The sequence below is a fragment of the Erinaceus europaeus genome, chromosome 17, assembly GCF_950295315.1.
Source record: "Erinaceus europaeus chromosome 17, mEriEur2.1, whole genome shotgun sequence".
Classification (NCBI taxonomy): Eukaryota; Metazoa; Chordata; class Mammalia; order Eulipotyphla; family Erinaceidae; genus Erinaceus; species Erinaceus europaeus.
The window spans coordinates 7647203-7791381 of record NC_080178.1 but is presented as its reverse complement, the minus strand read 5'-3'; the positions used below and the strand labels follow the sequence as shown (position 1 = coordinate 7791381).

Sequence of the window (144179 nt, the reverse complement as noted above, 5' to 3'; positions counted from 1 at the left end):
GCTGACAAGGATTCTCCCTGTCCTTCTCCATCTTAGAAGGTCTTAGCTACACCTGGACGCATCAGCTAGGCAACCCGGTGTGCAGGTAGGTTCTCTGTTTGTAATGCAGAGAACAGAACGAGAACATAACGCTCACTTCAAGTGGCCACAAAACAACGCCCCCGCCACAGCAGGTAAACTAGAGACTTGGCCCTCAGCCTTTCTCTACGCCACACCCCCTTGTCAGGAAGAAAGTTATAAATCTTCAGAATGCCAATGGGCCTCGCTCCACCCAACATGAAGATGTTTTCCTAGGAGTCAGGCCCTCCACCCAGTCCTTACACACCCTGCTCCTTCCTCCAGAGCTCAGTTTGCTCAAGGCTTTTCAGACAGGGACAGATCTCCCTGGGCATGTGTGCCACACCAGCCTTTTGCCCAGTTGTTTAGTCAACAGAAGTGGGTGAGGCTCGCTCAAACTGAGTACCTCTAATTGAAAATGCCCAACTCGCCCTTCCAGGACCTTGGCTTTACCATAAAGCAATGATGGTAGGGATAGCCCCAGTCTCCGGAAGGGAGGCTGGGGGTATCCTGCCCTGCCACTCAAAAAAACTGGTCCTGAAATGAGTGCAGCCTGCATTGTTCCTCAGATGTGACCATGAGCTATAAGCTCAGACCACTAGGGACTCAGAGGTTACACAGGCTCTGACTCTAAATATAAATATGCATTTGCCTATGTGATCTGGAGCAGGTGGATGGAGGTAAGCAGTTCATTTTAGCCACAGAAATTTTTTATAAAGAATTTTTTTACTTATTTATTATTTATTTATTTTTATTTATTTTATTTATTTATTATTTATTATTATTTATAAATTTATGTATTATTATTAATAATTTGTTGTTTTACTTATTTATTAATGAGAAAGGAGAGAGAGAGAGAGAACCAGACATCACTCTGGTACATATGCTGCTGGGGATTGAACTCAGGACCCCATGCTTGAGAGTCTAGTGCTTAGCTACTGCGCTACCTCCCGGACTACAGAATTTTATACATATATATATGAATGGGAACTACTCTCTGCTCTGATCCAACTTTCTAGCCCTTTTCTTTATTCTGACACCATTCTCTCAGACAATATTCCCATCCAACCTCAGGCTAGCTACCAAACCAAACTCAAGCAAAAGTACTATAGTAATATGCCCCCAGGAACATGCCTAAAATGGTTCTCTTAGCTTTCTTCTACCCTAAAATCCCTAATCTCATCTGCTCTGATCCTACTTTCTGGTTCCTAATTTTTTTAAACTTTTCTTTTTTTTTAAATATTTATTTATTTATTCCCTTTTGTTGCCCTTGTTGTTTTATTGTTGTAGTTGTTGTTGATGTTGTTGTTGTTGGATAGGACAGAGAGAAATGGAGAGAGGAGGGGAAGACAAAGAAGAGGAGAGAAAGATAGACACCTGCAGTCCTGTTTCACCACTTGTGAAGCGATTCCCCTGCAGGTGGGGAGCCGGGGGCTCAAACCAGGATCCTTACACTGGTCCTTGTGCTTAGCACCACCTGCGCTTAACCCGCTGTGCTACCGCCCAACTCCCATCTGGTTCCTATTTATTAACCATCTTGTCTCAACTTAGCTCATGCCACCTTCCAGACACCATGATTCCGCCCCGACCTTTCTGGGCAGATGATCTCACCAATGTGTCCTGGACCCTCGCATCTCCAAAGCTCTGGTCCACTAGGGAAAGACAGAAAAAGGCTGTGGGTATGGATGGACCTGTCAACGCCCAGGCTCAGCGGAGAAGCAGCTACAGAAGCAGCTACAGAAGCCAGACCTCCTACCTCCTGCTCCCCATAAACAGCCTTGATCCAGACTCCCAGCGGGGGAGAAGTGAGAGGATGAGGATAGGATGATCAGCACCCAGAGAGAGAGAAGGAAAAGGAGAGGGACATATGGAGGTAGCTGTGATGTCATGACTGGCTTAGAGAGAAAGAGAGGAGTGAACCAGGAAAAGAAGGGGCAACTATGTATAAATGTGGACAGACAGTTGTAGAGAAGATGGTTGGCCCATGTCTACAACTTTAGGGCAACTGTGGTGGGTTGCAGTGGGGAGAGTGAAGATTCAGAACTCTGGTGGTGGGAATGGTGTGGATTCAAATCCCTGTCAACATGTAAATCTGTAATATAAAAATATAAAAAATTCAGCGGGTTAAGCGCATGTGGCACAAAGCACAAGGATCAACGTTAAGGATCCTGATTCCAGCCCCCGGCTCCCCTCCTGCAGGGGAGTCACTTCACAGGTGGTAAAGCAGGTCTGCAGGTGTCTGTCTTTCTCTCCCCCTCTCTGTCTTCCCCTCCTCTCTCCACTTCTCTCTGTCCTATCCAACAACGATGACATTAATAACTACAACAATAAAACAAGTGCAACAAAAGGGAATAAATAAATATTTAATATATACATCATTAAAAGATTAGGTGTTAACAGAGATAATCATGTTCAGATGAGGTTATTGGAGGTAGGGATAGCTCAACAATAGGTTATCAGACTTGCATTCCCAAGGGGCCTGTTTCCATCACCAGCTCCACACATATCAGAGTTGAACAGTGCACTGATCCCTTTCTCCTCCTCCCTTCTCTCATAAAAATAAATATATACAATAAAAAGTACATCTGGGGCTGGGTGGTGGCACACCTGGTTAAGCGCATGTGACAATGCTCAAGGACCCATGTTGGATCCACTACCACCACCACCCCCAACAACATCGCCCTGGTCCCCACCTGCAGGGGGAATGCTTTGCGAGTGGTGAAGCAGGGCTGCAGGTGTCTCTCTGTTTCTCTCCCTATCACCCTTTTCCTTCTTGTTTTCTGGTTGTCTCTATTAAATAAATATAATTAAAATAAAAACAATTTAAAATAAATAAATGAATCTTACAATGAGGTTGTCAGAGTTCCTCAATCCAATATGACTGGTTTTTTTTTTTTTTTTTCTGCCTCCAGGGTCATCACTGTGGCTTGGTGTCTGCACTACAAATCTACTACTCCTGGAGGCATTCTGTTGTTGTTGTTGTTGTTGTTGTTACCACTGTTGTTGTATAGGACAAAGAGAAATCAAGTGAGACAGGGAAGACAGAGAGGAGGAGAAAAAGACCTACTTCACTGCTTGCAAAGTGACCCCCTGCAGGTGGGGAGCTGGTGTCTCCAACCAGGATCCTTGTGCCAGTCTTTGGCTTCACACTATGGGCACTTAACCTGGTGCACCAATGCCCAGCCCCCCTCTTATTAAATATATGAATTAAAAGGGACCGGGTGGTAGCACACCCAGTTAAGCACAGATATTACTAAGCACAAGGATCCAGCTTCAAGCCCTGGCTCCCATCTCAAGGTGGGAGGGGGGGGGTGCTTCACAAGGGATGAAGCATGTTTGTAGGTGTCTTTCTCTCCCTATATCTTCCTGTCCTCTTTCAACTTCTCTCTGTCTTAGATAATAAATACTGTAATTAAAAAATAAATAAATAATTTAAAACACTAAATTAAAAAAAAAAAGGAGAACCTTCCAGAGCTGCTCACCTGTAGAGGGCATGCCATGCAAGAGTGCCCTGAGTTCCAGCACCACCTGGGAGCCCTAGAGACAGCACAGGGGGGGGGGACCCCCATGGATAGTGGAGTGGCACTGTCATCTCTTTTTCTAAAGTTTAAAATATATATAATGGGGGCTGGGCAGTGACACACCCAGTTAAGTGCACATAGTACTAAGCGCAAGCACCTGTGAAAGGATATAGGTTCGAGCCCTTGCTCCTCACCTGCAGGGGGGGACACTTTACAAGAGGTGAAGCAGGTCTGCCGATGTCTCTCTCTCTCCCTTTCTGTCTCCCTCTCCTCTCTCAGTTTCTCTCTGTCTTATCTAATAAAATGGGAAAAAATGGCCACCAGGAGCCATGGACTTGTAGTGACAGCACCAACCCCAGTAATAACCCTGAGACAAAGAAATAAATTATACATACATATGTGGAAAAAATACAGCTCAGGGAGGCCACTCAGTAGTGTGTCTCATACAGTAGAGGTCTCAGAGGGTGGGTATATCTGGACACAGCAACAGACACAGAGCAAACCTTGTGTGGAGGTGAAGGCAGAGAGAGATAGGGTGCACTCTCCAAGAAGGCCAACAAACCACCAGCCGCTAAGCAAGAGGCACTGAATAGAGTCTCCACCCTGGACCCAGCAGGGAACAATCCTATAACACCTTGACCTCAGACTCTCAGCCTCCAGAAACGAGAGGCAATCCGTGTTTCTAGTGTAAGTCACCCGGCGTGTTCCCACAGCTCTGGAGAATGTGTGATGACCCGGTGTCAGAAGGCAGACGTCACTGCCTTCTCCGTGTTCTGTCTGTGAGTCACTGGGTCTCATCCCAGGCACTGGGGATGGAAAGAAACTCTACCCCGTGAAAGGATGCCTGTCAGAGAAGGTGTGGACATATGAATAGGAGTTTATGATATTGCAAGTAGACAGCCTTGCAATATCAAAAACCCCTATTATTAGTAACAATAAATGAATTTTTAAAAGTATAAGGAAGGGGGCTGGGTGGTAACACAGCAGATTAAGCACACATGGCACCAGGGCAAGCAAGGACCAGCATAAGGATCCCCCGGATCCCCACCTGCAGAGGAGTTGCTTCACAAGCGGTGAAGCAGGTCTGCAGGTATTTATCTTTCTCTCCCCCTCTCTGTCTTCCCCTCCTCTCTCCATTTCTCTCTGGCCTATCCAACAACAAAAGCAATAACAACTACAACAATAACAAGAAGGGCAACAAAATGGAAAAAATGGCCTCCAGGAGCAGTGGATTCGTAGTGCAGGCACCAAGCCCCAGTGATGACCCTGGAGGCAAAAAAAATAAAGTATAAGATAAAGAAAAGTAACTATTATTCTTTCTCTGTCTTTCTCTCTCAAGTGTGTATGTGTGCATCTGTGTGTGTGATTTAACTTCTTTTTTACAGAATTATTAGGTTTCAGGAGTATTTTTTATGCCCATACTTGGAGCATGCAATCACCACACCCCCAATCAGAGTTATGCACCCACAACCTACGCCCCCACACACACCATTTTAGTTCTGAAATTATATGAGAGGCAGTCTGGTTATTGTCTTTCTTTTCCTTTTCTTCACTTCTTTCTCTTTCCTTCCTTTTTTTTTTTCCCACTATCCTTTGGAACATCCCTTTTCTCAAGGAAAACTGACTACATAAATAAATTCTTTTAAAAAATTAAAAAGTAAACTTTTAAAGACATAAAGTCCAGGGAGTCAGGCTGTAGCGCTGCAGGTTAAGTGCTGGTGGCACAAAGCGCAAGGACCGGTATAAGGATCCCGGTTAGAGCCCCCGGCTCCCCACCTGTCGGGGAGTAACTTCACAGGTGGTGAAGCAGGTCTGCAGGTGTCTATCTTTCTCTCCCCCTCTCTGTCTTCCCCTGCTCTCGCCACTTCTCTGTCCTATCCAACAACAATAATAACTACAACAATAAAACAACAAGGGCAACAAAAGAGAATAAATAAATAAATAAATATTTGAAAAAAAAGAAGGTAAGAAAAAGTCCAGGCGGATGAAATAACTTACTTGGATAGTGATGTTGCAGTGTCTCCTTTTCTCTCTATCTCTCTGTCTCTCCCTATTTATATAAAAAAGTGGGTAGACTCTGGGAATGGTGGAGTCATATAGGCCCCAAACCCCAGAGAAACCAGATTATGTGCTCGAATGCCTCTGGGACTTCCTGTCTCTCCCTTGGCCTCTCCAATCCGGGCTCTACTTGCTGAACATTCTCCTTTTCTGGGTGTAGGATGGAGTGTCAGGGCTTTTGAGAAGTGACTGTTGGGGGTTTGGATGGTGACGCACCTGATTGAGTGCACATGTTACAATGTGCAAGGACCCAGGTTCAAGCCCCCAACCCCCACCTGCCGGGAAAACTTTTTGAGTGGTGAAACAGTGCTGCAGGTGTCTCTTTCTCTCTTCCTCTCTATCTCCCCTTTCTCTCTCAGTTTCTGACTGTATCTCGCCAATAAATAAATAAAGATAATAAAAAAATTGTTTTAAAGAGAAGTGTCTCTTCTAACAGGGACCAGATGGTCAGAGAAACACTCTGATCCCAAGCATAATTTTAATGTTCTGTGAATACTTTTCTTCTCATGTGCTTTGGGGAATCTGGGCCAAAGACAGTGAGTGGGTGAAAAAAAAGGAGTAGAGAAATGAGAAAACTGAGCATGGCCAACAAGGGAACAAGGATAGCTTCTCACTTGAGAAATAGCCAAGAAGAAATTGCGGGGGGGGGGGGGGGCTGGTGTGGGTGTATGCAAATGACATGCAAATATGATGCCCATGACTGTTCAGATTAGCATAGTCTCAACATTATTTACATACTGAAGTGCTGGTCCCATCCCTGGGAATATTCTCCTGGGGTCTACTGTGAAAAAGTACTGACTGATAACCTCCCTCACCCTCTCTACTGCCTCAGGGATGAAACCCTTTTTGCTCTGACCCTTATATCTTCTTCTAAATGACTAAGTTGCTTAGATAGTCTTTAAAGTTCCTTCCAGCTTTTTGGTGCATATGTATCTTTCTTTACCAGGGCACCATTCAGCTGTGGCTTAGAATGGTGCCAGGAGTTGAACCCGAGAAATCCAGTGCCCCAAGCATGAAAGTCTGTTGCCTACACGTACCCTGTTGCATTTCCCTGACTTTTTCCACCTTTCCCCCTGCCCCATTTTTTAATTTGTGATTAACAGTAGGTTACAGTATTTTACTATTATACTGTATAGTTCTACACTACAGCCACCACCAGAAGGATCCCAGTTTGAGCCCCAGGCTTCCCACCTGTAGGGAGTCACTTCACGAACAGTGAAGCAGGTCTGCAGGTGTCTCTCTTTCTCCCCTTCTCTGTCTTTCCCTCCTCTCTCCATTTCTCTCTGTCTGCCGGGCTAGCATTGTGGGTGTTTCTTCCCAGGCACGTGCTCTCTGGGTTGGAGAGAACTCGACCAGAGCCAACCTAGGCTGCTGCTTACTCAGCGACGCGGGAGAGAGGAACCAGGAACTCCTGGTGGAGCAGGAACACAATACAGTGTCTTTATTGATCAGAGACAACGCCTTTATATATATATATCTTTAACTGGAAGTGGCAAGTGGGAAAAGGAAATGGCTAGGAGAGGGGGTGGAGAAAAGAGCGCAAGGGTAGAAAGCTTCCATAGCAGGTGTTGTGAAGGTTCTAAGCAGTGGGATTAACCAATACCCTGCAGGCAGGGTGGGTCTCAGGCAAAACAATGATTATGTAAATAGACCACAGCATCAGAGCAGGAGGGCTGCCCAACACCACCTCCCAAAGATAACCACCAGAGTTCTCACAAGTCTTAAAAATAGTTTGCTTGCTTACTTCAGGGGGCTGGATGGTGTTGCACCTGGTTAAGCACACATAGTACTATGCAGAAGAGCACATACATGGACCCGGGTTTGAGCCCCTGCTCCCTACTCTCAGAGGGAGTCCTCCCTTCTCAATTTCTTTCAGTCCTGTCAAATAAAATAGGTAGGCACTGAGCCCCAGCAATAACCTTAGTGGCAAGAAGGATAGGATAGGATAGGATAGGATAGGATAGGATAGGGTAGGGTAGGGTAGGGTAGGGTAGGGTAGGGTAGGGAAGGGTAGGGTAGGATAGGATTACCACAAATGTAGGGAATAGAGATGAATCTGGCAAAGGGTTATAGGGAATTCTCTACAACTCTATAGGAATCACAAAAATGAGGGATACTGGGTTGTCTGTTCCTCCCCAGAAGGTGTGTGTGTGTGTGTGTGTGTGTGTGTGTATGTGTGTGTGTGTGTACCTTTTTCTGAAATTTTTTTGTTGTTGTTTAACTGAGCCGATCTGAAGTCCACTTCTTCAAATCTATAGCAAAGTCTTCAACACTAGACGCAAATCACACATCAGCCAGTGTCACTTTGAGATTCTACATTTCTACAACCAGTGTCAATTTGAGATTCTACATTTCTGTGGCAGGTGTATCAGGCTAAATTAAATTAAACTTCTTTACATGCTCAAGTTTGATGCTAAAATAGATCTGATGCTGTATTTTTAATTCCTGCTATAGCTTCTTCCTTTTGTTGTAACAAAATTTCTCTGTTGTCCAATTTCTAATCATCCCTTTGGACTTCACTGGAGAAAAAAATAAGAACTCATTTAATGTTCTGATGCTGTATCCTTCCTGAGACACTAATAGTCAATTTTCAATTCAAGTTTTATTTCTTTTAGTTCCTCTGAAGTCATTTTCTTCTATTATTTAACCATTAAACATTCATTGAGTGTCACAGTACATGTATTTGGAACTGTGTGGAATAAAAAGCATATGAACACCATGGTCTCGGTGCCTACAGTTTGACTGAAGAAGCAAAATTGTCACTGCTTTAATAACTTTTAGTTCTTCTTTTTTTTTTTTTTTAGAGAGGAGAGGAGAAGACAAATCAGAGAGATACACCTGTAGCACTGTTTCACCATTTGTGAAGCTTCCCCCCCCCCATATTTGGGGCCAGGTGTTGAAACTTGGGTCCTAATGTATTGTAATGTGTATGTTTTACCAGTTGTGCCACCACCCAATCTGTTAGTTGTTTTTGTGTTTTTTTTTTAACCACAATACTGCTCAGATCTGGTTTATGGTGGTGCCAGGTATTGAATCTGGGGAACTTGAGCCTCATACTTGAAAGTCTATTCCATAATCATTACATTATCTTTCTGGCCCTTAAAACTTCTTATGTGGCATGGGGGGGGGGTGAGCCCTTGGTATTATGCATACGTGATACTGCTGAATGCTCTCCCTGACCCAGGGTTGCATTCTTTATCTTTTTGAGAGAGGGAAAGGGAGAACAAATCCCTAGCACTACAAAAACGGTATCATCTGTTTTCCATCTACACCATGCCTCGGCCTCGCGTGAGCTTCATGTGCAGCTTGGCTATACGAGAATCCGGCATGAAGCCCAGCCAGTCTATCTTGGCATTACTCTCGATCGCACCCTGTCATTTCACGAACATCTCATAAAAACTGCAGCAAAGGTGGGCGCGAGGAATCACATCATTGCAAGACTGGCCAGCTCCTCATGGGGCGCGAGCGCTTCCACACTACGATCATCCTCTCTGGCATTATGCTATTCCACTGCAGAATACTGTGCCCCAGGATGGTTCCGTAGCCCCCATGTCCACTTGGTCGATTCCAAATTATATTCCTCCATGAGGATCATTTCTGGAACCATCCGTTCCACCCCGGTTCCATGGCTGCCAGTACTTAGCAACATCGCCCCGCCAGATATTCGTTGGGATGCGGCATCATCTAAATTCATTTCCCACGTCTACACTTGACCGGACCTGCCAGTATACGCGGATATCTTCGCCCACCCTGTCCAACGCTTGATGTCTCGTCACCCAATCTGGTCCCCTATGCCTACACTGAACTTCTCTGTTCCAGACTCTTGGAAACAGAGTTGGCAGTCAGCTGAGGTAAAGAACAAACACCTCATCACAGACCCCTGCAAGCGTCAACCCGGCTTTGACCTAGCACGTTATGATTGGGCCCTCCTCAATCGCTATCGAACAGGCCATGGCTGGGGAGCCAGAGACGACCCGAACTGCCCCTGCGGCTCCAGACAGACTATGACCACATAGTCAACGTCTGCCACCTCTCCAGATTCAAAGGAGGTCTCGAAACTTTACATCAGGCTCAACCTGACGCTGTTGACTGGCTACGGAAGAAGGGCAAACGCTAGAAGAAGAAGGAAAACAAAGAAGAAAGAGAGATATCACTGCACCATTCCACCCTCTATGGAGCCCTGCTACCACACTGTCCCTGGTGCTTCTCTGTAATACGGGGGGTCATGTACAGAAAGCCATGTGCTCTACTGGCTGAGCTAGCTCCCAACCCAATTTGTTTCATGATTCCAAAACTAGTTTAAGGCAGTTATACCCAATGACAAAGCAGCATGTTTGAGAAGAAAACAGTGTAGGCTCTCAGAATAAAGAAATCTGACAGTTCGTTCAGAATGTCTTGAAGAGGGGAAGTTTAATTTAGATGCTTAAACATGAGGAACATAGAAGACCGTGGTAAACGTAAAGAACAAGAAGATAGGAATTAGAGTAGAGGATTGTGTGTGAAAACCTGAATGGATTAAACACAGGGACAGTTCATACAAGTGAAGGGTTGAGATGAGATAAGAGGGAGTTATAGCCATGCTTCTGAAAGTCATCGTCCTCAGCATCTTTAGTTCTTCGGGCTGTGATCCAGCCACATAACACCAGAGGCTATTTATGATTACGGAGGAAGTGTTCTGCAGTCATCAGCCCTCAGAAGCTCACTGCAGCTACTTCCTACACTCAGCACCACCCTGGAAATGAAGTAGGTGCTGGTAGCAGGGAGCTTCATTTGCAAGATCAACAACTGGCCGGTTGAAAGAAAAGATGGGATGGGATGTGCAGGCTTGAGTGGGAATGGTAGATAGGTGCAACTGAAAGGTTGAAGCTACAGACTGGGAGAAACATGGGAAGAGGAGGTGTACCTGAGATGTGGTGATCAGGAAGCAGAAACGTGTTAAAATTACTTGCAGGGAGTCGGGCAGTGGCGCAGTGGGTTAAGCACAGGTGGCCCAAAGCAGAAAGACTGGAGTAAGGATCTGGTGCGAGCCCCCAGCTCCCCACCTGCAGGGGAGTCGCTTCACAGGCGGTGAAGCAGGTCTGCAGGTGTCTTTCTCTCCCCCTCTCTGTCTTCCCCTCCTCTCTCCATTTCTCTATGTCCTATCCAACAACAATGACAACAAATACCAACAATAATAGTAACTACAACAATAAAACAATAAAGGCAACAAAAGGAAATAAATATTTTTTTAAATATTTATTTTATTTATTCCCTTTTGTTGCCCTTGTTGTTTTATTGTTGTAGTTATTATTGTTGTTGTCGTTGTTGGATAGGACAGAGAGAAATGGAGAGAGGAGGGGAAGACAGAGAGGAGGAGAGAAAGCTAGACACCTGCAGACCTGCTTCACCGCTTGTGAAGCAACTCTCCTGGAGGTGGGGAGCCGGGGTTCGAACCGGGATCCTTATGCCGGTCCTTGTGCTTTGCGCCACCTGCGCTTAACCCGCTGCGTTACAGCCCGACTCCCCAAATATTTTTTTAAAATATATTTTCAATTCTCAGTCTGTAGCAGAGTCATTTTCAGCACCGTGATGACTGGACAGCGCTTCTTCCAGGTTGCTCTTCCTCATTGGTCACTCATAGTGGGCAAGTGATAAGGTTCAAGTCTAACCTCAGATTCGCCTTTTTCTTCTTCATTCCGCTCAGTATTTTCCCGTCCTCAGTGGGCTACCTTGTCGTTTTTTGCCGGGCTGACTTCGCAGGCGGGAGACAGAGATGACCAGAGACTCATGGCTGAGCTGAGAACACAGTTCAATGTTTATTCACGAGTGGGGATGCGGTTCAACAAAATCATCTAATCTAATCACAACCCAATTCTGTCCTCCATCTCTCCTCCAGCGGAAGAGTCAGGAACAAAGGGAATACGTAAGATAGGGGGCGGGGAGAAGACAGAAGCGCAAACCAGCCATGACTAAACCAAATGTGCAGGGGGGGAGACCAAGCCAACATCCTGGAGGCAGGGAGGTGCCCAGCCAACAGTGGACGTGCAAACTGAACACATAGCAAGCAACACAAGCAAACCCAATGTGATGATAAAATCAGAAGGCTTCACAAGCAGAATCCAGAAGCATACCAACACTACCTAATGGCATTTCTGTCATCTTCTTAGAGATATCTGTAGCTTGTTTCTCCCCCCCCAAAAAAATAATAAATAAATCTATTCTGCAAGTATAAAAATCAAGTTGGTTGTGCATCCAGTAGAATGTACCTACAGGGTGGAAACTTGAAGAGCAGTGGAACAGTGCTGTGCGTTGCTGCAGATGACTCTTTGCTCCTTTCTCTCCCCACCCCACCCCCTTCTCTGTTTCTCAGTGTCTCTTGTCAGGGACAGAAAGAAAGCAAAATGTTGCCAGGTTCAGTGAAGCTGCTATGCAGGCCCCAGGCCCCAGTAGCAGAGTGGGAGAAGGCAGAGGATGAGGGGGGAGGAGAAAGAGGAGGAGAAGCATGAGAGAAAAAAAAAAATCAGATCATTTGCTTTTTACCTTTGTTGGCAGGAAGACAAAGCAATATTCAGCAACTGATGAACCTAACTTGCAATTAACAGTTGATATAAACTATAATTAGCCACCTACTATGGCTCATACTCTGAAAATATCTCTCTCTCTTTCTTTATGAGAGTACTACTCACTCTGAGCTATGGTGGTGGGGAGGGGATTGAAATTGGGACTTTAGGGAGTCGGGGTAGTGCAGCAGGTTAAGTGCAGGTGGTGCAAAGCACAAGGACCGGCATAAGGATCCTAGTTCGAGCCCCCGGCTCCCCACCTGCAGGGGAGTCGCTTCACAAGCGGTGAAGTAGGTCTGCAGGTGTCTGTCTTTCTCTCCTTCTCTCTGTCTTCCCCTCCCCTCTCAATTTCTCTCTGTCCTATCCAACAACAACGACATCAACAATAACTACAACAATAAAACAACAAGGGCAACAAAAAGAAATAAACATATATTTAAAAAAAAAAGAAATTGGGACTTTGGAGCCTCAGGCATGAGAGTCTCTTTGAATAACCATTATGCTTCCTACCCACCTGGAATGCTGGGAATGTCCACTGACCTATACGGGCTCTACCCCATTCGGTTCTCGCAACATTCCTTGACTGGAAGAGATTGTCAACCCCACTTTCCATCTGAAGGAGCTGGTGAGCATAGAAGCCATGTAATTTATCTAAGACAACCCCGCTAATCAGTATCAAAACCCAGACCATCATCTGTTTGTCTTTTGTTAATCAGGACTTCACTGCTCTGGGCTATTTCAGATAGAAAGAGAAAAACAGAGTCACATACAGAGAGAGGGAAAGGTACTACAACAACAAGGCTTCCTCCAGCGCAGTGAGCACCAGTTCAAACCTGACAAAGCAGGTACACTATCCAGGTGAGCTATCTTGCCAGTCCGGGCACTAATGTGAGTGCCAAGACCATCTTAGTGAAGACAGTGAAATTCTAGGTTAATTACAAGTCAACAATTTATCTTAATAGATATATTTATTTGAGGATGCATTAGTAATAAAAGCCCATGGATCTTAAGGATATGTTTTCTAAAGTAAGGCTAGACTGAGTTCAACCTTAAGTGATTTGTTTTTATCGTTTACACTTTATTGATTTATTTTACAAATGAAATAAAGGTCAGAGCACCACTCCACTCTAAGATAAATGGCAGTGGGGAAATCCTACACTCTCCCTACAAGAACCACCTCCTTGGCCACAGATAGACTTTTTTTTTTAATATTTATTTATTCCCTTTTTGTTGTCCTTGTTGTTTTATTGTTGTAGCTATTATTGTTGTTGTTGATGATACCGACGTTGTTAGATAGGACAGAGAGAAATGGAGAAAGTAGAGGAAGACAGAGAGGGGGAGGGAAAGATAGACACCTGCAGACCTGCTTCACCCCTGTGAAGTGACTCCCCTGCAGGTGGGGAGCAAGGGGCTCGAACCGGGATCCTTATGCCGGTCCTTGCACTTTGTGCCACATATGCTTAAACCCGCTGCACTACCGCCTGACTCCCACAGATAGACTTTTTAAAATAGTAAGTGAAAATATAGAAGTAGCACATAAACAAATCAAAAATCACAACTGGCTGTTTGTGTGTGTGTGTGTGTGTGTGTGTGTGTGTTGCCAGCAAGGTTATTCCGGGGACACAATGTTTACACAACAACTCCACCACCATTTTCCAATGGTCTCCATTTCCCCCTTTTTTTTGCTTTTACAGAGAATGAGATAGAAGCAAAGGAGAAAGAGGAGGAGGACCAGGAGGAGCAGGAGGAGAAACTGCAGCAATGCTTCACCACTCATGAGATCTCTTCCCTGCTGGTAGGAACCACAGGCTTGATCGCATGCTCAAGCACAGCAATATATGTGAGCTCTACAAGGTGTACCCAGCACCCAGTCCCCACGACTGACTTAGAAAACATGGCACCGGGCTGAATCTGTTACATGGCTGGGTCTATATTAATTTCTGGAAAATTATCCAACCTTTAACCTGGGAAGTGTCTCTACAGCACAAAACTTCCCTATAAATGCATATTCAGGCAAACTGAGTGCAAATACTGGGACTCAGCTATATCCGTTTATCAGGAAAATGATTCACTCCTCACGGGCCAGTACAGATGGTTTGAATTCACATCTCAGCAAAATTGCAAGTGTTACCTCTGATGAATCTTTTTTTTTAACTCTAATTTTTATTATTGACTTAATATTGGTTTATAAAATAACAGGATAACAGGGGTACAATTCCATATTGTTCCCACCACCAGAGTTCTGTGTCCCCATTCCCTCCAGTGTAGGGCTACGGAAATAGCATAGTGGTTATGCAAAAAGCCTCTCGTGCATGAAGCTTTCAAGACCTGGGTTCAATCCCCTGAACCACCATAAGCCAAAGCTGAGCAGTGCTTTGATAAAATAAATAAATAAATAATAATAATAAAAGAAAATGAAACTGTAGTGTTTCTTCCAAGGTCACAGGTATGGATTGACTATTATTTCTATAGCTATCTATCTACCTATCTATATTTTTGTCCATTTTTTTCTTTTTTTGTTATTTTTAATATTTATTTATTTATGAGAAGGATAGGAGGAGAGAGAGAAAGAACCAGATTATCACTCTGGTACATGCGCTGCCAGGGATAGAACTCAGGACCTCATGCTTGAGAGTCCAACACTTTATCCACTGTACCACCTGCCAGACCACCCCATTTTTCCTATGGTCTTGCATACTCTTCCTTTTTTAAAAAATAATTTATTTATTCATTGTAAAGATAGAAGAGAAAGAACCAGACATCACTCTGGTACATGTGCTCTCAGGGATTGAACTCAGGACTTCATACTTGTGAGTCCAGTGTTCTATTCACTGTGCCATCTCCTGGACCACACTGTCTCTTTTTTTTCTATCTGAATGAAAAAGTCATACTGGAGCATCAAAGCCCAGTAACAACAAAAAGAAAGAGATATGCAAATTGGCTTATTCATTTTTCTTAAAAATTACCAATGTCGGGAGTTGGGCGGTAGCGCAGCGGGTTAAACACACATGGCGCAAAGCGCAAGGACTAGAATAATGATCCCGGTTCGAGCCCCGGCTCCCCATCTGCAGGGGAGTCGTTTCACAGGCGGTGAAGCAGGTCTGCAGGTGTCTATCTTTCTCTCCCCCTCTCTGTCTTCCCCTCCTCTCTCCATTTCTCTCTGTCCTATCCAACAACAACAACAACAATAATAACTACAACAGTAAAACAACAAGGGCAACAAAAGGGAATAAATAAAATAAATATTTAAAAAAAAATTTTTTTTTAAATGCCAATGTCAGGGAAAACAAAGACAGTCTGAGAAGCTGACACCAATCAGAGGAGAGTAAAGAAACTTAAAAAGTAATTACATCTAATGAGGCAGACTGGACTGGGCACTGAAACCGAAATAGGCTTTATGAGAAAAACAAGTACATTCAAGTCACGTAACTGTGGATTCTCAGTTCTGACAATTGTATCAAGACAGTAATTGTAAATGAATCTCAGTGAGGTGAACTCTGTATTATCTTTTTTTTTCTTTGCCTCCAGGGTTATTGATGGGATGAGGAGCCTGCACTACAAAGCCACTGCTCCTAGAGGCCATTTTTTCCCATTTTGTTGTCCTTGATGTTGATCATCGTTCTTGTTATTATTGTTGTTGTTATTGTTGTCGTTGTTGTTTGGATAGGACAGAGAGGAATGGAGAAAGGAGGGGAAGGCAGAGAGGGGGACAGAAAGAGAGACACCTACAGACCTGCCTCACCACCTGCAGGGAGCCGTGAGCTGGAACCCGGATCCTTACGCTGGTCCTTGCGCTTATCATTTTTTTTAATATTTATTTATTTATTTTCCCTTTTTTTTTGCCCTTTTGTTGTTGTTGTTGTTGATGATGATGTCGTTATTCCGTCGTTGTTAGGTAAGACAAAGAGAAATGGAGAAAAGAGGGAAAAACAGAGGGGGAGAGAAAGATAGACACCTGCAGACCTGCTTCACCGCCTGTGAAGCGACTCCCCTGCTGGTGGGGAGCCGGGGGCTCCAACAGGGATTCTTCAGTCGGTCCTTGTGCTTTGCGCCACATGTGCTTAACCCACTGCACTACCGCCAGACTCCCTTATCATTTTTTTTAATTATCTTTATTTATTTGTTGGGTAGACACAAAAATTTAGAGGGGAGGGGGGATAAGGAGAAAGAGACAGACAGACACCTGTAGCACTGCTTCACCATTTACAAAGCTTCCCCCCTGTAGGTGGGGACTGGGGGCTCAAACCTGGGTCCTTGTGTATTGTAACATGTGCGCTCAACCAGGTGTGCCACCACCCAAGCCCTCTGTGTTGTCTTTTGAAAATACTCTGTAAATATAAAACTATCTGGCAATTTTAAAGTTTATTTAAGAAATTTCTGGGGAGTCAGGCGGTAGCACAGCTGGTTAAGCGCACACGGCATAAAGCACGAGAAGTAGCATAAGGACCCCAGTTCGATCCCCCGGCTCCCCACCTGCAGGGGAGTTGCTTCACAAGTTGTGAAGCAGGTCTGCAGGTATCTATCTTTCTCTCTCCCTCTCTGTCTTCCCCTCCTCTCTCCATTTCTCTCTGTCCTATCCAACAACAACGACATCAATAATAACAATAACTACAACAATTTTTTAAAAGGACAACAAAAGGGAATAAAGTAATTTTTAAAATTAAAAAAAAAGAAAATTGTGGGAGGGGTTATCTTTATTAATTTATTAGACAGAGACAACCAGAAATCGAGAGGGAAGGGGGTGATAGGGAGAAAGACAAAGAGACACCTGCAGCACTGCTTCACCACTCACAAAGCCTTCCCCCTGCAGGTGGGGATGAGGGGCTTGAACCCAGGTCTTTGCACAATATAATATGTGTGCTCAACCAGGTGAGCCATCACCCAGCCCTGAAATTTCTGGGTTTAGCTACCTCATGAGGGTAGTATCATCTGTGGAAAATATTCTGATTTCAAAGTTTATGTGATGTGTTTGTGTTCATTTCACTGGCTCTGTGTGTTAGCTTCTTCTTCTTCTTCTTCTTCTAGCGTTTGCCCTTCTTCCGTAGCCAGTCAACAGCGTGTGTGTTAGCTAATCTGGGAGACCAATAATAGATTTCAATCATGAGAGCCGACAATCTAAGAACTCCGCTCAGCTCTGAGTGTTTTTAAAAGCACAAATCCTGAGAGTCAGGCGGTAGCACAGTGGGTTAAGCGCACATGGCACAAAGCGCATGGACCAGCAGAAGGATCCCAGTTTGAGCCCCAGGCTCCCCACCTGTAGGGAATCACTTCACGAACAGTGAAGCAGGTCTGCAGGTGTCTCTCTTTCTCCCCTTCTCTGTCTTCCCCTCCTCTCTCCATTTCTCTCTGTCTGCCGGGCTAGCATTGTGGGTGTTTCTTCCCAGGCACGTGCTCTCTGGGTTGGAGAGAACTCGACCAGAGCCAACCTAGGCTGCTGCTTACTCAGCGACGCGGGAGAGAGGAACCAGGAACTCCTGGTGGAGCAGGAACGCAATACAGTGTCTTTATTGATCAGAGACAATGCCTTTATATATCTCTTTAACCGGAAGTGGCAAGTGGGAAAAGGAAATGGCTAGGAGAGGGGGTGGAGAAAAGAGCACAAAGGTAGAAAGCTTCCATAGCAGGTGTTGCAAAGGTTCTAAGCAGTGGGATTAACCAATACCCTGCAGGCAGGGTGGGCATCAGGCAAAACAATGATTATGCAAATAGACCACACTATCAGCATTGCAGGGGAGCTGGCTTAATGCCCAACATCTGTCCTATACAACAACAATGACAACAATAATAACTACAACAATAAAACAACAAGGGCAACAAAAGAGAATAAAATAAATAAATATAAAAATATATTTTTTAAAAAATAAGAGAGACACTTGTAACACTGCTTCACCACTCTTGCCACCTATGGAGGTGGGACCAAGAGCTTGAGCCTGGTTCCTTTCACCTGGTAACGTGCACTCAGCCCCGTGCGCCAACACCCTGTCTTAGATTTTTATTTTAAAACCCCTACTCAGAACAAACCCTTACTCTCTCCTGACCTTCCACTAAATTTGCCACCCCTTCAAATGCCCTTACTCTTTATACTTGGAAAATGATTTTTAAAAAATTTTTTTGTGTGTGGTTCAGGATGTGGCTTAGTGGATAAAGCATTGAACTCTCAAGTATGAGGTCCCAAAGTTCAGTCCCCGAAAGCACATATAGCAGAGTGATACCTGGTTCTTTCTCTCTCCTCCTATCTTTATCATTAATAAATAAAATTTAAAAGGGAGTTGGGTGGTAGTGCAGCGGATTAAGCACACCTGGCGCAAAAGCGCAAGGACCGTAAGATCCCTGTTGGAGCCCCTGGTTCCCCACCTGCAGGGGAGTCACTTCAGAGGCAGTGAAGCAGGTCTGCAGGCATCTCTCTGTCTCTCTTCCTCTCTATCTCCCCCTTCTCTCTCAATTTCTCTCTGTCTTTATCCAATAACAAATAAAAAAAATTTCTTAATTAATAAAGAAAGAAAGAGAAAGAAAGAAAGAAAGAAAGAAAGAGAGAGAAAGAGAAAGAAAGAAAGAAAGAAAGAAAGAAAGAAAGAAAGAAAGAAAGAAAGAAAGAAAGAAAGAAAGAAAGAGCTGGTCTTTGGGAGTCAGGCGGTAGCGCAGCAGGTTAAGCTCAGATGACGCAAAGCTCAAGGACTGGCATAAGGTTCCAGGTTTGTCCCCGGCTCTCCACCTGCAGGGGAGTCGCCTCACAGGTGGTGAAGCAGGTCTGCAGGTGTCTGTCTTTCTCTCCCCCCCTCTGTCTTCCCCTCCTCTCTCCATTTCTCTCTGGCCTATCCAACAATGGCAACAACAATAGTAACTACAATAAAACAAGGGCAACAAAAGAGAATAAATAAATAATTTTTTTTAAAAAAAGAAAATGCTGGTCTTTCTTCTAGTTTACATTTTTAGGTCTGTAAGAAAACACCTATTTAGCTCATTCTCTTCCAAAATAGAAAAGGCACATAATTAGAGTTCATCCAAGCTTTGCAAACATTGTCTCCTGTGAATCACCACCATCACACTAGAGTAAGCTTTTGGCCCCAGTTTTGCAAAGGAAACAAAAACAAAAACAAACAAACAAACAAAAACTCAGGGTAACTGACAACAATGGTCACGCAAATTATAATAGGGATGAAGCTAGATTGTCTTGACCTGGTAGTTGTAAAAGACAGTCCTCCATTGTCTCCTGACTCTTCTCTCATGCAAATTACTTCCTCTGGATTCATGCTATTTGAACAAGCTATACAGCCCACATACACACTCTTGTCTCTGTATCTCTAATACTCGCAGTCTGCACGTGTTCTCGGCACTTGTGAGGAGACAAGCAATTGTACACCCCAAACAGAAGCCCACAGGATGCTTCGCTATGTAGCAGACTTCCCTCAGATTCCATTGTTTGTGTTTTTTTTTTTTTCAGGTCAACTCTATGATGAATTTGAACTTTCTAAACCCTCGTCCAGTCGTGCCAGAATAAAAAAAGGGTCCAGGCTGAGAACAGCAACACATAGTAGGGTTAGAAATGACAGCAGAAGGGGCCAGGTGGTGGCGCACCTGGTTGAGCGCACAGGTTACAATGTGCAAGGAACAGGGTTCGAGTCCCCCAGTCCCCACATGCAAGGAGGAAAACTTCGCAAATGGTGAAGCAGGGCTGCAGGTGTCTCACTGTCCCTCTCTCTCCCTCTCTCTCACCATTCTCTCTCAATTTCTGGATGTCTCTAATCTAATAAATAAGGATAATATATTAAAAAGGAATGACAGTAGAGTGAGAAACAATACCCACGTGGACAGTGAAAATCTGGCCACACAGTCACATCCCCAGGCACAACATTAGTTAACAAAGGTTGCCATATTGAAATACCACAGTTTGGTTATTTTATTAAGCTGGCAAAACAGCTCACTTGGATAGTGCCCAGCTTTGCCATGTGCAAGGCCCAAAGTTCAAGCCTGGGCCCCATCACATTGAAGGGAGCTTCAGTCCTATGGTGTCTCCCTCTCCAAATATATGTGTGTGTGTGTGTGTGTGTGTGTGTGTGTGTGTGTGTGTGTGTGTGTGTGTGTGTGTGTGTGTGTGTGTGTTTGCACATGTACAATTCATCTCCCTCTCTCTCTACCAGCTCAGCCCCAGTTTGTGGGGAGTATGCTGCCTTTCTATCCATCAATTTTTTCTTAAGGTAACTACCCTACAGAGAATCTCACATACATGTACAAAGAGACAGATCAAAGGATAATTCATGGTGCATTCTAAAAGTAAAACTCTGGAAACAACATATGTTAACCACTGTGAGAACAGGAAATTAACTGTTGTATGCTAAGATAGTACTGTGCAATGGAATACAACACTCTAAAATTGTGTATTTGTTATCTGTGTTCTATAGATGATCTATGATTTTCTGTATCTCTCCAGATATAAGATTAGATAGATATGATATGATATGATATGATATGATATATGATAGATTGAGTGTGTGTTGCCTATATATAGTATAAGGACCAGAGAGAAAGCTCCCCTGGTAAAATAAACACGTTTTCATGGATGAGGGCCTGGGTTCAAGCACCCAGCCAACCACACAGCAGCACCATGGAAAGAGGAAACTTTACCAGTAGTACTGTGGCCTTTTTCCTTCTCTGCCTTTCCCTTTCAGTCTCTCACTATCTGGGGGGGGGGGGGGGGGGGAGAGAGAGAATACTGGTGGCAAAAATTAAAATAACTAGAAATAAATAGACAAATACCTAAAGTATAAATAGCAAAAGCAGCGACATTTGCTGAGGTGATAGCTCAATGTTTTAGAGCAAAAGGTTTGTAGGCCTGAGGGCCCCCAAGGCTCCAGGTTCAGTCCCTGCCACCACCATAGCCCAGAGCTGAACAGTGCTCTGGTCTCTGTCTTTTCTTTCTCCCCACCCCCACTAAACCTCCCTCTCTCTCTCTCTCTCTCTCTCTCTCCCTCCCTCCCTCCCTAATTACCCTACTTCACCTAATTGTTCTTCTTTTAAGAGATTTTTAGGCCCCACACCTATGGACATCTAATCTTTGACAAAGGGGCCCAGACTATTACATGGGGAAAGCAGAGTCTCTTCAACAAATGGTGTTGGAAACAATGGGTTGAAACATGCAGAAGAATGAAACTGAATCACTGTATTCCACCAAATACAAAAGTAAATTCCAAGTGGATCAAGGACTTGGATGTTAGACCACAAACTATCAGATACTTAGAGGAAAATATTGGCAGAACTCTTTTCCGCATAAGTTTTAAAGACATTTTCAATGAAACGAATCCAATTACAAAGAAGACTAAGGTAAGTATAAACCTATGGGACTACATCAAATTAAAAAGCTTCTTCACAGCAAAAGAAAACACTACCCAAACCAAGAGATCCCTCACAGAATGGGAGAAGATCTTTACATGCCATACATCAGATAAGAGTTTAATAACCAACATATATAAAGAGCTTGCCAGACTCAACAACAAGACAACAAATAACCCCATCCAAAAATGGGGGGAGGACATGGACAGAATATTCACCACAGAAGAGATCCAAAAGGCTGAGAAACACATGAAAAAATGCTCCAAGTCTCTGACTGTCAAAGAAATGCAAATAAAGACAACAACGAGATATCACTTCACTCCTGTGAGAATGTCATACATCAGAAAAGGTAACAGCAGAAAATGCTGGAAAGGGTGTGGGGTCAAAGGAACCCTCCTGCACTGCTGGTGAGAATGTCAATTGGTCCAGCCTCTGTGGAGAACAGTCTGGAGAACTCTCAGAAGGCTAGAAATGGACCTACCCTATGACCCTGCAATTCCTCTCCTGGGGATATATCTTAAGGAACTCAACACATCTATCCAAAAAGATCTGTGTACACATATGTTCTTGGCAGCACAATTTGTAATAGCCAAAACCTGGCAGCAACCCAGGTGTCCAACAACAGATGAGTGGCTGAGCAAGTTGTGGTCTATATACACAGTGGAATACTACTCAGCTGTAAAAACTGGTGACTTCACCGTTTTCAGCCAATCTTGGATGGACCTTGAAAAAATCATGTTGAGTGAAATAAGTCAGAAACTGAAGGATGAATATGGGATGATCTCACTCTCAGGCAGAAGTTGAAAAACAAGATCAGAAAAGAAAACACAAGTAGAACCTGAAATGGAATTGGCATATTGCCCCCAAGTAAAAGACTCTGGGGTGGGTGGGTGGGGAGAATACAGGTCCATGAAGGATGATAAATGACATAGTGGGGGTTGTATTGTTAAATGGGAAACTGGGGGATGTTATGCATGTACAAACTATTGTATTTACTGTTGAATGTAAAACATTAATTCCCCAATAAAGAAATAAATTTTTTTAAAAAAAGAGATTTTTAAGTAAAGAAAAATACTTAGGGGGGCTGAGTGGTGATGCGCCCAGTTAAGCACACATAATACTAAGCACAGGGGCCTGTGCAAAGACCTGCGTTCAAGTCCCCAGCTCCCCACCTGCAGGGGGGACACTTCGCAAGCAGCAAAACAGGTCTGCAAGTGTCTCTCTTTCTCTCTATCTCCCCTTCCTTTCTCAGTTTCTCTCTATCCTACCCAATAAATGGGGAATGGCTGCCAGGAACACTGGATTGAGAGCCCCAGTGATAACCGTACAGGTAAAGAAGGAGGAGGAGGAGGAGAAGGAGGAGAAGGAGGAGAAGGAGGAGGAGGAAGAGGAGGAGGAGGAGGAGAAAGAAGAGAAGGAGGAGGAAGAGAAGGAGGAGGAAGAGAAGGAGGAGAAAGAGGAAGAGAAGGAGGAGGAGAAGGAGGAGAAGGAGGAAGAGGAGGAGGAGCAAGAGAAGGAGGAGGAAGAGGAAGAGAAGGAGGAGGAAGAGGAAGAGAAGGAGGAGGAGAAGGAGGAGAAGAAGGAAGAGGAGGAGGAGGAGGAGAAAGAAGAGAAGGAGGAGGAAGAGGAGGAGGAGGAAGAGGAAGAGAAGGAGGAGGAGAAGGAGGAGAAGAAGGAAGAGGAGGAGGAGCAAGAGAAGGAGGAGGAAGAGGAAGAGAAGGAGGAGGAAGAGGAAGAGAAGGAGGAGGAGAAGGAGGAGAAGAAGGAAGAGGAGGAGGAGCAAGAGAAGGAGGAGGAAGAGGAAGAGAAGGAGGAGGAGAAGGAGGAGAAGAAGGAAGAGGAGGAGGAGCAAGAGAAGGAGGAGGAAGAGGAAGAGAAGGAGGAGAAGGAGGAGAAGAAGGAAGAGGAGGAGGAGCAAGAGAAGGAGGAGGAAGAGGAAGAGAAGGAGGAGAAGGAGGAGAAGGAGGAGAAGAAGGAAGAGGAGGAGGAGGAGGAGGAGCAAGAGAAGGAGGAGGAAGAGGAAGAGAAGGAGGAGGAGAAGGAGGAGAAGGAGGAAGAGGAGGAAGAGAAGGAGGAGGAGGAGAAGGAGAAGAACAAGAACAAGAAAAACAAGAAGAAGAAAGAAAAAGAAAGAGAAAAACACTTGGATTTTTTTTTAAGTCAAAGAAAAGTGGGGATGTGAATATCTAGTATACCAGTCTCTGTCGTCTTAATTTTTTAAAGTTTTTCCTTGAAAAAAATGAAGCAGTAAAGTACAGAAGCTTTTGCAAAGGCAAGTAGAAAGTTCAGTGCACTCATGAACCCCAGATCATTGACCAGGCAGCCTTAAGAGTGGATAGACATTGCATAAAGACGTGCAGACCCACGAGTCAGGGTTCAGTATCCAGAGCTAATTATCCGCCTGACCTTAGGCAAGTGACTTCCTTCTTTGTTTCCACTAAGATAAACACTGAAGAAGTCTGGTGCATACCAGTCTACTTGGGAATTTTTAACTATAAACTAAATGTAAGGAATTGCAAGAAAGTTTTCACTTTTCTATAAGGCATCAATGCTTTGTAAAAGTATTACTAATAGGGGGCCCGGAGGTAGCACAGAGGGTTAGGCGCGCATGGCATGAGGCACAAGGACCGGTAGAAGGATCCCAGTTTGAACCCCCGGCTCCCACCTACGGGGGAGTTGCTTCACGGGCGGTGAAGCAGGTCTGCAGGTGTCTTTCTCTCCCCCCTCTTTCTTCCCGTCCTCTCTCCACTTCTCTCTGTCCTATCCACAAAAACGACAGCAATAACAATAATAATAATAGCAACAGCAATGATAAACAACAAGGGCAACAAAAGGGGGAAAATAGACTCCAGGAGCAGTGGGTTCATAGTATAGACACCGAGCCACTGCGATAAGCCTGGAGGCAAAAAAAAAAAAATTTTTTTAAGTATTACTGGAAGTTGGGCGGTAGCGCAGCGGGTTAAAGACAGGTGGCGCAGGGCTCCAGGACCTGCGTAAGGAGCCCGGTTCGCCCCCGGCTCCCCACCTGTAGGGGAGTCGCTTCACAGGCGGTGAAGCAGGTCTGCAGGTGTCTATCTTTCTCTCCCCTTCTCTGTCTTCCCCTCCTCTCTCCATTTCTCTCTGTCCTATCCAACAACAACGACAGCAATAACAACAACAATAAAATAACACGGGCAGCAAAAGGAAATAAATATTATGGAAAAAAGTATTACTAATAGGCCCATTTGTGTTTATTGGACCATTATCTGCAATAACAAAAAATAGGAAAACACCTAAGGTATCCATCAATGGATGAGTGGATAAAGACAGGCTTGTATTCCAATGGAATACTCTTCAGCCACAAAAACGAAGAGAGTCATGTCACTTGCAACAGTCTGCATGGAACTTGAGAACAGATTTCTAAATGACATAAGTCAGGCAGATAAAGAATGGTGGCTATAATAGCCATCACAGTATAATAGAAATGTGTATCAAACTAACAAGTACACCTTAAATTTACCGGATAGTATATGACACATATATTTCAATTTAAAATAGTTTTGGATGGAGAGAGGGAGACAGCATAATTACTGTGCAAACACACTCATTCCTGAGGCTCTGAGATTCCAGGTTCAATGCCCAGCACCACCAAAAGCCAGAGCTGATCATAGGACAGAAAAAAATTGAGAAAGGAAGGGGGGATAGAAAGGGAGAGAGAGAGAGAGGGAGAGAGAGAGAGATCTACAGTACTTTTTTCCTGGCTCCTGGATCTTTGAGCATGGTAGTGTGTGAACTTATTTATTGTTATTTATTTATTTATTTATTTATTTATAAGATTAAAAACATTGACAAGACCATAGGATAAGAAGGGTACAATTCCACACAGTTTTCACCACCAGAGTTCTGTATCCCATCCCCTCCCTTGAAAGTTTTCCTATTCTTTGTCCTGCTAAGAGTATGGACCCAGGGTCATTATGGGGTGCAGAAGGTGGAAGGTCTGGCTTCTGTAATTGCTTCCCCATTGAACATGGGCATTGACAGGTTGACCCATACTCCCAGCCTATCTCTCTCTTTCCCTAATGGGGCAGGGCTCTGGGGAGGTAGGCATCCATGGTACATTGGTGAGGTTCTCTGCCCAGGGAAGTCAGGTTGGCATCGTGGTAGCATCTGCAACTTGCCAACTGAAAAAGCATTAAGATATAAAGCAGAACAAACTGTTTAATAGTCAGGAAACTAAAGTCAAGAATATAGCAGATGGGTTTTGGGATGTCCATTTTTTAAAAAGCTAGTAGTTCTATTTTAGGTATATTTCCAAGGAGACCATGAGTTTACTAATTTTTGCCTGATCCTGACAGCTAACATACCTGTGGACCAGAGCACCAAGCATTTCCATGAGTAATTCCTAAGAATAGGGAGAGAACAGGTCAATTTCTTCCTTAGCCAGTACAATCATCCATACTGGGGGCATTTTACAGAGACATAATACCATCATCCTCTGAAATTATCATCCCTCAACAAGGGCAACAAAATGGGGAAAAATGGCCTCCAGGAGCCCCAGCGATAACCCTGGAGGCAAAAAAAAAAAAGGAAAGAAAATTATCATCCCTGAAATGAGTACAACCTAGAATGTTCCCAGCTGCAACCATGAACTATGAGCTCAGATTGACAGGGACTTGAGCTCAGACTTGACAGGGACTTCAGGCTCCTGTGCTAAATATTAATAGACATAGGCCCCAGGTCAAATCCATAGGGTTAACAGTTAATGGTATTTATATACTTTGCTTATATTTGGAAAAATACCACTCTGCCCTAATCCAGCTTTCTAGTCCTATTCTCAACTCTGACACCACCTTCCCAGACAATAATTTTAGTCCACCTGCATATCAGCTGTGAGGCTCAGGCAAAAATTACTAAAGTCATGAGCCCCTTGGAACATATCTAAAATAGACTTCCTAGCTTCTTCCCACATGTAGACCCCTAGTTTCCTCTGTTCTACTCCTACCTTTGGGTTCCCATTTCTTTTTTTTATATATTTTATTTTATTTATTTATTCCCTTTTGTTGCCCTTGTTGTTTTATTGTTGTAGTTATTATTGTTGTTGTCATCGTTGTTGGATAGGACAGAGAGAAATGGAGAGAGGAGGGGAAGACAGAGAGGAAGAGAGAAAGATAGACACCTGCAGACCTGCTTCACCGCCTGTGAAGCGACTCCCCTGCAGGTGGGGTCCGGGGTTCGAACCGGGATCCTTATGCCGGTCCTTGTGCTTTGCGCCACCTGCGCTTAACCCGCTGCGCTACAGCCCAACTCCCTGGGTTCCCATTTCTTATACCATTCATCTTGCTTTACATCTTACCACCTTTCTGTCACCAATTTGCAGATGCTATCATGATGCCATCCTGACTTCCCTGGGCAAATGACCTCATCAATGTGTCCTAGAACCCCACTTCAACAGAGTCCTGTCCCACTAGGGAAGGAAACAGGTGGGGAGTATGAATCCACCTGCCAACGTCCAGGTCCAGCAGAGAGAAACAATTACAGAAGCCAGACCTTCTACCTTCTGCACCTCAAAAAGAATTTTGGTCCATACTCCCAGAGAGATAAAAGAAAACCGGAAGCAGGGCCAGATGGTGGTACACTTGGTTAAGCACACACATTACAGAGTACAAGGACCCAAATTCAAGCCCCTGGCCCCACCTCCAGGGGAAAGCTTCATGCATGATGAAGCAGGGCTACAGGCATCTCGCTGCCTCTTTACCTATTTCCCCCTTCCCTCTCAGTTTCTGTCTCTATCCAATAATAAATATATATATATATATATATATATATATATATATATATATATATATATAATTTAAGAACAGAAAGGGAAACTCAAAGCAAAATCTGACTGAGTTTAGAGTATGCCACCAAAGTAAAAATCTCTGGGTGGACAGTGAGGGTGAGGGGGGACAGGCAGGGGGAACACAGAATTATGGTGGTGAGAACTGTGTTAATGTATACTCCTACTAACTTGTAGTCTCATAAATCACTAATTAATATGAGAGGGAGAAAACTGATTGAATGTCTCAAACTTTTTTATGCATATGCTGAGTATATGTTCCTTCAATCTAAGCACTTAAGACTTCAAATTGGTAATCAGATTGAATTTTAACAGTGGGCTCCAATTGTTAATACATTTCTAATAATGACTTGTTCTTTGAAATATTGACTTTCCTAAAAGCTTAGACCAGGGAGAAGAGAAACAATCAGTGGTGTTACTTTATAAGATGCAGCTATATATAAATAACATCAGAGTATATAAATTATGGTGAGGTCATGCATGATACAGCATATCCTAACAATGGAATTTTCAAAATTAACCCAATTTCCAAATAATCTGATTATAGCAATAACTATCTATTGTCTTCTTAAACCCTAAGACAGCAAGGACCTCCCACTTCCTCTATATAGCCCATTATTTCTCCCAGTCCTGGAACCTCTAGGATGGGGCTCACTTTCCTGCATGCTTCTCTCAATTCAATGATGATACTGCAAATGATGTTGCATCTGCTAATCCCAACCTAATCAATGCAATGAGAACCACCTCAGCATGCTTCACTTCGGACTGTGTCCAGAGACGTCAGGCATGGAATATAAACCTTTCAGCTTCATTACTCGGATGAGACCTTTCTTTTCTCATAGGACTCCTTAATTCCATTTTAGGTGGTTCACTTCCTCACAAAGTCCCAAAACCTAGATATAGACCAGGTCCCATGAGATAGGGTAGATGTACACATGTATCTATAAATTAGAACAAAATCTATACCTGAAAACAAAAGTACACAATAGTCTGCAGTGAGTCACTACATGAAGCAAGCAAGTAGAAAGACCTAAAAAGACACCATAAAGTTCCTAATGAAATAGTTTCTACTTAGACCTAGATAGGGTCCTCACCTACTTCCTATTATACTTCCCTCAATCACTCCAAGCTAACCTTGTCAGACAAAGTAAGAACCACAAAAGCTGAATAAGGGCAAGAGACTGGCACAGTTTAATGATGACTCTTTAGTCACTACCAGGCCACCCCATCACCTAGGGCCCTGGTTGGGAAGTCCTGAGATTCCCACAGAGACATGATGGGTCTAGACCTCTAAGAGATCCCTCTCACCACTGTCACCGGTCGTCTCCATCAGGAACAACATAATGGACCCCTTTGGGGGACCCCATAGGACCTTGCTCTCAATGTGGATCAATAAGAGTAGAGACTGTCCCATTATCTAAAGGGAGGTTAGATAACATACTCTACCTCCCACCTGAGGAAAATAGGTCCTGAAATTGGGGCAGGCTGAAACATTCCTACTCATGACCACAGAATGTGAGTTTGGACCTACAGTGATGCAAAGGTTACATAGGCTCCTGTGTGGAATATGGGCCTCAGATCAAATCGATGGGGTTTACAGTTAACAATATTATATACTTTCCCCATATTTGGGAACTACTCTCTTCCCTCATCCAGCTTTCTAGCCCTTTTTCCAGCCATGACATTATCTCCCAGTCAATCACCTGGGCCCACCTACATATTAGCTGCCAGGCTCAGGCAAAAACTAGTAAAGTCATGGGCCCCTTGGAATATACCTAAAATAGACCTACTAGCTTTTTCCAAAATGGAGACCCCCAAATCTTCATCTGCAATATAATATTCCAGCCTTTAGGTTCATGATTAGTCAACAATTTGTTTGGCTTTATATGTTAACTCTTTTTCAGCCATCAGGTTCCAGATGCTACCATGATGCCAACCGGACTTCCCTAGGCAGATGATCCCACCAATGTGTCCTGGAGCTCCTCTTCCCTAGAGCCCTGCCACACTAATGAAAGAGAGAGACAGGCTGTATGGATCCACCTGTCAATGCCCATGTTTATCAGGGAAGCAATTACAGAACCCAGACCTTCCACCTTCTACACCCCATAATGTTCCTGGGTCCATGCTCCCAGAGGGATAGAGAATGGGAAAGCAGGAATCCGGCGGTAGCGCAGCGGGTTAAGTGCACGTGGCACAAAGTGCAAGGGCCGGTGTAAAGATCCCGGTTCCAGCCCCCGGCTCCCCACCTGCAGAGGAGTTGCTTCACAGGTGGTGAAGCAGGTCTGCAGGTGTCTATCTTTCTCTTCCTTCTCTGTCTTCTCCTCCTCTCTCCATTTCTCTCTGTCCTATCTAACAACAACAACAATAATAACTACAACAATAAAAACAATAAGGGCAACAAAAAGGAGTAAATAAATAAATACTTTTAAAAAAAAGAAAAAGGAATGCAAATAATCCCTAGGGAAAATGGGTCATATCCTCTCACCAGTTAACAATTCCCTGGACCTTACTATATGCCCATGGGCATTTCTTGTGCTTAGACATTAGCTCCTCTCCTGAAATACAAATTCCTTTAAATTCCTCTAAACATAAATAAACTACTCAATCCACTAACAAGGCCCCCAGTGCCTTCTTGGATGATTCTCTGGTGACTGAAGCCAAGAGAGCTTTCTTGGACAGGGTCAGGACCCAGAATCCCCTAGGTCTCCCCTGGCGGCTGGTACAGAAGCAAGAAAGAAACAGTAGTCCTAGGCCTGCACTCTGGGGAACTCAGTGTCACCAAGTTGTCTGACCTGTACGAGCGCCCAGGACAGGTCCTAAGCATCTACCAGAGAAGGCACCCCCCCGAAAAACTGTCCCCCAAACCCCTGCAGATTTCCAAAGGGCAAGATGGCATGTCTTCATCCAGACTTCAGACTCCTGTCTGAAAGAAAAAAGGAAAAAAGAAAACGGGGTGGTGATGCACCTGGTTGAGCACACATGTCATAATGTGCAAGGACCTGGGTTTGAGCCCCCGGTCCCCACCTACAAGAAGAAAGCTTCATGAGTGATGAAGCAGGGCTACAGGTGTCTCTCTGTCTCTCTCCCTCTCTATTACCCCTTTCCACCTCAATTTCTAGCTGTCTCCATTCAATAAATTGATATTTTTTTAAAAAATTTTCTTCATTGCTCTGCCACCAGGTTCCAGGTGCTACCATGATGCCAACTGAACTTCTCAAGGCAGATGACCCACCTGTCCTGGAGCCCCACTTCCCAGATCTCTGTCCCACTTGGCAAAGAGACAGGCTGGCAGTATGTATCAACCTGTCAATGCCCACGTCCAGAGGAGAAGCAATTACAGAAGCCAGACCTTTGGTGGGGGGTAGATAGCATAATGGTTATGCAAACAGATTCTCATGACTAAGGCTCCAAAGTCCCAGGTTCAATCCCTTACACCACCATAAGCCAGAGCTGAGCAGTGCCCTGGTAGGGGAGAGAAAAAAAAAAAAGCAGAAGCCAGACCTTCCACCTTCTGCACCCCATAATGACACTCCCAGAGGGATAAAGAATAGGAAAGCTATCAGGGGAGGGGATGAGATATGGAGTTCTGGTGGTGGGAATTGTGTGGAATTATACCCCTCTTATCCTGTGGACTTGTCAGTGTTTCCGTTTTATAAATAAAAATTTTAAAGAGAGGGAGAAGAGAGAGACAAGAAAGTGAGGCATACAATGTATATATTATCAGGAGGAGGTGGAGATAGGAAGGCTCCTACCTGCTCCTGCTAAGTTCCTCTGCTACCAAGAATGAGAGTTTCAGCTCCAACTTTTCTGCCTCTCTATCGAAGGAAGTGACCCAACTCTCTTCTTCCCAAAGGCCTGAAACTTCCTGGATCCCGGGAGAACATCATCAGGGTATTGACGTTGCAAGCACCTCCCCAGAGCTCACAGCCTCCAAAGCTGCCTGGGATCCCCGAGGAGATGGGACCAACTTCATAAATTCTGGCAGGTCTGGGATGTGACCTCAGTTTCAGTCCTCTGAACGACATTCTGTTTGCCTGAGCTGTGTGCCTCGTCGTTGGGTCTGGATGTGTGGCCTTCCCAGAGAGAGCTCTTGGCAAAAGAACTTGAAAGACACAGGCTGGAGTGAAAGTGGGCCCCTGGATCACACACTGTCCACCTCCAACGTGTCTGGGCTGACAGGGGATCATCACCAGGGGATCATCATTGGCTAAGGTTGGTATTTGTCTCATGGAAACTCTACTGTGGTGGTCTGGGAGGTGGTGTAGCGGATGAAGCATTGGACTCTCAAGCATGAGGTTCTAAGTTCAATCCTCAGCAGCACATGTACCAGAGTGATGTCTGGTTCCTTGTCTCTCCTCCTATCCTTTTAACAAATGAATAAATAAATTATTTTTAAAAGGGAGGGGGTGGGGGAGGCCATCATAGTGGCTCTACAAAAGCCTTTCAAGCCTGAGGCTCTGAGATACCAGTTTCAATCAATCCCCAGCACCACCATAAACCAGAACAAGCAGTGTTCTGGTGAAAGAAAGAAAGAAAGAAAGAAAGAAAGAAAGAAAGAAAGAAAGAAAGAAAGAAAGAAAGAGAGGCAGAGAGGAAGGAGGGAGGAAGGAAGGAAGGAAGGGAGGGAGGGAGGGAGGGAGGAAGGAGGAAGGAAGGAAGGAAGGAAGGAAGGAAGGAAGGAAGGAAGGAAGGAAAGGAAAGAAAGTCTACTGAGGAGAGTCAGGTGGTGGCACACTCAGTTAAGTGCGCATAGTACTAAGCGCAGGGACCCAAGCATGGATCTGGGTTTGAGCCCCCGGCTCCTCACCTGCAGGGGGGGATGTTTCACAAGAGGTGAAACAGGTCTGCAGGTGTCTATCTTTCTCTCGCCCTCTCTTTCTCCCCTTCCTCTCTCAACTCTGTCCTATCCAATAAAATGGAGGGGGGAAATGGCCACCAAGAGCAGTAGATTCTTGGTGCTGGCACCCAGCCCCAGTGATAACCCTGGAGGCAAATAATAATAATAATAATTAATAATAAAAACAAGAACCAACTCTACTGTATTCCACAAGAGCTGCTTCAGAAAGCTGAGGTTGTCTGTTCTTTTCTCCCTCCCTCCCAAAATCTATAAGCACCATATGCCCCTGACCTCTCAGCCTTTTAACATTTCCAGAAAGCCCACTGCCGTCAAGGGTGTCAGCTCCCTGGGCATTTAGTGCCCATAATCTAACTTATGCTGTAATGGAAGTGAGCACTTGATCACACAGCCACCCTACTTCCCAAAGTATACTAAATCCATTGACATCCATTGCTCTTCAATGTTGGCCAAACCTGAGGTTCAAGGAGGTTGAATAACTCTACCAGGTTTCCTAATCCTTTGCAGTATACCTTTCACCTACTATATGTTTACTAAGGAGATTAATTCCCATTTCCAGACTGGAAGGTCTCCCTGCCTCCGCAACTGAGCCACAACTTCCTCATTCTTCTTGGCCCAGCCTAGTGCCAGTGACTTCTCTTCTGTGATGCCATTCCATTTGACTCAAGAGGGTTCATCCTGCAGAGAGAGTGCCACCACCTCCCCCCCCCTTTAATTTCATTCTTATTTTCCTGGGAGCAAGTTTGCCTCTTAACAAAATCCTGAACAGTCAGGATCATGTCTTACATTATTCTGAATAGCAGTTGTCTAAATACTTCAAACAAATATAACTGCTTCAATACTTTTTGAGCAATCACAATTGTTCAAATACTTTTTGGAGAACAGTTGTTCAAATATTTGTTATTCTTTTGATACAAAACTTAGAACAGTCTCTGCTTTCAAAAGGTACCAGGTGACAGGGAAGCAAAAACAATTCAGTGAGGGAAAGACTTAGAAAGAGAACACCACTTGGACTATGGGGAAATGATGAGAAGAGAGAAGGAAAAAGACAAGAAATCCCACTTACTGGAGAGCGACATTCAAGAGTTCAGCCTCAAATCAATGAGCGTGATCGTGTGTGTGTGTGTGTGTGTGTGTGTGTGTGTGTGTGTGTGTATACGTGAGTCTTGGGGATTGGGTTATCAGCCTTCCAGAAATGAAGAAAGACATTAAGGGAGCAGGTGGTGACGCCCCTGGTTAAGCACATACAGGACCTGGGTTCAAGCTCCTGGTCTCCACCTGCAGGGGGAAAGCTTCATGAAAGGTGAAGCAGAACTGCTGGTGTCTCTCTGTCTCTCTCTTCCTCTGCCTCTCTTTCTCCCCTCCCCTCTCAATTTTTCTCTATCTCTATCCAGAAATAAATAATTAATTAATTAAATTTTTTAAATAAAAGATATCAATGTTAATTGTGGGTAAGAGCTTTGTGGATATTTGGATTTAGTCAGAACTAAACCCTGAAGAAAACTAGAAAAGCAAGACATAAGCAGACACCTGGCTGAATGGAGACACTGGAGTACAAAGCAAAAATTGCAAAATTAGACTTTAAGACTTGAGTTATGTTGACATGGTTCTGCCCTACCACCAGGACCCTGACTTTTGGAGTTCTGTCTTCTGATCCTTACAGTCAACACAATGTTGGGCTGTGAGGGAGATCTGATGTACCAGTGAATTCTCTTCTAGTCAAAAAGGACAGGGGCCAGGGAGGAGGCTAGGACTCCCATCACAGACATTTTCTCAAGGATACTGGTGTTATGAAAGAGTAGATGTGGTTGTTGGGGTTCTAGAAATTGACTCCCTGAGAATTGTTCTACCTATGCACTCTTTTGAAGAGTCTTCAGGACAATAATCCCTGTCCTTTCACAATGGCCTTTCTCATAGTTTTAGGGGAAAAAAAATGTTTCTCACCCACCCAGAATCATAGCACAAGGCATTTTACTCCCACACAGAAACTTCTAGGATGTCATACAAAGAGATAATAAATAGGTACTGGGAAAGTAAATGACTTTAATAACTGCCTTTAAAATGCTGTTTAAGTCAGATGGAAATCTCTCAACAAAATGGAGGGTCTTTTCAAACTGACAGCTGAAAGAGAACAAAAAATAATATTGGATGATATATCCCTACATGATTCTTATCATGAACGAGGTAGGAGTTCAATAAAGCGAATGAATGGCATTACCCCCAACAAAATTCCTCATAGTCTCTTAGCTTATTCATTTAGATTAGCAAGGCTTCTTAGGACTTCCTACATCATATACAAAATATTTACCAGGACTTCGAAGAGATTCAATGTCAGAGAACAGGACTTAAATGTCTGAAACTGTAACACAGAGCTGAGTAGTGCTTTGTTCTCCCCCTTCTCTCTTTCATAAAAAAAATACATCAATCGGGAGTCGGGCATGAGCAGGGTGGGTTAAGCACAGGTGGTGCAAAGCGCAAGGACCAGCTTAAGGATCCCGGTTCAAGCCCTACTCCCCACCTGCAGGGGAGTCGCTTCACAAGCGGTGAAGCAGATCGGCAGGTGTCTAGCTTTCTCTTCCCCTCTCTGTCTTCCCCTCTTCGCTCCATTTCTCTCTGTCCTATCCAAGAACAATGACTTAAATAAGAACAACAATAAAAACTATAACAATAAAAAAAACAAGGGCAACAAAAGGGAATAAATATTTTTTTAATTCTAAAAAAATACATCAATAATTTAAAAAAATCAAAAATAATAGCAAGTTATTTTTAAATACACATTTTCCAGAGATAAATAAATCCCTGTGAACTGAACTGACCCTCACAAAGTTATATAACAGTCAAGTGTGAACATTCTTTTTTGTTTGGGGGGGATTCTTTGGGGAGATTTTTGTTTGTTTTGTTGTTGTTGTTGTTTTCAGTAGAGCTCTGCTCAGTTGTGGCTTAAGGTGGAGTGAGAAAGTCTCAAGCCTGAGAGTCTTTCTTATAATCATTATGCTATCTTTTTGCATTCTTTTTTTAATGCATTTTTTTTCTAGGCCATTCACCTGATTCTTTTTGTGTTGACCTGGGCTGCATTGGTAGAAACATCCATACTCGGGCAGGAAATTCTGGAGATATACAGTCACTGTGAGAATGACAGGACCAGGAATGACCCCAGAGGTCTTCCTTGTCGGCCCTGACTTTGTCTTTGAGGAGTCAGCAGCCCCACAGAGGAGAACTGCCCAAGGCAGCAGAACTAAAAGGCAACAAAGCAGAAACTAGAAAGCAGGTCTTCCTCCCTTCAGCCTAGGGTTCTTTCTACCTTCCTCTGTGCCTGTCACAACTGGTGGAAACAGCGGTGAGTCTGTTCTCTGTTCCTCTACAGTGACACTGCATTTTCTCCTCATCTTCCAAATAAAACATTTGACATTAAATGAAGAGGTTGCTGAGGTTTGCCTAGAACTCGGATTTCAGGATGTAACCCAGACCTTCACTGATTGGGGGTGGGGGGCACAGAGGGATGAAAGAGAGAGATGACAGAGGATGTAGTGGGGGTTGTATTGTTATATGGAAAACTAAGAAATGTTATGCATGTACAAACTATTGTATTTACTGTCGAATGTAAAACATTAATTCCCCAATAAAGAAAAAAAAAGTGTTAAAAGAGAGAGAGATAAGTGTAGAGAGGAAGGAAAGGACTCCATCATCTGATGGATAAGCATCTCGGAAGACAGGCAAGCACTTGCTGAAACACCATTTCTGAGCTAATGGTCTCCCAAGTGACCTTCAACTCAGTAGATTCTCAGAGGACAGGCTGGTTATTTATAGAGAGAAAAGGAAGTGCCTTGAAGGATATTTAAATACCAGACAGAATGAATATTGGTACATGGTACAAGATGGTTAAACCTTGAAAATATTACATGAAAGAAGTCAGACACAAAAGACCATTTATTATAAAAATCCACTTATATGAAATATGCCTAGTAGGCAAATCCACAAAAACAGTAAATGGTTTTTTAAAGCAGGAAGAAGTGGAAAATGGAGAGAGACTATTAACAGACGGTAGGTTTGAGACGAAAATGTGTGATTAAGCAGTGAGATGCAACTTGTGGATACACTAACAACCACTGAATTGTACACTTCAAGTGCAGCTAATTTTATGGCAATGGTATCTTGATTTTCCCAAGAAGACAGAATGAAAGAATTGTCAAATGAGGGAGGGCCAGGCGGTGACACACCTGGTTAAGTACACACATCACAGTGCACAAGGGCCCAGGTTCAAGTCCCTGGTCCCCACCTGCAGGGGGAAAGCTTCACAAGTGGTGAAGCAGGGCTGCAGGTGTCTATCTCTCTCCCTCTCTATATCTCCTCCCCTCAATTTCTCTCTATATTTATCCAATAGTAAATAAAAATATTTTAATTGTCACATGATTTCATAGAGGGCCAATGATAGAGTTCACCTAGAAGGGTATCTGCTTTGCCATGTCCATGGCCTAAATTCGAGTCCTTGGAACACTAAATGAAAGCACTACAGCATTTGGGAGAAATTTTAGTGTTCTCTCTCTCTCTCTCTCTCTCTCTCTCCCCCTTTCTCTCTCTCTCTCTCTCTCTCTCTCAAGCTAATCTGGAGCAGTGAAATCCTAGAGATAACAAGAAGAAACAGAGTCAATAAACCTATTTATAAATGCAGGTACAAGAGGTGAGGGGGCAGAGGAAATCACACATTCCTTGGTCACTGGGTTCCACACCTTTCAGATATTCCACACTCACTGTTTCACCCTGAGAAACAGGCACACTTTCTTCATGTTACAGATGAGGAAACCCAAGTTCATACTTGAAATCAGAATTCAAGTATGGGCACAAAGCTTTCCATCGACAACTTCTTCCTCTCCCTCTCTCTCTTTCTCTTCTTCTTATTTTAATTTTTAATTATCTTTATTTATTTGATAGAGACAACCAGAAATCAAGTGGGAAAGGGGGTGATAGAGGGAGAGAGACAGAGAGACACCTGCAGCCCTGCTTCACCACTCATGAAGCTTTTCCCCTGCAGGTGGGGACCAGGGGGCTCAAACCAGGGTCCTTGAGCATTGTAACAAGTGTGCTCAACCAGGTGCACCACCACCTGGTCCTCCTCCTCCTCTTCTTCCTCCTCCTCTTCTTCTTTCTCCTCTTCTTTATCTTCTTCTTCTTCCTCCTCTTCTTCTCCTTCCTCCTCTTTTTCTTCTTCCTCCTCTTCTTCTCCTTCCTCCTCTCCTTCTTCTTCTCCTCCTTCTTCTTCTTCTCCTTCTCCTCCTTCTTCTCCTTCCTCTTATTCTCCTTCTCCTTCCTCCTATTCTCCTTCCTCTTCCCCTTCGTCTTCTCCTTCCCCTTCTTCTTTATTTATTTATTGAAGATGGAAGGGGGAGATAGTGCTAACTAAGGACAAGGACCCAAGCAAGGATTTGAGTTCAAGCTCCTGCTCCCATCTGTACAGGGGACATTTCACAAGCGGATCTGCAGGTGCCCATCTTTTTCTTTTCCTCTCTTATCTACCCCTCCTGTCTTAATCTTCTCTATCCTATCCAATAAAATGGGTAGGAAATAGCTGCCAGGAGCAGTGGATTCATTGTGCCAGCACTGAACCCCATAGCTAACCCTAGGAGCACAGAGAGAAAGAGAGAGAGAGAGAGAGAGAGAAATTGAGAGAGAGAGTCCTACAGCACTGTTTCTCCATTTGTGAAGCTTCCCCCTGCAGATAGGAATGGGGGCTTGAACCGGGTCCTTGTGCAGGGTGACATGTTCACTCAACCAAGGGCTCCATCACCGGCGCCATCCTATCAGCTTCTTGTAGAAGAAGCCTCCAGTTGGTCTCATTGTATATTGCACGGTGGGGGGGATGCTCAAGTATCTGAGGGATGTCCCATTGTCATTTCACTAGATGACACCTGGACAGCTAGCCCTTGCCAGCGGCAACCACACTGCAGTGACTCAATTCATCCTGCTGGGCTTCTCCAATTATCCAGACCTCCAGGAGCTCCTCTTTGGAGCCTTTCTGCTTGTGTACTCCATGACCGTGCTGGGCAACCTGGGCATGATGGCGCTCATCTTCACGGACGCCCGTCTCCACAGCCCCATGTACTTCTTTCTCAGTGTCCTCTCTTTTCTTGATATTTGCTATTCTTCCGTGGTCACACCCAAGCTCTTGGTCAGCTTGCTGGCCTCTGACAAATCCATCTCTTTTGCGGGCTGTGTAGTGCAGCTGACCTTCTTTGTGGTGCACGTGACAGCCGAGAGCTTCCTGCTGGCCTCCATGGCCTTGGACCGGTTCATGGCCATCTGCCGGCCCCTGCATTACGGCTCGGTCATGACCAAGAGAACCTGTCTCCAGCTGGTGGCTGCTTCCTATGCATTTGGTGGTGCCAACTCCGCTATTCAGACTGGGAATGTCTTTACCCTGCCTTTCTGTGGTCCCAACCAGGTAACACACTATTTCTGTGACATCCCACCCCTTCTCCGCCTGGCTTGTGCCAACACAGCCACGGCAGAAATGGTCCTCTATATCTTCTCAGCTCTGGTTACCCTCCTGCCTGCCGCCATCATCCTCACCTCCTACTCCTTTGTCTTGGTGGCCATTGGCAGGATGAGTTCAGCAGCTAGAAGAGAGAAGGCCCTCTCCACATGTGCTTCTCACTTCCTGGCCATTGCCATTTTTTATGGCACTGTGGTTTTCACCTATGTGCAACCCCACGGCTCCACAAGCGATACCAACGGCCAAGTGGTGTCCGTCTTCTACACCATTGTAATCCCCATGCTCAACCCATTCATCTACAGCCTCCGCAACAAGGAGGTGAAGGACGCCCTGCAGAGGAAGCTCCAGGCCCACATCCTCCCCTGCTGAGCCCTGTAAAACTGTTGGCATGATGAAGACATAGCATCTTCCCATTCACATCACAAACGGACCTGATGGAAAGCAGCCCTGATTTTAAAGGAGGTAGGGGGAAAAAAAAAAAAGTAGAGAAGGAACAGCAAAAGGGGTCGGGTGGTGGTAGCACGCTGGGTTAATTGCACATAATATGAAGCACAAGGACCGGCACAAGGATCAGGGTTCCAGCCCCCCGCACCCCACCTATGGGGGAGGGGGGTCACTTCACAAGTGATGCAGCAGGTCTTGTAGACCTGCAGGTGTCTGTCTTTCCCTCCCTCTCTCTACCTCCCCCTCCTCTCTCAATTTCTCTCTGTCCTATCCAATAAAACAGAGGGGAAAATGGCCACCAGGAGCCCAGGAGCAATGGATTCGTAGTGCAGACACCAAGCCCCCCCAGCCATAACCCTGGAGGCATGAGAGAGAGAGAGAGAGAGAAGGAACACCAAAATCTTACTTTGTGCAGAGCACTAAAGCTCTAAAGCATCTTCTTACCCATTGTCATATTATAAATTTTTGTCTGTGGGGGCACTCTTGTTAGGATGATCTCATTTAGCTAGTGAAGACACAAGACTCTCTGAAAATAAATTAATGAGGGGGCTGGGCAGTGGTGCAACAGATTAAATGCACATAGTACTAAGCACAAGGGCCCGTGCAAGGATCCAGGTTCGAGCCCCCAGCTCCCCCACCTGCACGGGGGGGAACGTTTCACAGGTGGTGAAGCAGGTCTGAAGGAATCTGTCTTTCTATCTCTCTACCTATCTCCACTTCCCCTCTCAATTTCTCTGTCCTATCCAATTTAAAAAAATGAGAGCCAGGAGCAGTGGATTCATAGTGCTAACACTGAACCCCAGCAATAATCCCAGAGGCAAAAAAGAAAATTAGTTAATGGCCTAGAGTCATACCATAAATGACAAAGCAGTCAACATCAGGATTTCCACACCCAATCCAGAGATATTTCAATGATGCCACAGCCACAACTATTTTATGGGCAGCCCATCATGACTTCCCAGAAACAGCAGACAAAGAGAAGCACAGTCATTTCTGATTTACTGATGATTTAATACCTACAGGGGAAAAGCTTAGTAAGTGATGACGCAGGTCTGCAGGTGTCTGTCTCTCTCCCTTACTATCTTCCCCTTCCCTCTTGATTTTCTCTGTCTCTATCCAACAAATAAATAAATGAAATATTTTTAAAAGGATTACCTGGGGAGTTGGGCGGTAGCACAGCAGGTTAAGCGCAGGTGGCACAAAGCGCAAGGAACGGCGTAAGGATCCCGGTTCAAGCCCCGGCTCCCCACCTGCAGGGGAGTCCCCTCACAGGCGATGAAGCAGGTCTGCAGGTGTCTAGCTTTCTCTCCCCCTCTCTGTCTTCCCCTCCTCTCTCCATTTCTCTCTGTCCTATCCAACAACGACGACATCAATAACAACAACAGTAATAACTACAACAATAAAACAACCAGGGCAACAAAAGGGAATAAATAAATAAATTTTTTTAAAAAAAAAAAAGGATTACCTGGCTTATCCTTAAGATAATTATGATATAATCATTAAAAATTATGCTTCTGATTGAGTGGACATATTATAATGCCAAGGACCTGGGTTCAAGCCCCTTGTCCCTACCTGCACAGGAAAAGTTTCACAAGTGGTGAAGCAGGGCTGCAGGTGTCTCTTTCTCCCCCTCTCTTTGCCTTCCTTTTTCCTCTTAATTTCGCCCTATCTCTATCCAGTTAATAATAAAACTAGACAAAATATTTTTTATTTCGTTTTTATTTTTCTTTTTTTTAACCAGAGCACTGTTCAGCTCTGGCTTATGGTAGTGCAGAGAATTGAACCTGGGACTTTGGAGCCTCAGGCATGACAGTCTTTTGCATAACCATTATGCTATCTACCCCTACCCAACAAAATACCCCTACCTAACAACTGCCTTCAGTGCAGCAAGGGCTGCCTTTGAACCTGGGTCACACGCATAGCAAAGCAGGCCCACTAGCCAGGTAACCCTTATTCTTTTAACTTTTATTTCTTTATTAATAAGATAGGAGGAGAGAGAGAGAGAACACACCAGATATCACTCTGGTACATGAGCTGCTGGGGATTGAACTCAGGACCTCAGGCATGAGAGTCCAATGCTTTATCCACCGCACCACCTCCCGGACCACTCTAACTTTTTTTCTAATTGTCACAAGGGTAGCCGCTTGGATTCAGTGCCTGCACAACAAATCCACCATTCCCAGTGGCCACTTTTTTTTTTTAATTTATTGATAGAAGGCAGGGTGGTGGCACACCCGGTCAAGCACACATAGTACTATGCAAAAGGGTACACACAAGGACCCAGGTTCGAGCCCTTGCACCCACCTGCAGGGAAAATGCTTCATGAGAAGTGAAGCGGGTCTGCAGGTGTCTATCTTTCTCTCCCTCTCTCTATCTCCCCATCCTTTCTCAATTTCTCTGTCCTATCTAATTAAAAAAAAAAAAAAAAAAGGGAAAAATGATCACCAGGAGCAGTGGATTCATAGTGACTGCACCAAGCCCCAGCAACTGGAGGTAAAAAAAAAAAGTAAAGGAGGAAAAGAAAGAAACAAATACAAAATAATAATAATAATAATACCTAATAAAATAATAATAATAATAACGCCACGGTGTCAGGAATGTAACATCACAGAGACTTCCACCCACGTTAAGTTTGAAATAGATGAGGGAACTCTCCAGGGTGTCTCTTTATCCACCCTATCAGTAGCTGACCCCATTTCAGCCTGCGCCCTTCAAAATTCTAGTGGGTGGGGAGGAAACAAACACTCTGTTGTAGTTATACTTTTTTAAAATATTTATTTATTCCCTTTCATTGCCCTTGTTGTTTGCTTATTGTTGTTGTTGTTGTTATTGTTGTTGTTATTGATGTCCTCGTTGTGTTGGAAAGGACAGAGAGAAATGGAGAGAGGAGGGGAAGACAGAGAGGGGGAGAGAAAGACAGACACCTGCAGACCTGCTTCACCGCCTGTGAAGCGACTGCCCTGCAGGTGGGGAGCCAGGGGCTCGAACCGGGATCCTTATGTCTGTCCTTGTGCTTCACACCACCTACGCTTAACCCGCTGCACTACCACCCGACTCCCCGTTTGTTTGTTTGTTTGTTTTAAGATTCATTTCTTTGATGAGAAGGTGGCCAAAACACTGCTCCAGCATTTACAGTTCTCACACATGCAAACCTGTGAACCATTTTTACGCTTTCTAATGTACATTTTTGGTCATGCTCTTCGAGGAGGGAATGATTTGCAAGACAGTCCAAATGCTAGTAACTGGCTGTGTGTGAGTTGGGTAGGCCACTTTTGACAGTCTGCCACGAAATTTAAAAGTCATATACGTGGGGACCTGACAGTGGTGGAGCACCTAGTTGAGCACACATAGCACCATGCACAAGGACCCAGGTTCGAGCCCCCACTCCCCACCTGTAGGGGAGATGCTTCATGAGTGGTGAAAAAAGGACTTCAGTGTACACCTTTCTCCCCCTTTATCTCCCTCTCCCCTCTCAATTCCTCCTGGTGCTATCAAATAAAATTTTTTTTAAAAAAAAAGGAAGAAAAATAGCTGCCAGGAGCAGTGGATTTGCAGTGTCAGCACTGAGTTCCAGAGATAATTCTGGTAACAATTTTTTTAAAAGTTGTAGGGAGCCGAGTGGTGGCACATCTGGCTGGACACACATGCTACAACGCACAAGGACCAAGGTTCAAGGCCCCGGTCCTCACATGCAGGGAAAATCTTCACAAGTGGTGAAGCAGTGCTATAGGTGTCTCTCATTCTCCGTCTCTCTCTGTCTCCCACTTCCTCTCAATTTCTGGCTGTCTCTATCCAATAAATAAAGATAATAAAAAGTTTTGGAGGAAAAAAAAGTTATAGATGTCTATAAGCTCTGATCCACTAGTTCTATTAAGAGGGAGGTAACCAAGAGAAATTCTTGCCCATTTGCACGATGAAGCATGAAGCAGATGTGTTTAGAGCAGTTTTGTCAACACAACAGATATGAAAATGATACAATTTCCGTCAAATGGAGCATGAATCCAGGCGCAGTCACACAACAGAAGCTGAACGTCGGCAAAACCAACGAACTAGAGATTCATGAACGTGTCTCTAAAACAGACAAGGAGGGCGCAAAGCACAAGGACCGGCATAAGGATCCTGGTTCGAACCCCGGCTCCCCACCTGCAGGGGATTCGCTTCACAGGCAGTGAAGCAGGTCTGCAGGTGTCTGTCTTTCTCTCTCCCTCTCTGTCTTCCCCTCCTCTCTCCATTTCTCTCTGTCCTATCCAACAATGACGACAACAATAAAACAAGGGCAACAAAAGGGAATAAAAAAAAAAAGAACACAGGACTCAAGTGTTGGGGGGGGGGTCCCCAGCATCTTCAGCATGTGTGATAAATGCAGTCTCAGGCTGGTAGGCTGGCTCCCCAGCAGAACTGTGATCCTTTTATTATGCCTGAGGCTCAGAGGTCCAGCTTCAATCCCCGTCACCATCATGAGTCAGAGCTGAGCAGTATTCCGGTAAAATAAGTAATAAATAAATTAATAAATAAAGGACCTGTCAGTGGCACACCCAGTTAAGTGCACATAGTACTATACACAAGGATCTGGGTTTGAGCCCCCGGCTCCCCACCCGCAGTGGGGAAGCTTCACAAGCGGTGAAGCAGGTCTGTAGGTGTCTATCTTTCTCTCTCACTCTCATCTCCCAGTCATCTCCCAATTTCTCTCTGTCCTACCAAATCAAATAGGAAAGGGGAGGAGGGAATATAGCTGCCAGGAGCGGTGGGTGCATAGTGCCAGCACTGAGCCCCATGATAACCCCAGAGGCAAAAAATAAAATAAGATAAATAGAAGATACAGTAAATAAAATAAAAATCAATCTCAGGCTGGCAAGATAGCTCACCTTGCTAGTGCTCCGGCTTTGCCATGGGACCCCAGTTCCAGCCCTACCCCCACCACACCTGAAGAGACTTGGGTGCTGTGGTGTCCTTCCCTCTTTCCTTCCATCTCTGGCTTTCTGTTTCTTTGCTTTCTTTGCTTTGTTTTGTTTTGTTTTGTTTTGTTTTGTTTTGTTTTTACCAGCTCTGGCTTCTGATGGTGTTGGGGAATTGAACATGGGACTTTGGAGCATGAGGCATGAAAGAATTTTGTATAATCATTAGACTGTCTACTGCTCTCCCTTTCAATCTGAAAAAAATGCAGACCAGAGAGGCAACTCAGCAGGACAGAGTCCACTGGGCCCTCAAATGTGAGGTCTTGAGTTCAATCCCCAGCATTGCATGTACCAGGGTGGAGTTCTGGTGTTCTCTCTCTCTCTCTCTCTCCTTTTCTCTCTAATACTCAAATATCTTAATTTATTTTTTTAACATAATCCCCATTATTAGTTCTGATGCATCAAAGATACTTGAGAACATATAGTTTGTTACTTCTCTTTCTGTATGTTTGTGTTTCGATTATTGCTGGGGCTGTGTGACTGCAAAATGACTCCACTGCTCCCAACTGAATTTTAATCCCCCCCTTTCTCTCTCTCTCTCTCTCTCTCTCTCTCTCTCTCTCGATAGGGCAGAAAGAAACTGAGAGGGAAGGGGAGGTATGAAGAGAAAGAGAGAGACACCTGCAACACTGCTCCACCATTCTTGAAGTTTCTTTCCCTGCAGGTGGGGACCAGGAACTTGAACCCACATCCTTGCACTTCCTACACCTGACAGCTTTTTTTCATTTTGTTTTTACTAGAGCTTATGGTGATGTTGGGGGTTGAACTTGGGACCTCCAATGGTCAGGCATTGAAGTCTACTGTGTTTACTGCTATATCTCCGTGGCCCTCTGAAGTGTTAATTTAGCCAATATTCTTTAATATAGTAGGTCTTGTATATATTTTTTCCTGTATATTTCACCATTTATTTTTTAAATATATTGTTTTAGTAAAGCTTAGAGAGTTTAGTAATGTACGGGGGGGGTGGGCAGTAGGGCAGTGGGTTAAGTGCACATGGCACAAAACGCTCCCCATCTGTAGGGGAGTCACTTTACCAGCCGTGAAGCAGGTCTGCAGGTGTCTGTCTTTCTCTCCCCCTCTCTGTATTACCTTCCTCTCTCCATTTCTCTCTGTCCTATCCAACAGCAGCAGCAATGGCAACAATAGCAAGAACGACAAGGACAACAAAATGGGCCTCCAGGAGAGCGGATTCATAGTTCAGGCACCGAGCCCCAGTAATAGCCCTGGAGGCAAAAAAAAAAAAAAAAAAGTGATGTACATAAACACAAAGGCAAATAATACAAAAATGAAAGAGCAGTGGTAAATAGCATAATGGTTATGCAAAGAGACTTTCATGTCTTAGGCTTTCAAGTCCCAGGTTCAATCCCCTACAGCACTATAAACCAGAGCTGAGCAGTGCTCTGGTAAAGAATAAAAAGAGAGAAAGAAAGAAGGAAAGAAAGAGAGAAAAAGAAAGAAAGGAAGGAAGGAAGAAAAAGAAAGGAAGGAAGGAAGGAAGGAAGGAAGGAAGGAAGGAAGGAAGGAAGGGAGGTGGCACGCTTGATTAAGCGCTCACATTACAGTATGCAAGGACCCAGGTTCAAGCGCCTGGTGCCCCACCTGCAGGGGGAAAGCTTCACAAGTGGTGAATCAGGGCTGCAGGTGTGTCTCTTTTTCTCTCCCTCTCTACCTCCTCAATTTCTATCTATCTATCCAATAGTAAATAAATAATTTTTTAAATCTTTTTTATTGTTGTTGTCATTGATGTCGTCGTTAGGTAAGACAGAAATGGAGAGAGGAGGGGAAGACAGAGGGGGAGAGAGAGACACCTGCAGACCTGCTTCACCTCCTGTGAAGTGACTCCCCTGCAGGTGGGGAGCCAGGGGCTCAAACCGGGACCCTTACGCCAGTCCTTGCGCTTTGCACCATGTGCACGTAACCCGCTGTGCTACTGCCTGACTCCCATAAATAAATGTTTTTTAAAGTAAGAAAGAAAAAAGTCATACCTATGTGCCAATAATTGTACTATGTATTATAAACCTCCCAATAAAAAATTAAAGAGAAAAAAAAAAGAAAGAAAATAGATCACAGTCACAATTCCAAGTCCCGAAAGAAAAGTCCCCATAGGTTTTCAGCTACTCCTCCAGTCTCGTCCAGAGCACTGGACACAGCCAGCCCCTCTCCAACACTGTGTTGGGGAGGCCAGTGGGAAGTTCATCTCAGGCTGCTTCTTCCTTGCTTGCTCTGACGCCTCAAAGAGAGGAGCAAGTTCTAGAGATGAGGCCACACAAGTCCTTCCTGAGGGCACACCAGCCTCCAAACTCATTTCTGCTCAGACTCTTGGCCTTACAAACCTAGCAGTTATCTCTCTGGTCTTTGAGACAAAGAAAGACCCTAGAAAACTGACTCTGATAGATCACACACATTCGTATGCCCGTGGTTCAGACAGGAGTTTATGCCCTGGGCTATTGATGATTCTGGCTTTTGAAATTGAAACGCTTTTTATCTCTCTCTCTCACACACACACACACTGTTTTATCTTTGACTTGAGTTTCCAAAAACACATTTTTAGCCTCAAAGGCCAGGGACTGACTTTTTTTGGCATCTGTGTTATGCAGTAAAATACTAACCTGTTGGGGGTCGGGCGGTGGCACAGTGGGCTAAGCGCATGTGGCACAAAGTGCAGGGACCGGCGTAAGGATCCCGGTTCGAGCCCCCAGCTCCCCACCTGCAGGGGAGTCACTTCACAGGCGGTGAAGCAGGTCTGCAGGTGTCTGTCTTTCTCTCCCCCTCTCTGTCTTCTCCTCCTCTCTCCACTTCTCTCTGTCCTATCCAATAACAAACAACATCAACAATGGGAATAATAATAACCACAATGAGGCTACAACAACAAGGGCAACAAAAAGGGGGGGGGAAATGGCCTCCAGGAGCGGTGGATTCATGGTGCAGGCACTGAGCCCAGCAATAACCCTGGAGGAAAAAAAAAATACTAACCTGTTGCCTGGCTACAAAGAGGTCTACTAGGTAAAAAGAAAAATATATAATAATAATAACAATAATTTATTGGTGAAAAAAATATATATTCAGTGTCAAGATAATATTCTAAGAGGCTGTGGGGGTATGGATTGACCTGCCAACACCTGTGTCCAGTGGAGAAGCAATTAGAGAAGCTGGGGGTCACACCTTCTGCTTCCTCAAAATAATTTTGATTCATATTCCCGGGGGGGGGGGATGATAGGAAGAAGATGACCAGAGGGCTCTGAACTCCAATTCCATCAGAACCCAATTCCATCAGAGAGAAAAGAGGGAAAAGGGAGGGACATTTTGGATGTAATAATAAGTGTATGTGTGACTTGGAATGGAAGAGGAGATGGGACTTTAAAAAAAAAAAAATGGCAAATTGGGCTGCGGTAGATAGCATAATGGTTATGCAAAGAAGCTCTTGTGACTGAGGCCCCAAAGTCCCAGGTTCAAGTCAATAAGCCGGAGCTTAGCAGTGCTCTAGTTCTAAAAAAAAAAAAAAAAGAAAGAAAAGAAAAAAGGGGGGGACATATACATAGACAGATAACTGTAGAAGTAATAATCAATATCTACAACCTTAGGAGAACTGCTGTAGCTTACACTGAAGGAACTGGTGATTTCAGAACTCTGGTGGTGGGAACAGTATGAAATTGTGTTCCTGGTAGCTTGTAATTTTGTAAATGAATATTAAATCACTAATGAAAAAGTCAAGATAATATTCTGCTACAATTCATCGTAAAGGTGCACAGAGAATGTCCCTGCGCGTCCCCTCACCACTCAGTCGCAGGCCTTGGCAATGTAGATGCAGCGGTTCACACACGTGTTTCAAATTTGCTTGTTTTCCTTTCTGACTGAACACAGTTGTCAGGCTTGCTCAGATTCAATAAGCATCAAATTTACCACTTCGAGCAGCCCAAACGAGACCTTCCTTCCATTTAGTTGTAAAATCATTAACATCAGCATCTCTTGTTTTTCCATGTTCTGCTTTACTTTTTATAAATAAGGGCAAGTATGTACTAAAATGCTCAAGTCATCACACAAACATGACCATATTTAGATGGCAGCCCGACTCAAAGGAAACCATTGGCTGGCAAACAGCAGCACCGCAAGATGACTTAAAATACTTAGTTGTCGGGAGTCAGGCGGTAGCGCAGTGGGTTAAGAGCACTTGGAGCAAAGCGCCAAAGACCGGCTTAAGGATCCTGGTTCGAGCCCCCGGCTTCCTACCTGCAGAGAAGTCACTTCACAAGCGGTGAAGCAGGTCTGCAGGTGTCTGTCTTTCTCTCCCCCTCTGTCTTCCTGTCCTCTCTCCATTTCTCTCTGTCCTATCTAACAACAATGACATCAGTAGCAACAACAGTAATTACAACAATAATGAAAAACAATAAGGGCAAAAAAAGGGAAAATAAATAAATAAATATTTTAAAAAAAAAACACTTAGTTGTCTGCCCAAATTGAAAAGTCAAAGTTGGTGCGTACGGGGAAGATGTTTAGAGGTGTGGCCCTAAGTATGTAAAGAGGACAGTTGGACCACTGCTCTTAATTCCCTGCATTTGGCTTCATTAACTTTCAGTTCTGCCTCACCTACCTGCACATCTAAATAGAAACAAGCATAATAATTTTATTTGTAACCACAGTAGGGAGATGAATTCACATACTTCTGTAATTCACCAGAGTGCAAGGAGGAAAAAAATAAAAATAAAAGAACCAGGGGCCGAGCGGTAGCAGAGGGAGTTAAGTCCCAGGTTCAATCCCCTGCACCACCATAAGTCAGAGAGCTAGGCAGAGTTCTTGAGATGGGATATAAGTACATATATCCAGAAGTTGGGGGAAAACATCAACCTTAAAGCAAAGCGTACAGTAGTTTGCAGTGAGTCAATAAATGCAACAAGCAAGCACAGAGACCTAAAGAGACACCACAAAGTACCTAATGAAATAGTTTCTACGTAGAGCTAGATACCCTTCTCACCTACCTGTTATGCCCAAAAGTTTGAGTCCCGATCTCATGCAAAGACCAGAATCACATGCAATAGCAAGAGCCTTTATTAGGAAGCTTAAGCTTAGGCCACCAACACCCTTCCAAGCAAGGGGCGAGTCCAAGACCCTGATCACTTCTCGTCCCACCTTTTTGTAGTTATCACAGGGTGGACACAGGTGGAAATCTCCACATGGAACAAGGAACAATTGGCAACAGCCGCTCTCAATATTCGGGGCCCCTCTCCAACCCCACATACCTACTATTGCACATCCCTCAATCACTCCAAAGCTAACCCTGTCAGACAAAGTCAGGACTACAAAAGCTGAATAAAGGCAAGAGACTGGCACACTTTAATAATGACTCTTAAATCACTACCAGGCCACCGCATTACCTAGGGCCCTAGTCAGGGAGTCAGGAATCCCACACAGACATGATGGGCCTAGACCTCTAACAGATCCTTCTCACCACGGTCATTGGTCATCTCCATCAGGAACAATATAATGGACCCCTCTATGGGTGCCTATTAGAGCTGGCCCTCAATATGGATCAATGATAGGGAATGTTCCATTCTCCGATATGTAAGCTCAGACCTACAGGGATGCAGAGGTTACAAGGTTCCTTTGCGGAATATGGGCCCCAGATCAGATCGATGGGGTTTACAGTTAATAATATTTATATACTTTCCCCATATTTGGGAGCTACTCTCTTCCCTAATCTAGCTTTCTAGTCCTTTTTCCAACTATGACACCATTCCCCCATGCCAGGCTAGCTTCGCAGGCGGGAGAGAGAGAGGACCAGAGACTCATGGCTGAGTGGTACGCAGTTCAGTCTTTATTTATGTGGGATGCAGCACAATCTAAGCTATATCTAATCACAATCCTGTCCTTATATATACTCGCCAAGTAGGGTGGAAACAGGATGTGACATAGAGAGGGTGGAGCGAAAAAAGACTGGTGGAAATCAGGGTTAGGTACTAGGAGAGGGGTCGGAGCAAAAAGACATCATGAACCAGTGGGGATTAAATCAATGCCCTGCAGGCAGGGCGGTGCTTAGTTAACAGTGGTTATGTAAATAGAATACAGTGTTAAGCAGGGGGGGATTAAACCAATGAAACAGAAGGGGTTTTAGAAGCAGAATTAGAAGCATACCAACACCTCCAGACAACAGCTTAGGTCACCTGCATATCAGATGTCAGGCGCAGGCAAAAACTAGTTGGGTCACAGGCCCCTTGGAATAGACCTGGAATAGACCTACTAGCTTTCTCCAAAATGGAGATCCCAATCTCCATCCACAGTATTCTTGCCTTTAGGTTCTTGATTAGTCAACAATTTGTTCTGCTTTCTACTCTAACTCTTTTTTAGCCAACAGGTTCCAGATGTTACCATGATGTCAACTGGACTTCCCAGGGCAGATGACCCCACCAGTGTGTCCTGGAGCTCCACTTCCCCAAATCCCTGCCCCACTAGGGAAAGAGAGAAAACAGGCTGAGTGTATGGATTGACCTGCCAACACCTATGTTCAGCGGGGAAGCAATTACAGAAGCCAGACCTTCCATCTTCTGCACCCCAGCATCAGGATCCTGGTTCGAGACCCCAGCTCCCCCACTACAGGGGAAGTCCCTTCACAGGCGGTGAAGCAGGTCTGCAGGTGTCTGTCTTTCTCTCCCCCTCTGTCTTCCCCTCCTCTCTCCACTTCTCTCTGTCCTATCCAACAATGACAGTAAGAATAACTACAATAATAAAACAACAAGGGCAACAAAAGGGAATAAATAAACTTTTTTTAAAAGTATTTTTCCCTTCCATCAGGACTCAAAGAGAGAAAAAGAAAAGAAGGAAAGGGGCCGGGTAGTGGTGCACTGGGCTAAGCACACATATTACAAAGCACAAGGACCTGGATTTGAACCCCTGGCCCCCACCTACAGGAGGAAAGCTTTCCAAGTGGTGAAGCAGTGTTGCAGGTGTGTCTCTGTCTCCCTATCACCCCATCACCCACCCCCATTACCCTTGATTTCTGAGAATCTCTGTCCAATAAATAGATAATAAAAAACATTTTTAAGAAAGACAGGAAGAGAGATAGATACCTGCAGCACTACTTCACCACTGGCAAAGCTTTACCCCTGCAGATGGGGACCAGGGGCTCAAACCTGGATCTTTGTGTAACGTGCGCTCAGCCAGGTGCGCCACCACCCGGCCCCTCGAGTGTCCATTTTGAATTGAGTTGTGTGTGTTGTTCTTTCTGTATTATGTCACCTTTAGCCAACAAAATGGATTTCTTGAAGTTCTGGGGGTGGATAGTTGCAGATGAAGGTGTCGGTGTTGCTGGTCCCTCTCTTCTTGTGTTTGGTTGCTGGGCTAGTGTTGCCAGTGGGAGAAAATATCCAGGGACTCCTGGCGGCATGGTAATACAATTCTTTATTGATGCGGGGCCCCAGAGTCTGGCGTGAGCATAGCAAGTTAGGCCACGTGGTGTCAAACCGCAATGGCCACCTCCCACTCTGCACACCAGCCCTTCTCCAGGTCGGGACTTGGGAGAGAAAGAGAGCGAAACCAGGAACAGAAGTGGGTTTTATGGGATAAAAACCGGAAGTGGCAATTCGGGAACAGAAATGGCTAGGAAAGGGGGTGGATAGAGGCAAAAGGCATGCTGGAAACGTGGAAGCGTCCTTAGCAACTGTTGTGATGGTTTTAACTGGCGGGAATTAGCAATACACTGAGGGGATAACATGGTGGGGATCTTTCAGGCAAAGCAATGATTATGTAAATAGACCATAGTGTCAGCAATGGAGCATGGAGCACAGCAGGGGAGGGCTGGCTTTAAGACCCAACATTTAGTGGCTTGCTGACACTCCTTGCCTGTAAGCCTCCACCTTCCTCTTCACTCAAAACATGCCTGTGTCTCCATGTTCAGTTGTAGCTTTTGTGTAAGAACACCAGCCATTCCAGACTAGAGGCCTATGCTGCTCCCACCAGACCTTGTGTTAACCTGTTTAAGTAACTACATACGCACTGACCTTACTTCCAAATCTGGTGACTCTCTGAGGTACTGGGGATTGGGACTTGGACATAATAATTGAGGGTGGGGAGGGAGGGAGATAGAAGACACAGTTCAACTCATGTAACGCATCAATTTGCTCACTTAGTTCTAACCAGAACCATGTCAAATGCCTGCTTGACAAGATCATTTCTGGCCATATTTACCGAGCCCTTCATGTAAGGTGAAGAAAGACGTGAGAGGTTAGGATGTCCATTGATAACTTTGAGGTCCAGAACAATCACTCTAATCAGGGGGCCAAGTGGCGTACCTGGTTGAGCGCACACATTACAACATGCAAGGACCCAGGTTCAAGCCCCCAGTCTCCACCTGCAGAGGAAAGCTTCACAAGTGGTGAAGCAGAGATGCAGGTGTCTCTCTGTCTCTCCCCCTCTCTATCTATCTCCCCATTCCCTCTTGATTTCTGGCTGTCTCTATCCAACAAATAAATAAAGATAAAAAATTTTTAAATTATAAAAAATCTAATCAGGGGAGTCGGGTAGTAGAGCAGCAGGTTAAGCACACGTGGCGCAAAACGCAAGGACTGGCATTAAGGATCCCGGTTCAAGCCCCCGGCTCCTCACCTGCAGGGAAGTCGATTCACAGGTGGTGAAGCAGGCCTGCAGGTGTCTGTCTTTCTCTCCCCCTCTCTGTCTTCCCCTCCTCTCTCCATTTCTCTTTGTCCTATCTAATAACGATGACAACAATAATAACTACAACAATAAAACAAGGGCAACAAAAAGCAATAAATATTTAAAAAATTAAAAACTCTAATCAGAAATAAATCAATAAAATATTTCAAAAGTTAAAAATAAAACTAAAACACTCACGAAGCTAAACCATCGAAGCAGAGTTGCTGTGACAAGCACTGAGATGAAGGCCTGGGACCATGTGCATAAGTGCTTTCAGCTGTTAAATCCAGACTATTAATAGCTTATTGGCCACCAGCCACTTGGTGCAAGGAGGCCAGTGTCCATGTGATTTAAAGGCATGTGGGTCAGGGAGGCATCAGGGGAGGCCAGTCTATTTTCCAGAGCGAACAGACTCCCACGATTGTGGAGGAAGAGGTGGAGGTGAGGTGAGGTGGGGGGCACGGTAACTGCTGGGGTTTGAAATGTGGATCTTAAGCTGCTAAGGAGGAGGAGAAGCCAGAGAAGGGTAGGTGGTGGCACACCTGGTGGAGTGCATGTTACACTGTACAAGGACTTGGGTTCAAGCCCACCCGCCTCCATCCCCACCTGTACAGGGGAAGCTTTGTGAGCAGAAAAGCAGGGCTATAGGCTCTCTCTCTCTCTCTCTCTCTCTCTCCCCACCCCATTCTATTTCCCCCTTCCCTCTTGATTTCTGTCTCTATCAAATAAATAAGCTACTTAAGGAAGAACAACAACAACAAAAACAAGAACAAAAAGAAAAAGGTGGAGGAAGTGGAGGAGAAAGAGAAGGAAAAGAAAGAGAAGAAAAAGGAGGAGGAGGAGAAGGTGGTGGAGGAGAAAGAGAAGAAGGAGGAGGAAGAGGAGGAGGAGGAAGAGGAGGTGGAGGAAGAGGAGGAGATGGAGGGGATAGAGAAGGAGAAGGAAGAGGATGAGGAGTAAGAAGAGGAAGAGGAGAAGGAGGAGGAGGTGGTGGAGGAAGAGGAGAAGGAGGAGGTGGAGGAGGTAGAGAGGGAGATAGAGAAAGAGGAGGAGGAAGAAGAGGAGGAAGAGGAGGTGAAGGAAGAGAAGGAGGAGGTGGAGGAGGAGGAGGGAAAGGAGGAGGAAGATAGGGAGAAGGAAGAGGTAGAAGAGGAGGAAAAGGAAGAGGAGGAAAAGGAAGAGGAGGTAAAGGAAGAGGAGGAGGAGGATGAGGAGGAGGTGGAGGAGGTAGAGGAGGAGGAAGAGGACGAGAGGAAGCAGAAGCAGCAGCAGCCGCCCTGCCAGTCATGGCTGGGGGACCAGAGCAGAGATGCTGAGGCAGCAGCTCCAAGAACTCAGCTCTCCCACTTTCACCTCGCCTGAGGGAGAGATGCAAGTGACTAGGCTCGCTGCCAGCCCCCGCTTGAATTGTTAGAGGAAGGAGCACGACCCCACGTCTCCCTGCTGTCCTTCCTGGCCTCAGTAGCCCCGCAAAAAAGCCCATTATGAATATTATCATAAAAAGATTCATCTCCTGGCCCAGTGGGGCTCGTGGCTTGCCATGGGGAGGGCACAGGTTCAAGTCCCAGCACCACATGGGAAGAATTCCATAGCTATGGAATCTATCTGTGTGTAAAGGGGCTCAGAGCAAAGACATCACCAATCCACAAGGCTGTTTCTGCAGAAAGAAAGAGAGGAAAAAGAAAAATGAGAGAGAAAGAGAAACACGTTTACCTTCTGAACCAAATCTTCATTAGCCAAATGTCTTTCAGAACAAACCTCCCATTCATTTGTGAAGTTAGAAGAGTCTCCGCTGGGGGTCGGGCGGTGGCCAGCGGGTTGAAGGCAAGTGGCACAAAGCGCAAGGACCGGCGTAAGGATCCCGGTTCAAGCCCCCAGCTCCCCACCTGCAGGGGAGTCGCTTCACAGGCGGTGAAGCAGGTCTGCAGGTGTCTATCTTTCTCTCCTCCTCTCTGTCTTCCCCTCCTCTCTCCATTTCTCTCTGTCCTATCCAACAACGAACAACATCAATAATGGTAATAATAATAACCACAACGAGGCTACAACAACAAGGCAACAAAAGGGGAAAAAATGGCCTCCAGGAGCGGTGGATTCATGGTGCAAGCACTGAGCCCAGCAATAACCCTGGAGGAAAAAAAAAAAGAAGAGTCTCCGCTGATCTTCCTACCTCCAATTTTCTGCACTACAGCTCAACTGATACTCTTTAAAATATTCAACTGCTCCGCACCCCCCCAATGTTACAAAAAATTCTAAAAGTCTGGGAGCTGGGCTGTAGTGCAGCGGGTTAAGTGCACGTGGCTGGAAGCACAAGGACCAGCATAATGATCCCGGTTCAAACCCCAGGATCCCCACCTGCAGGGGAGTCCCTTCACAGGTGGTGACGCAGATCTGCAGGTGTTTATCTTTCTCTCCTCCTCTCTGTCTTCCCCTCCTCTCTCCATTTCTCTGTCCTATCCAACAACGACATCAATAACAACAACAGTAACTACAACAATAAAACAAGGGCAACAAAAGGGAATAAATTTTTTTTTTTAATTCTAAGTCTCAGAATGCTGGTTTTTTTTCAATGAAATGTTACCAAAACACACACACACACATACACGTAGAACCTGAAATGAAATTGGTGTATCGCACCAAAGTAAAAGACTCTAGGGTGAGTGAGGAGAATACAGATCCAAGAAGGATGACAGAGGACCTAGTGGGGGTTGTATTGTTAAATGGGAAACTAGGGAATGTTATCCATGTACAAACTATTGTATTTACTGTGGAATGTAAAACATTATTCCCCAATAAAGAAATTTGAAAAATGTTACCCAGATGCCCGATTTACAAAAACAGTGACACGCCGAGCTGTCCTTGTTAAATGCGTGGGGAGCCTGGTGTGACCTCTCTTCGGCCCTTCTCCCCTTTCTTGCCAAAGCTCTGAGGGCACCACCACAGAAGCCGAGGTCTCCGGAGTGGTTTGAAATTCTTCTGCCTGAGGACGGCAATGACCCAAGTCCTACTGCTGCCACCATCTACCATCGCCACCTCCACTCCCCCCCTTCCCAGTCCCACTTGCTGCCGCTGTCACCGTGCTTCTGTGTCTCAGATACCTGAACTGAGTAGCTTCTTTATTTTTAATTTATTTTCCTTTTTGTTGCCCTTGTTTTTTATTGTTGTTGTAGTTATTGTTGTTGTTGTCACTGTTGGTAGGACAGAGAGAAATGGAGAGAGGAGGGGAAGACAGAGAGGGGGAGAGAAAGACAGACACCTGCAGACCTGCTTCACCGCCTGTGAAGTGACTCCCCTGCAGGTGGGGAGCCTGTCCTTGCACTTTACACCACGTGCACTTAACCCGCTGCTACCGCCCAACTCCCGAACTGAGTAAACTCATCATGGTGTGTGTGTGTGTGTGTGTGTGTGTGTGTGTTTTAATGGGAAATTCCTAATACACATAAAAAGGAAATACATTATTGAACAAACCATGTAGCCACACCACACCATGACTCCAATATGCCAGCTCAAATTCTGTCTTGTTTTTTTCTTTCCTCCATCCACCCTTCTTCTGCTGCTTCTTTTGCCTCCAGGATTATTGCTGGGGCTCAGTGCAGGCATCACTAATCCACTGCTTCTGGAGGCCATTTTTTCCAATTTTTTTTTTTTTTTGGAGCGGGGTGGATAGGAAGAGAAATTGAGAGGAGACAGCGAGAGGCAGAAAAAGACAGACACCTGTGGACCTGCTTCACTGCTTGTGAAGAGACATACCCTCCCTCCCCCGCAGGTGGGGAGCCAAGGCTCAAACCAGGATCCTTCCGCGGGTCCTTGGGATCCTTCCTCCGGTCCTTGCGCTTCACATTATTTATGTGTGCTTAACCCACTACACTACTGGCTGACCCTCATCCGTCCATTCTTACCCGGAGCTACTGATAAGCAGATTTCTTCACTATATTTCATCCATTAAATTGCATCCCACTGGGCAGGGGAGATAGCCTAATGGTTATGCAAGCAGACTCTCCTGCCTGAGGCTCCCAGGTTCAAGGCTCCATACCACCATGAGCCCAAGCTAAGCAGTGCTCTGGAAAAAGCAAACAAACAAAAAGATTCATCCCAGTGCTCAAACTGACAAGGAGTTGTAACCCATAATATCATTGCACCATTGGAAAATCAAGAATCCTGCGTCAGAGCACTTGTCTGCTATGCGTGAGGCCCTGGGTCGATCCGTGGCACCATGTAAGAACAGAAACAAAACGTGTCCGAACTCCACAGACAGTAGGGCAATACCCTGTTTTCTGTCTCTGAAAAATACATAATCCTGGGGGTAGGGCAGCAGCACAGCGGGCTAAGCGCAAGGACTGGCGGAAGGATCCCGGTTGGAGTCCTGGCTCCCCACCTGCAGGGGAGTCTCTTCACAGGCGATGAAGCAGGTCTGCAGGTGTCTGTCTTTCTCTTCCCCCTCTCTGTTGGCCCTTCCTTTCTCCATTTCTCTCTGTCCTATTCCAACAACAACATCAATAACAACAATAATCATAACTACAACAATAAAACAAGGGCAACAAAAGGGGGATAAACAATAGCCTCCACAAACAGTGGACTCCTAGTAGTGCAGGCACCGAGCCCCAGCAATAACCCTGAAGGCAAAAAAAAAAAACACACCATAATCCTTAGTAACATCAAATATCTAGTGTTCAAATTTGCGATAAGGCCCCATGTTGCATAGAGATTGGCTTTCTTTCTACAGGTCCCCCTTTAATTTTTTTTTTTTTTAAGGAAACCGAGTCATTTGTTTTGTAACCTATATTCCCAACACACGCACACACATGCTAATTATATCCCAGCGGTGTGGTTCTATTTGCCCCCACCTGCTCCTCTGTATTTTCTATAAAATAGTGGTTAGACCAAGGAAGGGGGTTGATCAGTAGCAGGCTTAATGTGTGTTGGTTTCATTACAATAACACTGTTCTTGTTAACTCAGACATATAATTCCTCCATGCCAGGAACTGGAGCTCCTCAAAGCCAAAGATGACCTTTAGTCCGAGCTAAAGTCTTTATTGAACAAATATTTGCAGGAGGAAATTCCACACTAGTGGAATCAAGATTTCACTTTTGGAAAAGCCAGTGCTATTTAACGGAGGCTACATACAATGCAAATGACAAAGCAAGTAGGAATGAATAACTATGAATAGCCATCACTAGAATGACTAAGCATTACCAGAATCTAAACACTGTACAAGAAGAAAAGACACTCAGTGTTGAATTACCAAGTATGTCTGGTCAGGTGTCAGTCAGACCAAGAGACAAGGGCTTGGTGCTTGACTTCTTAAAAGGTACAGAGACAACAGGGTCAGAATCATGGTGAGTCAGAGCCCTTCCTAAGAATTTATTTATTATTTATTTGATAGGGCAGAGAGAAATTGACAGGTGAGGGAAAACAGAGAAGGTGAAAGACACCTGCAGCACGGCTTCACCACTTGCAAAGCTTCCCCCTCTGCAGGTGGGGACTGGGGGGCTTGAACCTGGGACCTTGCACATGGTCATGTGTGCGTTCAGTCAGGTGTGCTACCTACCAGCTGGCCCCTCTTCCTAAGAATTCTTTTTTTTTTTAATATTTATTTATTCTCTTTTGTTGCCCTTGTTTTATTGTTGTAGTTATTGTTGATATTGCTGTCATTGTTGGACAGGACAGAGAGAAATGGAGAGAGGAGGGGAAGACAGAGAGAGGGGGAGAGAAAGATAGACACCTGCAGACCTGCCTCACCACTTGTGAAGTGACTCCCCTACAAGTAGGGAGCCGGGGGCTCGAACCAGGATCCTTACATTGGTCCTTGGGCTTTGTGCCACGTACGCTTAACCTGCTACGCTACTGCCTGACTTCCCCTCTCCTAGGAATTCTATCAGCAACATTAGAAGCAGGTGGCAGGCTTCTCATGGCTGGTTAGGACTCAGTATCAACTGCATCCCACTTCCTGTCAGAGAAAAGCCTGTCTTACAAAGAAATCTGAGTGAAAACATCAAAATCCTACGTGTGTGTATGTGTATGTGTGTGACAGCAAGGGCTCCAAATTGATATTTTCAGATAGAGACATAAAAGAAGGGGAAAAAATATATACCACAGCACTGAAGCTTCCATCACCCCCTACTGCTAAAAGCTCAAACCTGGGTTACAGCACAGGGTAGACAGCATAATGGTTATGCAAAGAGACTCTCATGCCTGAGGCTCCAAAGTCCCAGCACCACCCTAAACCAGAGCAGTGCTCTGATTTTAAAAAAACAATACCAGGTTCGAGTCCCTGGTCCCTACCTGCAGGGGGAAAGTTTCACAAGTAAGTGGTGAAACAGGGCTGCAGGTGTCTCTCTGTCTCTCTCCCTCTCTATCACCCCCTTCCCTCTCAATTTCTGGCTGTCTCTATCCAACAAATATTTTTTTAAAAAAAAAAGTTTAAAACAAACAAAAAACAATGGGAATCGGGCTGTAGTGCGGTGAGTTAAGCACACGCGAAGCGCAAGGACCAGTGTAAGAATCCCAATTCGAAACCGCCCCCACCTGCAGGGGGGTCACTTCACAGGAGCTGAAGCAGGTCTGCAGGTGTCTATCTTTCTCTCCCCCTCTGTCTTCCCCTCCTCTCTCCATTTCTCTCTTTCCTATTTAACAAAAACAACAAGGGCAACAAAAGGGAAAATAAATATTTTTTAAAATTTAACAACAACAACAACAACAAAACCTGGGTCAGATACATGCAAAGCAGGACCTCTCCCAGACGTGCATGGCTCTGCAGCTTTTTGTTTTGTTCCCTATAAAATATGCCACAGACATCTTTCCACCACATCTAATCTACCTTATTGTCTTCACAGTTTGCCTTGTTACTTTAAACTTGACTACTTTTATTTAGGCCTTGGCCTGTTCCTTTATCTGGGATCCTTTTTTGTTTGTTTGGTGACCAGTGTGAAACCCAATAACCCACTTCTTGGGGAAGCTGGGAAGTGGGGAAGCAACCTCTAGTTAGTGCCCACGATCCTGTAATTAGGATGAACGCTCTCTGCCCATCTGAAAACCATTATTACTATTATTATTATTAATTATTATTATTATTAGAGATAGACCAGAGCTCTGGCTTCTGGAGGTGCTGGCGATTAAACCTGGGACATTTGGTGCCTCAGGCATGAAAGTCTTTTTCCATAACCATTATGCTGTCTTCCCAACCGGATGTATTTTACTTTTAATGACAGAGAGGAAGAGAGAGTGTCCGAGCATCGCTGGCACATATGATGCCAGGGCTGGCACTTGGAATTCACGCTTGCTACTCAAGAGTCCGCCCTGCCATTCTACGTCTTGAACCAGTGCCAAGACAACTGGGAAGTGAGTATACCCTATGGCCCTGACAGAGATGCAAAATATCACCCTTTTTATTTTTTTCCCAGAAAAAGGATACATATATATATATTTTTTTTAATTCAAGTAACTGCAAATTAGGGAGTGGGGGGTGAGGGTGGGGGGCAGGTTGGGACAAACAATGGTGGTGTCCTTCCCAGCAGAATAAGGGGAGGTAATCCCTGCACCCTTTATGATTAACCTCCTTCTCACTCTGCTGCAGCATCCTAGGGGCAAAGCCCCACCTTCCCTGGAACTGGGGTGGTGGAGGAGCACAACTCATTTTGCCTCTGCCCCTCCCCCCAAGAGAATCTTGGAGGAGAGGTGGGGTATGGGCAGAGCAGGAGGCAATGAGAATGAATATTTGGAACATTGACCTTTATTTCCAAAAGGCCAATAAACATGAAAAAATGCTCCAAGTCATTGTCAGCGAAATGCAAATAAAGACAATAATGAGATACCACTTCACACCTGTGAGAATGTCATACATCAGAAACAATAGCAACAACAAATGTTGGAGAGGTTGTGGTGACAAAGGAACCCTCCTGCACTGCTGGTGGGCATATAAGTTGGTCCAACCCAAGTGGAGAGCAGTCTGGAGAACTCTCAGAAGGCTAGAAGTAGACTTTACAATTCCTCTACCCTATGACCCTGCAATTCCTCTCCTGGGGATATATCCTAAGGAACACAACACACCCACCCAAAAAGATCTGTGTACACCTATGTTCATAGCAGCACAATTTGTAATAGTCAAAACCTGGAAGCAACCCAGGTGTCCAACAACAGATGAGTGGCTGAGCAAGCTGTGGTCTGTATACATGATGGAATACTACTCAGCTACTAAAAACGGTGAATTCACCTTCTTTACCCCAGCTTGGATGGATCTTGAAGAAATCATGGTAAGTGAGATAAGTCAGAGCCAGAATGATGAATATGGGATGATCTCACTCACAGAAGTTGAAAAACAAGATTGGAAGGGAAAACACTAAGCAGAACTAGGACTGGAGCTGGTGTACTGCACCAAAGTAAAAGACTCTGGGGTGGGGAGGTGGGTTCAGGTCTTGGAACAGGATGGCAGAGGACCTATTGTTATGTGGAAAACTGGAAAATGTTACACATGTACAAACTATTGTCCCATCGACTATAAACCAATAATACCCCAATAAAGAAATAAAAGAAAAAAAGCAATTCACCCATCCTGGACTGGTGAGATAACTCATTTTGGGGAGCTACCCCTCCAGCCCCTCATTTAAAAGGTTATTTTTAGTCTGTGTGAAAATGCCAACATCTGGATTTATAGATCAGATTTTTTTTTCTTTTTTTGCCACTGGAGTTATCAAAGGGCTTTTCATCTGCATGTCTCCACCACTCCCAGTGACCTTTTTCTTTTTTTCTTTTAGTATTTATTTATTCCCTTTTGTTGCCCTGGTTGTTTTATTGTTGTAGTTATTACTGTTGTTGTTGGATAGGACAGAGAGAAATGGAGAGAGGAGGGGAAGACAGAGATGGGGAGAGAAAGACAGACACCTGCAGACCTGCTTTACCGCTTATGAAGCGACCTCCCTGCAGGTGGGGAGCTGGGGGCTTGAACCAGGATCCTTACGCTGGGGCTTGAACCAGGATCCTTACGCTGGTCCTTGCGCTTTGCACCACGTGTACTTAACCTGCTGTGCGCCAATTCCCCTTTTTCTATTTTTCTGTGGCAAGGAGAAAGGGAGACGGAGAGGACAGACGGAGAGGAGAGACACCTGCAGCACTGCTCCACCCCTCATGAAACTTCTCATCCACAGGGACTTGAACCTGGGTCCTTGCACATGGTAGTGGGCACTCCTCCAGGTGAGTCACCACCTGGGCCCTCCAGACCCAGTTTGCCCTCCTCCCCATCCCCACCCCCATCCCTATTCACTTGTGCCTGCTTTGCGTATCTCACTTTTTTATTTTTTTAGCAGAGCTGCACCATTCTGGACTTTATCTCCAGGAACTATTTGTGAAGCCTGAGAGGAACTGCATGTACTTCTGGCAAATACCTGGAGGGGAGCCAGGTGGTGGCACACCTGGTTGAGCACATATTACAGTGCACAAGGACCCAGGTTTGAGTCCCTGGTCCCCACCTGTGGGGGGGGGGGTTCATAGGTGGTGAAGCAGGGCTGCAGGTGTGCCTCTTTCTCACTCCCTGTCATCCCTTCTTTATCACTTTCTGGCTGTCTCTATCCAATAAATAAAAGTGATAATAATGAAAAGAAAGTACCTGGAGGCATAGCTAACTCTAAATTCTCCAGTTATGCTTTTTTTTTTTCCAGCCACACAGATAATAAACATGGACTGAAACCCTCAAAGGGGTGCCTTAGGGTTATAAATTCTCTGGGAAGATAGTGTATGTGTTTCCTTCCTTCCAGTCCCCAGGCTGAAGACAAACCCCTTGCTCTCTATACTTCATGTCCTGGTCACATTTACATGGAGGGCACCCCAGTTCCACCTGTTATCACCTAGCACCCCCTTTCCCATTTGCTGTGTAGTCACTCAAGTAGACCCTTAAAATCGACTGGATTTGGTAAGAACTCAGTAACAAAAGCTAGCTCAGAGTAAAAGTTAGCTCTTGTGGTTCTCTCCTTATAATTCCAGTTTCTACTTCATTTTTTTAAAATTATCCTTATTTATTGGATAGAGACAGTCAGAAATCGAGAGGGTAGGGGGAGATAGAGAGGGAGAGAAAAAGAGACACCTGCAGTCCTGCTTCACCACTTGCAAAGCTTTCCTCCTACAGGTGGAGACCAGGGGCTCGAACCTGGGTCCTTAGCATTGTAACATGAGCACTCAACCAGGTGTGCCACTACCTGGCCCCTCTGCTTCAGTTTTGAAGACCTGTGGATTCTTTGTGCCTAATCTCAACTTTTTTTAAATTTTTTTTTTTGCCATGCAGGTGTTTTTTTTTTTTTTTTTCAATCTATTTGTTTATTGGGTAGAGACAGCCAGAAATTGAGAGGGAAGGGGGAGGTAGAGAGGGAAAGAGACAGAGAGACACCTGCAGCCCTGCTTCACCACTTGTGAAGCTGTCCCTTTCCCCCTGCAGGTGGGGACCAGGGGCTCGAACCTGGGTCCTTGTGCACTGTAATATGTGCACTCAACCAGGAGCACCACCACCTGGCCCCCAATCTCAGCTTTTCTTAACTTGATGATGGCATGCTGTATCTGCTGCTTCCAGCAGTCATTTCTCTTCTCATTTGATAGGACAGAGAGAAATTGAGAGGGAAAGGGGAAATGAAGAGATACCTGTAGCGCTGATTGGCTGCTGCAGGTGGAGGCCAGGGGCTTGAAGCTGGGGCGTGTGCCACTGTCCGGCTCCTATTCTCAACATTCTCCCCAGCATCTTGTCCCCCTGCTGTAAGATCTTTTCAGAGTACCTAATCCATTGCAGTATCACAAAAGGAGTCTGGGTTTGTTCCACCGTATACACTCCACTCCACCCTGTTCTTACAGGAGTGGTTTATAAAAAGATCCAAATTCAAAGTCTGCAAATAATCTACGCTAACCTTGCCTTTCAGGTGGAAAACGAAAAAAAAAGGGGGGGTGAAGACGACAAGAAAGGAGTAAATGTCTGGTCACTAAAGATATGGCCAAGTCCCTCCTCCCCTGGCAGGCAGAGTGTCTAATGGTTTTCAGGCCACATGTTCATCAGCACTAGAGATCGCTCAGGACAGACTGAGAGCCATCCTTTCTGTGCCTGCAACAAAAGTGAAAGAATCTTGGGAGCCGGGCAGTGGCACAGTGGGGTAAGTGCACATGGCGCCAAGCACAAGGACTGGAGTAAGGATCCCAGTTCGAGCCCCCGGCTCCCCACATGCAGAGGGATCGCTTCACAGGTGGTGAAGCAGGTCTGCAGGTGTCTATCTTTCTCTCCCCCTCTCTGTCCTCCCCTTCTCTATTTCTTTCTGTCCTATCCAACAATGATGACGGCAATCGCAATAATAATAACAGCAACAATGACGATAAACAATGGCAACAAAAGGGAAAAATGAATAAATTAAAAAATTTTTTTTTAAAAGTGAAAGAACCTGATGTTTTTCCAACAGTAAAGACATATGGGGACGGGGGAAGACAGCATCAATGGTTCTGCAGAAGACTTTCATGTCCGAGGCTCTAAAGTCCCAGGTTCAAGAGTTGGGCAGGGCTCTGGTCTTGTCTTTCTGCATCTCTTTGCAAATAAAAAGAGGGAGTCGGGCGGTAGCTCAGCGGGTTAAGCGCACGTGGCGTAAAGCGCAAGGACCGGCGTCAGGATCCCGGTTCAAGGCCAGGCTCCCCACCTGCAGGGGAGTCGCTTCCCAGGTGGTGAAGCAGGTCTGCAGGTGTCTATCTTTCTCTCCCCCTGTCTTCCCCTCCTCTGTCAATTTCTCTCTGTCCTATCCAACAGTGACATCAGTAACCACAACAATAACTACAACAACAATAAAAAGACAACAAGGTCAACAAAAGGAAAAATAAATTTAAAAAAAGGAAAAGAAAATTAAAAGATATATAGGGGAGGGGAGGGGAGGTGGGGCAGGTGGTGGTGCAGCAGGTTAAGCATACACGTTTGCCTGTGTAAGGACCTTCACTTGAGCCCCTGGTCCCCACCTATGGGGGGGAATCTTCATTAGTGATGAAGCACGTCTGCAGATGTCTCTTTCCCTATCGCCCCCCTCAATTTCTCTGTCCTATCAAAAAGAAAAGATAGATAGACAGATATAGATAGCAAGCAACCAGGGAAGTTAGTAGGTAGAGGGCAGGGCTTGTATACCTGAGGACCACAGTGTTATAGGAGCCAGAGTGATACTCTGGTTCTCTCATAAAATAACCCCCCACCCAGGCAGGGATAGAGAGCATAATGGTGATGCAAGGAGACTCTCATGCCTGAGGTTCCAAAGTCCCAGGTTCAATCCCCCACACCACCATAAGCCAGAGATGAGCTGTGCTCTGGTTGAAAGAAAGGAAGAGAGAGAGAAAGAAGGAAAGAATCCCCCACCCAGTAAAGTGGGAGAAAAATATTAAGTCAGAATATAGTAATGCAGACAAGGCTACAATAATCATTTTCATTGCTTTCTACTATTTCTGTATTTCCTCCAGTTCTCTTCATCCCTGTCCACCTCTACATTTTCAACATGTCAGTTGAGGAAATTCTGCTTTAAAAAGAAGCAATCATTACCATGTGCAAGGGCCCAGGTTCAAGGCCCTGGTCCCCACCCTCAGGGAGGAAGCTTCACGAGTGGTGAAGCAGTGCTGCAGGTGTCCATCTTTTCTCTCTCTCTCCCTCTCTCTCTTTCTGTCTCATCTAATAAATGAGGGGGGAAATTTTTTTTAATGACAAGATAAATCAGTACTATCTTACACTCCAGATACAAAGTGAGAAATGATAACCTAGGAAAAAAAACTTGTTTATCCTGAATGAGATGTTTGGGGGAGGGGGAGTGCGGAGTTGACTGAGATCATAGTTGGGAGCTATCAGAAATGCCACAGCAAGACTATTACTATGGACAGCTATTCACAAACACCCCCACCCTGTGAAAAGAGGTTGAACATAATCTATAATTGCTTCTAGAAAAGTGGCTGTAAAAATTTTAAAAAGAGAGAGATTTCATAAAAGGGGGGCAGGTGGTAGCACACCTGGTTGAGTGCGCATGTTACAGTGAGCAAGGACCCGGGTTCAAGTCCCTGGTCCCCACCTGCAGGGGAAAAGCTTCACAAGTGGTAAAGCAGTGCTACAAGTGTCCGTCTGTCTGTCTTCCTCTATCTCCCCCTTACTCTGAATTTCTGGCTGTCTCTATCAAATAATGATTAAAAATTAAAACCTTAAAAATTAAAAAATTAAAAACGGGGGTAAGGGGTGGGCAGTAACACTGGGTTAAGCACACATGGCACAAAGCGCAGGACTGGTGTAAGGATCAGGGGCAGTGAAGCAGACCTGCAGGTGTCTATCTTTCTCTCTCCCTCTGTCCCATCCAACAAAGACGAAAGCAATGGCAACAATAATAATAATAACAGCGATAAACAACAAGGGCAGCAAAAGGGGAAAAATAGCCTCCAGGAGCAGTGGATTCATAGTGCAGGCACCGAGCCTCAGTGATAACCCTGGAGACAAAAAAAAAATTAAAATTAAAAAACGAGAAGTGGTTGTAAAAGATGAGAGAGCATATAGGTAAATCTTAACAAGGTCCACAGGATTCCTATAGCTGGTCTAAGACCCCAAGAGGCTTCAAAAGCCTTACTAAGTCAGTGACAAGAAACCTAGAAGTCCAGGAGCTTTGCTGGCACTGTTTAATACTTCACTTCAGGAATGGGGAAGAAAATTAAGTGTTCTGAAAGGATCACAAATGTTAACCCTAAAAGATTCTCGTAGATTGCAGTCTATGTTACAAAGGGCCCACCTGCTAACATTTGCTATTTGCACCCATCCAGAGGAAGGGGAGGAAGGTTTGTATATAGCTCAATGCCAGGAAGTTGAGGCCGTAACAGAAATGAATTCAGGCTATTCCAGGAGCCAGGTTTTTCTAACATAGACTAAAACCCATCTCAAATGGCTACCCCACACCTCTTTGGAAAGCAGACTCTTTTGGAAACAGCTTCTTAGCTTGGGGCTTTATCCTTCTGGCATGAAACTACAACGGTCAGACACGAATCAAGCTTTAAAAGTTATTGAATAAAAGGCTTACATTTCCAGTCTCAGTAACCTCAGAAAATTCTCATACCCGAGAATCTAGTTCAATAAAATTGAGACATGACCAGTGTCAGAAGCAGCTGTGTGATTTTAATCTAACGACTGGGTATATACAAAAGTGTATTTTCACATAAATTCTTGAGTCTTTTATTTAATTATATGACAGGAAATATGGGCCCCAGAAAAGTTAGTCTCTTCTCCAAGATCTTAAAATCTCTTAAACTCTGCAGAAAAGACAATTTCTGGGTAATCCAACAAGTATCTGCTACCCAACCCTCATACTATCAGGACGGGTACCGGGAAGCTGGAGGCCTGTCTGTAGTCTTCTTAGGAGAGAATCACCAGTTGCCCAAGAGGCAATGTTCTGACCCAGTGTCCAGCACTAATACGTGATCCTTTTACTTCTGCATCCTAAGACAGTAGTTGAGGTTGGCAGCTTCCAATGCTCCACTCCTAAGTTTTATGTTAAAAGAGCCATGGACTGCAGTGGGCTTTTGTCAAATGTTGCAATATTGATACTTTACTTTCCTCTCTCTAAATTAGCAACATGCTTCCTATGGTCTACTTAGCCAGGCTGAATTTTTAAGACTCTTCAGAGGGAAAAATGTTTCATATATAATTGAAGGAATGCTGCTTGGTAGACAGTTGGGCTTGAGCTCAAAATAAATCCATCCTGGGACCACCACCTTCTGGTTTCTCTGGGGAGGGGGGGAAAACAAAAAAGGGGGGAGGAGCACTGGGACATAAGGAAGTAACCAGGATGAAAAGGAGAGAAAAGGTAAGAGCTTGAAGTTGAAGAAATGACACAGATCCCCCATATACACACTTAAAAACTTTATTTATATAAAAAACTCATTTGTTTTTAAAAGCATTAACAAGAGAAAGAAAAAACAGAAAAGGTGTGGAGCAGAAAACACACTCCTTAGTAGTGTTCGGTGGAAGGTGGGATTTTTGGTTCTCTGGAATTGAATGTTTAGTGTTTTTATAAACAAAAAAAAAAAAAAAGGAAAGGGGGGGAAAAAAGTTAAAGGTCCCCAAAAGCACATGGCTGTTCTATTACCCACACCCCACCGAGAAGAAAGAGCACCAGGAATAGAGCAGAGTGAGAAACCAAGAGGGAAGCCAGTCTGGATGGGTAAGAATATTCCCTGTGCAGTATGTTCTCAGGGCAGAGGAGAAAGGGCTCCTTTGGGCCAGGAAAGGAGGAGGAATGTATGGGAGAGGGGGAAACTGGAGGCAAGTAAGGGATCTGACTGCATAAGGGAAGGGAAGAGGGCTGGTAGGTTGTGCATTTTTTTCCTACCCCTTAGCCTCGGTAGAGAAGGGGAGGGGGAAGACAAGGCAAGGGTTTCCAGTTGCACTGAACAGAGTGCTTAGATGAGGAGGAGGAATGAAGGGCCAATCAGGAAAACAAGTACAAAATAATAACAACAACAATAATAATAATAATCAACCAGCATAGCAGTTGATCCCTCTAGCCCAACATGCTAATATATCACAATCCCACAGGAGGACGGGCGAGGGTGGGCGAGAGGGGATGACAAGCTTTCCCTCGACCCCTACAATGATCATGGTCACTAGTAGGTTCTGGGCGAGTAAGAAGGAAAGCTGCACCACTCTCTCGCCCGTATCCCACCAACCTCGTCTCAAGATTCCTTGACAAGCCAGCCCCGGGCTGTGGGGCACCAGCTCAGTGCGCCTGCCGTTACGGGCCACACCCATTTGCCAGCGGTCAGGCTCCCTCTTCCTTTCTACTACTTAGGGCCAAGAGCGGGTAAGAGAGCGACGAGACAATCTGCAAAACTCATGAGACGTGAGACGGCAGAGGCAAAGAAAGGCACATGGAAGAGAAAGAGGAGCTGCATCCCAGGCCAAAGGCACAAAGAAGAGGCAAAGCCAGGGGCGGTCCCCACCTCTGAAGGGTCAAGGGGGCGGGGTTTGCAGGAGTATGTACATCAAGTCCTTTAGTCAGCCAACCAATCCAGGGAGGAGAGAGCTTGCTCGTAGGGATAAGGACAGGAGAAACAGGGTGGGAGGAGCCATCTTTGAAGCTTCCTGCCAGTTGCAGAGCGACCCCTGCACGGTCCTACTAGCTCCTCCCAGAAGTGCCTCTCCTTCCTGGAAGACATCTTTCTGCTCCTCCTCACCCAGCATCCTCCTGGACATCTCCCTTTTCGACAGCATCTTGCAGATGGCCAGGTGACATCAGCAGACAGTATCGCAGGGTGAGAGAGGAAGTGTTCAGGGCAGCCTCAGTGAAGGACCACAGTCATAGCAGCCCAGGATTGGCATGAGGCTTGGAGTCGAGGTCCTACATGGCACCCCCCTGCCCTGGAGATGAGGAAGGGCAAGGTTTCACCATGTCAGTTCGAAGAGACCTTCACTTACTCAAGGGCCCTTGCCAGGTGGAAGGAATGTCCCAATGTTGCCGGCCTTCTTTGCTTCAAAAATAGTCATGAGGAGTAGGGAAGTGCTCACTCTTCCCATTCCAAAAAAAGGAAAAGGAAAAAAAAAAAAAGAAAACCACAACAAAAGTCCCTTCCCCACCAGGGGAAAAAAACAAAAACATCTTTGATTATAGAATCATCAGTTTATCAGATTGCTGGGCACCACATATACAGCATGTAACTTCCAAGTCTTCCAGTGAAGAGTCACACTCTCTCCCTCCTTCCACACAAGGCCAAAAATTCCAGGGGGAAAGGAAAAAAAAAAAAAAAAGCTAATCTGCAGCACTTTCTCAAGATATGCATACAACCGAGGCAGGCTTCTTGGGAGGAATTAAGGGGAACTGGAGGCAGGAGGAGGAACAATTAGGCTTCACTGGAAGAGATTAGGAGTTGTTGGGGAAGGGGGAGACAGCCACTTGGCGCTATAAGGGCAGGAGGCAGCCTGGCAGTTGGCACAACAGTCCAGCGAAGAAAGGGGAAAAAAATCATCAGTTTGCTTCACCACCAAAAAATAAAAGTATGTTATCTTATCATCCCAGGTGGAGTGAGGATGGTGGCGCTAAATCTTCTGCTGTAGAGAGGGAGGGAGAGAGAGAGAGATGTTAACAGGGTTGGGAGAGGAGAACCAAGAGACAAGAGCAAATCTAGAGGAGGGCAAAGCAGCACAGAATGGACCATCGGATCACCACCAGCTGCGCAGCCAACCTCTAGAGAGGTAACAATCACAGAAGCGGCCCCCCCAAGCCCTGTGCAGCTGAGACTATCGTCTCTGGCCTGATCGGATAAGCGTGACTGGCCTCCTGCCTCAAGGATGATCTTGGGGGGGGGGGTGTGCTGAAGGACATACCATGGGGGTGTAAGATACTTGGTCCCCCTCACCATCCAAAACCAACACATCCAACTCTTCCTCCAGAGATCCCTTGTCCTGCTGTGAACACATGCAGTTTGTTAGTAGGAGACAGGGAAATAGACACTGTGTGAGTGTGTGCCCCAGGGCTAGGGAGAGGGCCCACGTTGATATACTCGGGCAAAAATATGGTAATAGCAACAGAAAGGCAAGACATTTGAGGAGAAAAGGAAAATAAGGATAGATCTTTAGTGTTAGTGACCTCAGCAACACCAGTATAGCTTTCTTTCCTAGTATAACCATTACAGAATAATGGTCCAAGATAGCTTTCTTTAATCTATTTATTTATTATTGGATAGAGACAAAGAGAAACTGAGAGGGAAGAGGGAGATAGAGAGAGGGAGAGAGAGACACCTGCAGCCCTGCTTCACCACTCGTGCAGCAGGTGGGAAGCAGGGGCTTGAACCCAGGTCTTTGTGTAGTGTGGTGCATATGCTTAACTAGGTGCCCCACTGCCTGGCCTCATAAGATCCTTTTTTTTTTTTTTTCCACTCCCACTTTGATGGAATAGGGATCTTCTGCATACACACTCTTGTCATTCCTGGACAGACTTTTTCATTAAGGTAGAGGAAGAGAGAGAGACACAGAAAGAGAAAGAGAGAGAGGTAAGTACACTTTCACTAGGTCCACCTTCCTTCCTAGCCCTACCCATGCCCACTGCACAAAACACGGAGGTTTCCAGACAGAAGCACCGTGATAAGATCACGGCTTGTAAAGAGCACTTACCATCATGGGTGTTCCCTTCAATGGTTCCATGTCCCCTAGATCCCCGGATCGATCCAGTGTTCTGTTATGGTCCCCTCTCTCATTCAGCGTGGAATAGTTGTTATCTAGTGGGGGAGATAATAATAAGCACACAAAAGCACGGTGTTCTCCTGGAATGTACACTATGTAGTAAGCAGGTAGTTGCGAACTAAGCCTCTGATGAGAACTGAGTTTTGTCAGATGCTCCAGAGGGACATGAAGGGCGGTGGCTGCTGACTTCAAAAGAACTTGAGTCTAACAGCAAAGACAGCACATCCCCAAAATAGGATATTATTTGAATAAAACAGCACCGGAGACGTCTGTCTTTAAAGAATATTGAGAGTTTGGGGCCGGGTGGCAGCACAGCAGGTTAAGCGCACATAGTGACAAGCACAAAGACCGGCTCAAGGATCCTGGTTCAAGCCCCCCCAGCTCCCCACCTGCAGGGGAGTCGCTTCACAAGTAGTAAAGCAGGTCTGCAGGTGTCTGTCTTTCTCTCCCCCTGTCTTCCTGTTCTCTCTCAATTTCTCTCTGTCCTATCCAACAATTACAGCAACAACAACAATAATGGGAAAAAATGGCCTCCAAGAGCAGTGGATTCGCAGAGCAGGCAACAAGCCCCAGCAATAACCCAGGAGGCAAAAAAAAAAAAAAAAGAATATTGGGAGTTTGAGAGGAGAGTGAAGTGGGGTCCAGATGTCTGGAAGAATCGCACAACAATGAGGGGACTCTGGTTTGAGCCCTTGGGAATGAAGAGAATGCAGGGAGCAAACAGGAAGGACATTCCAGCAGGAAGTACAATATGAGAGATATTTTTAAAATGTGCAAAGTGAAGAGCTAGAAGAGATAACAGAGCAGGTGGGCCAAAGCAGGAGTAGATGGGGGAGAAGGAAGGAGAGAAGCCTGGGGACAAGCTGTGGGAGGGAAGCAGCTGAGTAACAGGTTGGGATTCCCTCAGGGGAGGTATATGGAGATTTAACAAGACAAAACAAACAAACAAACAAAAAAACTAAACCCCTTAAGCACATCAAACTTTCCTTGGGAAAAGGTAATTTCTCACATCCTCCCAAGTGAAAAAAATGCCCAGATAATGCTCTTCCAGGATGGCAAACGGGAGGAGGCTAGAAAAAGCTGTAGAGCCCGCTGGTGCTCATGCCCGTAAACTACGACTTCAAAGCCTTGGGCAGGAATGAAACACCTACCTAATGATTTTGTGTTTGATCCCATATTGCTCATCTGGATTTCTTCCCGATCAGGTTTCTTATCTACACGAAGTCAGAAAGTTATACAAGTCAAAAAACCAAAATTCCAAAATCCAGAATCATTAAAAAAAAGAAAAAAGCTCTCTAGCTTGGCATCCTACCCTGCCCATCAAACATTTGACAGAGGTCTCGTGTACCTAAAAGATATCTCTTTCCTCCAGATTCCTAAAAGGAGAGGCTATGTGGCCTAGGAGGTGGCACAGTGGATAAAGGATTGGACCCACAAGCATGATATCCCGAGTTCAATCCTCTGTATGGGTTGTGCCAGAGTGATGATTTGGCTCTCTCTCCTTCCTCTCTCTGTCTCTGTCTCTCTCATTAAAAAGTTAAGTATGAAAAAGGGAAAGAAATCAATCTTTCGAAGTCAAGAGTTTCCAAATTATTTGGTTCCAGGACCCCTTTACAATCTTAAATATTTGAGACTTTAAAGAACTAGTTCTGATGTGAGTCACATGCATTACTTGATATTTATTCGACTGAGAAGTTTAAAAATAGTCACATCATTAGAGTTAAACCATTACTGTCGGCATAAGTAGCCGATTTTTTAAAAAGCGTTATTTTCCCCTTTTGCGCATCTCTTTAAAGTTTGATTATTAGCAGATAGTTGGCTTTTCTCCCTATGTTTCTTTCTCTTTCTTTTTGGCAACCCTTCAACTCCATTACTCTGCCACCAATTTGCAAATGCTACCATGATGCCAACCTGACTTCACAGGATGAATGACCGCAACAATGTGTCCTGAAACTCCACCTCCCCAGACTCCTGCTCCACTAGGAAATATAGAAACAAGCTGGGAGCATAGCTCGACCGGCCAGTGCCCAGGTCCAGTGGAGAAGCAATTACAGAAGCCAGACCTTCCACCTTCTGCACTCCATAATTATCCTGGACCCATGCTCCCAGAGAGATAAAGAATAGGAAAGCTTCCAATGGAGGGAATGGGATACGGAACTCTGGTGGTGGTAATTGTGTGGAATTATACCCCTCTTATCCTACAGTCTTGTTGATCATTATTTAATCAATAAAAAATAAATAAGTAGCAAAAAAAAAAAAAAAAAAGTTCTTTAAGGGGCCAGTAGCCATGTGGTAGCACACCTGGTTAAGTGCTTACACAGGAACCGTGGCTCAAACTCCTGGGAAAAGGGGAAAAAAAAAAAAAGGTGACTTGTCCAACTAATAACTCAGATAACAGCCCAAGTGCTTTTGTCAAGATAGCCACCAAGCTTCAGTGTGAGAGGAATGATCGTTACATGCTTCCTTCTTTCATCCCGGGATACTAAAGAGGTGTACTTAAAGACACAGCAAAATGGCCTTTTACAGTTCCATCAAGTGCTTTCTTACATGAAAATGGTTCTTGTTTCTAACTAAGGGTACATCATGAGAATGCAGACTGTCAGGACCAGTTTGATTGGGGCAATGCTCAGCCTCCAGCGGGAAGCCCCATCTCTGCTTCTGGGCCATCACAGAAGTGAGAGAGAGCCTCAGACTAAACGTCTCAACGCTGATGGGGCAAAAAGCTAAGTGTCGTTAGTAAGGGTTACATTATACACATAAGCAGAAAGGCAAACCTTTTGTGAAAAAGATATATGATTCATCTTGAGGGGGCTGGGAATGGAGAGAAACATAACAACTCAGTTTATAAGCTGCAACCCACAAGAGCAGTAGCTTTTAATCTTTAGGGAAAGTGATTCTTGTTACTGCTATTTTTCTGACTGTCTTTTCTAATTTTTTTTTAATCACTTATTTTTTTCTTTAAAATCATATGAGAGAGGGCAGGGACACAGCACAGTGATAAGAATTTCAAGGCCTGAGGGTAGGAGGCTCCAAGTTCAATCCCCTGTACCACTGTAAGCCAAAGCTAAGATGTGTGCCAGTAAAAATCAAGTAAGGGTTTCATTATGAGTGAAGTCAGCGTAACACTCCCCACCACAGCACATGTAGCACTGGCAGTCAAAGCAGGAAGCAGAGACATGCAAGTCTTACGCTCCAAAGTTAAGGTATTTTTCTGGCCACTGTTTTCTTTTTTCAAAAGGAAGCACATAGTACTTGGTATTGTATGGTAATTTAAGAGGGAGAAATACTAAAATATCTTCATATCCAACCATTATGCACAACACCTTAATGTTCTCTCTCAGTTTATCTCTCTTTTTTTTTTATAATTTTGTTTTAATTTTGCTTTAGTTTTTCCCTTTTGTTGCCCTTGTTTTGTTGTTGTAATTATTATTGTAGTTGTTATTGATGTTGTTTTTGTTAGCTAGGACAGAGAGAAATAAACAGAGATGGGGAAGACAGAGAGGGGGAGAGAAAGATAGACACCTGCAGACCTGCTTCACTGCCTGTGAAGCGACTCCCCTGCAGGTAGGGAGCTGGGGGCTCGAAATGGGATCCTTATATAGGTCCTTGCACTTCGTACCATGTGCGCTTAATCCGCTGCACTACCACCCAACCCCTCAGTTATTTCTCCCTTTCTCTCTAAGTTGACTGTTAGAGTTCTGTGTCTACATGATTCCACTGCTCCTGGCAGCATTTCTTCCCTTCCTTTCAATTTCAGACAGACAGGGAGAGACAAAGAGAGAGAGAGAGAGATACCACAGCAGTGTTCGCAGAGCTTTCCCTCATTGTACTGTACGATGTTTCCAAGAGCTTGAAGCTGGTTGTATTGTTATATGGAAAACTGGGAAATGTTATGCATGTACAAAGTATTGTATTTACTGTCGAATGTAAAACATTAATTCCCCAATAAAGAAATTTTTTAAAAAGAGCTTGAAGCTGGGTCTTCGAGCATGGCAAAGTGTGCTCTCTACCTGATAAGCTATCTCCTGACTACTAGGAAATTTTTTTTTTTTTGCCTCCAGGGTTATTGCTGGGGCTCAGTGCCTGCACCATGAATCCACTGCTCCTGGAGGCCTTTTTTTTTTTTTCCCTTTTGTTGCCCTTATTGTTGTAGCCTTGTGGTTATTATTGTTGTTGTTGATATCATTCGTTGTTGGATAGGACAGAGAGAAATCGAGAGAGATGGGGAAGACAGAGAGGGGGAGTGAAAGATAGACACCTGCAGACCTGCTTCACCACCTGTGAAGCGACTCCCCTGCAGGTGGGGAGTCGGGGGCTTGACCGGGATCCTTATGCCGATCCTTGCGCTTTGCACCACGTGCGCTTAACCTGCTGTGCTAACGCCCGACCCCCACCCCTAGGGATTTTATCTCAACTGGATAAGAGAGACTTGGCTTCATTTCTAGTCACCTTTAGTCCACAAGTTAAGACGGGAGATGACATAGAGGCTACTTACCTATTTTCACCAATTCTGGTGAAGTATTATTCCTGCTTACCAAAATACCAGTCCATTTGGAAACAAATATATATGTCCGATCTCTTAGGTTAAAGACTAGCCGAAGTGGACTAGAAGCAGAGAGGTGTACCTCCGGATCCCGTACCTGATGATTTCTGGCTCCGGTCGATGAGAGGGAGAGTACTGTCATCATATGAGTGACTGCTCTGGCTACGAGAAGCATTGTTAAGATTCACCTAGAGACAAGCACAAAAATGCAACATCAGGGTATTGAGTTCACGCACATCTCACCTCTACAGACACGGATCTACGTACAAGCTTTCTATTGCCAAGATAGCTCTCTGTTAAAAGGTTAAGCCATGGGGGTGAAATGTCTGTGCAGTGAAACAAAGTAGTATGTTATGGCTTCTATTCGGTTTCCACAGGAGGCAACACAGGTGTCGAAGCACATACTATCAGGAGTCGCGGTCTTAGAAATTGGCAAACTCCTTCAAAGGGCAAAGACGGATTCGAAGGGAGCTCAAAAAGGTCATCACCAGCATTTACAGTATCTTAGGACACGGAAGAAGGTCACAACTATGGTGGCAGCAAATAAACTTGCTGGAGTTGTTCTCTTTTGGGGAGGAGGAGAACCAAAGAACTTCTTTACTCATGAAGACTCGAATCAAAAATAGACTGCCCTCATGTGACAGTGAGACAGAAGAAGCCAGACAGAATACACGTATTTCTGAGGGGGCTGTGTGCGTATATATGTCTTAATTCTGTGAGTAATCCTACCTGAAAGTCAGATTTCTTCCATCCTTCCTTTTCCAGTGGCTTTCGCAGTTCCTTATATCCCCAGATTGTCTGCAATACAAGTGCTGCTGCTCGAACTTCCTTTTCTGAGCGGTTCCTTTAAGGAAAACATCACATGGAATGCGGGTGTAACATCAGGTCAGCAGCTGAGAGAACCCGTACTCTCTGACCCAATGTACCATCAGAGTATACGCGCCAGCATGGACGAGACCAAGCATCCAGCAAGCACTGTATTCTGGTCGAGTGATGCCAAAGGAGGTGTGGTAGCAGACTCTGTTATTAGTTTGTGGGTGAACGTTAGGACACGTAAATCAGGGGAAACCACCTTAGGGAGCAAAAGGAGAAGCTTCTTTCTCATAAGTCCCGTTTCAGATGGATTTTTTTCTTTCCCCTCCTTCCTGTCTCCCAGCAGGGTTACTGCAAGAGCTTGGTGCCTGCACTACAAAGTTCACTGCTTCCAGCAACCATTTCCTTACCCCGGCCCCCCCCCTTTTTTTTACTTGAGAGAAACTTAAGTGGGGGGGGGGGTAGAGAGGAGTGAGAAAGACACCTGCAGCACTGTTTCACTGCTCGTGAAGCTACCCCCCCCCACACCCCACAAGTAGGGTCCGGGGGCTTGAACCTGAGTCTTTGCACAGAGTAAGATGTGCGCTCAACTGGTTGTGCTGCTACCTGCCCCCCCACCCCACCAAACTGGCATTTTAAATGTTGGACTCACCCTGATTTGTTGATCAACACCAGCTTCTCAATGCCCTGTGTCTCTCGAAGCTTTTTGGCAGCCTCCAAGTTCTCAGCTATAACCTCATTGATGGTGTTCAAAACAGAAACCACGGTGTCCTCAGAGAAATTTGGGCAAGAGTTCTGTTGTCCTCCTGGCAGATTCTTTACCAAGTTAGGGATGGCATGTTTACCTACGGCAGTGAGACACAAGGAACGTGCATGGGGAACCAAGTTGAGTCAGGCGGTGAGAAGCCTGACCACTTAACTGCACTGACCGCACAAAACTATGCCCCTTGGAAACAATTTCATTCTCCTATAGGATTCTCCTACCAAGAAGGTAAGGGCCCTTGAATAATGAATGACAGGTTTATTTATCGTCTTTCCTATTTCATCACATAGTCTTTCCTTCAATCACATTGAAACAGTCTACTTTATATCAAATATGACACACAGAACTTTCAGACATTCTAATGGAAATAGGATTTTTTTTTTTTTAAGACAGAGAGACACTGAGAGGGGAAGGAGAGAGAAGGAGGGAGAGAGGCAGAGAGGCACTTATAGCCCTACTTCACGGCTTATAAAACTTCTCTCCTACAGGTGGAGACCAGGGGCTTGAACCTGCATCCTTGTGCATTATAATATGTGCACTTAACCAGGTGGGTTACCACCAGGCCCCAGTATCATACAGTTCAACAGACTAAGAGTCATTAAGAACTAAAAGCTGGGCTCTACCACATACTAGTTATATTAATGCTGGGAAAATCATTTACCTTCTTTGGTCCTCAGATTCCTTACACTATTAAAAATTATAAATAATAATGATGATGGGGGCGGGAGGTAATACGCATATGGCGCAAAAGCACAAGGACCCACTCAAGGATCCCAGTTCAAACCCCTGGATTACCATCTGCAGGGGGGTCGATTCATGGGCGGTGAAGCAGGTCAACAGGTGTCTGTCTTTCTCTCCCCGTCTTCCTCCTCTCTTGATTTCTCTCTGTCCTATGCAACCACAACAGCAGCAATGGAAGCAATAACAACTACAAGGGCAACAAAATGGGGGAAACGGCCTCCAGGAGCGGTGGGTTCCAAGCCCCAGCAATAACCCTGGAGGCAAAAATTATAATAACAACAACAACAACAACAACAGACCTCTGTCAAGTAGGGAAGATGAAAGGGAAGCGTACCCAGAGCTTAATAATGCCTAATAACAAAGTATGTGCTTAATAAATATTCACCACAACTAGTTTATGGAACCATCATCACTTCCTCGTCTTTACAAGAACCACTAAACTCTCTCTCTTTCTCCAATCCTCAGATTTACAAACTATAGAGAGTTAAGATCCTGTCATTTCATTAAACCAGCTTAACCTCCCCTGGGTCAAAGGCTGCTCTGCTAGTTGCTGAGGTGAGCGCTAACATCCAGTTCCTCACCAATTAACTCTTTGTTTCGAGTGTCCACAGCCAGGTTCCTCAGTGCTCCAGAGGCAGCTTTCACTACCCGCTCGTGCTCACTGGTCAGGAGGTCAGCGATGGCAGAGAGAGCCTTCTCTTGACGAAGAGCAGAACGGATGTATCGGCCGTACTGAAAGAAGCAAGTGGAAATTGGTGGAACAAATTACAAGGGACAGCCAAGCGGTTAGCTGTGGCCTCGCGCCTCAAAATCTATTTTCTATAAGATGCTTACCGTCCAGCGCCCAGCGCATAAATTCTGAATAGCTCCAGCAGAGGCTTCCAAGATGGCGGGCGTCTTGCTTTCCTTGAGGAGTGAGATGTATATCCGAACCACTTCAGGCTGAAACAACAGCTCATATCCTACACGCACACACAAAGGGTGAGAGGTCAGAGGGTTAGTGCTCACACACTAGGCACTGAGTAGGTGACACCCAGCCTTAGTACTCTGTACTAGTCTCGGTGTCTGAACTGAGGGGTTTACGCTGAGGCCATTACACTCTCCAAACTCTCTCACTGAGCCAGCAAACTCAGGTCTGACTCCATCGGTCCCATTCATTAGCCCTTGGCAAGAGCAAAATACTTATCAGCAACTCCTTTCTTTTTTTTTTTTGTAAACCAGAGCACTACTCATCTCTGGCTTATGGTGGTGTGAGGGATTGGAGCCTCTGGTTTGTTTTATGTGAGTCTCTTTGTGTAGCCATTATGCTGTCTACCCCCACCCCAACTCCTCTTCCTCCTTCCCCTGCGTCTTCACATTAGCCTCGCTGGGCACTCAGGGGATTCACTTGTTCACTGACAGCACTCAGGGTTAAAGACTTTTCATCCCCCCCCAAAATGATTTCTTCTTTAAGTGAGCTATTTCTATTCCCCTTCACTATGACGAAGTAAAAGGTTTTGTCATCAATCCAACTGCACCTAATATCTTTATGCCCTGAAAAGCTGTGCATTTGGGACTCACCAAGAACTCAGTGTTACTAAGTTCCAGCTCTTGACTACCATCAGAACGTCAAATCTGAATAGTCGTCTTAACCAACAGTCCCCTCGGACTTGCTGCTGTGCCATAGTTTGCTAGTGCTCTCACCGCTTTCCAAGCCACAAGTAAGAAAACAGTGAGTATCCTGTCTGCTCTCAGGCTACCAAATGACTAACTGTCCACTACACAGATGAGACCCTGGCAGGAGAGAGAAGAAAACTCACCTCGAGCAGGACTTGTTCTTTTAGGGAAATCCACAGTATCGTTTGCTGGATCCTCAGTGGGTTTCTTCCCTTTGGAAATGAAACAAAGGAGGAGGAATAAAAAGGTGGATGGGGAGGAAAGTCTACCTGGTGTATGTAAGAGGAGTAAAAATAAATAAATAATAAAACAGAACCCTTATCCCAGCCGGGGGCTATGCAGAAACAGGACAGAAAGCAGGCAGCAAACAGAGAAAAACAGGACAGCCACTGCTGCTGGTATTGTCCAGAGTTCTGGTAACTGGGAATGCTGCCCAGAAACGGCATACTGAGAGCCATTAGCTCAGAAGAGCTGAACTTAGGTCAGTGGGCTTCCTCTACTGCATTTCCCTCCTTACAGCCACAGGGTAGGGTTAAGCCAGGAAATACAAGGCAAGTCAAAACCAACGCATGCAGATTAGAGGCAGGTAAGCACCTTATGAGATTCCACTCACCTCTGGAGAACCACTCATCTTCCATTGCATCACCCAAGGTGGAAAGCAGAGGAGAGAAATGAAGGAAGAAAAACGCAGGAGAGAGATGTCAACAGGATCATGGGCACATAAGCAGCAAAGCACAGAAAGGAGAAGAAAACACACAGGGAGTCTGGGGGGAAGGCCCCAGGTTGGTTAAGTACGTACCCCTCCCCTCGATGTCCCAACCACCACCACCAACAGCACCACCATCATAACCACCTGCATCACAGCCACCACCGCCACCACCACCACCACCACCACTTGAACGAAGCATAAAACACAGGAAGCAGCAACAGTGCAGAAGGACCTCTTGGACTAGGAAGCCCAGTGCAATGCTCAGTGGATAGTTTGCATCTAAAGCTACACATGTTCCTGCCTTCCCCCATCCCACATTCAAGAGGGAAAAAGGGAATCAAAACTCACCTTTGCCTTTCTTGGCCCCAAAGCAACTGGCAGCGTGTGGCCCAGCATTGTTGACAACGCTGGGAGGTGCCTCTTGGTATCGCTCCGCCTGTGGGATCTCCCTGTGAACTTGATAGGACAGGTTCCGAAGGAGGCAGACGCAGTTCTCCACCAGCTTGGGAACACAAGGCCAAAGGCTCAGTCAGAGAACAGGATGACTGAGGGTGGGGGTTTCCCAATCGAAACAGATCTCCACAGGCCAGGTATTAAAATACAGATTCTCAAATGTATAGTTGACCTCTCTCATGATGTCTCTTCACTGTCTCCAAGCTCCTCAAAAATCTCTGTAGTCTCAATTTAGCGGAACGCCCAGATAGGAACACGAGGGCTTCTGTCGCTACTTAATGTTAGCTAGAAAAACTAGTCATTCTGTCTTTTTCCTACTTGTAAAAATGTATCATCTTGGCAGTCCAGGAGGTGGTTAAATGGAATCTCAAACTGGAGATCAGTCCCTTGCACTGCATGTGCTGGGGTAATAGTCTGGTTCTCTCTCCCTCTCTCTCTCCCTCCCTCCCCTCCTTCCTCTCTCTCTCTCTCTCTCTCCCCCACCCTCATTTTTTAAATCTTTATTTATTTTGAATAGAAATAGAGATAAATTGTGAGGGAAGGAGGAGGGAGAGAGGGAGAGAGAGATGGAGAGACACCTGCAGCCCTGCTTCACCACTTGTGAAGCTTTCCCCCTGCAAGTGGGAACCAAGGGCTTGAACCTGGGTCCTGGTGAACTGTAATGTGTGCGTTTTACCAGGTACACCACCACCTGGGCCCTCTCCCCCTCATTAATAAAAATCTTCTGTAAAATGGCCTATTTTTTGAGTAGCCCAACTTAGTTGTTAATTCATCCTTTATTTTTCTATATTTCTATTATCTCTATTTATTGGATCGAGACAGCCAGAAATCGAGAGGAAAGAGGCAGATGAAGAGGGAGAGAGATAGAGAGACACCAGCAGCACTGCTTTACCACTCGCAAAGCTTTCCCCCTACAGGTGGGGACCAGGGTCTTGAACTCAGGTCCTTGCACATTGTGACATGTGTGCTCAACCAGGTGCGTCACCACCTAGCCCCTTGATTCTTGATTTTTAAATCTTTGCAGAAGAATTCTGCTGCAAAGAAATATTCTATTTTATGTTTTCTGCTTTTTCCGATGGTTAATTTCCTATGCACTGAAAATATAAATTATGAGAAGTTCACAGTCTGGAAATACCAATGTATATTCTTATTACAATTTTTGTAGTGTAACATGGTATACACGATGGTTCTTTCTCATAACTCAGTAATAAAATAGTCTACATTCTAAATTAAAAAAAAAAATCTCTAAAAAAATGTACCACCATGCACCTGGTTGAGTGCACATGTTAGAATGCGCAAGGACCCAGGTTCAAGTGCCTGGTCCCCCACCTGCAGGGGGGCAAGCTTCACAAGTGGTGAAGCAGTGCTGCAGGTGTCTCTGTCTCTCTTTCTCTCCATCCCACCCTTTCCTCTTGATTTCTGGCTGTCCTACCCAATAAATAAATGAAGAAAATAAAAAAATAATAATAATAAAGAACAATCTGTATAAAAAAATGTACCACCATGGGAATATAAATAAGCTGTTTTTCTTCCTTTCTTCCTTTCTTCCTCTCTTTCTTTCCCCTCTCTCCCTCCCTCCCCTCCCTCCCTCTCTCCCTTCCATCCTTCCTTTTTATCAGAAAGCTGCTCTGTTCTGGCTTGTGGTGGCTCCAGGGACTGAACTAGGACCTCTAATGCCTCAAACAAGAAAGTCAGTTGTGCTACAGATGACCCAGAAATGCTATGTTAAGGGAAGACAGTTTTCTTCTGAGATGAGCACCCAGTTTTCCAAGTAGAAGCTGATGGAGCTGGCTATGTTGTTTGAAAGCCCGACGTGTTAGTTCTGCTCCACAAGGACCACGGGGCTGCTGTGCCCGGAATCCACCCCGCCCTTAACTTACCTTACTGTCTGAATCCTTCTGCCCGATCTCAGCCTGGACAATGAAAATGAGAGCATCCACTAAACCGTCACATTCCCGCAGTTTCCTGCGAGCTTCACTCCTCTCTGAGCTGACATTCCTGTCAGGAAGAAGCATCAGTCATTCACTCAAGGATTCATTCAAATCCTTAACCCCGACGCCCCCCTCCAAGCTCCAGTGGCTTTTCTGGTCACCCTAAGAAACAGTGAGTGCCTGCTGTCAGCGAGGTGATGCCGGTGAGAGAGGGGTGCCTTCAGGACACCTGTGATCTGGGGCCCGGGGGTAAGTACTCCACACCCACATCAATAAAATAGAACAGCTACTTCTTCTTTTTTTTTTAATATTTATTTATTTTCCCTTTTGTTGCCCTTTTTTTATTGTTGCTGTAGTTATTGTTGTTGTTATTGATGTCATCGTCGTTAGATAAGTCAGAGAGAAACGGAGAGAGGAGGAAAGACACCTGCAACCCTGCTTCATTGCCTGTGAAGCGACTCCCCTGCAGGTGGGGAGCTGGGGGCTTGAACCGAGATCCTTCCAATAGTCCTTGCGCTTTGCGCCATGTGTGCTTAACCCACTGCGCTACCGCCCAACTCCCCAGCTACTTCTTAGGTAGAAATTCAAATGAAGAATTAGAGCACATAGTGACTATTCCAAAGAGAAAAAGAATATTAGTGCCGTCCCTAGTAGACATGAGATAAAGACTTCCAGGAGACAAAAGTGCTTGACTTTAGCCCTGCCGAAGATGAATTAGGAGAAAGGGCGCTGTAGAGAGCAGGGGAACAACCCCACCACCACCACCCCAACCCTCCTGTTCTAGTTTCTCTGCCTTTTGTTGTGTTGACTACAGCCTGGCCTGAAATACAGGTATTTCAAGGTAAGGACACAGATGCACACAAGACTAGACAAGACCAGAACTCAACAAGGACATAAGCGTGTGGTGGATAGTATTAGACAGTCCTTGCCCAAACTGGATGAATAAAGTCAAAGAGACGCGGAAATGAAGAGGTTGTGTAGGGAACCAGTGGTCTGACACACCAGGCGTGTTACCTGGCACACAAAAGCGCAGGGACAAAGGCAGACAAGCTAGGGTCACAGGGTGCAACTGACACAGGCACATGAGCGGAATCTCGACTGTTGCCTCTTTTTTTTTTTTTAATTTCCACCAGGGCTACACTGAGGCTCAGTGCCTGCATTGACAAATCCACTGCTCCTGGCAAACTCTTTTTCTCCCACCCTCTCCCCCCCGCCTTATTTGAGAAGCCAGAGAAATAGAGAGGGGAGAAGAAAACAGAGAGGGAGATGACACCTGCAGTACTTGCTTCGATGCTCATGAAGCTTTTCCCTTGCAAGTGGGGAGTGGGGGGGGGGGTGTCTTGAACTTGGGTCCTTGCACACGGTGACAGTGACATGTGTCCTCAACCAGATGCACCACTGCCTGGCCGCTGGGCTTTCCTTTTCTATATTTATTTATTTATTTTCCCTTTTGTTGCCTTTGTTTTATTATTGTAGTTATTGATGATGTCATCGTTGTTGGACAGGACAGAGAAATGGAGAGAGGAGGGGAAGACAGAGAGGGGGAAAGATAGACAGACACCTGAAGACCTGCTTCACCGCCTGTGAAGCGACTCCCCTGGAGGTGGGGAGCCGGGGGCTTGAACCGAGATGTTTACGCCGGTCCTTGAGCATCTCGCCACCTGTGCTTAACCCGCTGAGCTACCACCCGACTCCCGGCTTCCCTTTTCTAAAGACATATAAACTAGCCGTCAAAGTTTCTCTCCTTGTGGTCTGCGAGCGCTTCCGTTACCTAAGGCAGCCGGCTGTGTTGGTGAGCACTGACTCCCACTCGATATGGCGGGGCTTACAGTCTTCATTCGGCTCCCGCTCCCAGCCAGAATGGGGAATGATCACTTCGTCTGTCAAGGCGTGCAGTGCATGGTCCACGATCTCCATTTTGATTGAGTCGTGAGAAGAGAGATTCCACAGGGTTCCTGGCAGAGACAACTCATCAATCAGACCGTTCTCCAGCACAAGACAGTCTATGTTTGAAGTGTGTCAAAGGAAAACACTCTTGTCATTTCTCAGCTTTCCCCAACAACCACGTGTCTTGTAGTGACACTCAAACTGTTTTTGGTCTGTAACCTATAGCAAGGAGAACTGGCTCAACACAAATGTATGTACCGTGAAACAGTTTCATAAAGCTGTATTTATATCAGCAATGTTCTTTGGGGCCTATCAGCATCACTGCCATTTTAGGCCTGCTTAATTCTTCTTCATTTTAATCTTTATTTATTCATTGCTTAGAGACAGCTTAGAAACTAAGAAAGAGGGGGACGATAGTGAGAGAGACAAGAGAGACACCTGCAGCCCTGCTTTGCCACTTGCAAAGCTTTCTCCCTGCAGGTGGAGACCGGGGGCTCGAACCTGGGTCCTTATACATTGTAACATATGCACTCAACCAGGTGCACCACCCCGGCCCCGGTCTGCTTAATTCTTTGCTGTGGGAAGTTGTCCCACCTATTTATTGCTAGATGTTTACCAGTATCTCTGGTCTATAGTCAGTAAATTCCAGTAGTAGTTTCTCTTTGTCTTCCTCCTCCTCCTCTCTCTCTCTCTCCCTCTCCCTCTCCCTCTCCCTCTCCCTCTCCCTCTCTCTCCAACTATTGCAAATGTCCTCTAAGGAACAAGACCATCCCCAAGTGAGAACCAATGGTCTGTGCTGTTTCTGTTTCTCTCTCTCAGTCCTTCCCTCTCAATTTGTCTCTATCCAAATATATTTTTTACTTTACTTAAAATAAACTGTGTTGGGGATTCGTGCACACTAGAAAATGCATGCCTCAATCATCATCTCAGACTAACTACCACCAGGCAAGAAATCAAGGTCCACCGCCACCAGTTCTTACAAACTTTTAATATGAGTCTGGATTTTTCAAGTGAAATTTTCTGGATTTCAAACACTAGCAACCAGCTCTTCTAAACATCTGAAAACTACAGTTTGGGAGGTGGTGCAGTGGATAGAGTGCTGGGGCTCTCAAGCATGAGCTCCTGAGTTCAATCCCGGGCAGTGCATGTGCCAGAGTGATGACTAGTTAGTTAACTGATTGATAAATTAATTATCTAATATTGAGAAACTATGTTATGATAAGAAAGCCTGTGAGAAGAGTCTGACCCAAAGGCCACGCCCCAGTCCACAACATTGGGATCACAAGGCCGGGGAATAGTACTGCTAGCAGCTAACAGTGACTCCCACAGAACTCACCAGTTATGACTTCGGTGAGGTCCGGGTCCCGAGCCTTTCGGAGCAGCCGCACAAGGGCCGGGACGCCGTCACAGTTTTTTATGGCAATCTTGTTGTCCTGGTCGCGCCCAAAGGAGATATTCTTGAGAGCCCCACAGGCTCCCAGATGCACTTCCTTTTTGGGGTGGTCCAGCAGCCCCACCAGGACCGGGATGCCCTTGAGCTTGCGGACATCCGTCTTCACCTTGTCGTTGCGGTAGCACAGGTGCTGCAGGTAGGCGGCTGCGTTGGACTTGACAGCATCCAGGCGAAATCCCAGCATGGCTATCACTTCCGGGAGCTCTGGCTGTCTCCAGTTGGGGGGTGGGGGGCCGCCCTTGCGCAGGCTATCCAAGCTGGCTAAGCTGCCCCTTTCATGCTGAGCCAAAGGAGCCCAGTAATACTGGTCCGGGGGCACCTCCTCACCAATCATGTCTTCATAGCTCCTGCAGTGTTGAAGAGACCAAGAAGAGGAGCATATGAACCCATCTGCCCTCCCCGCCCCGCCCCTGCATCTCCAAGGTAGGAGGAGCCCCGGGTTCTGGCACACTTGACCCAGATCTTTCCTTTGGATGAATACTGATCGGCCTCTCTTAATGAAACAGCTAGTCAGTTTAAAGGTACCTGCACAATTAGATTAAAACTATCCTTTTCTTTTTGCCCCCTGTGAAATTTACCAATCCAGACAGTAACAAGCATTTGGAGACAAAGACATTAATCACAACAGAACCAAATCCTGACTGATTAGCATTTGAATATCTGACAGCGATTAGCTTTTCTACAGAGATTAGAATAAACCTTCAGACAGCAGAGTTACAGTTTAGCAAGGCCGCTAAATCAAGCCACCAAACCAAGTGTGAGAAGCGAAGAAGCGTTCTTGGCTAAACAGGAAGTGAGGCGTTCACACAGGAAACAGCTGGCGGGATAAGACCCTTAGACACACTTCATAGTTAAGTCTCTTTTTACCCTAATTTGGAAATCATAGGAGAGCAGCCGATAAATTAAAAAGGGCAGAGGAGTTCTTGCTAAGCCGTGTGAGAAACTGACCGTAGGTACAGATGAGGTACGCCCTGGAGCAATGTCCACACTGCCTGCCAGGGTCCTGGTCCTTCTCTGTGACTCAAAACAGATGAGTCTACACGATTTATAGCTGCACATCACCAGCACCCTGCTTGCCCGACTCAGATTCCACACCAGTGCAATCCCAGTCCTCCCAGCGGACCTGCCCCTCCTGATCACAGACAGAGGAGGAAGGAAAAGAAAGGCGACACGGTGCAGCCACGCCACCTGTGGAGCTCCATTCCTGCATGGTGCTCCCGCTCAGTGCAAAGGCTCGAACCCGCGCCCTGGAGAACGGTGAAGTGCGCGCTCTACCTGCTGGGCTACTTCCCAGCCCCGTAGCCACTGGAGTGGAAAGGCAACAACACAGGCACCCCGCACACTGACAACATTCATACTGTCTACCGCTTTGCTTCGGCAAAAGGTTAACAACAGCCACTGTCTGTCACTAACTGAAGGAAATCTGAGGGGTTTTGTTTTCTGGCTATTGTGACACAACATGAAAAGCAAAAATGGACAAGCTGGGAGGTGACACAGTCGGGAAAGTGTGAGGTCCTAAGTTCCATCTCCAACATCAGCAATATAAGAGGATGCTCTGCTTTTTTTTTTTCTCTCTCTCTCTCTCTTTCTCTCTCCCTCCCTCCCTCTTGTTAATGTATTTTTTGATCTTTTATTAGTGATTTAGAAGATTATTATTTTTTGTTTGTTAGTTTTTAAAATTTATTTAAGAAAGGAGACATTCACAAAACAGTAGGATATATCCATATCCCATCTCCTCCCTAATAGCTTTCCCATTCTCTATCCCTCTGGGGGTATGGACCCAGGGTCGTTGTGGGTTGCAGAAGGTGGGAGGTCTGGCTTCTGAGAAGATTATTATTTTTTAAATTAAAGTAGTTGTGTTGCAATGAAACTTTTATTTTCTTTTGTCCTTCCTCCCCCCCCCCCCACACACTCCTTTTAATTTTGCCTCCAGGGTTATTGCTGGGGCACTGCTCCTGGAGGCCATTTTTGTTGTTGTTATTGCCCGTTGTTATTATTGTTATTGTTGTTGGGTAGGACAAAGAAATTGAGAGGAGAGGAAGACAGAGAGAAGGAGAGAAAGATAGATACCTGAAGCAGACCTGCTTCACCGCCCGGAAAGTGGCCCCCCTGTAGGTGAAGATCCCAGGGCAGGGCTCAAACCAGGATCCTTAAGCCTGTTCATGCTCTTAACCCACTGAGCTACCCCCAGGCCCCTGATTTACAAGATTATAAGATAATGGGGGCAGTCTCCCAACGACTTTAGAGGTGGGCTAGTTTTTTTTTTTTTTCTTTTTTGCACATTCATGTTTTTCAATTCTCTTGATCCCACATAGGAGTGAAACTATCTGGTAATTGTCTCCACTTCCCTAAGCATAACATCTCCCATTACAACCTAAATAGCTTTTTTTTTTTTAAGGGGAAAGAGAAGAAAACTGAAGGCTGTTCAGGTTTGCTCTACAGCAGCCGTGCTCGAGCGGTGCACAGAGAGCAGCCAGGCTGGCACCACCAGGCCAGGCTCCTTCCCAGGACCTACTTTCCACAGGCTGTGAGAGATTTATCAGCAGCAGCCTGGTCCTCACTGCGTGCTGGTGCTACTGTCTGTCTGAAGTGCTGCCTGGTGGGCTCCAGTAGGTTATTTTCCGAGTCTGGGAACACCCAACAATTTGTCCGTGTAAGTTAGAAGTAAAGGCCTGTTTTGCTTTTTCGACGTTTCTGCCCTCAAAAAGCGTCAATAGGAGCAGTCTTGCAGACAGAGAGGAAAACCCAAGCTCCACATTGTGAGAAAACAGAGGATTATGGACCACCCTCACATGTGGGGACACTCCGTCACCAAGTGGGGGAGGAAAAAAAGGAAGAAACAAAGCAAATGAAAGGTGGGCGTAGATAACATGATGGTTAATGCAGACTCTCATGCCTGAGGCTCCCAAGTCCAGGTTCAATCCCCCCCACCACTATAAGCCACAGCTGAGCCAGGCTCTGGTAGAAGAAGAAGGAGGAGGAGGAGGAGGAGGAGGAGGAGGAGGAGGAGGAGGAGGAGAAGAAGAAAGAAAGAAAGAAAGAAAGAAAGAAAGAAAGAAAGAAAGAAAGAAAGAAAGAAAAAGAAAATACAAAGCAAACGAACGCACAGCCAAGAAAATCTCACCAGAGGTCCTTCTAGTTCAGTGCTACCAACTGCCGCTAGAGGGCAAGTCTGGCATACTATTATTTATTCATAACCACCAGGAAGGAAGAGACCCATTATCTGTGAGCTCGTGGCTCCCACGGGAGAGAGGAAAGCCTATTGTGTGGTACTCTCCAAACAAGACCATTGTCTGTTCCACAAAACCACTCCCACGGGCAGGCATCAAACCAGCAAGGTTGGCCTGAGCAGAGGGCTGGCCTCATGGCAGTCAATACCAATCACTCAACAGTGATTCAGATGAACAAAGCAGTAAGTTTAAAAATCACTCTTTTTACTATCACTGAAACAAAATGAGCAGGTGTGTGTGTGTGTGTGTGTGTGTGTGTGTGTGTGTGTGTATGAAGCTATTAAACAGTATGTTAAGTAAGATTCGTTTTGGTAGGAGTCAGGGGAAATGAGCAGAAGTGGACCCAATGGTTACTGGTTTTTCTCATTCTGGAGTACGCATGGTTTGCTTTTATTGTTAATACTGTAAAATAAGCAATTAGAAAAGCAAATACCATAACTGAGACTTTGGTGGCCTTTCCTTTGTTTGAGAGCAAGTGGGTCCTTTGTTTTACAAAAAATAAGATGACTTGCTCAATAGGTAGTGGCGGCTAGCTGCATAGCTAGGGGCAAAGGCACAACCAGAACCAAGCAAGGTCTTCTGGTTCAGTGCTTTTGCCTCTAATCACTCTGCCTTACAGTTTTAGTTTGACCTTGTATTACTCAAGGCCAGGAACAGGAAGCACTGAATGTTCTTGCCAGTCAAGCAGGTTTCTAAGTCCAGGGCCTCCCTGGAACAAACCCAAGAACCAGGCCCCAAACCTTGTCTATGTCAATCACCATAACCAGTGACAATAAAAGTGATCTAACCACCTGCATCCACCCACCGAGGTTCAATCACTCTGCCAATGAGGAAGTCGGAGAAAGCAGACTGGTCACCGGGCGAACAGAGTCTCCGCCCTTGTCCTTTGTGACAGTTCTTATCTACCTGCCACTGATCTAAGACTCACTGGCTGAGGTCCGGTGCCTGCTCCCCCAGACCCCAGGAATAAAAGGTGAGTCACCTAGACTTGGATTAGCTTGTCCAAGATATCTCAAAGGTGAGTAACTTGGGCTTAGATCATGGGACCTCTACCCATGAGCCCAGCCTAGTCTGCTGTTAGCCACAGCTACACCTCATGTATTAGAAAAATAACCACCAAGGAAGGCATTTGCTCTAGAAGGTCACAAGTCCGTATTTAGAAATTCAGCAGCAGCTGCTAGGATACCCTCACCCACAAGATAGTTGTAAATTTCCATTTCTTATTCTTTCTCTGGGCCTACAAAGCACTCTCTCTCTCATGTGCCAACACCCATGTTCAGCAGAGAAGCAATTACAGAAGCCAGACCTTCCACCTTCTGCACCCCATAATGACCCTGCGTCCATACTCCCAGAGAGATAAAGAATAGGAAAACTAACAAGGGAGAGAGTTGGATATGGAGCTTGGGGGGGTGGGCAATGTGTGCAAACATACCCCTCTTATCCTATTGTCTTGGCAATACTTTCATTTTATAAATAAAAACTAAAAAAAAAAAAAAAAAAAAAACTGGCTCTGACTTATTCTCTGGGGCAAGGTTGATCACCCATGATTAATCAATTAATTAATTAACTGACTTAACTAGAACAAAGACACCATAAGTGATGATATCTCACAAAGTCTCAAACAGTTCTATCTGGTCCTTGACAGAAAAGCTTTAAACCAACCCTCGTTCTGAAAGCTTTCTCTCTCTCTCAAGGCAAACCATCCACTGGTCTCAGCATCAATCAGTCCCCGTTTCACAGCCCCGAAGACTCCCCAGGGAAGGCAGAAAATGCAGGATAGGCGGTGGTGGCTGGGTGACCTTTCAGAAGACCCTTAGTGCAACACCCTCTGTGGATGTCATCCCGGTTCACTTTATAACCCTGTACCAGAATCTGAGGATGAAGTTTCAGGGGTGTCAAGACATTCTGGTTTGTGTTGACTTGAAATTAAGAGCACTGCCTACAGTGCTCTTACATGTGTCTGTAAGTCTAAGGCCCTCCGTGCTGAGCTTTTTGTTTCTTTGGGGTATTTTGTTTTGGTATTGGGGCTCAAGCCCAGGGTCTTACATACGTGAGGCATGTGCTCCATCATTGAGCTACATCCTTGGCCACTCTTCAACTCTTGTTCTTAATACCAAACAAGAAAAGGAAGAAACTGGGGCCAGGCAGTGGCGCACCTGGTTAAGAGCACATGCCACAGTGCACAAGGACTCAGGTTCAAGCCCCTGGTCCCCACTTGCAGGGAGAAAGCTTCACAAGTGGTGAAGCAGGGCTGCAGGTGTTTCTCTGACTCTCTCCCTATCTTCCCCTCCCTTCTCAATTTGTCTTTATTTAATAATTAATTTTTAAAAAAGAAAAGAAAAGAAAAGAAACTCACAGGATCGACTACAGGTATTCCAGCCCCAGGTATCAGGACCCTTTCTGGAGTTACTGTAACCAATATGGGATTAGAGCTTAGGTAGAAATAGTAGGTGAACTTGTTAAAAAAAGAGAGAGAGAGAGACTTAAAAACAAGTTGAGGGTGTGGGTGGTAGCATACTAGTTATGCACCAGACTCTGCGTCTGAGGCTCAGAGATCCCAGGTTCAGTCCCCGGCCACAGCTGAGCAATGCTCCGGGGTGGGTAAAGAGCTGGAAGTAACTAAAACCAGACAAGGGGAGAACAAACAGGCTAGCCTTCCATGAATTCCATGAACAGAGACAGGTGACAGGCCCCCAAGTGTCTCTGGTCACAAACAGAATTAGAAAGAAGAGCAACCCTTGACTCCCTGCCTTGAAAAGCCCTTTTCGCCTACCTGAGGCGTCGGCGAGGGTCCGAGGGCGTCCCAGTCCGACGGGCAGTGCCGTAATCAGACATCATGCCGTAGTCCAGGTCATCGTAGCCCATGCTGCGCTGGTCGTCCTCCAGCCCGTAGGGCTCTGGATGAAAGCGGTGCAAATCCACGCTGCTTCCACCCACCCGCACCTGGGGCTGGGGCCCGTACACGTCCTGGCGACTCGGGGCCCGGTAGCCCTCCATGCTGGGCCGGTACCGCTCCTCGATGCGGGTCACCCGGGACAGACTGCCGTAGTTGTCGCCGCCGCCGGGATAACCGTCTTCGTAGTGGCGGCTGTATCCATCGGGGTAGTGGAAGTTCCTGGGGAGGGTAGCCGTGCCTGCTTGTCCCACGTAGGGGCCGGGGCCCCCGTTGCCGTTCTTGCGGAAGTCACGCCCCAGAGTCTGGATGTAGTTGTTAGGAACAGATGAGGGGTCCACGGGCAGCCCGTCTGGTCCTATCGGGACTGGCTGGACTGTCCGTGTGGTCACCGTCTTCACAACTTTCTTGACCTTCACGGAGGGAGAGAGAAAATTGATGAGATTAATGAACAAGAGAAGCTCAGATGCTCGACTACTCTAAGAAAAGAAGCAAACCCCTATCTCCAACTCGCTTTACCTAGAAGCTGCGCTGCTATCCTCCCATCACACGACTGTAGGGAGGCCCCAGGAAGTAACTCTGGCTGCAAGGGAAAGTGCTGGAGAGCTTTGAGAAGCCCTTTCTCATTGCCGGTCCGCTAGAGCTCCCACCTCTCTTCTACCTCCTCTGGCCAGAGATCACTTTGTGCTTTCACCACAGCACAGCAGCCCTCATACATCTTGGGTGTGTGTGCATGTGTGCCTGCATGTGTCTAAACTTTAGTTATTTCGACAGGACAGAAGCTGAGAGAAAGGGTGGACAGAGAAGGAAGAGAGAGAGAGGGAGACACCCACAGCCCTGCTTCACCACTCGTAAAGCTTTCCCCCTGCAGGTGGGGACCGGGGGCTTGAGCCTGGGTCCTGACGCACTGTAGTGTGTGTGCTTAACCAGGTGTGCCACCGCCCTGGCCCCTCATTCATCTTGGTTAAGTGTTCGACTCCTGTCCTAAGAGAGCTCACGGGAGGAGCTCCATCACCCCCGGCCGTGTCCCGGGCTTAGCTTACCGTGGTCTCTGTGCGCCGGGTGGTTCCATCGTCTGAGGTCTCCACAGATACCACGGACATGGCTCCCTCGGGGTCCTCCTCTGTGTAGGTCTCCACTATCTGCCCTGGCTCCTGCATCCTGGGGATGGTGCTATACAGAAGGTGGCTGTGATCCTACATCGAAAAAAGAGGAGGGGTCGGGTAGTAGTGCAGGGAGTCGGGCGGTAGCGCAGCGGGTTAAGCGCCCGTGGCACAAAGCGCAAGGACCCGCGTTAGGATTCCGGTTCCAGCCCCCAGCTTCCCACCTGCAGGGGAGTCGCTTCACAGGTAGTGAAGCAGGTCTGCAGGTGTCTGTCTTTCTCTCCCTCTCTGTCTTCTCCTCCTTTCTCGATTTTTCTCTGTCCTATCCAACAACGAACAACATCAACAACAATAACCACAACAAGGCTACAGCAACAAGGGCAACAAAAGGGGGGAAAGATGGCCTCATGGTGCAGGCACTGAGCCCCAGCAATAATCCTGGAGGCAAAAAGAAAAAAGAGAGAGGAGTTAGCATAAAGCCATATGTATTGGCAAGCCAACTCACGGAGAATCGCTGTCTCCTTAGAGCAGGAATCATGCACACTGTCGGTGGATCTTTAGAGGGGTGGCTGTCCCCATCTTTCTTTAAAGTTGTACAAAAGGGAAGAAGGCAGAATTTCCCAGTACCATCACTTAACGGATATGAGCTGATTTAACCATAGCTACATCAGCAACCAGTGACACAGCAGACTGAACTTCCCGGCTCTGATTCTCTCAGGGAATATGAACAGGGCAACTCTAATTATGACTAAAACTAAGTGTTCTCTTCTCAATTTCTGACTCTGTCTATCCAACAAATAAAGATATTAAAAAAAAAAAAAAAAAAAAAACCCTGAGGGTTCTTTCACAGAAGACGTTCACCCAATGAAGAATTGTTTCAGATGAATCCGAAAAGCCCAGTAAGGTCCGTCCTCTGATCTGACTGTGATACTAATCGCTGCAAAGTTTTACTCAGTCACTGTCTATCACACAGAACTCTTACAAAGGAGAAGCAGGCTCCTTCTAGAAAAAGAGAGGCATTGATTGATAGAATAAAATTTGGATCGATCGATGCTAATTAAAATTCACTGCATCAGACAAGGAGATGGGACAGTGGATAAAGTGTCCAACTTTCAAACATGAGGTCCTGAGTTGGACCCCTGGCATTGCACATGCCAGTGATACTCTGGTTCTCATCCCCTCTTTCTCAGAAGTAAATGAAAAGGGGGCGAGGTGGTGGCACACCTGCTGGAGCCCACGTACCAAGTTCAAGTTCCCACTCCCCCACCTGCAGGGGGAAGCTTCTTGAGTGGTGAAGACTGCCTGCAGGTGTCTCCCTCTCCTTGCATCCCCACCCCCAACCCACCAGTATCTCTGTCCTGTCAAGTAAAATAGAAGGAAAAAAAAAATGTTTAAATGGCTACCACCCGACCTGCAGGAGGTTCACTTCACACAAGTGGTGAAGAGGGTCTGCAGGTGTCTTTTTCTCTCCTTCTCTATCTCCCCCTCCTGTCTCAATTTCTCTCTGTTCTATCCAATAAAAAAATGGGGGGAAATGTCCACTGGGAGCAGTGGATCCATCAATAATCCTGGAGACAATAAGTAAATAAATTAAAATAAAATAAATAAATAATTAAAATAACCACCAGAAGCAGCGGATTCGCACAAAGCCTGATACATAACCCAATGGTTATGCAAAGACACTCTCATGCCTGAGGCTCCATAGTCCCAGGTTCAATTCCCCTGCACTGCCCTAAGCCAGAGCTGAGCAGTGCTCTGATGAAAAAATAATTAATTAATTAATTAAATAAAAGTATATACATATTTTGAAATTCCACTTCTTTGTTTTTCTAAGCAAAAGAAACTAACAGGTGCTTACAGTGTACCAGACACTTCATAAGGCAGACACCAGTGTGCTCTAACTGGCTAGGAAAGCATGTTATCGGTGAAGCCGCCCAGACCTTCAATTCCAAGAATGAATTACCTGGGGTCCGTTGAGTTTCAGATCTGAAAATTTCTGTCGCTCAAGGTCAGCATCGCCCAGAAACCGGCCGTTCTGAAACACAGCCCACAATGGAGTCAGTTCATTTTGTGATCTTCCTCTACTCTATCAAACACAAATGATCTTTTTTTTTTCTTTTTTTCCCCAAACAGGAAAAGGGATGTCAAGAAGATGTTTGTGGCCTGTAGTCCTTCTGTCAGTACTCATAAAAGAAGCACATCACTCTTTAGTCTCAGTACTTTCCTCAAAACTGCAATTGGGCCTAATTCTGGCAGGCTGGTTCTCTGGAACATAAGAACGTTAAGCTCCGTGAGGGCAGGGACTTCTTTGGGATTTTTTTTTTTTGGGGGGGTGAAGTAGGGGGGTAGTGAGTTTTGTTGAATGACGTATCTATCACCCAGTGCCTTCAGCAGTACCTGGCGCACAGCAGGTACTCAAGAACTATTTGCTGAGCTAACAGCAGAGATAGATACTCTTTCCAGGCTGAAAGACTTAGTTGGCAGGAGGTTAGAGAGCAGGGATCTGAAAATGGTTTATTATTTCATGCATCTTCATGCTCTGCTACCATTTGAAAACCGCATAACAGGCAGTTGCTGTTTTTTTAAAGCAGCAAGAGTTAACGAACGCGGCAGCAGCGCACATGACTTGCATGCAGAAGGTCCCGGGTTCAATCCCTGACACTGCCAATAGTCAGAGCAGAGTGGCAATCAGGTTAAAAAAAGGAACAAGAGACACGGGCCTCCCTTTCCAAGCAGGAGAAAATATGGACCCCAACCAACTTCCCTCAAGCAGACAGACTTCTCAGTGTAACCATCCATTATCTGCATGACAAGACACTTAGAAAGCATCCTCTCCTCAGACCTGCCTCAGACCTGCCAGCGCCTCTGTCCAGTGGAGAAGCAATTCCAGAAGCCAGACCTCCCATCTTCCTCACCCCATAGAGATCTTTGGTCCATGCTCCCAGAGGAATACAGGACAAGGAAGCTTCCAGTGGAGGGGATGGAAATATGGAACTCTGGTGGTGGGAATTGTATGGAATTGTACCCCTGTTATCCTACAATCTTGTTGATTATTATTAAATCACTAATAAAATAAAATAAAATAAAATAATAATAAAGCATGCTCTGCCTTAAAAAGCAGGGAATGATCTAAGACACTGCACTATGTTAATAAATAAACACAGGGGCTAGGCAGTGGCACACATGGTTGAGTGCACATGTCAACATGCACAAGACCCAGGTTCGAACCCCCAGTCCCCACCTGCAGTGGGAAAGCCTTGCGAGTGGTGAAGCAGGGCTACAGGTGTCTCTCTGTCTCCCTCTCTATCACTCCCTTCCCTCTCGATTTCTGGCTGTCTCTATCCAATAAATAAAGATAATAATTTAAAAAAATACATTTGACAGTTTCTCTTCCAACAGAGCCCAAAGAGTAACCCAGTCACCTTGGGAGATTCTTCCCTCACCCTCCTCCCATTACATAGGGAGTGTAAAGCTGCAGGGAAAGGAAGTTAAACATTACTTTCAGGAAGGAGGAAGGGTGTGGTTTCATATCTGAGTAGAAGTTAAAAATAAAGAGAGAGAAGCCTCACTCTAAATCCTGGAATTCCCCCACCAACTCCAAGCCTAAGTCTAAGCCCTCTGGTCCCTACAGCAATCCTGGGGAAGATGCTAATACAGCTTCCAAATCCCTGGTCATTTCTTTCTTCTTCTTTTTTTTTTCTTTTTCTTTTCCCTTTTGTTGCCCTTGTTGTTCATCCTTGCTGTTATTATTGTTGTTATTGCTGTCATCGTTGTTGGATAGGACAGAGAGAAATAGAGGAAGGGAAGACAGGGAGGCGGGGAGAGAAAGACACCTGCAGACCTGCTTCACGGCCTGTGAAGCGACCCCCCTGCAGGTGAGGAGCTGGGGGCTCGAACTGGGATCCTTACGCCGATCCTCACGCTGGTCCTTGTGCTTTGTGCCATGTGCGCTTAACCCGCTGAGCTACTGCCCAGCCCCCATCCCTGGTCATTTCCAAGTGGAATTCCATCCTCTCACTCAAGCTGCTCTTCTAAAACTAGAGAGAGAGGATCAATGAACAGGCCTACTGGAGCAACGGCACTGTTCTTGGGTCCACGCGAGATCTCGTGAGATGCAGTCTAGTCGCTGGAGAAATGGTCCAGCTGGTGAAGATCCCAGCTCCCCCCCTAGCAGGACTAGTAGCAGAGTGGCGTGCTGGCTTCTCTCGCCCTCTCTTTCATGAGCAATCCTCTCATATGTGACAAGTAAGAAAAATATCAGTTTGTCACACACTGCTTGGTACACACACATACATAAACACGCTCACGCACAACCGAAACCTCAGTCAGATCACATCACAGCAAAGTCAGACTAGAGAAACCACAGGAAACACGAGATACTTCTCATTTCTAACACCGGTTCTCCCAAGTCACATCGGGGCCAGCCAACCCAGAGACCACTGGCTCCTGTGGTTATCTGAGTTAAACTGTAGGCTGGTGCTCCCTCTCTCCAGCTCTAACCAGGAGAAGTAACAGTGACCCCCTTCCTCCAAGAGAGGATTTGCAGAGCCAACAGAAAGACCAGCCAGGGACGATATGGAGCAGAAGTCCACAAGCTATGGACAGGACCACCACACCTTTGGAGCACAGACTGTGCCCTGAGGGGAAAAACTAAACCAGAAAGAACTGAGTTACACAAATGCTCAACTTCCCTACCCAACAAGGGGAAATGACTTTATGGTTTGTTTTTTTTTTAATATCAAGGAAGAAGTTACAGAAAACTTGAAGTGACCAGAGTATGGCTCCAAAGTCCACCATTACTAGAAATGTTCCCCACCACCCACCCACAGCAACAGAACTAGAGTCCACCCAACTCAGCACATTCCCTGCCTCTCCATCGGTATTCATCAGCCCTGGGAAGGTCCACCATGAAGCATGGGCACTGGACATGAGGAGAGGGGTTTCCCAAGACGGATCACAGCCTCTCTATGACCATGTCAAAGTCCTACCTGTAGGTCTGGTGGAGAGAGGGGTTACCTGATGCCGGCGGGTGAGGGTGCCGTTGGCCAGGAGTGGGTTGGCATCTTGTGGTGAGACCCGGACGCGTTCCAGTTGCGCCGAGACGTGGCGCCGCTCCTCCTCCAGCGCCCGGGTCAGCTTCTCAAACTGGGCCTCTTGTTCCTTCACAGAGGCCAAGATGCTGGCGGTAGACTCCACCTCTGAGTCATCCATGAAGGTAAGGGGCGGAGCCGCCGCAGGGCAGGGTAAAGAGGAGGGTGGATCACACAGAGGGAGGAGGAAGGAGGGAGAAGGCCTCCCTCACTTCACACTACTGCGAGAAGGTAAGAGGGAGGAGAGAAAAGGTCATAGGTCAGAGAAGACAGATGAATTATTCATCCCAGAGCCAAAGACGCCCTCTTGTGGTTTCACTGCAGTGCAGAAAGCAAGCCGCCACCAAGCCCCATCACCAGTGAGTGTCTCCGCTCCAACAGGATCCTTTTGCCCACTGCCCCCTTTAATCACAACCCAGCCAGAAATAACTACTGGCAGGAAAGGCACAATTAGATCCATGTCTCCATGCCACTGAGAGGAGAGGGAGAGTGTGTCTCCGGGCAGTAGTCATGACAGAAGATTCAGTTACTTTTTCCCTGGAAAAAATGGGGGTGTTGACGTTAACTTAATAAAGCTGTAACTCCACAGTACAGACAAGTTCTGCTCTGTGTAAGGGTTAAGTCACTCCTAGAGGTTAGGGGATCAGGTAGATCTTGCTTAACCTCTTTGAAAGCACTACAGTGGATGGGGGTATAGCATAATGGTTATGCAAAGAGACTTTCATGCCTGAGGCTCTCAAGTCCCAGGTTCAATCCCCCACACTGCCATAAGCCAGAGCTGAGCAGTGCTCTGGTAAAAAAAAAAAAAAAAAAAAAAAGCTCTATAGTAAGGGGCAAAATACCCTAAACACACCCAGTGAGTTAAAATGCCAAGATAAATGCAAGTGGTAAAAATAAAACCCCCTTACCCTCAAGGCAGGAAACAAAAGTGCTTATAGTTAATAGTCATGAAGGAGTTTTTTTCTGTTTTATGGAGCTACACATCACTGAGGACAAAAAGGAAAACAAAAAGTATCCCTTGGCTAATGGGGAAAACAATAAAAATATACACACACCAAAAAAAAATTCTATATGAAAACTACACTATCTTCGTAGACCTTCACCTTTTTCTGGACAGTAGAAAAAAAAAATCAGTTGGTTCAAATTCTCAAACTGTCCCTCAAAACAATTCCTCTTCTAACCTCTAGACAATCAACAGCTGGCTCTGGAGGGCTTATGTGTACTATCTACAATAACTGACAGCCGTCTAAAAATGAAAAGCTCCCCATAGCGTATTAGGTTATAAAGCTGCAACTGCTTGCAGTTATAAGTGGACGGGCACTGTGGTCTGCTGGACTCAACAGAGCTTCTCTCTCACTGTGATGGGAGACTTAGTGGCCAGTTTCCATCTAACCATGTTGAAAAGCATGTTTTAGAATAAACCCCTCTCCCCTATCTCCCACCCTCAACAACCCCTAGGAAAAGGAAAAACAAAAACACTTAATTTTTTCATTTTTAATGCACAGATTTCCATACACACCTGTTGAGAGAAGGCCGTAACTGAGTGGTTTAGCACAGAGGACAGCCCAGTCTAGATTCAAAAAGTCATGTGCGAAGCATCCCAGCCACCACAGCAAGGAGGAAGCAGTAAGAAGAGAGCTGTAGAGATATTTGGAGGAAAAATGGGAGTGAGAGGAAAGTAAAATATACCCATTATGTTTATTTAAAAAAAAAAAAAGGAGGAGCAAGGGCAAGTTCTGGAAGAAAAACAATCTGGGAATGGGCGGAAGTAATTTATGATGTGGCCCGCAGTGCTTCATGGGACAGTGCTGTTTCGGCTTTGTTTCTGGACACCTGTACCTTGGGTGTCATTTTCATTAAAATCTGAATTCGACTGTCATGTTCCCCTACTTGTGCTTCTATACAGAAGAACTAGGAGCAGGTTATATAATAATGTACAAAGATACACATAGCCCCTGTTCCCAACAAATTGGAATTTAAAAAAAAATGCTACTGAGATACCCTTCCCCCTCCTTCCCACCCCTAAGGCAGAAACCTCAATGCTCAGTTCCAGCATGCCCACAAAGACATTGAGAAACCAAAGCACTAGTCGCAGTGGGGAAGGCAAGTGGGGACTAGCCTAGACTGATCCTTTTGCTCCAGTTCCCTTTCCCACGCTCCCCAGGGCCCCATCAAGCACAGTTGCTCAGCCCTGTTTGCCTTCTAGTCTATCAGCATTGAGCGAGTGAGCGAGCAAGAGGACCCCGGAGGACTTGATAAACTGGTGCCCAATAAACTCCCTAATGAATTCTCACCATCACCAGACTCCTGCCACTATGTCCAGTCCCTGGATCTGAGAACGTGGTAGTCCTTTCCAGGGACTCCGGGGGCTCCTTCCATCCTTTATCAACTGTGGTCAACTCTCAGTTCAAAGGCAGATGTTTCTCCTATGTCCCCACCCGATACTCGTTCTGTCAGGCTACTCGGGGGTCTCTGACAAGACCCCTTATAGAAAAAGAATGCCGCCCCCTTTTCAATTTCAGTTTCCTCACCCTCGGCCACCACGTACATGATCTATGAACCTTCCACACCAAGAGGACTCAGCTCAAATGAGATTCTTTTAAGTTCTGGGTTTCAACAGGGCCTACACTGCACTTAACCACTCTGGCAGTCTCCGCCCTGTAATCTTTGCTAATAAAAGCCCTAACAACCACTCACGACTGTGGGACATCCAGTGACAGCATTCCCTGCTCCAGAGACATGGCTCACCACTTCTTGCCCTCACAACTTTAACTCATTCAATAAAGGGATTTAGGATAGGTCGTGGGCAAAGTGCCCAGGGTTCTAGGTCAGGAAGCAGTAGCTGAAAAGACAACAGTTCTGACATCCTCAAGGCTTTAATCTGGAGAAGAGGACAGCACAGCTAAGTGGAAAGAGATTAAGGTTCTGTGGTTCCGGAAAGTGGCGCAGAGGATAAAGCATTGGACTCTCCAGCACAGGGTCCCGAGTTCAATCCCTGGCAGCACGTGTACTACAGTGATGTCTGGTTCTTTCTCTCCTCCTCTCTTCCTCATTACAATAAATAAAATTGAAAGAGACAGATAGCCTAAAGGTCCCAGGGTTGATTCTTCAACTTTAAAGAGGATTGAAGCAGAGGCTGTGGAGGACACGACAGGACTCAGAAGAGCAGGCCAGTTCTGGCTCTGTCGCCAGCCAATGAATGGCAGGAAGTCATTGATGTTGCCATTCACAAGGTGCCATTACTGCCAGCCTAGCCTGGCTCAAGAGTCACACTGGGGATCAGGTGAGATAATGTATGAGGCACCAGTATGAGGTATTAAGTTGTTTCAAGAGTGAGTTTCCATCTTTCAATCACATTACTTAATGGCAATGCCTCAGTACAAAACTATTTTGTGAACTGGCAGATGAAGTTAACTGGATGGAGAGCATCACTGGTTCTGCGGAGTGGACGAGCTGGTTTCTCTACTCCAGCTCTGTTTACCAGGAGGTCCCACCTAGCCCAATGTGTCTGCAGCGTGAAGTGTTCCTCCACTGCCTGAAAGTCATCACACTGCATCTAGCCACAGAAACTTCTTGGTTCCTTATTTGAAGCCTTCGGTTGGTTGTTACCGTGGAGAAAGAAAGGGAAGGTGAGAAGAACTCACGATTACCAATTGTTTTACATTGTTATCCTGGCAATCTGTGCAACAGCCCTAAGGAGCTAGATTTTACTACAAATGAGAACAAAAAAATTGTACTGAGGTAAAGAAACTACTGGGGGCAGAGGTAGATAGCATAATGGTTATGCAGAGACTCTCTTGCCCGAGGCTCCAAAGTCCCAGGTTCAATCCCCCAGCACCACCATAAACCAGAACTAAGCAGTGCTCTGGTAAAAAAAAGAGAGAGAGAGGAAAATTACTCGGGATGGGGGTAGATAGAATAATGGTTAGGTAAAGAGCTCTCATGCCTGAGGCTCCAAAGTCCCAGGTTCAATCCCCTGCACCACCAACATAAGCCAGAGTTGAACAGTGCTTTGGTTAAAAAAAAAAAAAAAGTATCGCGGAGGATACAGGTCCAAGAAGGATTCAGAGGACCTAGTGGGGGTTGTATTGTTATATGGGAAACTGGGGAATGTTATGCATGTACAAACTATTGTACTTACTGTTGAATGTAAACCATTAATTCCCCAATTAAAAAAAAAAATCAGAGTAAAAAAAAAAATTACCCAAAGGTTTCAGTTCACAGCAAGTTTTGAATTGAAAACCCAGAGCTATGTGATTCCAAAATCTGTATCTGCTTTTCACTGCACACTGTCAAGTTCAAATTCTTTTTTTTAATATTTATTTATGTATTTATTCCCTTTTGTTGCCCTTGTTGTTTTTATTGTTATAGTTATTATTGATGTCGTCGTTGTTGGATAGGACAGAGAGAAATGGAGAGAGGCGGGGAAGACAGAGAGGGGGAGAGAAAGACACCTGCAGACCTGCTTCACCGCCCGTGAAGCGACTCCCCTGTAGGTGGGGAGCCAGGGCTCAAACCGGGATCCTTAAGCCAGTCCTTGCGTTTGGCGCCACGTGCGCTTAATCCTCTGAACTACCGCCCGACTCCCCTGTCAAGTTCAAATTCTACAAGTCAAGTTTAAGATAGATGGTCAGGTCTCTCTTCCCTATAACCCAAAGCTTTTCCCAAACATAGGAAAAATGGAAGACTTCCTCTTTTTGGTTAGAAGATCACCCATATTACCTACATGTAAGTGGGAGAACAGAAATAAATTAACGGGGGGAAAAAAGAAGGAACATTAAGTGCAGGAAAAGAAGGAAGCTATTAGGTAAACTGAAAAATACTGCCTCGCCAACTCAAGAGACTTCCAGAAAAAAGATTTTCCCCATTATACACATCGTTATACAGACCAGAGTGAGCTGAATGGTGGTGCAGCGGGTTAAGTGCACATGGCGCTAAGCGCAAGGGCAACTTAAGGATCCCGGTTCAAGCCCCTGGCTCCCCACCTGCAGGGGAGTCGCTTCACAGGCGGTGAAGCAGGTCTGCAGGTGTCTATCTTTCTCTCCCCCTCTGTTTTCCCCTCCTCTCTCGATTTCTCTCTGTCCTATCCAACAACAGCTATAACAACAATAACTACAACAAGCGCTACAACAAGCACAACAACAACGGCAACAAAATGGGAAAGAATGGCCTCCTGCAGCAGTGGATTTGTAGTGCAGGAACAGAGCCCCAGCAATAACCAGAATCCACAAAATATTAACTTAACTTTGACAGTAGAATTGGACCAGGAAAGCGCATTGCCAGGGTCACCCTTTAATAGTTTCAGTTGTATTACATTTGTTTTCACACCAATGGAAACACACCAATGAATTCCCAAAGTTGGGGGCAGGGCAAATAAAGTAAAACTTACTAGTCTCCTTAAGATTTGATTTTCTAAGAATAGCAGGGTTTACCCTTCTTTCACATGCCACAGGTCCTTCAAGAACTCCATCTATTGCAAAACGGCCAGATTCAAGCAGTGATGACAGTAAAACCTCAAGTGTTCCATAGGAATTCCAAGAATTCCAAACCAAAGATGCTAAACCCATCAAATACCACAATACCAACCAGGCAACAGAGTGGGTTAAAAAAAAAGAAAGAAAGAAAGAAAAATGTAACACGTGCCAATGGCACAATCCCTGGAATGATCTGCTTTCCTGTAAACTACAGGAATGTCCTTTGGGATTCTGCTCCTTACGAATGAAGAATTTAGACTTTGGGATCAGATTGGGTTGACACTGGGCAAAGTACCACTTCATCTCTCTAAACTTCAGGATCCTTTCCTATAAAATGGGAGAAATAAAATACGTAAGGGTGGTTATAAAGGACCAAATGAGACAAGCCACTGAAGGTGCTTTAAAAGAGTGTCTGGATCCAAGTGCTATTAGTAGCGTTACTAACACAAACACTATGTACTACAAATAGCTATGGCAAGGGCTGAAGTCTGTTGCCATTGGTAAAGTTTATGAATAAACCACCTATGTTTCCCCACAATCTCTCCTCTCCACTCCACAGCAGCCCTTCAAACTATAGGAAGTCTTCACAGTTTTAATGGGGAAAAAAGATAAATAAGGGGGGGGGGATGTTAAAAGACCTAGGGGCTCCAATCTTGGCTTTGCCCAAACCTAGCTAATAGATCTTAGAACCACAGCCCCTGGCTCCCCACCTGCAGGGGAGTCGATTCACAGGCAGTGAAGCAGGTCTGCAGGTGTCTGTCTTTCTCTCCCCCTCTGTCTTCCCCTCCTCTCTCCATTTCTCTCTGTCCTATCCAACAACGATAACATCAATAACAACAACAATAATACCTACAACAATAAAACAGCAAGGGCAACAAAAGGGAATAAATACAACGCAACGATTGCCACCTCAACATGCTTCACTTCAGACTGTGTCCAGAGACTTCACATGTGGAATGACAACCCTTCAGCTTCATTACTCGGGTGAGACCTTTCCTTTCATAGTATACTCTAATTTCATCTCAGGTGGTTCACTTTCTAACAAAGTCCCAAAACCTAGATATACACCAGTTTCTGTGAGAGAGAGCATATCTTCACACGTATCTATAAACTACTGCAAAATATATACCTGAAAGCAGAAGTACACTAGAGCTTGCAGTGAGTACCTCCCTAACATTTCCTCTCCACTATTCCAAGCTTTGGGTCCATGATTGCTCAACAATTTGTTTGGCTTCACATGTTAACTCTCTTTTCAGTCACCAGGTTCCAGATGCCATCAGGATGCTAGCCAGGCTTCCCTGGATTGAAGACCCCACCAATGTGTCCTGGAGCTCAGCTTCCCCAGAGACCCACCCTACTAGGGAAAGAGAGAGGCAGACTGGGAGTATGGACCGACCAGTCAACGCCCGTGTTCAGCGGGGAAGCAATTACAGAAGCCAGACCTTCTACCTTCTGCAACCCACAATGACCCTGGGTCCATGCTCCCAGAGGGATAGAGAATGGGAAAGCTATCAGGGGAGGGGGTGGGATATGGAGATTGGGTGGTGGGAATTGTGTGGAGTTGTACCCCTCCTACCCTATCGTTTTGTTAATTTATCCTTTCTTAAATAAAAAAAGGAATAAATATATATTTTTTAAAAAAGAAATAAAAGTTATAACCTCAGTAAAGCTCCCACTTCCATTTTTAAAAGTTTACCCTCAGTGGTCTAAAACATTTAAAATTACAGGCTGGATGTTTCTGAAACTTTGTCCTTCGTTCGTGCAGTTCAGATTAAGTATATCCAAAAGCCATGGGCCAGAATTAAGCAAGAAAACCTCAGTGGAAAGAGGAAAAAGTACTTGTCATGAGACAAAGGGACTCTTGAACCCCACAGAACACTCTCTGGGTTCGTGAGAAAGACTAAATCAAAACCAATGTCACAAATTTATGCCCTCTCTCTGAAAGCGATGAAAAACAAAACTCCTCTTTCTCCCTTGTGCTCTTAAGAGGTTTTAAATGGCTTTTTGTAAAAGCCACCGATCCTCCTACTGAAGCACAGCAATCAATAAAACATGGCACCTGGCACACTAGAGCACGGAGTGACATCACCAGCAGTCGAGCTTTCTAGGTATCTAAAAGGCATTCATTTGCCCTGACATATGACCCCAAATTCCAAACAATTATTTCTGTCCAACCACACACAGACAAAATGGCCGCTTAGATTGTAATATCAAAGGAACCTGCAGTTGGTCAACAGTTTCTCTATGACTTATCACAGAGAGCGCTAGTTCAGAGTCTAAAGTCGAAGTTCTCCTCCTCCACCTGCCACTTGGTTCCAGAGATTGACTTCTTCCCAATCTTCCTTGGGAAGACTCCTTCCCATGCTAGTCAAGACATGGCCTACTCAATGACCTAAGTACTTCTCAAAATTTCAAAAAATATGCAAAAAAAAAAAAAAAATGACCCTGCCTTAGGTGTTGTCCATGTGCTCCCAAGGGTCGGCTCTATTCAAGGTCCAGCTTCTGCACTTGAGAACACCCCAAAGGCTGGCTGCGGCTGCCAGCGGGAATCTCCGTTCACAAGAAAGAATTAGGTCTAGCTGTACCTGTGGTTAAGTCTCTTTGATGGACTCTTGACAAATCACTACCCCACCTCACCCCCACTTAAGAAAACTGTTCTGATTATAGAGGTTTCAGAGAATAGAAGGAATTTAAAGTAAATATACAGGTTTTTATTATTTTTGCTACTGGTTTGTATCATGAGAGGAAGTCAGGGGCCAGAGCACCACTTCCAGAGGCTGCATCTGAAGCCTCACAGCTCTACCCATTGGGCCACCTACCTCCCAAGCTGCAGAAGCTTATTTGTTTTAATGTTCTTTGCTAAGAGGAAGTTGATCTGGCAATCTCTGTAGACAATGGAACACCTTCAGTTTACTTCAGGTTTTATAATTCTGACCTCACGTTACCTGTCAGGATTTAGTTGTTCACTGTGACTTTCAAAGAAAAAAAAAAGCTTTTGTCGTCCTAAGTTCAGAAAACCAGATGGAACACTCTAGCTCTCGTCTCCGACTCCCCACCCCAAGTATTCTAGGACCTCTCAAACCATAGCTTAGGAAAATGGCTAAACGCTGGGCTGCTTTGGAGCCAAGGAAGGGTGTGGCTCTCAGCTAGCGAGAGGGCCCAGGACTGAAAGGGCATGGAAACAAACAAAACCTGCTTCTCGCTGGAGCGTGTATGACACACACAAGACTGGTCTAACGAGTCCTCTGATCTCTCTGGCCAGGCCTCCTCCTCCTCCTCCCCCATTACCAACAGGCCTCCCCAAGGCCTCCACTGGGACAGATAACACTGAATTTTCTCTCAGTCCGAGAGCACTGAGACACACTGAGTAACTTACCTGGATCGCTGTTGCAATCCGGCTGAGGGCGCCTTACCTAGCCTTATAAGGAGAAAGCGGGCGCTTTAGGGAGAGGCCGATAAGAAGACAAAGATAAAGAGGGAGGGGCAAAAGCGAGGGAGGTGTCAGACCCACTTGGCCTCTCCCCTTCCTCCAAGGGGAGGGAGGAAAAGAGAAAGGGGTCAGGTACACAGTGAGAAGTGGCAAATGGTTTGATCCAGACAGAAAAGGGGATTGTTTTAATTCCTACTGTTAATGTATTAGAGCACTGCTCAGCTCTGGCCCATGGTGTTGCAAGGGATTGAACCTGGGGTCTTGGGCAAAAGAGATTTTTGCATAAACCATAAATGCTATGTGCCCTACTCACTCACCCCCACCACGCCCCCATTCCAGCTTAACTCTTGTGCCATGAAAAATCCTAAATTTAGCTAAATCCAAGACATGTGGCAGTCCTTAAATTCCCTCTATCCAGGCTCTGGAACCCCACAATCACTTACCAACTTTACAGCCTTCCCTACTCAAAGCTGAGAAAAGAATAACAAAGAAACAAACAAAACTTGGGGGAGAAAAAAAATAGAAGCTTAATCTGAGGATTTACTAGAGGTCACATTCCTTTTTTTTTTTTTTCCTTTCAAGAGGCAGCTTCTCACCAAACTCTCTGACATACCCCTATCTCTTTGCCCATCACTTGGAAAATCTGACAATAAGTGTTAACTAAGTCAGGTTTACATAGTTCTACTTCTTCAAAGTTCTGAAGCCAGCAACACAATTCTCCTTTCCGTCAGCTCAGCTGAGAGCATACCAGTATACTGTGCAGAAAAGCCACAAAAACAGAGAAGGTGAAAGTCTATGAGGGGAGCCGTGTGGTGTGGTGGCACGGTGGTAGAGCCCACAAGTTAGAATGCACAGAGAGGGGCCGAGCCTCTGGTCCTGCCTGTGGGGAAAGCTTTTCAAGCTGTGAAGCTGTGCTACATATGTCTGTTTCTGCTCTATCTTCCCCTTTCCTGTCAATTTCTCTGTCTCTACCCAGTAAAATAAATATTTTTTAAAAAGAGTCTATGAGAAGCCAAAGAAAGTGACACAGTCCTGTTCTAGCCACAGATCATAACGGGAACGCTGAAGGAAGACCTTACCCATCTAAAAAAAAGAAGGAAAGTTTTGAGTTCTCAATCACTCATCTTTGCCTATAAATCATCACATATAGCGGTCCGGTCTGGGAGGTGGCGCAGTGGATAAAGCATCAGACTGTCAAGCATGAGGTCCTGAGTTCAATCCCTGGCAGCACATGTACCAGAGTGATGTCTGGTTCTTTCTCTCTTCCTATCTTTCTCACTAATAAATAAATAAAATCTTTAAAAAAAAAATTCAACACATATAATCCTCTCAACTCTGGAGTAACATTGGGCCTTTGCTATAGGTGAATATTCAGTGCACTGTTGTATATGCCCAAGTAGGTGGTAAGTGGCAGAAACTCTTGTTCTACTCCGAGTTCATGTTTACTTCTCCTTGACTCAAGAGTATGAACGTGCTCTGTTCCTTGTGGTTAAAATTCGCTATACAGGGAGTCAGGTGATAGTGCAGCGGGTTAAGCACAGGTGGCGCAAAACACAAGGACCGGTGTAAGGATTCCGGTTCAAGCCCCCGGCTCCCCACCTGCAGGGGGATTGCTTCACAGGCAGTGAAGCAGGTCTGCAGGTGTCTGTCTTTCTCTCCCCCACTCTGTCTTCCCCTCCTCTCTCCATTTCTCTCTATCCTATCCAACAATGACATTAATAATAACTACATAATAATAATAAGGGCAACAAAAGAGAATAAATAAATATTTTTTAAGAATTTTTTTTTAATTCATTGTATAGCCAACAGAGTAGTCGCCCAAAACTTGGGGATGGAGAGGAAGGAGGTGAGAGAGGATGTGGCGGTGGAAGTGGTGAAATCTTTGGAGCTTATTTTCAGTTTTTAAAATCTGTGCTTATTAACAAGAGAGGAAAGCATCACTTTGGCACATGTGGTGGGTGCCAGGATCGAACTAAAGAACTCACAGGGCAGGGCATGATACGAGGGTTACCCACTGAGCTACCTCCCGGGCTGAGCTCATCTTCACTCTGGAGAGCAAAACCTTACTCACTCTGGGGGCAGAATAGTTTGCAATCGACCTTAGAGTTCTCATTTTTTATACGGGACAAGCTCTCAGGAGAGATGGTGCAAGGAACAATAGTACTATTTTGTACACCACCACCTACACTCTAGAATCTGGCTACATGCCACAGTCTCTAATCACTTACTCAAAAAAAAAATTTTTTTTTTTACCACAAATTTCCCAATTTTGTTTTTTTTCTACATAAAGTGTGAGAACCAAAGAGGGAACAAGAAACAAGGAAGGGAGACGCCACAGCACAGCTCCAGCCATCAGGAAGCTTCCCCTTTGCATGGTGATTCCACAGAGGGGACAGGGGCTCAAGCCTGGGTCCCTGTGCCGGACAAAATGTGAGCTCTAACCAATGAACCACCACCTGGCCCCACACACATTTTTTAAAGATTTTTTTTGGGGGGTGGAAGGGGCAACTGGGAGGTATCTCAATGGCTCAAGTGTTGGAATCTCTCTCTATCTGAGTGAGAGACTGAAAGGCAGGTAGCAGACCCGAGCACTGAGGCTTCCTTCCCCGCAGGCTTTAACCTGCAGCACACTGTCTCACCAGCCCAAGTGTGAGACTCTCAAGACTCAGGATCCTATGTGCCAGAGTGGTGCTATTTTAAGTTTCTCTTTTTTTAATTTTTTAATTATCTTTATTTATTTATTGGATAGACAGCCAGAAATTGAGAGGGAAGGGTAGGATAGAGAGGAAGAGAGACAGAGAGACGCCTGCAGCACTGCTTCACCACTCCTGAAGCTTGCCCCCTGCAGGTGGGGAACACGGGCTTGAAGCTAGGTCCTTGCGCAGTGACATGTGCGCTCAAGCAGGTGCGCCACCACTCAACCCCCTTATTCATTTATTAATGAGAAAGCTAGGAAGAGAGAGAGAAAGAACCAGACATCACTCTGGTGCATATGCTGCCAGGGATTGAACTCAGGACCTCATGCTTGAGAGTCCAATGCTTTATCCACTGCGCCACCTCCCGGACCACTCATAAATAAATCCTTTTTAAAAAAAGTTTTAAAACCAAAAAGGTTTTTGTTGTTGCTAGGGATTCACCCCTCTGGATCAACTTTTTTTTTTTTTTTTTTTTTTTAGATAGAAACAGAGACAGCCAACAGAGGGAGAGAGGGAAAGAAACCACATGACCACAGGTTCGAGCCTTTCCCACTTGCATGGGAAAAGCTTCAAGAGTGGTGAACAGTGTTGCATGTGTCTGTCTCTCTCCCTTACTATCACCCCCTTCCCACATGATTTCTGGCTGTCTCTATCCAGTAAATAAATAAAGATAATAAATAAAAGAAAAAGAAACCGCATGACCAAAGTTCCCCCAGTGCAATGAGGGGCCAGGCCCCAAGCTGGGTCACAGGCCTAACAAAGCAGGCACCCCCCCAGGTGAGCTATCATGCTGGCTCAACAAGTTTGCTTTTGAGAGACCACAGTACTGTTCAGCTCCGGCATGCTTTTCGCAGGAACGGAACTTCCCAGTTTCCAGCATACACTCTGCAAGTCCTATGTTCTAACACTGTGCTATCTCCCCACCCCCCACTCTCACTGTTTGTTTGTTTGTTTGTTTTCCTCCAGGGTTATCGCTGTAGCTCCTGTGGCCATTTTTTCTGGTTTTTTTTTTTTTTTTTTTTTGATAGAGCAGAGAGAAATTGAGAGGGGAGTAGAAGATAGAGAGGGAAAGAAAAAGACACCTGCAGACGTGTTTCACCCCTTGAGAAGTGACCCCCCCGCAGGTGGGGAGCAGGGCTTGAATAAGGATCCTGGAGCCCAGGGGACCACCACCCAACCCACCTACTCTCAATTTTAATGTGATGTCTGTGATATCTCCCTAAAGCAAACACAAAGATCAGTGCTGGGGTGGGAAACAGAGGAAGGACTCTGAAGCAGGGAAGACTGTGCTAGCAGCATCAGAACAGAGCGGAGGGATTGTTCTCGTGGTATGTCAGCAATCTGCTTCTAGGGCAGCTGTCCTCCTGGGTCATCAAAGGCTGGTCTGTGTGTGTGCTCAGGGACTAGCCAACTTGGCAAGAAATTGAGGGCTCAGCTCCCCAATCCAGGGAGTGAGAAGAGATGCCTGCTTCACAACTAGAACAGGGGCAAGGAAAACACAAAGCAAGGGGAAGAAAGGAAAGAGAAGGACAGAGTGCTACAGGGGGGAGAAAGGAAGAGAAGGACAGAGTGCTACAGGGGGGAGAAAGGAAGAGAAGGACAGAGTGCTACAGGGGGGAGAAAGGAAGAGAAGGACAGAGTGCTACAGGGGGGAGAAAGGAAGAGAAGGACAGAGTGCTACAGGGGAAGAAAGGAAGAGAAGGACAGAGTGCTACAGGGGGAAGAAAGGAAGAGAAGGACAGAGTGCTACAGGGGGGAAGAAAGGAAGAGAAGGACAGAGTGCTACAGGGGAAGAAAGGAAGAGAAGGACAGAGTGCTACAGGGGGAAGAAAGGAAGAGAAGGACAGAGTGCTACAGGGGGGAGAAAGGAAGAGAAGGACAGAGTGCTACAGGGGGAAGAAAGGAAGAGAAGGACAGAGTGCTACAGGGGGAGAAAGGAAGAGAAGGACAGAGTGCTACAGGGGGGAAGAAAGGAAGAGAAGGACAGAGTGCTACAGGGGAAGAAAGGAAGAGAAGGACAGAGTGCTACAGGGGGGAGAAAGGAAGAGAAGGACAGAGTGCTACAGGGGGAGAAAGGAAGAGAAGGACAGAGTGCTACAGGGGGAAGAAAGGAAGAGAAGGACAGAGTGCTACAGGGGGAGGAAGGAAGAGAAGGACAGAGTGCTACAGGGGGGAGAAAGGAAGAGAAGGACAGAGTGCTACAGGGGGGAGAAAGGAAGAGAAGGACAGAGTGCTACAGGGGGAGAAAGGAAGAGAAGGACAGAGTGCTACAGGGGGGAGAAAGGAAGAGAAGGACAGAGTGCTACAGGGGGGAGAAAGGAAGAGAAGGACAGAGTGCTACAGGGGGAGAAAGGAAGAGAAGGACAGAGTGCTACAGGGGGGAGAAAGGAAGAGAAGGACAGAGTGCTACAGGGGGGAGAAAGGAAGAGAAGGACAGAGTGCTACAGGGGGGAGAAAGGAAGAGAAGGACAGAGTGCTACAGGGGGAGAAAGGAAGAGAAGGACAGAGTGCTACAGGGGGGAGAAAGGAAGAGAAGGACAGAGTGCTACAGGGGGGAAGAAAGGAAGAGAAGGACAGAGTGCTACAGGGGGGAAGAAAGGAAGAGAAGGACAGAGTGCTACAGGGGGAGAAAGGAAGAGAAGGACAGAGTGCTACAGGGGGAAGAAAGGAAGAGAAGGACAGAGTGCTACAGGGGGAAGAAAGGAAGAGAAGGACAGAGTGCTACAGGGGGAAGAAAGGAAGAGAAGGACAGAGTGCTACAGGGGGAAGAAAGGAAGAGAAGGACAGAGTGCTACAGGGGGGAGAAAGGAAGAGAAGGACAGAGTGCTACAGGGGGAGAAAGGAAGAGAAGGACAGAGTGCTACAGGGGGGGAGAAAGGAAGAGAAGGACAGAGTGCTACAGGGGGGAGAAAGGAAGAGAAGGACAGAGTGCTACAGGGGGAGAAAGGAAGAGAAGGACAGAGTGCTACAGGGGGAGAAAGGAAGAGAAGGACAGAGTGCTACAGGGGGGAGAAAGGAAGAGAAGGACAGAGTGCTACAGGGGGGAAGAAAGGAAGAGAAGGACAGAGTGCTACAGGGGAAGAAAGGAAGAGAAGGACAGAGTGCTACAGGGGGGAGAAAGGAAGAGAAGGACAGAGTGCTACAGGGGGGAGAAAGGAAGTGAAGGACAGAGTGCTACAGGGGGGAGAAAGGAAGAGAAGGACAGAGTGCTACAGGGGGAGAAAGGAAGAGAAGGACAGAGTGCTACAAGGGGAAGAAAGGAAGAGAAGGACAGAGTGCTACAGGGGGGAGAAAGGAAGAGAAGGACAGAGTGCTACAGGGGGGAAGAAAGGAAGAGAAGGACAGAGTGCTACAGGGGGAGAAAGGAAGAGAAGGACAGAGTGCTACAGGGGGGGAGAAAGGAAGAGAAGGACAGAGTGCTACAGGGGGGAGAAAGGAAGAGAAGGACAGAGTGCTACAGGGGGAGAAAGGAAGAGAAGGACAGAGTGCTACAGGGGGAGAAAGGAAGAGAAGGACAGAGTGCTACAGGGGGGAGAAAGGAAGAGAAGGACAGAGTGCTACAGGGGGGAGAAAGGAAGAGAAGGACAGAGTGCTACAGGGGGAGAAAGGAAGCGAAGGACAGAGTGCTACAGGGGGAGAAAGGAAGAGAAGGACAGAGTGCTACAGGGGGAAGAAAGGAAGAGAAGGACAGAGTGCTACAGTGGGAAGAAAGGAAGAGAAGGACAGAGTGCTACAGGGGAAGAAAGGAAGAGAAGGACAGAGTGCTACAGGGGGGAGAAAGGAAGAGAAGGACAGAGTGCTACAGGGGGAGAAAGGAAGCGAAGGACAGAGTGCTACAGGGGGAGAAAGGAAGAGAAGGACAGAGTGCTACAGGGGGAAGAAAGGAAGAGAAGGACAGAGTGCTACAGTGGGAAGAAAGGAAGAGAAGGACAGAGTGCTACAGGGGGGAGAAAGGAAGAGAAGGACAGAGTGCTACAGGGGGGAGAAAGGAAGAGAAGGACAGAGTGCTACAGGGGGAGAAAGGAAGAGAAGGACAGAGTGCTACAAGGGGAAGAAAGGAAGAGAAGGACAGAGTGCTACAGGGGGGAGAAAGGAAGAGAAGGACAGAGTGCTACAGGGGGGAAGAAAGGAAGAGAAGGACAGAGTGCTACAGGGGGAAGAAAGGAAGAGAAGGACAGAGTGCTACAGGTGCTAGCTTAGTGGGGGGGGGGGGTCGGGGACACACCCTGGAATCTACTAACTATTCTTTACTTGTGTTTTAAAAAAGGGACTAGAACCTCTCCAAATTGAAATCAAAGACCACCATGCTCTCTCTGGGTGTGTTCACAACAGGGTGCCAAGCAGAAAAATGAACTGCGAAATGCAGGGTCCTGTCTGCCTCTTTCCCTTTCAGACCCAACAAGATAGCTCCAATAAATATCGTGACTCGACACTGTATAAATAAACATTTATCTCCTTCTAGAATTCCGTTCTTAATTAAATCCTAGCCAGCTATAAATAACAGCAGGACACACAAACTCTGTGAGATTCCCAATGCTAGGAGATCGAGGTCATTTACATAACTCAAGTGCTAAGAAGCAAGAGGCCAGTCAGAATTCACACTCCCTGGTCCCTCGGAGTAAGCTAGAAGCTCGGAGCCCCATTAGGCATACAAAGGCTGCTCTCTTCTCAGTAGAGCCCTGGAGCAGAGCCGCTCTCCAGGGACAAAGAGATTTCACAGGAGAACCACAAAGACATCGCCCCTCTCAGTTCCCCCACTCCCAGCTTTCTCACTTCCTGTCACAGTAGCACCAGACCACAGTCTCCCAGAAACAAACAAATACAAAGTGCTGGATTCTGGGCTACAGGCCAACCGCATTCCAGGGCATCCTGTCTACCAATCACCAGCCAGGGCTCCCACTTTGCCCCGCTCGGCTCCTTATCGTGTTCGGGGAAAACAACGTCCTCCCTGCCCAAGCCAACGCTCCATAGGACAAAGCTCAGGCCTGCAAATCAGCAGAAAGATACCGTGTGTGGACCCAAGGGCTGGGGGCTGGGGGCTGGGGGCTGGGGGCTGGGGGCTGGGGGCTGGGGGCTGGGAGCTGGGAGCTGGGAGCTGGGAGCTGGGAGCTGGGGAGCTGGGGAGCTGGGGAGCTGGGAGCTGGGAGCTGGGAGCTGGGATTGGGGAGCTGGGAGCTGGGATTGGGGAGCTGGGATTGGGGAGCTGGGGAGGGGATTTTCCCTCTCCCCTCCCCCACCATGGGGAGGGGATTTTTAAGATTCCTCCCTTGGCCAAGTTTCTTCACACTGGGGGCTCACACTGGGGGGAGGGGGGGGTCCTGAAAGCTACTGCTGCTGTTCTGTTCAACTCAGCTCCAAGTGACAGACCCAGAAGAAAGCTTCACCGCAGCCATCTGATAGCCCAGCAAGACTCAGCCAGTGGAATTTTCCCACCTGAAGGGCTAGGCTACCGGGAGGCCATATCCTCATCACCTTTTTTTTTTAAGGGCCAGGTCCAGTTTTTTTTTTTTTGTTTGTTTTTTTTTTTAGCAGCCAGATCCAGTTTATTTATTTATTTATTTATTTATTTTTTAGCAGCCAGATCCTGTTTTTTTTTTTTTTCAGGGCCTTTCAAACTCCTTTCCCCACAAGCATAAAGTCCACTCCTCAGAGGCCCCACAGAGGACAAACAAAGGCAGCTGACTCCACCCAAAAAAAAAAAAAAAGAAAGAAAGAAAGAGGCAGGCTAGGCACCAGCAGGTGCTGAGAGCAAAGTTTCCCCTTTCCCTAGGGAGGGAGAGGAAGGACCACTAGGAATTTGTACAACTGTGCTGGGTGGGTGCAAAGACGGCAAGATGGAGACTTCAGCATTTCTTGTTCACTCCTTACCCTGCAGGGGGACAGGCTGATGATTTGGGGACCACACAAGCAAAGGATGCCATGGAGCTGGGTGGTGGCGCATGTTGCAGCGTACAAGGACCAGGGTTCAAGCCCCTGGTCCCCACCTGCAGCGTAGGAAGCTTTATAAGAGACGAAGTAGTGGGTCGGCCGGTAGCACAGCGAGTTAAGCGCATGTGGCGAGAAGTGCAATGACCGGCATAAGGATCCAGGTTCGAGCCCCCGGCTCTCCACCTGCAGGGGAGTCGCTTCACAAGCGGTGAGGCAGGTCTGCAGGTGTCTGTCTTTCTCTCCCCCTCTCTGTCTTCCCCTCCTCTCTCCATTTCTCTCTGTCCTATCCAACAACGACAACAACAATAACTACAACAATAAAACAACAAGGGCAACAAAAGGGAATAAATATTTTTTTAAAAAGGGAAAGGGATGAAGTAGTGCCGTGGGTGTCTCTGGCTCCCCCTCCCCTATTTCTGTCTCTATCCAAAATAAATAAATATTTTTAAACAGAGGAAAAGAAGCCACACTTCCAAATAAGGGTCCTCGGCAGATTCCAAAAATTAGATAAATAATCTAATCCCACTTGCCAGAAGCAGAGATGTAGATAGAAGTCAAGCTCTATTAACAAGAAATTCTTAAAATTCAAAAAATAAATAATTAACATCCACTGTCCAAAAACTCAATTCCTTGTGCATAAAACACAGCGCAAGACTCAGTAGAGAATTCTCCAACCAGTGAGACATTATGGGCAAGCTCTTCTCGTCTTCTCCTCCCTTTCTTTCTCATAGACTCCTGCATCCTTGGGTCTGCTAGACATGCTCTTTGGACTGGAGTCTGATTTACACAGCACATGGAACAGAAGGACCTATGTTTAGAACAGCACAACTAAGAAGGCATTGGAAGGATGTGACCTAGCCAAGTGGAAGGAGATGAGACGGGAATATACACAACAGTCATTCCTGAGCTAGAAAGGAAAAACAGTATATATATATATATATATATATATATATATATATATGTTGTAGACTAGAATATCAGAACCAGGCCCTAGAATATCAGAACCAGGCCCTAGCCACTGAAGACTATCACTGAAGCAAAGTTTAACATGTCTAACCTAGCAGTGAGTCAGACTACCTTCCTTTTTCTCGAGTAACTGAAAAAAATGAGTTACAAGTATTATTGATAGTGGTTTTTTTATCCAGTTCTCCCAGGTTTAATAGCTCAGACTGTATGAATTGGTCAATTAAGTACTATGGTATGAGCTGGATATGCATGAAGCCAGACTAAAAAGAAAGTCTAGTAAAGAGATTTCAGATACCAAAAAAGAGGGTAGAGAAGGGGAATTGTAAGACACACCTCAGGCAGAAAACCAGACACACCTATATAGATGTTACTACTCCAAGAGAATGCTTGCCAGACTCAGCAGGTGAAAGGGAACAGGAGTGCTGACTCAGAAACAGAGTCACCCCAGGGTGTATGGGAGAGAGAAGAGTACTCCAACCCATTACAATACAGCATGACTTCACCCCCCCCCCCCCAGGTCCTGGTTCTCACTGTGTCTCTGGCTATCTGCTGACATATTTAGACAGCCCAAGCAGAAGAAGAATGAATGGGTAAGGAGAGAGTCAATGGAGGGGCCACGACTTTGGCTGAATACTCAATGGCTGGATAAGCATGACTGTCTTAGTGTCTAACCTCCCGCGTACCCCTTTGGCTCTCCAAATCGGACGCTAAGCAGAGAAAGCTGGAAGGAGATGAGGCAGGGGGAAAAGAATATGCTGGGGACAGGTTCAGCTACATTCCAACTAGCTAACATCCCACAAAGCAGTAAGGGTACCTGAGAAGCCAATCCCACTGCATGAGTTACTGGGAGTCAGCTAACACATCCAATTTCTCTGCCATCCCCACCCCCACTCTCTGCAAAGAAGCATAATTGAGATAGCTTGATGAAGGCACCAGCTGTTTCCACCACTCTCCCTCCCCTCAACCCCAGAGACCACAGTTCAAACTCACATCAAACACTTAATACAATTGACTGGCCAGTAGGAAGAAGAAGCCTGAACTAAAATAGCAGGAAGAGTGCCAACTGGCCCCACTTACAAGGAATGCTTTCTTGACTCAGTATAAAAATAAGAAACCTTTGTCATCCACTCCCCTCTCTGCTCACTTCTTTTCTCCTTTCCACAACCTAATCTCAGGATCAAATGGGTTTTTAGTTTCTTCCCTATAACTCCTTGACCTATTTCCAAATGTCAGGAATACAACGGAGGTATAAGGTTGAATGTAAAATCATGTCTGGGAGACTAGAAGGTTCCCTGAACAATAATAGTCAAACCAAATATATATATGGTTGGATCCTCCGGACATGCAGAAAGATAGGACAATGTTAAAGACTTCCACAGTTGAATTTTATGGTGATGGGCAGGGGAGACAGCATAGTGGTTATGCAAACAGACTATCATGCCTGAGGCTCCTAAGTCCCAGGTTCAATCTCCCCACCACCACCATAAACCAGAGCTGAGCAGTGCTCTGGTGTTTCTCTGTGTGTGTGTCTCTCTCTCTCTGAATCTCTCTCAAAAATAAAATAAACAAAATATTTTTAAGAAAGAATTTTATGGTGACATAATGTCCCAAAGTACAAGTAGCCAGTTAAAATTATTAACTGACCAGCCCCTCCCCCCAGAAATATTCCAAGTTGACCAGAGTTAACCAAGGAGGAAGAGGAGGAAACCAACACTTCCTTTTCAGACAGGAAGTAACATTAGCCCTTCCTGTCAAGTTTTAAACAAATTGTCCAGCTGAGTTTCAATGCTAACATCCTCTCCTGAATTTGTTCCACAATTTCAAAATGCAGATATGGTCCAAAAAAAAAAAAATTTCTCTTCCCCCGAGCAGGCAAAGCGCTGGTAGCATGCTTAGTAAGGGTGGTTATTACAATTACATCTGTAATTCCAAAACAATGAGGATACAGAGAAAGAGAGAACTCCACCTTCTCACTATGTCTACTACCATAGACTAGTCTTTACTTCTCAGACTAATTATTATTGCAGAGAGAGTAATGAAGACCACAGTATGAACACTTCCTCCAGTGCAGTGGGGGTTGGGCTCAAACCTAGGTCACAAGCATGTGAGGGCAGCAAACTATCCAAGTGAGCAATTTTGTAGGTCTTTATATCTTTGAGCCAATTAAAGTGAGTCCAATAGTCAACTGTTGGGAACAGCTGATCCATGCCTGACCACCATACTGCAAGAGGAACACTAGATTTATTTTATTTTACCCCAGGGCTATGGCTGGAGCTCAGTCCACAACTCCTGGCGGCCTTTTTCTTCTTTTCCTATTTAATAGGACAGAAAGAAATTGACAGGGAAGGGTAGGTACTAATGGGGAGAAAGACAGACACCTGTAGATCTGCTTCACCTCTTGTGAAGTATCCCCCTTGCAGGTTGAGAGGGGAGGGGAGGGAGTGAACCCAGGTTCTCGAGAGTGGTGATGTGTTTGCTCAACTGGGTACACCACCACTCGGCCCCCAGGAACACTAGTTTGATCACGTGTTCAGAGAACTCTGATCACTACTCAGTATGAGAAGCGCTTTGAAAGCAAAGATTAAACTCATGGATGCCTGGAATCACAGACAAAAATCCTATATTCTAGACTCAGAACCTGGAAGAAAGAATTGTCATTCCTTTGGAATCTCAAGTTTCTACATTGAAAGATATCCCTATTTACATTACAGAGTGGACAATCTGATTTAAAAAAAAAAAAAAAGAAAAAAATCTTAGCTTATGTTTCTGCCAAGAAACAAAAAGCTGGAGCGCATTTCCAGAGACCGGATGTATATTCTATCACAGATCAGGTCCAAAGTCCTAAATTGAACGTCCAGGACCACAGTTCAGTCTAGCCTAGTTGACCACAGAAATAACCAGAATTCAAGCTTTGCCTTTGACACCTACTCAAGGAAGTCACTTTAACTGTGACTTGTATAAAGTGAGCAGCAAAAATGTTCTTAGAAGAAATATAAAAGGGAGTCGGGCTGTAGCGCAGTGGGTTAAGCCCAGGTGGCACAAAGCACAAGGACCAGCGTAAGGATCCCAGTTCGAGCGCCCGCTCCCCACCTGCAGGGAAGTCGCTTCACAAGTGGTGAAGCAGGTCTGCAGGTGTCTATCTTTCTCTCCCCCTCTCTGTCTTCCCCCTCCTCTCTCCATTTCTCTCTGTCCTATCCAACAACAACAACAATAATAACTACAACAATAAAACAACAAGGACAACAAAAGGGAATAAATAAATATTTAAAAAAATAACTATAAAGGAAGAATATGCCCACAGGAAACATATGTCGTTACTATACCACAGGCCTAGGAGAGGAAGGCCGCTGTTGAGAACATCCTTTTGTGGCCCAGGGGTTTCTAACCTCTAAGTACGAGGCCTCGAGTTCCACCCCTAGCACTGTGTTTGCCAGTGAGTTTCTGGTTCTCTCTCTTTCTCTCACTCACTCATAAATAATAAAAGGAAGAAAGGGGCGGGAGCACAGCAGTTAAGCGCAGGTGGCACAAAGCACAAGGACCAGCATAAGGACCCCAGTTCGAGCCCCGGCTCCCCACCTACAGGGGAGCCAATTCATAGGCAATGAAACAGGTCTGCAGGTGTCTTTCTCTCCCCCTCTATCTTCTCCTCCTCTCTCCATTTCTCTCTATCCTATCCAACAACAAACAACATCAACAGCAACAATAACAACCACAACAAGGCTACAAGGGCAACAAAAGGGGGGGGGAATGGCCTCCAGGAGCAGTGGATTCCTGGTGTAGGCACTGAACCCCAGTAATAAGCCTGGAGGCAAAAAAGGAAAGAAGAGAAAAGAAAAGAAAAGAAAAGAAAAGAAAAGAAAAGAAAAGAAAAGAAAAGAAAAGAAAAGAAAGAAAGGGCGAGGGTAGATAGCATGATGGTTATGCAAAGAAACTCTTTTTTTTTTTGTAATTTTATTTATCTTCCCTTTTGTTGCCCTTGTTGTCTTTTTGTTGTTGTTGTTGTAGTTGTTGTCGTCGTTGTTGGATAGGACAGAGAGAAATGGAGAGAGGAGGGGAAGACAGAGAGGAGGAGAGAAAGACAGACACCTGCAGATCTGCTTCACCGCCTGTGAAGCGACTCCCCTGCAGGTGGGGAGCCGGGGGCTGGAACCGGGATCGTCATGCCCGTCCTTGCGCTTAGCGCCACCTGCGCTTAACCCGCTGCGCTACAGCCCGGCTCCCGGCAAAGAAACTCTTAAGCCTGAAGCTCCAAAGTCCCAAGTTCAATCCCCTGCACCACCATAAGCCAGAGCTGAGCAGTGCTCTGGTTAAAGGAAAGAGACAGACACCACTTCAAGGCAGCTACAAAAGCCAAAGTAGGGGGCAAGGAGATTGCTCACCTGGGAGGCGCTGGCTGCTTTGCTCTGCACACAGCTCCCAGGTTAGAGCTCCCACACCATATGGCAGCACTGCTGAACTGGGGGAAGGGAAGTTCCAAATCCGTGTGGTCTCTACTTCTTTGTCTCTGTCTGTCTCTGTGTAATACACAGATATAGTGACTTCAGATTTTGGAGGAACCTGTGACTGCCAAGAACTATTTCAATGCCAGACGGTACAGTCACCTGGCCAAAAACAGGGTAGAGTTGGGGGGAGATGTTTCCTGATTGAGACCACCTCCCAAGGATGAGATTAAGGAAAAGAATGACAACTAGAGAGGTCTAATTAAAGGGGAGAAGGGAGGGTAACCGGGTCAAGTTCCAAGACTAACCTCCAGAGAGAGACAGAGACAAGAAGAGTCTTTCACAGAAGGACAAACTAGCTAAACCAGAAATCTCGAGAGGGAAAGTTTTAGTGGGTGGTGACTCTAGACACAAGGACTCTCTGGTGATCAAGTAGCCTTTTACTTTTCCGTCTGGGGCTGTCACAGAACACCCATCATGAAATAGTTGGGGCTTTTTTCCTGAATCCCATCCAAGTCAACCAGGTGAAAAGGTTCAGTACTGCCGCCAGAAACCTTCCTCTTACCCTTAGCGTAGGGCAGAGGGGAAACAGGCACACTGTCACACTCAGGGCTGCCATCCCCCTCGACATTTAAGACAGAAATCCAGACAGAGGGACCTGCAGGGTGGTCCCTGAGGCCTTTATAGCCAGTGGTTCACATTCACAGGAAGCAGGAGCTTTATCGTTGCTTGAGCAAAAGGAAAGGAAGCGAGTGAGTAAAGCAGGTGCAATATTTGGTTAAAGGCACAATAAAAAAAAAATCGAACCAACAAATGTACTCAAAAGGAAGTTACCAGACCTAGAGTGTCGCTTCTCCTTACTTTTCCATATCTCGTCACAGAAAACTGATGAAGTAGACAAAGATAGTGAAGAGATGCATGTCTAGAGGGAAGGACGTTTTGAACTCACTTCCCAAAAATACAGAAGCTTATTTATTTTATGCCGTTGCCCGACGGTTATCATTCCACCAAGCAAAGGTCATCGACCTACAGGAGATCTGCTACTCTGCAAATTATTTGCTGACCACACTTGCAGAGACTTCTGCAATGGGAGAAAGAGGCAAGGTGGGTCAGGGGTTGCCTCAACGCTACACACACACACACACACACACACACACACGGTTAACAGCTGTTACCTCTGGGGTCTGAAGGGAGGAGACAAGTTTTCTTTGTACTCTACAGGACATATAAGCAGGTCTTAGCCTTCCTCACATCTCACATTCTCCCTGAGCAGGTGTACTTAACACGCCTCAGTCTCTCAAGATCTCGCCTCAGTCTCTCAAGATCTCGCTCTAAGAATCGGCCTCAGGACCTTTGCACTTTCTGCTACGGTCTGTGTGATTCCACCCTAACCTTTTAGGTTAGAACATTCTGTCAGGTTCTTACCACTGTGGATTACAAAACCTTGGGGTACCAGTGGTGGTGCTCCCAGCACAGCAAGCACACATTACGATGCACAAGAACCAAGGTTCAGGGGCTGGGTGGTGACGCAACTGGTTAAGTGTCCATGTTACAGTGCACAAGGACCCAAGTTTGAGCCCCCGGTCCCCACCTGAAGGGGAAAACTTTGCGAGTAGTGAAGCAGGGCTGCAGGTGTCTCTCTGTCTCTCTCCCTCTCTCCCTCTTGATTTCTGGCTGTCTCTATCCAATAAATAAAGATAATAAAAAAAAATTTTAAAGAACATGGGTTCAAGCCCCCCTCCCCATACTTTCCAGAGAGAGAGAGAGACAGAGAGAGTGAGAGAGAGAGATCCCCTCTCTACTTCTGTCTCTAGAAGGGAAGGGAGAGGAATAAGGGAAGGGGAGGAGAGGGGAGGGGAGGGGAGGGAAGGGGAGGGAAGGGAAGGGAAGGAAAGGGGAAAAAAGAAGGAAAGGGAAGGGAAGAAGGAAAGGGAAGGGAAGAAGGAAAGGGAAGGGAAGAAGGAAAGGCATCTTTATTGTGTAGGAACCAAACCCAGGGACAACCTTGAATAAACAAAAACCTCACTCCCACCCTGCTTTGCTTTTCTTGTCCATCATATTATGACACTCTGACACATTATAGATTGTAATAGCTTGTTTGCCATTTGTCTCTCCCGACTGCGTAGACTGTAAGCTCTGTGAGGTCTATTTGGTATATTGTATTCCAAAGGCAGGGCATAGAGCTGGCTCTCAAGTTTCATTCTGAATGCTGAAGATGTTTTTCATTTTCAATAAAAACAGAAAGTCTGATTTTTTTTTTTTTTGCCTCCAGGGTTATTGCTGGGCTCCTTGCCTGCATCATGAATCCACTGCTCCTGGAGGCCTTTTTTTTTTTTTTTACCCTTTTGTTGTCCTTGTTGTAGCCCTTATTGTTGTTGTTGATGTCATTCGTTGTTGGATAGGACAGAGAGAAATGGAGAGAGATGGGGAAGACAGAGGGGGAGAGAAAGATAGACACCTGCAGACCTGCTTTACTGCCTGTGAAGCGACTCCCCTGCAGGTGGGGAGCCGTGGGCTTGAACTGGGGTCCTTAAGCCGGTCCTTGTGCTTCACACCACGTGCGCTGAACCCGCTGCACTACCGCCCAACCCCCTGATCTTTTTTTTTTGAAGCAACTTTATTCCATTTTCCTTGCTATACTTTTTTTTTCTTTCATTGGGCTCTAGAGGGCCCCTCTGTGTGGGGGTCTCCCCGTAGCCTTGGCTGGACTTCAGTAAGGTCAAATGCCCAATGCTGCCCTGGTTTAAAAAGAAGCCAGTGGAGAGGCACACAGCACAGAGATAACAGAACTTCCCCCACTCCAACAAAGAAAACAGTGGAGAGGAATCAGATGGGCATCAATTTCACCATTAAAATAGACTCTTCTGCTTGAAAACTGTGTTGGCTGTCCACCGGCTACTTCATTTCAGGGAGATTTACTTCACTTGCAACGAAACGGGGACTATGGGTGCTTTGATAAAGGTATCGGGAAGCTGACCTAGTTTCTCTAACAATGTCTTATGTCCTCGACCGTCAGAATGTATTTTGGGTGTCTTAAAAAATAAGCTCTATAAAACAAAAATCTTGTCACGCCTCGGACCTCGCGATGTGCAACTGCATTCCGAACAGAACAAGGGAAGCACATTGCTTTGGCTCTCCTGTAAACAGAACCCAAAGGAGAAACTCGCTAGAAAATGTGGATGAGATCTCAAACAGAAGAGATAAAGATTGATCTGGGGAGTCCGGCGGTAGTGCAGTGGGTTAAGTGCAGGTGGCGCAGAGCACAAGGACCAGCTTAAGGATCCAAGTTCGAGCCCCCGGCTCGCCACCTGCAGGGGAGTCGCTTCACAAGCAGTGAAGCAGGTCTGCAGGTGTCTATTTCTCCCCCTTCTGTCTTCCCCTCCTCTCTTCATTTCTCTCTGTCCTATCCAACAATGACAACAATAAGTACAACAATAAAACAACAAGGGCAACAAAAGGGAATAAATAAATATTTAGAAAAAAATATTGATCTGAATTATTAGAAGAGATCAGCTATCTAGGATCACAACAAATTAAGACAAACCTGAGGGGCTGGGTGGTGACTCACCTGGTTGAGTGTTACTGTGCACAAGGGCCAGGCTTCCAGCCCCACCCCACATCCCCATCTGCTGGGGGGAAGCATTGTGAGTGGTGAAGCAGGGCTACAGGTGTCTGTCTCTCTTCCTCTATCTCCCCTTTCCCTCTCAACTTCTGGCTGTCTCTATCCAATAAGTAAATAAAGATTTAAAAAAATAATAATAAGACAAACCCAGCTCTAACTGAAGTAAACCAGAAGTAGTATCCTAATACCTGCACTTTTCTTGGGTAGGGGGCGGGCAAGGCACTGGCTGAGTGCATATACTACTATGTGCAAGGACCAGGGTTCAGGCCTCTGGCCCCCACCTGTAGGGGGAAGCTTCACAAGTGGTGAAGCAGTGCTGCTGGTGTCTCTCTCTGTCAATCCCTCCCCCTTTCAATCTCTCCTATCAAATTAATTAATTAATGAAAAAGAAAGAAAGAAAGAAAGAAAGAAAGAAAGAAAGAAAGAAAGAAAGAAAGAAAGATGGAAGGAAGGAAGGAAGGAAGGAAGGAAGGAAGGAAGGAAGGAAGGAAGGAAGGATGGGGGTAGACGGCATAATGGTTATGCAAAGAGACTATCATGCCTGAGGCTCCAACGTTCCAGGTTCAACCCCCCACACCACCATAAGCCAGACCTGAGCAGTGCTCTGGTATAAAAAATAAAAAAGAAAGGAAGGGAGGAAAACCATTTCTTGTCTGGGCAGGTAGCTCAGTTTATAGAGCACCACTCTGCATGACTGAGGCTTCAGAGAAAAGGTTCAATCCCCAGCACCACTGATGCCAGGTGAGCAGTGCTCTGAACCTCTCTGTCATAATAAATAAGTAAATCTTAAAAAAAAAAAAAGAAAGAAAGAAAGAAAGAAAAGAAAAGAAAAGAAAGGGAGTCAGGCAATAGCACAGCCAGCGGGTTAAGCACAGGGGGTGCAAAGCCTAAGGACCGGCGTAAGGATCCCAGTTCAAGCCCCTAGCTCCCTGCCTGCAGGTGTCTATCTTTCTCTCCCCTTCTCTGTCTTCCCCTCCTCTCTCCATTTCTCTGTCCTGTCCAACAATGACGACATCAATAACAACAACAATAATAACTACAACAATAAAAACAAGGGCAGCAAAAGGAAATAAATATTTTTTAAAAACCTTTTTAAAGCTTCCTTGAAACAACATAAAAATACCATAAATTCTAGGGGTGGAGGACACTCTGACCAGCCAGGGAGGTGGCTCAGTAGGTAGAATGCAGGACTTGCACACTGAGGTCCTGGATTCAATCCCCGAAACCAAATACCCAGCACTGTTCTGGTTCTATCTTTCATAAAAGAAATAGGGGTAAGGGTACAGAGCATAATGGTTATACAAAGACTCTCATGTCTAAGGCACCGAAATCCCAAGTTTAATACCCCACACCACCATAAGCCAGAGCTGAGCAGTGCTCTGGTAAAAAAAAAAAAAAAAAAAAAGAAGGTAAAGAAAAGAAAAATGGAGAGTTGGGTGGGAATTGATGAGAGCAATCTTAGGAATACCAGTAGAAACCAGTTTAGAAAAACAGTTTCATGACTATTCCATATGAAGAAAAAGAGAGAGAGAGACAGAGACAGAAAGAAAGGAAGGAAGGAAGGAAGGAAGGAAGGAAGGAAGAAAGAAAGAAAGGAGGGACGTAAGCAGGGAGGGAATACCGTAGACTGAAAAAAAACATTGATTGGACTCTCAACCATGAGGTCCTAAACTCCATCCCTGGAGAAACACATATGCCCTAGTAATACTCTGGTATTCTCTCTCATTCTCTCTTATTCTCTCTCTCTCTCTCACTAAACAAATAAATAAAAAATAAAAGAGAGAGGGAGAGGAAGGAAGGGAGGGAGGGAGGGAACAGAGAAAAAGAGAAAGCCTAAAAATTTCTAGAAGCTGTACCAAGCACATATGCTTCCCACAGGCCACATGCGGTCTCTCTTTTTCACTTACAAGAGAGGACCTTTCTTTTTCTTCCTTTACCTGAGCACTGCTCAGTCCTAGCTTACAGTGGTGTAGGGGGACTGAACCAGAGACTTCAGAGCCTCAGGCATGAAAGTCTTGTACAGAACCATATGCTATCTCCCCTGCCCAGAGGACCTCATACTTAAGACATTTCTCACAGGAAGTATTTAAAAAAAAAAAAAAACGGTATGTCGGGCTGTAGCACAGCAGTTAAGCACATGTGGCTCGAAGAGCAAGGACGGGTGTAAGGCTCCTGGTTCGAGGCCCCGGCTCCCCACATGCAAGGAAGTCGCTTCACAGGCAGTGAAGCAGGTCTGCTAGTGTTTGTCTTTCTCTCCCCCTCTCTGTCTTCCCCTCCTCTCTCCTTCTCTCTGTCCTATGTAACAATGATGACATCAATAACAACAATAAAAAACAAAAATAAATATTTATGGTCTGGGAGTTGGTGTAGTGGACAAAGCATTGGACTCTCTAGCGTGAGGTCCTGAGTTCAATCCCTGGCAGCACACGTACCAGAGTGAAGTCTGGTTCTTTCTCTCTCCTCCTTTCTCAATAATAAAAAATAAAATGTTTAAAACAAAATAAACAAATATTTAAAAAATAAATAATAAATAATCCAGTATGTCTGAGCCAGGGAGACAGCGTAACAGTCCCCAACTGCAGAGGGGGAAGCTGTGGAAGCAGTGGAGCAGTGCTGCAGGAATTTGTTTCTCTCTCAAACTCTATCCAAAATAAATAAAATTTCAATGTCTTTATGTCCTAGTTTTGTAAATCTCCAGAAATAAGGTCGGAAAATACAGAATGGCATCTCCTGAATATAAAAGAAGGGTTTAGGGCGGGGGAGACAGCATAATGGTTATGCAAACGGACTCTCATGTCTGAGGCTCCTAAGTCCCAGGTTCAATCCCCCGCACCACCATAAGCCTGAGCTGAGCAGTGTTCTGGTGTTTCTCTCTCTCTCTGTGTGTGTGTGTGTCTCTCTCTCTCAAAAATAAAATAAATAAATAAATAAATAAAAGAAGGGTTTAATCCAGAAAAATAGAAGAAAAAAATTAAAAGCCTGCCTTCATCTTCATGTAACTGTTTCCTGTACAAACATTCATAACTAAACGTTATCCCACAAAATCCTGGTTGGACATGTAAGACTTAAGATAAAGAATCTGGTTTAAATTCAAGACTAATAAGCCCAAACGAAGCTTTTTCAATCCATTCTCTGCCAGAATTAAAGAAAGTTCACCCCTGGATACTAGAACTCTGTCTCCTTGTAGATACAAAAAGGAAAAACTTCATTTGCTGTTTTCTTCCTGAAGAATTCAAGCCTTAGGGCAAGGAGACAACATAATGGTTATGCAACCGATTTTCATGCCTGAGGCTCAGAGGTCTCAGCACTCTGGCACCAGCAGAAGCCAGAACTGAGCAGTGTGCTCCTGTCTGGCTGTCTCTATGTATCTCTCTCCTTAAAATAGAGTATAAAGAAAATAAAGAAAAAGAATGCAAGTCTCTGAAGAAATTACTACAAGACAGTCAAATTTTGCTGCTGCTTTTCTGTCTCACTCCAGAGTTCCTTTTACTCTATTAAAAAATATATATTTCTTGAGGGTGGGGAGACATAATGGTTATGCAAAGACTCTCATGCCTGAGACACCAAAGTCCCAGGCTCAATCTCTAATACACCATAAGGCAGAGCAAAATGACTGTCACCCCTTAGGCTTTAAATTCCCAGGATCAGTCCTCAGCACCACCATAACCCAGAGCTGAGAGCAGTGCTTTGGTAAGAGGAGAAAAAAAAAATTATTTCCAGGGTAGTTGATGGTACATCTGGTTGAATGCACCATGAGTAAGGACAGGCTCAAGGCCAAGTTCCCACCTGCAGCAAGGAAGCTTCAGGAGAGGTGCTGTAGGTATGTTTATCTCTCTTCTCTATCTCAACTTCTCTCAAATTCTCTGTCCTAATAATATATATATATATGTATATGTATATATATCCTTAAAACCCTTATTTTGGACAACCCTATATGTACCATCCCGCCCCCCATACACACCTCCCCAAACTTGCCTTAGAACAATAAACATGTTTTTTTTTCCCATTTTAAAAAAAAACAACTAGGTGGTCTGGGAGGTGGCGCAGTGATAAAGCTTTGGACTCTCAAGCATCAAGCATGAGGTCCCAAGTTCGATCCCCGGCAGCACATGTGCCAGAGTGATATCTGACTGTCTCTCCTATCTTTCTCATAAAGAAAATCTTAAAAAAAAAAAAACAACTAGTAGTGGCAAAATAGCTCACTCAGTGTGCTGCTCAGTCATGGGCACCACCCAGATGCCAGCCCCACCACACCCTGTCACTGAAGGAAGTCTTAGCCCTATCATCATCTCTCTCCTCTCTCCCTCTCCATTTCTACCTAAAAATAAATAAATAAATAAATAAATAAAGGACTGGGAAGATAGCCTAACGGTTATACAAAAAGACTTTCAAGCCTAAGGCACCAAATGTTCAATCCCTCCCCTCCCCTCCCCTCCCCACCCCACCCCACCCCAAGCATAAACCAGAACTGAGAAGTGCTCTGGTCTGTTTTCTGTATCTCTCACATTAAAATAAAAATAAATTGGGGAGTCGGACGGTAGTGTGGTGGGTTAAGCAAGCGCAGGCGGCACAAAGTGCAAGGACTGGTGGAAGGATCCCGGTTTGAGCCCCCGGCTCCCCACCTGCAGGGGAGTCGCTTCACAGGAGCAGGTCTGCAGGTGTCTATCTTTCTCTCCCCTTCTCTGTCTTCCCCTCTCTCCATTTCTCTGTCCTATCCAATGATGACAGCAACAAGAACAATAACTACAACAATAAAATAACAAGGTCGACAAAAGGGAATAAATAAATAAATTATAAATATATATATTCTCTTAGGAAGTCCATTTTTTCTCTTATAAAAACATAAGCAAGAATAACTGCGAAGGTAGCATAGTGGATAAAGAAAGCATTGGGCTCTCAGACGAGGGAAGTCCCAAGTCTGAGTCCCCCGTATCCCATGTATCAGAGTGATGCTCTGGTTCTCCCTCTTATTAGTGAATAAATATGGGCTGGTGAAACAGCTCACTTAGGCGATGCACTGCTTGAACCTGGCTTGTGCACAGGACAAAGATGCATCAGGTGACTTCACCATGAAGTTACACGCCCTAGTTCTCAGTTTTGTGAAACTCAGACTGGAAATTCTGTTTGGTCAGTACACTAGTCAAAAATATCGGCTAAGCGGGAGTTGGGCGGTAGTGCAGCCGGTTAAGCGCAGGTGGCATGAAGGGCAAGGACTGGCATAAGGATCTCGGGATCCCGGTTCGAGCCCCAGGCCTCCCCACCTGCAGGGGAGCCGCTTCACAAGCGGTAAAACAGGTCTGCAGGTGTCTGTCTTTCTCTCCCCGTCTTCCCCTCCTCTCTCCATTTCTCTCTGTCCTATCCAACACAACAACATCAATAACAACAACAATAATAACTACAACAATAAAACAAGGGCAACAAAATGGAATAAATAATTTTTTAAAAAACATTGGCTAAGGGCTGTGAAATGACATTAGCACACAGAATTTGCATATAATTCAATCCCTCAAGTCAATAGCCAGCCAGCTGAGTAGTGGTCTGATGAAAAAAATAATAAAGCAGAGGGACCAGGAGATAGCTCAGCCAGTAAAGTGCACATTTGCTATGCACAAGGACCTAGGTTCAAGCCCCAGGCCGCTAAATAGGATGCTGTGGTATCTCTCATTCTTAGAACCCCATCTCCATTGAATCCTTCCTTCTGACTGGGTGGTGTGGACAATTTATTCATTCAAAAAAATTATTTATTTGCTAGGACAGAGAGAAATTGAGAAGGGAGGAGGCAGAGGAGAGAGAGAGAAGAACACCTATAGTATTGTTTCAACTCTTTCAAGCTTCCCTTCTGCAGGTGGGGACTGAGGGCTTGAACCAAGGTCCTTGCTCGTGGTAATGTGTGCATTCAATCTGGTGCACCACCTTCCAGCCCCTGGTGTGGACAATTTAGATTAGACATTTAGTGGGGGCGCTGTGACAGTCCAGAGTTTCTTTTCCTCTTCTTTATCTAGATACAGAGGCAGAAAGAGTGGAAGACAGAGCACTGAGCTTCCTCTAATGCAGGGGGTGGGGGTGGAGGTAGGGGTAGAGGCTCAAGCCTGGGCGGGGCACCTGGCAAAGCAGTGCACTACCCAGGTGAGCTATACCCCAAGAATCCAAAGTTATCTTAAAACCTTTTTTTTTGCTAGTCAACAGGTATAGTGGTCACCACTTTTACAAAACTTGTCACTTTTACACTTATCTCACTGTGTGATAAAAGCAACCTTTGGCAAAGTTTCCAACTTGAGGGTCTGGCAGTGGCACAGCGGGTTAAGCACACATACTAGGAAGCTCAAGGGCCAGCGAGAAAGGCCCAGCCCGGCACCTGCGGTGGGGGTTGCTTCACAAGTGGTGAAGCAGGTCTGCAGGTATCTTATCTTTCTCTCTGTCTTCCCCTCCTCTCTCAATTTCTAGGGAAAAAAAAGATAGAAAAGTTTCCAAGTTCAGCAAAGTTTCAAAATAGCACAGTAACTCCTGTATCCCCTTAATCCACACAGAGATGGCCATTTGCATACAAATCAATCATCATTAGCCGAGCCTTGTGAGCTCTAACCAGAACAGCTGTCTTTCCCTCCTTACACTCTCCCAGCCAGTCCAAAACCTGGAGACACACACACACACACACACACACACACACACATCTGTAGTTGTTTCTAAGTATCCAGGTTTGAGCCCCCAGCTCTCCACCTGCAGGGGAGTCGCTTCACAAGCGGTGAAGCAGGTCTGCAGGTGTCTATCTTTCTCTCCCCCTCTCTGTCTTCCCCTCCTCTCTCCATTTCTCTCTGTCCTATCCAACAATGATGACAACAACAGCAATAATAACTACAATAATAAAAAACAACAAGGGCAACAAAAGGGAAAATAAATAATAAATAAATATATAAAAGAAAAAGAAAATCCATTTGGGTTCCTAATCTCATAAACTTCCCAATACAAGTTTGTGAGCAAAGTCTTACATTTCAAAGCAGGAGCAATGACAAAGACACACAGTAACATCTAGGCGCACATTCTTGGGAAACGCTGGTGCTGAGAACAATCAATCACCCCAGGTATTTAGGATGTTTATTAGCAAGTGTAAAAGCCAGTGACCGCCAGCACTGTGACCGCCGGCAGAAGGCCTTACTTCCCTACTGCTGCTGCCCTAGGTCCTAATTCTCGCTATTAAAGTTCCCGTGGCTGAAGTTAACAGCTGTCTATCTTACAAAAATGCGCTGAGGACTACGATGATCGTTTTTGTTTTTTTTTCAACACTGATTCTTTTGACTACATGCCTAGAAAGAAAACAAGACTAGAAGAAAAAGTTAATTTAAATCTTCAATTGTTTCCAGAAATTTTTACCAAGTACTAGGAGGGAGGAGAAGCATAAAGGGCTGAAACTCCGGCTCACAGTTAGTTTCAGAATGACACTGTGGTTTAATGAATCTGTCTTGTATTGCTTCCTATCCTGACTTCCTCTGGGCCTTTCCCCACAAAAGCCCCTCACTGGGTCTCATCAGATTCCTTATTTAACCAAGGCTTACTGAGCACCTCAGGAGAGACCAGTCAGTAAGAAAGGTGTTAGGAGGATACAGAGATAAGCGAGCCTACACTCCAGCAGCTCAGTCTGGAGGGAAAGGCAAAAATAGCCCACTCCGGAGATGTAACTCAGAGGGAGAGAGCATGTTTCCCATGTCTGAGGCCCTGGGTTCGAGCCTAGAATTACTCAACAGTTCTAATAATGTGGAACATTATTTTGAACTACATGCTCAGCCTCCCCCCCTCCCCTCCCCCCGGGCAAATTAACAATATCATTCCAATCCACATGCCTGAAAAATTCTCTGGAAGAAGAAAAATCTCAAAAAATTATCAAATGAAGTTTGAGGCATTTCCGGTAAGTTTAAGGAACTGGAACAGCAATGCTTTGGGCGTGTGGAAAGAGCCTTGTTTTAAAGACTAAGATGATATTCATTCTAACACACCCAGCTTTCCATGAACTTTTAACAGGAAACAGATAATTGTTTTTAAATGCGTAAATCATCCCAATACCAGTGGGGTGGAAACCTCAGAATGCTCCTGCCTCCAGCAAGGGATCATTTTAGTTCAGTTGTTGTTCTTCTCTTCAGAGAAGGGCAGTATATTAGTGGTTAAATCCATGGACTTTGTAGTTAGTCAGACCGGGGGTTTAACGTGTGATTTTCAGCAAACCTCAGTCTCTCTGAGGCTCAAATTCCTTAAAACGTCAATAAATAAGACAGCTGTGGGAAATTAAGTAAACAGTTTCTGCACAGTGACTGACACAGATAAGATTAAATAAATAAATAAATAAATAAATAAATAAATAAATAAATAAATAAATGGAGGTGTAGGTGGAGGATAACTGCGAACCAACAGAGACCAAGACAGTAGGGCAAACAACACGCCGAGCTGGTCATGCTAAGTCGTATTCCAGCAGCCCAGGGAGCCCTGCTCGATTCATCTGCGTCTATCCTAGCAGCTACACGTCCCTTGAGAGCAGCCAGCTCGCAAAACCCAAGGCTGAATTGCGGAGACTCAAGCTTTTCTTCTTTGAGATCGTCAACAGTCCCGGGTTTTGGTTTTTGTTTTTCTTTTAATACCAACTGAGAGAACATGTTCTACCCCTCTGATTCTCCACAACGGGAACCCTCAGAAAAGCTCTAGAGCTCTAATCACCCACAAGAGACCCCCACCTGGACCAGACCCGCAACCTCAAGTCATATAACAAAGGAACCATCAGTAGGGGAGTCCAGCCAGGCAGAGAGAAAGAAGCCTGCACAACTCATTCAGACTTGTTATCAATGGTCACCTTCAAAGTCAAAGGAGGAGCAAAGCAAAAAAAAAAAATTATATATATATATATATATATAAACATACAGATGTGTGTATATATATATATATATGTATATATTTTAACTTATCTGCACCCCTTATTATTGAAAGAACTGGCAGAAGTGAGGGAAAAAGACAAACCTTCCATCTTCTCATCCGAAAGGCTCTAGAGGAGACACCAGGGGACACAATGCCTCGTTCCGTGGAGAGTATCCTGGACGTTAGTTAGAGGATGCTCACTGCGGCTGTACAAAGCCCAGTATTTAATACTGGACCCAAATCCCCACCACTCGCTCGGTCATCCAGAACCTATTTTCAAACTGCCTTTGTACTCCTCCTTCGGGTTCTCTCATTCCCTCCCCCTAATGGTTGAGTAGGAAACCGACACTCTCAGCAACCACCACCACCACCAACCACCCCCCCCCAAAAAAAAAAAAAAAGATTCACCAAGAAGCCTCTCTTAGACTGGACTTAAAGCAGAGAGAACATTTGGAAAAAAAATAATAATTGGAAAATATTAACCAAGAAAGACATCCCGACAAACTGTACATGCTGTCTGTTTCTTTTTTTTTTTACTGCACTTGCTATAATTATGAGATCTAGATACTGTAGAGACCATATTAAAAAAAAAAAAAAGTTGTTTCCTCTGAAGCCACAGTTTTACAAAGATGAAATAATCTTCCAAGAAATACCCTAAGAAAACTAATTCAAGGAAGTATCCTCTTCATCTAAAAAAAAAAAAAAAAAAAAGAATGGGGGGCGGGGTTGGCATACATAGGATTATTAAAAATACAGACCAGTCTATATATTAAGGCCCCCGTCTTGTTGCAATTAGAGGCTGTATCTATTCCAGCTATAATTTTCAAACTGATCAGAATTTTCAAAGGGACAAGGAGAACAACCAGTCTTCAGCTACTAATGAGATGAGTTGGCTATGTAATTAACCCAAAGCAGTAGCTCCACTAGAATTTATTTGGGGGGGAAAAAAATCTTGGGATTAAATATCAGATTTAAAAGCACAGTCATGAGTCTTCTTCCGCTTTACAGATTTCTCATTTCACAGCAAATTAAGCAGACAACAACAACAAAAAAACAAACAAAACTCACCTCAAAGAAAAACAACTTTCAGTTTGGGTTGAAAACTGAAAATTCCCTTTTGCTTCCTCAAACACTTTCTAAACGCAAAAGCCTGATGAGCGTTTTTCTGTTAGCCCAGCCTGAGTTAACCCACGGCCCTCTCAGGAAACGTGAAGCTTGAAAACAGATTCAGGTGTGGTGCCACTTTACTCAGGAACTTAAGAGCACGATTAGAAGTCCCTTATCCCTTTAAGCACATAAACCAAACGTTATCATATTTGGAGCCACCTCCACAAATCTCTGCTGATATCAAAGGTAGTTTTAGGAGGAAGGGAATGGCAGTTCGACTCCTGTGGGTCCAGTCATCTGTTTTCTTATAAAAGGCAAAGCAGGGAAGCTACCTCTAGCCGGTGAGTGAGGCTCCAACCCGTTGCACCTGGAAAAGTAAATGAGGGACCCACCCAGGAACAGCAGGACTGAAACTGATCTGGGCCGTTCAAACTCTCTGGGGTGAGGGAGAAAACACCACCATTTACGCTGCAAAGCTCCGGTTAGCACAAATCTAATGCTAAAAGTGAGAAAATAAAAGTTTCTGAAACATATGAACAACCATCTGGAGAACTAGCTTCCGACCCGGGCAAATTCCTCTCCCAACCCACACGCAACATGCCAGAAAAAAGAAAGAAAGAAAACCAACTTTTGGTTTAAGGAAGCTCTGAAAACAGAAGTTTGTTAGCTTAACCCAGAACAGAACACATTAAAAAAAAAATAATAAAAAAAAAAAATCAAAGAACACAAAATGTAAATTTACAAAATTGAGCTCACACTTACCCTCCCCCCGAATCTATTCATCTTCAGATGGAGAAGTTTGTGGGGTTGTTTTTCTTTTGTTGTTGTTGTTTTTTTGGGGGGTGTCTTATCTTTTTTTATTTTATAAAATAACAAAATCCCCCCCAAAGTAAGCAGAAAGACAATATTGGTTAAAAGTCAGTCATCAGCATAGCAGACCCTCTCGTTACCACACAACAAAAATTCAACTTGGCTTTTCCTTCTGAACCCATCTGCATATATATTTTTTGAAAATGCACACACCTCGGATGTGGACTTCTAAAAAGCAGTCCTTTTAAGAAAGAAACCCAAGACTTCGCCAATGTGTTGAGAAAGACAGATCCAGCAAGGTAGTTGATCTTTCGCCACCGCTTCCTCCTTTTAGGATCTTTTCTGATCTTCTTTCTCTCTCTCCCCTTCTCTCTCTCTCTCACTCACTCACTCTTTTTTTTTTTTTTTTTTCTCTCAGATCCAACACCTAAAATGGAAGTTGCACCCAGCCAAAGGCTAGGGAGCCTGGGTGGTGACAAACTGATCTGGCAGCCCTACCCCCTCGCTTTCCTAAGTGATGTCAGCCCCTGAGAACTTCCAATAGGAGCTGGGCATAAATCAGGGAGCTGACTTTATCCAATAGGAAACTTTATTATAGGGAATTAAAAAAAAAAAAGAGCAAGAGGAGGAGAGAAACAGAGGAGTGGGGGAGTTATATATATATTTATATTTAAAGTGGAGACCATGCAATCTCGGAGGAATTATTACCGAGTTCCAAGGGAAGCCAAAGGAACCAGGGCCTTTTAGAATGGCTCCTCTCAGCTCCCTCTTCCTTCCTTCCTGGATAGGAAAACAGAGAAGAGCTAGTTTAGTCTGCCTGCTGCGCTTTGGTTTGTTGCTTTCAACCCTGAAGTATTTTCCCAAAGACAGGAAGGAAAAGAGAGAGAGAGAAACAAACAAACAGGATTTATCTAAGGTAAATTCTCGATTTCATTGTCTTGTTTTAACTGCACTAAGAGCTACTTAGAACAAAAATGACTGCATGACCTTTTTTTAGCATGTACACTTTTTTTTTTTCCCTGTTGTTGTAGGGGCTTCACTACACTGGACCAATTGTTGGAGAGAGAGAGAAAAAAAAGAGGAAGGCAGCATACCCCCCAGTACTGTGAGGGTCTTACACATGGCAGAGCAGGGGAGCTATCATGCCAGCCCACTGTGTATATTTCTAAGTTGATGCTGAACCTACTGGACTGTTGGGTAAGATCATAGCCTAACCACATCTTCCCAAATGAAAATCCTGTGTATGTGTTTCCGGGTAAGGATAGATCTAATTTGATACAGAGTGAGTCAGAAGAGATGACAACGTGTGTGTGTGTGTGTGGGGGGGGGAATCTCACATCCAGAAAACTTGATTTCTTGGTCCACTTAAAGCTTACACATTTTCTTCCCAGACTACATCTAAATAGAAGATTGTGTGGGCACTCTTGTCCTGAATTCAAAGGTCTCCTCAATATGTCTTTAGACTTATGTCATGGAAGACAGAGATAAGATTTTTTTTTTTAAACATGTTTGACAAAGAATAGTACTTTATGGTCATTCAGTAATTACTAAAAAAAAAAAAAAAAAAAAAAAAAGGGAGTCAGGTGGTAGCACAGCAGGTTAAGCGCACGCGGTGCAAAGCACAAGGATCAGCATAAGGATCCTGGTTCAAGCCTCCAGCTCCCCACGTGCTGGGAAGTCACTTCACAGGCAGTGAAGCAGGTCTGCAGGTGTCTGTCTTTCTCTCCCCCTCTCTGTCTTCCCCTCCCCTCTCCATTTCGCTCTGTCCTATCCAACAACAAGGACATCAATAACCACAACAATATTAAACAACAAGAGCAACAAAAGGGAAAATAAATTGATTTTAAAAAAATAAAAAATGGAAAAAAAAATCTAAATGTTCCATACAGACTACTGCCAAAAGGAATCTCCATAAAGTTTCCATAATTATTCTAGAATAGCAGTCAGATCGCCTGACTTCAACCCTTCCTCTTCTTTAAGTGTACTTACTTGTGGTCCAAGAGATAAAGTGTTGAACTGTTAAGCATGTGGTCCCCAAGTTTGATGCCTGGCATCACATATGCCAAAGTGATATATGGATATGCACGTTCACTCTCTCTCTCACTAGTAAATAAAGCTTAAAAAAAAAAAAAAAGAAAGAGACTTACTCAAGTACATTTACTGTTATGACACACTGGGCAAATTATACAATCTGGCTGATAAAATAACTCACCTGCATAGTGCTTTGCTATGTGCGGGATCCAGGTTCGAGCCCAGCCGGCCCCCACTGCACTGAAAGTTTTTCTTTTCTTTACACATTCTCTCTCTGTGTCTCAATTGGAAGGGGGAAAAAAAAAAGATAAGATCTCAATAGGGTCTCAGTATCCTTAACTATAAAATGAACATAGAGATAATTTTTCTTTCACACGGTTGTTGTGGGAATTAAACTATTGGTAAGGTTTTTTGTTTGTTTGTTTGTTTGTTTAACCAAAGCACTGCTCAGCTCTGGCTTATGGTGGTGCAGGAGACTGAACCTGGGACTCTGGAGCCTCAGTCATGAGAGTCTGTTTGCATAACCATTATGCTATTTACCCCTGCCCTTGGTAAGGTTCTTTAAACAACCTATGGTGAAGCCCTGGAGATGGCACTCTGGGTAGGGAATTGGATGCTCAAGCATGAGGTATGAGTTCGATCCCCAGCATCACACGAGCCAGAGAGATGCTCTTGTCCTCTCTCCACACACACACACACACACACACACACACACACACACACACACACCCTATTAATAGCTTCAGTTTTTTTAAATGTATGCCATATAGTAAAATTTTACTAACAATTATTATCATTATCATTATTTCCAGTACCTACCCTTCCCAAAATACTTATGTGGTCCACCACTGGCCAACAGTAGCAAACTGTGATGCGGCATCTATGTCAGAGGTGCCTCCCACTCGTTAGTCCTAACACATCATCCTGCAGCTAGCATGGGCATCATTTTACAGATAAGACAGTAAAGTCCCCGGAGTCGGGCGGTAGCACAGTCGGCTAAGCGCAAGTGGCACAAAGTGCAAGGACTAGCTGAAGGATTCCGGTTCGAGCCCCCAGCTCCCCACCTACAGGGGAGTCGCTTCACAGGTGGTGAAGCAGGTCTACAGGTGTCTGTCTTTCTCGCTACCTCTCTGTCTTCCCCTCTCTCCATTTCTTTGTCCTATCTAACAATGACAACAATAATAACTAAAAAAAAAAAAAAAAAAAAAAAGACAGTAAAGACCCAGGAGTCAGACAGTACTGCAGCGGGTTGAGCACAGGTAGCACAAAGTGCAAGGACTGAAGTAAGGATCCCGGTTCGAGTCCCTGTCTCCCCACATGCAGGGGGGTTGCTTCACAAGCGGTGAAGCAGATCAGCAAGTATCTATCTTTCTCTCCCCCTGTCTGACTTCCCCTCCTCTCTCAATTTCTCTCTCTCTCCTATCCAACAATGATGAAATCAACGATAATAACTACAACAATAAAAAAAAAAAACAAGGGCAACAAAAGAGAATAAATAAATAAATATTAAAAAATAAAAGACCGTAAGGACCCAAGAAGTTTGCCTGAGCCCATGCAAAGGAAGGCAGACAAAGGGGCCAGGTGGTGGCACACCTGGTTAAGCGTACAATTACAGTGCGCAAGGACCAGGGCTCAAGCCCCCAGTCCCCACCTGTAGAGGAAAAGCTTCACAAGTGGTGAAGCAGGGCTGCAGGTGTCTCTCTGTTTCTCTCCTTATCTCCCACTCCCCTCTCAATTTCTCTGTCTCTATCCAATAATAAATAAATTAAATAAAAATAAAAGATAGAAAGAAAGAAAGGGAGGGAGAAAGGGAGAGAGAGAGGGAAGGAGGCTACAGCACCAAAGCTTCCTTCAGTGTAGTACGCGCTTGGCAAAGCAGCACACTACCCAAGAGAGCCATTTCTCAGGCCTCTTGTGACATTTTCTTATCTATCAGTTCTGAAACTCCACTTTCATCCCTTCAAATAGGCTGATCTAGTCATTATCCACTCCAGCACATACAGTCAATTGTCTCACAGAGCTTTATATTTGTCCTAACGTGACAAAAAGAATGAAAAGAAGAACTCAGAAATGCTGGGAAGCGGGAGCTGGATGGCAGCGCAGCGGGTTAAGCACACCTGGCGCAGAGCGCAAGGATCCCGGTTTGAGCCCCCGGCCCCCCACCTGCAGGGGAGTCGCTTCCCAGGCAGGTGAAGCAGGTCTGCAGGTGTCTGTCTTTCTCTCCCCCTCTCTGTCTTCCCCTCCTCTCTCCATTTCTCTCTGTCCTCTCCAACAACAAGGACAGCAACGATAAACAACAAGGGCAATAAAAGGGGGAAAAATTAAAAAGAAAGAAAGAAAGAAAGAAAGAAAGAAAGAAAGAAAGAAAGAAAGAAAGAAAGAAAGAAAGGAAGAAAGGAAGAAAGAAATGCTGGGAAGCTAAATAAGCGTCACAGCTATTGGATGATGGACTTTGTCAACAAACTGAAGTGGAAAAGGGCTACATTGTAGCAGACACATGAACAGCCTTAACTACCTGTTATCTAAGAATCTTCTCTTGTTACCTTATCACAATGACTTCCCATCTATTCCCAGTTCCTTGTCGAAAGTTCAGAAGCCAACTGCGACTGCCAGGTGAAAACAAGCAGCACTAGAATGTGTGTAGACGCATCATTTCCTAAAAGTCACGTTAGATAGCCTAATGGTGATACAAAGAGACTCTCATGCCTGAGGCTCTGAAGTCCCAGGTTCAATCCCCCGCACCACCATAAGCCAGAGATGGGCAGCGCTCTGGTGTATCTCTCTCTCTCTCTCTATCCCTCTCTCTATCCCTCTCTCTCCCTCTCTGCATCTCTCTCAAAAATAAAATAAACAAAAAAAGAAAACAGTCTACAGGGGGTTGGGTGGTAGCCCAGCCACTGGGTTAAACGAAGGTGGTGCAAAGAGCAAGGACTGGCTTAAGGATCTGGGTTCGAGCCAGCCTCCCGCTCCCCCGCCCCGGCTTCCCACCTGCAGGAAAGTCGCTTCACAGGTGGTGAAGCAGGTCTGCAGGTGTCTGTCTTTCTCTCCCCCTCTCTACCTTCCTCTCTTCTCTCCATTTCTCGCTGTCCTATCCAACAATGACACCATCAATAGCAACAACAATAATAATAACTACAACAACAAGGGCAACAAAAGGAGGGGGAAGCAAATTAAATATATATATATATATATTTTTTTTTTTTTTTAAAAAAAGAAAAGAAAAGAAAATAGTCCACAAAGCGCAAGGACGGGCAGAAGGAGCTCCCGGTTCCCCACCTGCAGGGGTGTCATTTCACAGGCAGTGAAACAGGTCTTCCCCCTCTGTCTTCCCCTCCTCTCTCCATTTCTCTCTGTCCTATCCAACAATGACAGCATCAATAACAACAACAATAATAACTACAACAACAATGAAAAACAAGGGCAGCAAAAGGGAAAATAAATAAATAAATAAATATTAAAAAAGAAGAAGCCTCAAAAAAAAAAAAAAGAAAAGAAAAGAAAACAGTCTACAGTGGCCCAGGGGATGGAGCAGTGGATCAAGGGTTGGACTCCAAGATGTGAGGTCTTGAGTTCAGTTCCCAGCACTACATGTGCCAGAGTAATGTTTTGGTTCTCTCTCCTCTACTTTCTTTTTTTCAATAAAATTAAAATGGGCTAGGTCAGTCATGCCACACCTGGTAGAGCACACACACACACACATAACCGTGCATGAGGACCAGGATTCAACCCCCTGCCCCCCACCTGCAGCGGGGAAGCTTCACAGGCAGTGAAGCAGTCTCTCCTTCTCTGTCTCCGTCTTATCTGCTATCAAAGGAGGAAAAAACAGCTGCTGGAAGCAGTAGAATCACTGTGAAGGCGCTGGGCTCCAGCAATAAGTCTGGTGGTAAATAAATAGCTAAAAAAAAAAATTTTATGATTTATTTATTTTTACCAGTGCAGCTCTGCCTCATGGTGGTACTGGGGATTGAACCTGGGACTTCTGGTGCCTCATAATAAAATTTAATGAAAATAAAATTAAATAAAATAAATAAACTTTAGTAAAAAGAAAGTATTTGGTTGGGGGAGAGAACATAACAGTTATTCACAGGAACTGTCATGCCTGAGGCTCCAAAATCCCAAGTTCAATCCCCTGTACCACTCACCATAAGCCAGAGATGAACAGTACTCTGGTACAAAGAAAAAAAGAAGATATTTTACAGTTTTTATAGAAATAGATGACAAGTGCTAGTATTCATTTGTGTATGTGTTTTCCTTTCTAGCCCACTATAAGACCGGCTTCAGGAACAAGAACAATGTCTTTTTAGGTCATGGTGTATCCTCATATACCATCTCATATTTACCAATAGATTAATGAATTAATGAAGTCTCCTGGCTTGCTAGTTATAGAATCCTGGACAACTTATGTAACATTAATGAAACTGTAGATAACAATTCAAAACAAAAAGTATATATGGATATGGGCCCCATATCACATCAAATCGATGGGGTTTACAATCAACAATATTTATACACCTTTCCCATATTTGGGAGCTACTCTCTTCCCTGATCCAGCTTTCTGGTCCTTCTGCCAGCCATGACATCATCTCCCCAGACAATAATTAGGATCCACCTGCATATCAGATTTCAGACTCAGGCAAAAAAAAAAAAAAATCACTAGTATAGCCACAGGCCCTTTGAAATATAACTAAAATATGCCTACGAGCTATCTACAAAACAGAGCGCCCCCCCCCCAACTCTTCATCTGCACTATTCCAGCCTTTAGGTTCATGATTGGTCAACAATTTGTTTGGCTTTGTATGTTATCTCTCTTTTCAGCCACCAGGTTCCAGGTGCTAGCAGGATGCCGACCAGACTTCCCTGGACAGAGAACCTCACCAATGTGTCCTGGAGCTCCGCTTCCCCAAAGCCCTTCCCCACTAGGGAAAGAGAGAGACAGGCTGGGGGTATGGATCGCCCTGTCAACGCCCATGTTCAGCAGGGAAGCAATTACAGAAGCCAGACCTTCCACCTTCTGCATCCCACAATGACCTTGGGAACATACTCCCAGAGGGGTAAAGAATAGGAAAGCTATCAGGGGAGGGGATGGGATACAGAGTTCTAGTGGTGGGAAATGTGTGGAGTTGTACCCCTCTTATCTTATGGTTTAGTCAATGTTTCCTTTTTATAAATAATTTTTTTTAAAAAAATCTAAAAGTTAAAAAAAAGAAAATGGGAGTCGAGCGGTAGCGCAGCAGGTTAAGCGCAGGTGGCGCAAAGCACAAGGACCGGCATAAGGATCCCGGTTCGAACCCTGGCTCCCCACCTGCAGGGGAGTCACTTCACAGGCGGTGAAGCAGGTCTGCAGGTGTCTGTCTTTCTCTCTTCCTCTCTGTCTTCCCCTCCTCTCTCCATTTCTCTCTGTCCTATCCAACAACGACAACAACAATAATAACTACAATAATAAAACAACAAGGGCAACAAAGGGAATAAATAAATAAAATAAATATTTTTAAAAATTTTTAAAAAAGAGAAAATATATATGAGTAAAAACATAATAATAATAATAACTCAGTGGTAAAAAAGAAAGTTATTGAAACTTCAATTTGGGCGGGGGTAGATAGCATAATGGTTATGCACAGAGACTCTCATGCCTAAAGTTCCTGGGTCCCTGGTTCAATCTTCCCCATACCACCATAAGCTAGAGCTGAGTAGTGCTCTAATAAAACAAACAGACTAACAAACAAACTGCAAAATGGTGAAACATCAGCAAAGAGCTGGTAAATAAAACTGTATTTTAAAAAGAAATACTGCGACCTGGAGGCAGCACAGTGGATAAAGTGCTCGACTCAAACATGAGGTCCCAAGTTCAATCCCCGACATTGCATATGCCAGAGTGGCACTCTGGTTCTCTCTCTTATAAATAAACCTTAAAATAAAAGAGTAAATAAATAGAAACGTTAAAGGACCAGTAAGTTAGCTGGCACCACATGTGATACAGCAATATTGCTATCTCTCATTTACATTAAATATACACTAAAGACTACAGAAAGGGGTCGGGTGGTGGTGCACCTGGTTGAGTACAAATATTACAGTGCTCAAGGATCCAAGTTCAAGCCCCTGTTCCCCACCTGCGGGGGGGGGGGGAAGCTTCACAAGTGGTGAAGCAGTGCTGCAGGTAAAGCTCTCTGTCTCTCTTCCTCTGTCTCCCCCTTCCTCTCAATTTCTGGCTGTCTCTATCAATAAACAGAGATCATTTTTTTTAAATCTACAGAAAGAAAATAACCACTGGCATCTTAAAAATTAACATTAGATGGAGGACCCCCCCCCCCCCCAACACTTCATCTGCACTATTCCAGCCTTTAGGCCCATGATTGGTCAACAATTTGTTTGGCTTTGTATGTTAACTCTCTTTTCAGCCACCAGGTTCCAGATGCTAGCAGGATGCTGACCAGACTTTCCCAGACAGACAACCCCACCAATGTGCCTTGGAGCTCTGCTTCCCCAGAGCTCTTCCCCACTAGGGAAAGAGAGAGACAGGCTGGGAGTATGGATCGACCTGTCAATGTCCATGTTCAGTGGGGAAGCAATTACAGAAACCAGACCTTCAACCTTCTGCAACCCACAATGATCTTGGGTCCATACTCCCAGAGG

At 45.3% G+C, this 144179-nt stretch overlaps 2 protein-coding genes across 14 annotated transcripts; one reads left to right on the top strand and one right to left on the bottom strand.

Moving 5' to 3' along the window:
• The first annotated feature begins 38071 nt into the window (after nt 1-38071).
• Nucleotides 38072-39031, top strand: LOC103110402 (olfactory receptor 5AP2-like). Its single transcript, XM_007519573.1, has one exon. It carries the CDS (start codon nt 38072-38074, stop codon nt 39029-39031), a length of 960 nt encoding a protein of 319 aa, XP_007519635.1.
• A 28525-nt stretch (nt 39032-67556) lies between these two features.
• On the bottom strand, nt 67557-136001 carry CTNND1 (catenin delta 1). Of its 13 annotated transcripts, none has more exons than XM_060176218.1 (21): nt 135732-136001; nt 99667-99789; nt 98078-98372; nt 95025-95096; nt 93002-93154; nt 91839-92371; nt 85719-86182; nt 84267-84450; nt 82445-82562; nt 80460-80613; nt 80016-80033; nt 79546-79614; nt 78581-78708; nt 78328-78478; nt 76895-77087; nt 76159-76273; nt 75512-75617; nt 72038-72100; nt 70818-70921; nt 70032-70112; nt 67557-69755 (listed from the first exon to the last, which is right to left on the bottom strand). In XM_060176218.1, exons 3-21 carry the CDS (start codon nt 98270-98272, stop codon nt 69744-69746), a joined length of 2913 nt encoding a protein of 970 aa, XP_060032201.1. In that variant the 5' UTR covers nt 98273-98372; nt 99667-99789; nt 135732-136001; the 3' UTR covers nt 67557-69743. The 13 variants fall into 13 exon arrangements, with proteins under 13 accessions (XP_060032201.1, XP_016042123.1, XP_060032202.1 ...); XM_016186637.2 differs by having other exon boundaries at nt 75527-75617; XM_060176219.1 differs by lacking the exon at nt 70032-70112.
• Nucleotides 136002-144179: the final 8178 nt, after the last annotated feature.

Coding starts and splice junctions, on each gene's coding strand:
- LOC103110402 (XM_007519573.1), top strand. CDS start 38,072: ATGACACCTGGACAGCTAGCCCTTGCCAGCGGCAACCACACTGCAGTG.
- CTNND1 (XM_060176218.1), bottom strand. CDS start 98,272: ATGGATGACTCAGAGGTGGAGTCTACCGCCAGCATCTTGGCCTCTGTG. Junction 86,183..91,838: donor GACCCTCGCCGACGCCTCAG/GTAGGCGAAAAG, acceptor TCAACACTGCAG/GAGCTATGAAGACATGATTG. Junction 77,088..78,327: donor TCGAAACAAAGAGTTAATTG/GTGAGGAACTGG, acceptor TCACTGCCGTAG/GTAAACATGCCATCCCTAAC.